Source organism: Gigantopelta aegis, chromosome 13 (genome assembly GCF_016097555.1).
Source record: "Gigantopelta aegis isolate Gae_Host chromosome 13, Gae_host_genome, whole genome shotgun sequence".
Lineage (NCBI taxonomy): Eukaryota > Metazoa > Mollusca > Gastropoda > Neomphalida > Peltospiridae > Gigantopelta > Gigantopelta aegis.
Genome location: NC_054711.1, coordinates 18,055,047 through 18,172,813, shown reverse-complemented (window position 1 = coordinate 18,172,813; position 117,767 = coordinate 18,055,047). Strand labels below are relative to the sequence as shown.

General features: G+C 39.2%; 3 protein-coding genes and 1 long non-coding RNA gene across 6 annotated transcripts; 3 read left to right on the top strand and 1 right to left on the bottom strand.

Annotated features, from left to right (window-relative positions):
- Window positions 1-557: 557 nt before the first annotated feature.
- On the top strand, window positions 558-3,957 carry LOC121387027. Its single transcript, XR_005959769.1, has 2 exons — window positions 558-1,088; window positions 3,840-3,957. It is a non-coding gene; the product is annotated as an uncharacterized LOC121387027 (long non-coding RNA).
- Window positions 3,958-17,901: 13,944 nt separating this feature from the next.
- Window positions 17,902-53,956, top strand: LOC121387044 (protein draper-like). Of its 2 annotated transcripts, XM_041518054.1 has the most exons (7): window positions 17,902-18,058; window positions 25,613-25,692; window positions 33,475-33,627; window positions 33,993-34,145; window positions 34,677-34,826; window positions 41,962-42,119; window positions 53,818-53,956. In XM_041518054.1, the coding sequence occupies exons 1-7, from the start codon at window positions 17,931-17,933 to the stop codon at window positions 53,827-53,829; spliced, it is 834 nt and encodes a 277-aa protein (XP_041373988.1). In that variant the 5' UTR covers window positions 17,902-17,930; the 3' UTR covers window positions 53,830-53,956. The 2 variants fall into 2 exon arrangements, with proteins under 2 accessions (XP_041373988.1, XP_041373989.1); XM_041518055.1 differs by lacking the exon at window positions 33,993-34,145.
- A 10,787-nt stretch (window positions 53,957-64,743) lies between these two features.
- On the bottom strand, window positions 64,744-73,568 carry LOC121387701. 2 transcript variants are annotated; one of them, XM_041518894.1, is made up of 3 exons: window positions 73,327-73,568; window positions 69,238-69,333; window positions 64,744-65,667 (listed from the first exon to the last, which is right to left on the bottom strand). In XM_041518894.1, the coding sequence occupies exon 3, from the start codon at window positions 65,654-65,656 to the stop codon at window positions 64,841-64,843; it is 816 nt and encodes a 271-aa protein (XP_041374828.1). In that variant the 5' UTR covers window positions 65,657-65,667; window positions 69,238-69,333; window positions 73,327-73,568; the 3' UTR covers window positions 64,744-64,840. The 2 variants fall into 2 exon arrangements, with proteins under 2 accessions (XP_041374828.1, XP_041374829.1); XM_041518895.1 differs by lacking the exon at window positions 69,238-69,333.
- A 2,336-nt stretch (window positions 73,569-75,904) lies between these two features.
- Window positions 75,905-87,314, top strand: LOC121387608. Its single transcript, XM_041518768.1, has 7 exons — window positions 75,905-76,084; window positions 77,980-78,020; window positions 79,986-80,045; window positions 80,680-80,895; window positions 81,794-81,979; window positions 84,035-84,203; window positions 85,988-87,314. Exons 2-7 carry the CDS (start codon window positions 77,982-77,984, stop codon window positions 86,278-86,280), a joined length of 963 nt encoding a protein of 320 aa, XP_041374702.1. The 5' UTR covers window positions 75,905-76,084; window positions 77,980-77,981; the 3' UTR covers window positions 86,281-87,314.
- The last annotated feature ends 30,453 nt before the right edge of the window (window positions 87,315-117,767 follow it).

The following is a 117,767-nucleotide window of genomic DNA, read 5'->3' as shown; positions in this document are numbered from 1 at the left end:
TTGACGTTGAAACCGGAGCCATTGGGCAGTTCCTTCTCCAGCCGTGCACACGACTGGTCTATCAAAGGCCGTGGTATTTTATCGTTCTGTGGGATGGTGGCATGTAAAAGATCCCTGTGATAATCGAAAAGCATAGCCCATGAGTGGCGACAGCTGGTTTCCTCTTTAATTATCTGTTGGGGTCCTAACCATATGTCGAACGGCCTATAAACGTACAAAAAATGTGCTGAGTGCGGCGTTAAATATAAAGCAATTTTTCCTTCCTTTTGAACCGGAGAAAATCCCTAAGCAATAGACTAGAGCTCGTCTCCATAACCGTTCTCTCAGAGGGTAATCGATTTTGAGCAAATAAATTAATTTTGGTATAGAAACATCAGAAGACAGTACTCTCGAATGTAACGGAAATGGATAATGAAAAACAATATAAACGAGGTGATGTTTGATTGTTACTGAGAAATCACGGCTTTAATAGGTGAAAAACTACACCCTGTATGTTGCCAAAAACCGGGTACTGTGATTAAGTTTAAAAATATTTGCATTCCGGGATTTGGGTACGTGTAATTTTACGTTGTATAATATATGAACAGTACGTTGATTAAAATAAAAACTGATAGCCGCAAAACATCATATTATATATTTTATTTGTATTTTACTTTTGTAAATTTGATTCTCATTTATTTTTACACGTTATATTCATATCGAGTACAATAAAAGTAGTATGTCTATGGAAAAGATATAAAAAAGAGTGGCCAGCTGTTGCCAAAAGTTAACCGCAAAATAATACTGTAAAATATTCAGAAGCTTATTAAATACAATGTAGTAACATCAGCACGATCGTATCATAAGCAGTGATTTTGGCCATACAATAGCAAATTTTATTTTACCTGGGGTATTTTCGGAATCAGCACTACTTTTTACCTTTACATAAAGAATATTTCGAACTAGTCATCTACACCTTAGACTTTGTGTATAATTAAGTGCCTTCGTGTGATATCCACTAGATATACTATGCAAGAGTAATGTTTAATTGAGTTATCTTCATTTTCTGCAGCCTCCGTCGAAGAAAAACCCAGTGACTAGTAAACCAGGTAATGAGTCTCTCTATATCTCTCTCATTTCCTCTCTCTTGTTCTTTCCATGCCCCTTTATTCTGTGTGTTTTTTTCTCTGTCTGAGTGTCTTTGTGTCTTTGTTTCTCTATCGCTTTGTCTATGCCTGTCTCTCTCTGTGCACTTACCGCCGACGATGAAATATAAAGTAAGTTTAGATTTATTTAATATTCTAGTTAAACGTGTAAGTGAAGATGACAAATATATAATAACTAAATAATTACAAAATTAATAAGACAATTAAAATAAACGCACATGTATGTACATACAATTTTATTTTTTATTTTGGTATTTTGAGGTAAGAGTCTGTTACAGGGATACTATCTTTATTTCATTTAACCGTTTTAATATTAATTAAGCCTTGGCTTAAACTTGCCCTGAAATGTCGTTGAAGGACGATAATTGTATATAGAGTAACCACACACACAGATATAGATAGATAGACCGAGAGACACACACACACACACAGAGAGAGAGAGAGAGATGTGAGACGAGAGAGAGTGGAGAGAGAGAGAGGAGAGAGAGAGAGAGGGGGGGATGGGAGTGGGAGTGGGGAGAGAAAGAGTCAGAGGAGAGAATGAATTGAGTTCCGAGAGAGGAGAGAGGGAGGAGCCAGAGAGAGGGAGAGCAAAAAAGAGAGAGAGAGAGAGGAAAGAGAGAGAGCAGAGAGATACGAAGAGAGAGAGAGCAAGAAAGAGGAGAGGAGCAAGAGTCAGAGAGAGAGGGAGATAGATAAGATAGAGAGCGAGGGAGGGTAGTAGAGAGGAGACGAGAGAGAGGGGGAGAGAGAGGAGAGAGAGAGAGAGAGAGAGAGAGAGAGAGAGAGACGGGGGCGGGGGTAGAGACACAGACACAGACATTGTTGCCCATACCTCACTGCTTACAGTTTCGACGGTGAACAGTTGTCAAATATTCAACTACAACAAGTCGTTTTATAATAAAGCAGCACAGATGTTCATGTCATGAAAATCGAATGGATAAATATCAACGTCACAAGAGGAAATACATCCCATTCCCAATCACAAACACACACATCCAGTTGTAAATGTTTAACAAATAGCCAAAATTTCATCTTGTGTTAAGTACCAATAGCTTGGTACTATTATTTGTAATTTCATATACAAAATCTAGGGCATATTTGTACATGATTGTAAATATAAATTATTTACATAACTAGTGACGCACACCCCTACCCTCGTCTGCTGCTTTATAATTATATTTGTCCAACAATGTACACGATGCTCTTTGTATCACAACTGAATAACCAATTTTGTTAAAAAAACAGAAAGAAAAAGAAATGTATTATATCGGGTGCCACCGGCGGGACAGGATATGCTCATCTTTCGCGATCACCTGATATCATCACTGTTTTTACAGTGAGTCATGTGTGCATGCTATCACAGCTGTACATGGTCTATTGGGCTCCATCATGTGCACGTTTGGGTTTTCTTAGTCTTGGAAGTGGCAGTCCTCCTGCGAGTGGTGCAGGGGACTGAACATCCCGTTAGGGATCTCCTAAGGGAGTGGCAGTCCTCATAAAGATGAACACCTGCGTGGAAGCAATCATGGAATGCCTTCTCCTAACGTCTTTTCGACTCTTAGTGTAAACGAAACTTAAGGTCATGATTCGACCTGAGAATAGTCAGTTGCAAACAAAAGGTATGTGATATCAGACTCCCCCCCCCCCCCCCCCCCCCCCCCCCCGAAAACCCCGCCAAAACCCCGTGTATCCATTTTTAGACACAGTGGCTGGCTACCATTTGGTTGTCCTCTATTTTCATCCTGTTACATACACTTACATACACCGGTACATACACTCTCTTCTAGCACTGAAACAACATTTAAACATTTAAACGGCAGGGCTAGTGAAAACTCAAGCTACTTTTGGGGATCTCTCTCTCTCTCTCTCTCTCTCTCTCTCTCTCTCTCTCTCTCTCTCTCTCTCTCTCTCTCTCTCTCTCTCTCTGTGTGTGTGTCTGTCTGTCTGTATCTGTCTGTCTGTCTGTCTGTCTGTCTCTCTCTCTCTCTCTCTCTCTCTCTCTCTCTCTCTCTCTCTCTCTCTCTCTCTCTCTCTCTCTCTCTCTCTCTCTCTCTCTCTCTCTGTGTGTGTGTGTGTTTGCGCGTGTGTGTGCAATGACGTGATTTTTAATTTTCGTTTATTTGTTATTTTAAGGAATGGCTTTTGTACTTTTAGATAGTGTTCTCTTATGATTGTTGTACATTGTTTCAGTTTGTACAAAAGGAATGAATGGATGAATGAAAAAAAGTTTGTTTTGTTTAACGACACCACTAGAGCACATTGATTTATTAATCATCGGCTATTGGATGTCAAACATTTGATAATTGTGACATATTATAGTCTTAGAGAGAAAACCCGCTACATTTGTTGTCATTAGCAGCAAGGGATGTTTTTTATGCACCATCCCATAGACATGATAGCACATACCACGGCCTTTGATATATCAGTCGTGGTGCACTAAATGAATGAATAGATGAATGAATGAACAAATGAATGGATGAATGGATGGATGGATGGATGGATAGATGGATAGATAGATGGATAGATGAATAAATGTTTAACAACAACCCAGCACAAATATACACAGGGTGTCGTTAGACATTCATTCAACAGTAAAACAACAATATCGAAAAGTATACAAGCCATTGCTTTAAAAACAAAAACGTGAGACGTAAATAAAACATATGTCTGTCAATCTGTCTGTATTTTCAGACTGTCCAGTGACTACACTGCCATCCATGTCTAGAATGTTCAGCAAACAGATTGCATACAGAGTACCAGATTATAGCCAACTGTGTATCACTCGTCTTTAAATAAAGTGTTCTACGCAGATATTTTGTTTCTTGATTATTATGTTCAAAACTATATCAAGTGTGGCTCCAGTGTTACGTTATAGGGGTGCGGGTGGAGTGAGTGGGTGGGGGTGAGGTGTACGACACCCTCAATCATAATGGGGCCTGACGTAGCCCAGTGGTACAACGCTCGCTTGATTCGCAGTTGGTCTGGGATCGATCCCCGTCGGTGGGCCCATTGGGCTATTTCTCGTTCCAGCCAGTGTACCACGACTGGTATATCATGTCTGTTGGATGATGCATATAAAAGATCCCTTGCTGCTAATCGAAAAGAGTAGCTTACATGTAAGACGCCATATAACCGTAAACAAATTGTGATAAGTGCGTCGTTAAATAAAACATTTCTTCCTTCTTCTTTCCTACAGACGGGAAAACACATACCACGGCTTTTGATATACAATTTCACTGGCTGGAACGAAAAATATCCCAATTGGCCGACCGACGTGGTAACAGTCTTTGTGAGGAAACCGGCTACATTTTTCCTTTAGTAGCAACGGGCATTTTATATGTACCATCATACAGAGAGGATAGAACATACCACGGCCTTTGATGTACCCGTCGTTGTGCATAGACTGGATCGATCCTAGACCTACCGCGCATCAGGCGAGCGCTGTACCACTGAGCTACTACCCGCCCCCGTAACCACTCTTTACCGGCCTCGGTGGCGTCGTGGTTAGGCCATCGGTCTACAGGCTGGTAGGTACTGGGTTCGAATCTCAGTCGAGGCATGGAATTTTTAATCGAGATACCGACTCCAAACCCTGAGTGAGTGCTTCACAAGGCTCAATGGGTAGGTGTAAACCACTTGCACCGACCAGTGATCCATAACTGGTTCAACAAAGGGCATGGTTTGTGCGATCCTGCCTGTGGGAAGCGCAAATAAAAGATCCCTTGCTGCTACTCGGAAAGAGTAGGCATTGAAGTGGCGACAGCGGGTTCCCTCTCAAAATCTGTGTGGTCCTTAACCATATGTCTGACGCCATATAACCGTAAATAAAATGTGTTGAGTGAGTCGTTAAATAAAACATTTCTTTCTTTCTTTCCTTAACCACTTTGAAAACTAAATTTATTTTATATATCCATGAGTACTACAAAACGTCAGATCATATTCACAATAAGTAGAAACAATTTGTTTTGTTTAACGAAAAAACTAGAGCACATTGATTTATTAATCATCGGCTATTGGATGTCAAACATTTAGAGAGGAAACCCGCTGCATTTGTTTCATTAGTAGCAAGGATCTTTTATATGCACCATCCCATAGACAGGATAGCACGTGCCTTTGATGTACCAGTAGTGGTGCACTGGCTGGAGTGAGAAATAGCCCAATGGGCCCACCGACGTGGATCGATCCCAGACCGACCGCGCATCAAATGATATATATATATATATATACTGTAGTGTATAATAATATATTGCAGACTGTTTAACGTTTAATTTACTTGATACAGAGGGGGCGGGATTTAGGCTCAGTCGGTTGAGCGATCGCCCGAGGTGCTTGCGTCGCAGGATCTAATCACCTTGGTGGATCCATTCAACCGATTTTTTTTCTCGTTCCAACCAGTGCACCACAGCTGGTCAAAGGCCGTGGTATGTGCTGTCCTGTCTGTGGGAAACTAATACAAAAGATCCTTTGCTGCTAATGGAACAATGTAGTGGACTTCATCTGATGAAAGAAAGAAAGAAATGTTTTATTTAACGACGCACTCAACACATTTTATTTACGGTTATAGAGCGTCAGACATATGGTTAAGGTCCACACAGATTTGGAGAGGAAACCCGCTGTCGCCACATAGGCTACTCTTTTACGACAGACAACCGAAGTTTTTCTGGTCATCCTGTTCTTTTTAATACCATAAAATGTTGTTTTTTTATTTTAAAAAAACGCACATGCGTCTGAGAAGTAACAATTATGGAGTCGAGTTTTGGTCTATTTTTATAGGGTTTTTACCGTTTCCACTTCACAGACTCTTGTTTCACTCTCTTGTAACGTTATTCAAATGTGTTACAGGTTTGTAACTTAACCAAACTTAGTGTCCATTTTTAAAGGTTTTTACCGTTTCGACTTCACACACTCTTGTTTCACTCTCTTGTAACGTTATTCAAATGTGTTACAGGTTTGTAACTTGGCTGAAACTGGGGTCTGCGCCTTTAATGTTCTGTCCATACAGAGCATATCGCAAAAGAACCCCACGCATCCAGTAACACTGACATTAATGTATTCTAATGTATTCTAGTGACCCACATCCCCAATCCCCTCCCACCACAAAAAAGAAAAACACACACACACACACACACACACACACACACACACACACACACACACACAAAAAACCAAAAAACCCAAAACAAACATCCGTAAATATGCATGAAAATCCGTAAATATGCATGAAGATATATGGTAATTAACTATTGTGCTGACATCACGTTTATGTGGTTTCCATGAGTAGTCTATTCGTGCCATCTCAGTAAATGCGGGGAACATTTTGTTTTCAAAATCTTCATTATATCAATTTTTCTAGTCAGTTGAGAATTATTTAGCAACTGTTTAATGTCATAAAATTGTGTAGTGATCTCTGAATCCTGGGTAGCTAATAGCGATGTGATACTGAACAAAATGTTTCATGTAATGGTCAGTAGATGTAAAAATGGTCAATGTCTCGTCAGCACGGACAGCGGTATTCCAATGATCGATTCCGTTTGGTACTACCGCTGTGATAATCGATTACAAAAAAAATTAGTCGATTATGTGAAGAAAAAAGTAACGTTTTCTGTAACTGTTCCTTCAGTTTAGATAATGGAATTGATGTGATCATGTGTACATAAAGGATATATATATATATATATATATATATATATATATATACTCTTCAAAAAAAGAAACGCAAAAGGGTACAAATGGGTTATAACTCCGATTTTATGTTTCCTACCGGTTCATGCTTTGTGAATATAAGGTCATTGCATGTCCCAAACACATTCCCACGGTTACATTCGATAAAACGCAGCTACTGTACAATAAAGTTCCAAAATGTGAATATTCGCAAAAACGCAGCCACGTGCAAACCATGTCACCACTGCACGTGCGTTGTCTGCACGTGCAACATGAACACCGACAGTATAAAAGTGCAGGGTGTTCGCTTGCCTGGCCTCTGTATCTGGCCGACAGTTGACAATCCAGGACATGCCACATCTCAGTGAACCGCAGAGAAACAATGCCATCGGCCGACTAGACGCAGGCGAATCCAGAACGGCCGTTGCCAGGGCATTCCATGTGTCCCCAAGCACCATCTCCAGACTGTGGGACCGTTACCAGCAACATGGATCAACACGTGACCTCCCTAGATCCGGTCGACCACGGGTCACTACCCCCGGGCAGGACCGCTACATCCGGGTACGCCACCTTCGGGAACGATTGGCTACTGCCACCTCCACAGCCGCAGCAATACCAGGTTTGCGCAGGATATCCGACCAGACCGTACGGAACCGCCTACGTGAGGTAGGAATTCGTGCCAGACGTCCAGTTCGAGGTGTCATCTTAACACCACAACACCGTCGACTCCGACTGCAGTGGTGCCAGATTCATCGACAATGGCCTCAACTGCGATGGAGACAGGTGTGGTTCAGTGACGAGTCCCGATTTCTGCTCCGACGTCATGATGGAAGATGTTGCGTGTATAGGCGTCGTGGTGAACGTTATGCGGCAAACTGCGTGCAGGAAGTGGTCAGATTCGGCGTGGGTAGTGTCATGGTGTGGGCAGCCATCTCACACACTGGCAGAACTGACCTGGTCCACGTGCAGGGCAACCTGAATACACAGGGCTACATTGACCAGATCCTCCGGCCACACATCGTTCCAGTTATGGCCAACGCCAACGCAGTGTTGCAACATGACAACGCCAGGCCTCACACAGCACGTCTCACAACGGCTTTCCTACAGAACAACAACATTAATGTCCTTCCTTGGCCATCGATATCGCCGGATTTGAACCCAATTGAGCATCTATGGGACGAGTTGGACCGACGCCTCCGACAGCGACAACCACAGCCCCAGACCCTGCCCGAGCTGGCAGCAGCCTTGCAGGCCGAGTGGGCCACCATCCCCCGGGACGTCATCCGTACTCTGGTTGCTTCAATGGGCAGGCGGTGCCAGGCAGTTGTCAACACACGCGGAGGCCACACCCGGTATTGACTCCAGATGACCTTGACCTTGGTGGTGTGTCCTATCACTTACTCACAATGGACTAGAGTGAATTGTGAACAATCCTGCAACATTTGGTAATTATCGGTCTCACCATTCAATAATTAAATCAATTCTCCAAATGTTACGACAATGTGGTTTTGCGTTTCTTCTTTTGAAGAGTATATATATATATATATATATATATATATATATATATATGAAGATATATCCATTTTTAATTTTCAGTAAAAATGGGTTTTTTAATTGGCGTATATCGCGTTTTGATAAAAAAAAAAACCCCGGGATTTACCCAATACTATTTCATAAGGATCAATCACATTTTGCAGCAAATCAGCGGGCCTACGATTAGCCCTTACTGACATACAATAATGGCTGTAACTAAAAACTAGAAAGAAAATGGTTTATATCGCGTTTTGCGCCTGAACTCTTCATATATATATATATATACATATATAAAATAGTAAATGTAAACTCAGCAATTTGTAGGGAATCTATCTCGCGAAATAGATAACAGGTGCACGGTCCTCAATAGTTCTTTTTTTTTGTTCATTTAATTCTAACCGCCTGTGTAACTAACAGTTGAAAACCGATTGTACCTTTCAGCTTGCAAAACAGATTATTTAATATATATACTATATAATAAAAGATATAATATATCTTGTATGTATTTGTATGTGTATGTATGTATGTATGTATGTATGTATGTATGTATGTATGTATGTATGTATGTGTGTGTGTGTGTGTGTATGTATATATATATATATATATATATATATATATATATATATATATATATATATATATATATATATATATATATATATATATATTACACACACACACATATATATACACACACACACAACACACATACATACATACATGTAGATATATAGATAAATAAATAAATAAATATATATATATATATATATATATATATATATATATATATATATATATATATATATATATATATATATATATATATATATACTATAGATACTATACTATAATATACTATACTATACTATACTATACTATACTATACTATACTGTACTGTACTATACTATACTATACTATACTATACATGTATATGTATACGTATGTATATGTATACGTATGTATATATGAAGTATATGTATGTTTATATGAATGCATATGTATATGTATATGCGTATGGATATATATGCATATGTATATGTATATGTGTATGTATAATAAACGTGAAAACATAAATTATAAAATGTAAGAAAACACACAGAGAAAGCAAAAATGTTACGTCATTTAAACAATATGCGCTTTCATTACCATCACATGATTTGTACAAACATATGTGACATTTCTACGTATGTTTAGAGTTAATTCGTAAATAATCGTTTGCGTCTATACACTTTACGGCACTCTGATTGGTCGAGAAATACTTAACTTTTGCGTTCATGTATCGATGGACCAAAACAATCAATCCACATCTACACCCTCCTACTTTTCTGCAACTTGCCGGATTATTTCGATATTAGAGAGTTTAAAATTTCTCTACGCAAAACTTCCGTGAAATGTGTCAGAGCCGCGAGTGTTGCGGATGTGTTGCGTAAACGTAGTTGACAAAATCCCCCCCAAAAACAGTGACCGACACTAGTTGTTAAACACTACGACATATTTTTCACTATTAAAGCCGTTTGTGATAACTTAAATTAGCAGTACTTACATTTTATTATTTAGAATATTCATTTTCGTTCACTTGAACTGGTTCTAGTCATCTAAGGTTTCTGTAATACCGCAAAATGCATTTTTCACAATTTTAAAAACGAACGTTCGTCTGAGAAATAATGGTTATTAAGACAGGCTCTTGTCTATTTTTAGACGATATTTTCAGGTTTAAACATCACAGACATCATCCTTCTGTTTAGTTTATATGTTAACTTAGTATCCATTTCTACAGGCTGAAACTAAGGTCTTCGTCTTTAGATTTTCAATTTATTCACGCTGACGTGTGGTATTACAAGTAGTAGGTGCGTCACTTGGATACCATGTATGCAAATCGATAGATCACGTGACCTGGGCGTGGCCTTTTCTGATTGGCTGACCTCTAAGCGTGGGGTGTGACGTCACGGGGACGCTAACCTTGACCTACTTCGAGTACATAGATCTCTGGGTTAATGACTTGGACAGCTGTAGGATGGGCGTGGGAACCTGACCTTTGTGTCAGGAAGCACAGGATGTCCGCCAGATTTAAGAGTGTGTTGACCATCGGGGATTCCTTTGATGTACAGGAAACAGATGATGAGGAAGTCGTTAATGGCTATCAGATGGCAAGATAGCGTGGGTTTTATGAGTGTGTTAACCATCAGGGGTCTATACAGGAAACAGATGGGGCGGAAGTTGTTAATCAGATGGCAAAATGGGTTTAATCGTTTTGACGTGTGTGTCATCCAGATGTGAGCCTTGGCAACGTGGAGTGGAAAATTCCAAGGCGTTTGAAACGTGCCCATATATGGTCATGGCGTGGGAACACCATGAGTCATCCCAGAACGTGTTCAGACACGTCTTGACCTCGAGATGGCGTGGGGATGCTACCTTGGGAGTCTATAAAAACCCAAAATTCAGGATGCTTGCCATTCGCTCAGCGACACTGCTAAAGAGAAGATGTATACCGTTGATGAATGATACTTACGATATATAATATTATATATAAAATGGCATCGAAATATAACAGAAACACAACAGAGGGCCTTGACAAAAACGAAGAAAGCGAAACGAAGAAAGCGAAACGAGATGCAAACTAGACCTTGGCGGTAACGTCTACGTCGTGGCTAAACTGTAGAAGGGGGACATTGCCATTAACGTTCGTCAGTTCGACGAGAACCGTGGGAAACATTTTCCCACCAAGAAAGGCGTTTCTCTGACGATGAAACAGTGGTTGGAACTGACCACCTTCAAACGAGAATCGAGTGTACCGCAGCATATCGGTGGGAACGTCTACTTACAAAGGTGTGGATATTCGTCAGTGGTGGTATTGTGATCAAGAACTGAAACCTTCTCGTTGCGGCATTCGACTGACTGCCGAACAGTGGAAAGAGCTCCAGAAATGCTTTGACACTATCTATGACTTTGTGCCAGAACTGAGAGACGTCATACCGTGTCACCAAGATCACCAGAATCTGATGCACCAGAATGCAACCCGAGATATTAGACGTGTCCAGACATGCTCGGTGACGTCACGGGAAAAACCCAGGACGTGTTTGGACATGCTCAGCCATTGTGTATATCAACCGTAGATTTAGAACTGTTCGACATTCGTTAGTTGACCATTGTAGAGTGAAGACGTGCACTCCAGAGATGGCATCGGGATATTCGAGAATGGACAGCAGCAGTAGCAGCATTTGTAGCTGCGGTGACGATGTCTTGGTATGCAAATATTCTGAAAGACGCACAATCAAATGCAAAAGAGTGGCTACCAAAGCAGAAGAAAATGACTCGGATCAAACGGACGCTGCAAGTGAACCCGGTGAAATTATCGATGAAGAACCCATGGATACCCGTGAACCCGTCGAAATCGTGGACGAAGAACCCATGGATCAGACGGATGCTGCTCGAGAATACGAAACGGACTTTGCTCCCTACGATGATGCCTACGACGCCGATGACGAATGGGATGGTCTTTCGAAACATTACTTGTTCTGCCATCGTCCTGAAATGAGAGGATTCTACAGACGACTCTACACATTTGGTCGGTGGCCCCCTCCAGATGTGTCAGAGACCGAGGGAACTCGCCAAGGCCGGTTTCTTCTACACGGGAGACCACGATGCCGTCGTCTGTTACTGTTGTGGACTACGGGCCTATGGATGGAAAAAGATGGACGACCCAGTGATGGAACATTACAGGCTGTCCCCGAGATGTACCTACATTAACAATGTGTTCAGACATTAAACACGTGTGTGCTACTTTTCGTTTTGTAAAATAAACATGTGAATAACACGTTTTGTTTGTTATTAATGTAAGGGTGGCTCTGAGCCGTGCATGAGCTATGCCTTGGGATGGGGACATGGGTCATACGTATCACAAACTACATCTTTGTGCACATGCGCGAAATTGTAGAGGGTATAAATAAAAGGGAAATGGGTAACATCGTCATTTGAGTTAGAACCTTCAGAGAAGCAACATGCCAGATCAGTACAAGTTGTACGTTCCCGAGGCGGACAAGTGGACCCGCTTTTACAAGTTGCAAGCCCAAGGCAAACTTCAGCCTCATTTTCCAGTGCAACGTGGTAGGAAAAGTTAGATGATGTACAGCGTGGATCGATGTCTAGAACTCTACGATCCCACTTGGACAAAAAGAAAAAGAGGAACAGAACAAGCCCCCGTCACCTAAAGTCGTCATGGTCTCCCCAAGGCAACAGGTGGTAGAGCAAGGCCGAGCAGAAACGGAAACGAGAACAGAGCGACGTGGAACAGCAGACTGGGCAAACACGGCACAAGCATTTCTAAGAATACTATAAAAGGGGGCATGGCAGTTTCAACATCGCCAGTTCACGTCGAACACTTCAACAGTCAACATCATGAATCAGTGTCACATTTGCGAAAAACAAATATGTTTGGACCCACGACCTAACTCGGCACGTACGAAATAAACATGGACTCTTGGAATCTGAAAATAAGCCTTCCCAGCAGCAGCAGCAGGAGCAGCAGCAGCAAAAACAGCAGCAGCAGCAACAACAACAACAGCAGCAGCAGCAGCAGCCCTTAAGATTGTTACATTCGTTCACCATGATCGTGTCGGGACCCATGTGATGTGGAAAAAAGAATTTTGTTGTACAAACTGCTAAGGGATGGTAAAATCCAACCGCCTCCTCACTCATCATCTGGCTCTACAAACGATGTCAACCCCTCTATGATACGATCAAAATGGTTGCTCGAGTGAAATTTGTTCAAGGCATACCTCAGAATTTGGAAAAGGATCGTTATTTGGATCCCAGAGTCAGAAATCTCATCGTGTTGGACGACCTGATGTCTACAGCTGGAAAAGACACCTGGCATCACCGATCTGTTCACGGAAGGAAGTCACCACAGAAACCTCTCTGTGATTGCCATCAATCAGAACCTCTATAACAGCAAGGACCCGACACAAAGAAGAAACTGTCATTACTTGGCACTGTTCAACAACCCCATGGACAAGCAACAAGTCTTAACCTCGGCACAGCAGATGTATCATCTTGGAAATACTCGTCATTTGATGCAACGGTTTGAGGAAGCTACCCACAGGCCCGACGGACATCTCTTGGTGGACTTGAAACCGACCACGCCCGAACATTGGCACCTTCGGACTAATGGTTTAGAGACGGGGCCGTCCGAATGGTATAAAAGCACGAACGTAACGGCAAATGTCTCAGAAGAGTTTCAACCACCGTCGAAGAAAGAGCTCTACGTGCAAATCATGCAAAGAAACGCATTCAAGAGAAAACTACCAGGCATACCCGCCTACGAAAGTGACGATGGAGAAGAAGATGATGAGGTGGAACCCCATCTGAAAAAAGTCAAGAGGATGCAGTCTTGCAATACGTGTGGTCTGGTCTTTAACGACGGGAGTGACTTGCAGCGACATCTGCGATTTAAAACGTGCAAGGAGGGAAATGAAGAAGAGGAGCCGTCGTCCGATCTGGAAAACGAAGGCGTACGTCTGATGATCGAGCGTGAATTCGACATCAATCGTGACTATATCGAAAGCAAGAGGAAACGCTACGAAGAAAAAAAACATGTCCCAAGATGCCATCGAAAGAAACATGAAGACTTTACAATGGAAGTTATTTAAAGACACGTACTCTCGCTTCCTGACCTATATGCAATACTTTGATAAAGGTCCCAACACGAGAAAAATTCTAAAGTCTGTGAATCCGAAAAGAGATCTGAGACAGTATCGTTCCTGGATCAGCGAATATTTGGATGAACTAGACGACGACTATATCGATGGTAATGGTACTGATGATGGGGACGAAGATGAAGAGAAATGAACACTAATATTATTCACATGTCGCCCCTTAGGACCTCTCGATGTAACCCAATGTGTGTCAATTTTATATATGTGCAGTTGTTGCCCTTAAGGCCTCTCGATGTAACCGAATGTGTGACCATTTTATATATATGTGTAGTTGTCGCCCTTAAGGCCTATCGATGTAACCCAATGTGTGTCCACTTTATATATGTGTAGTTTGCAATTTGTAATTTAGAAATAAAATGAAAAAACCCCAAACCATTGCATTTGTTTTTTGTGTGTTTTACTCCATGACTAGATTTGTGATTGGATGTCAGATGATATTTGTACCAGCTACATTATAGTAGCAAGGGATGTGTGCACAGGACAGCACATACCACGGCCCTTGACATACCAGTGGCACTGGTTGGATATAGCCTATTGGACCACCGACGGGGATCGATGCTACATCGACCACTGTATTTACCCATTTGGTAAAATTAATAGTAAACGGTCAGGGCTAGTGGTCTAGGGAAGTACTCTGTGCATTTATTTCCTTGATCTATAAATATTCTAAAAATATATAACATGGACTTATCCTCCCCCCCCCCCCGAAATTTTATATATATATATATAAAATATATATATATATATATATATATATATATATATATATATAAATGGACTTAAACGTATATGGTAAAGGGTGAGAACTCTTGAAGTCGTAATGCGAACACTATTTTTAAAATGCAGTTATTTCCTTTTGATCGACACGTGTTACTCGTTTAGCTCTTGGCACAGCACGGCGCGTGTCGTCTGCTAGTGTGCCTTCCGCCGAGTTAATGGATTAAGCACGTATGACATATCGTTTCTCTCTCTCTTTGTTTAACCGTTAGAGGGGCGTAGCCAGTGGTCTCGGGGAACCACAGATATCCGTTTTTTGTTTTCAGCCAGTTTGCACACCACACCACAGTTAAACACGCCAGATTGTCCAAAGATATAAACACCCTCAGCGTGCGCGCGACAGACATAAAAACATAAAAACGCATAAAGACGTACATCAAAGAGATGTCTTCAGTAAGTCGTACATTCCTTTCTTCCCCTTAACACACATTTCTTTTATTTTAATCATTTCCGCTTTTAAAGTAATGGGCTGGCGTGTTACGCACATTCCCTTCTCCCCAACTTTCTTTCTTGGAAACTTATCGTCTGCTTCGACATCTGTTGGCTCAGAATGCCATATTTCCATCACGCGACGTAGTTCACAAGAGAGCCGTACTCACTTGCGACACGTGTGTTCTTCATTAACGTATTTAGCAGACGATATAACATTCTTTCATATAGTCTGTATTTTAAGACCTAGCTACACATCTGATAGCCTCTGTGGCAACTGGCTAATGTTTTCTTTGTGAAATAAAGTTTCAAACCAAGGAACACTGTTTGTTTATATTTATTTTCCGTACCTCTATCTCTATCCAATCACGCTATCCTGGGCACACAAACACAAACACACACACACACACACACACACACACACACACACACGCGCGCGCGCGCACACACACACACAAACACACACACAGTTATCTCGGGCTATCTAGGACAGTGGGGATAGTGCTTAGTTGTTGAGATTATCAGGTCTAACACTAATCCAATAATCCATTACGGTTTAAGCACGCTATCCTGGACACACGCAGTTAAGCTATTTTGGTCTATTTAGGACAGTTGGGGATAGTGAAGGCGTGAGAGAGATTCTCCGGTCTAACACTAGTCCAATAATCCATTAAGGTTTAAGCACGCTATCCTGGACACACGCAGTTAAGCTATCTGGGTCTATTTATAATAGTGAAGGCGTGAGAGAGATTCTCCGGTCTAACACTAGTCCAATAATCCATTAAGGTTTAAGCACGCTATCCAGGACACACGCACACTTAAACTGTGGGGCTACCTGTCCAGGACAGTGGGAGGTAGTGGTTAGTGAAACGTCTGAATACCAGTTGATACCCGGATACGAACCCAATACCTACCAGTCATAACCACTACACCAATGAGGCCGATCAAGATGTGGGATACAGCCATGTCTCGGGCATGACGTCACACCCCACGCCATCCATAGCGTCCCCACGCTATCTCGAGGTCAAGACGTATCTGAACACGTTCTAGGATGACTCATGGTGTTCCAAACGCCGTGGTATTTTCCACTCCCCGTTGCCAAGGCTTACATCTGGTTCACACACACACACACACACACACACACACACACACACACACACACACACACGTCAAAACGGTTAAACCCATCTTGCCATCTGATTAACGACTTCCGCCCCATCTGTTTCCTGTATAGACCCCCGACGGTTAACACACTCATAAAAACCACGCTATCTTGCCATCTGATTAACGACTTCCTGTACATCAAAAGACGAGCTGTCACAGTCAGATAAACCCTCTATGGGTCATTAACGACTTCCTCATCATCTGTTTCCTGTACATCAAAGGACCCACGACGGTTAACACACCCATATATACCTTACCAATATCCGGTGTTTCCTGACAAATAGGTCAGGTTCCCACGCACATCCCACAGCTGTCCAAGTCATTAACCCAGAGGTCTATGTACTCGAAGTAGCCCACGGTTAGCGTCCCCGTGACGTCACACCCGTGACAACTAACTTTTGGTTTCATTTATCTATATGAATCAAATCTCTGCAAAACAAAACCAATAATTAAACAAAATATATACATAAGTGGAATTGTAGGGCAAAAACTAATTGTATAAAGTATAATGCATATTTATCTTTCATAATTATATATCGATACATTATAGAATTGATATACAGATTTATTATGTTTATATTTATAATATGAGACCCTTTTATAATGCATCATCTATTTTATTCTTATATGTTTATTTTATCAAGATGTATCAGTTCTGTATTGTATATTTTTGTGTTGAAATAATGATTTTAATAATAATAATAATAATAATAATAATAATAATAATAGTAATAGTAATAATAATAATAATAATAATAATATTATTATTATTATTATTATTCTTTTTTTTTTTTTTTTTTTTTTTTTTTATTATTATATTATATTCCTAAAGAACCGCCATTTCGATGAATAAATCAAATTATGTCGAAATTCAAAGGGTTTATAATACATTAACTCCATACTTAATTAAGAATCATCATCATATTTTGTTTAAACAAAACAAAACAAAACAGCAAACACTCCTCCGCAAAAAAATACCCCACAACCCCCTCAAAAACCCAACAACAACAAAGCAAACGCACCGAACAAAAACGAGATAAAAAAGACCCCCCCCCCCCCGCCCCAAAAGGACCTCACTAACAAACAACAAAAACAACCCCCAAAAACAACAATGTATACCTAATGACATCAAATTTCGGTGGCGAGGGATGTGCTAAAGTGTCCGCCTGATAGACAATCGGTCTAAGATATTGTTCAAGGCAATGCACCACGACTGGTATATCAAAGGCCGTGGTATGTGCTATTCTGTCTGTGGGATGTGTGTAATAATAATCCATTAGCACCTTGCCAAGAAAAAAAAAAGAAAAGAAGAAAAAAAGGAAAAACGAAACATCAACACCCACACAAAAATGTTCGCACATGTTACACAAACTCATATCACTTTTATCTTTGACGTATGTCAGTTTGGGTATATTTTAGTATAATTTTGCACGTGATCTGTTGCGCAAATGTATAATTACGTTTACGCGTCGTTCGCTCTATGACAAGAGTTGTTAGCTAACGAAGATGAAATGTGCGTTCATTTTCGTGGTAATTATCACTGTCTTCGTTCTAAGCTCAGAAGGCAAATGGGGCTGGGGTCAAAGAAATGATCGAAGAAATGGTAGACGTGATTACCAGTGGTGTAGGAAATCGTAAGTACACGTGTCAAACTTACCCGGGATATTTCGTACTTAAAATCACAGACCCTAGTTTCAACCCGTAAAAAAAAATGTACACTACATTTAGCTAATCATCAAACCTGTAAAACACATTTGGATAAAGTTACAACATTTGAAGTTTGTTTTGTTTAACAATAGCACTAGAGCACATTGATTAATTAGTCATCGGCTATTAGATGTCAAACATTTGGTTATTCTGACAGAGGAAACCCGCTACATTTTTTGTAATGCACTTTCCCACAGACATGACAGCACATACCACGGCCTTTGTCCTGTTTTCAAGGATTAAACCCAGGAAGATTCTGGGGATCAAAACCAAGACGACTCTTCACGTTTTGTGTGTGTACCCACATAACGTGTTATATAATTGTATTTGTTATTAATTTTTATTTTATTTTATTTTATTATTTCATTTCAGTTCATTATTTCATTCTTTAAATTAAATTAAATTAAATTAAATTAAATTAAATTAAATTAAATTAAATTAAATTAATTTATTATTACTGCTATTTAAAAAAATATATTTTACCTATTTATTTGTGTTTAGTTGTGTATACTTGGTTTTTTTACGCATGTGATATGTTTATATTTAATATCTTCTTTATTACTACCCACGTAATTATGTTTCAAGCATGTATGTATAGTTTATTTCGTTTATTTTAGCCATGTATTGATTTTCATGCATGGATGTGTTTTATGGATAGTACTAAAGCGCTCCCCACCATTATCCCATATTGTAAATATGTATTTATTATGATTTGCTGTTTTTATTATTAAAAGCTTGTGAGTTGTATATCTTAAAGCAATAAAGAAGTTGAACTGGAACTGTGAACAACGAATCACGGGATTTATGACAACAGACCACAGTTATTTATTACATGCTAGAATCAGACTACCAACTGTCACGACGGAGCTTTATCTGCATTTCCACTGAATTAATCGAAATGATGTACACATCATCATCTATTGGCAGAAAAAAGTTTGTTTTGTTTTGTTTAACAACACCGCTAGAGCCCAGCGGTAAAGTGCTCGCTTGATGCGCAGTCGGTATAGGATCGATCCCAGTCGGTGGCACCAGTAGACTACTTCTCCCTGTAGCCAGTGCACCACGACTGGTATATCAAATTCCGTGGTATGTGCTTTCCTGTCTGTGGGAAAGAGCATATAAAAGATCCCTTGCTATGTAGCGGGTTTCCTCTCTAAGACTATATGTCAAAATTACCAAACGTTTGACATCCAGTAGCCTACGCTTAATAAATCAATGTGCTCTAGTGTTGTCGTTAAACAAAACAAACTTAAAAAACAAAAGATTAATTACGACAACTATTCACGATAACGGTCCACACATACACACTTTTTTCAAGTTCAAGTTCTTTATTTGCCTTAAATTATATATAAAAAAACCCAAACCAATCGGCATAAATACATACATATATAATCACAATATACATACAAATATACACATACAGGCATAGAGTGATGAATGCATCTCTCTAACAGATGTTTACACTATGTTTTATTGATTCACAAATGGTCTCATGCCGTTGCTGGGACTCGAACCTATGGCACAGAATCGCCCTCAACTTTGCATGGGGCCTACAAGCTACGCGGTCAATTCCGCTTATATACATGAAACAGTGGGCAGACCTTGCACTGGCTAGTATGTATTGATGTATGAATATCTATATATTGTATGTATGTCGAAGTTGTCTGTTACATACATAGATATTAACGCACTGGCGTAGGGGATAATTAAATCCTTTCTGACCTCACACATTGTATGTATATATATATATATATATATATATATATATATATATTCATTCAACTGTGTGCATATTATGGTATATATATATACACACATTTGTATATATTTGTGTATATGTACATGTATTTGTATATGTATATGTTACTTGTATATGTATAAGTATATATACTAGTATATAATATATATATATATATATATATTCATTCAACTGTGTGCATATTATGGTATATATATATACACACATTTGTATATATTTGTGTATATGTACATGTATTTGTATATGTATATGTTACTTGTATATGTATAAGTATATATACTAGTATATAATATATATATATATATATATATATATATATATATATATATATATATATATATATATATACTTATGTGTGTGTGTGTGCGTGCGTGTGCGTGCGTGCGTGTGTGTGTGTGTGTGTACTCATTTGGTCGAATACACCGCAACGCGTGAACCAAAAATGTTGTTGACAGAATGGTCAGGTCAAACTACCCGATGGGTCGAACACTTTCTCGAGTGCCGACGGGGTTTATATTCACTTAAAGATGTGTTAGGTAGTACTAAACGAAATAACTTCCGGCTGGGTCAAAGTTCGAGGTTCACCCAACTTCTGATAGAGAAGTGAACACCACAAGTCCTGTGATTGTTGATAAATGTGAGTGTGATGGTTGTAAAATAAAATAGTTTCATCTGGGCCAAAAAATGTATGCAATTTTATTTCATCTAGTACCACTGTGCCAAGTAGCCTTTTGCTTGAAACATGTATGGGGTACCTGTAAAAAAAAAAAAAGTACTCGAATTTTGTGCGGAAATAGGGTAGTCATAGACGCTACCCGTTATCTCAGAAATGAGCAGCTTGACCCTCAATTGTTTCCTATTCACTTTAAAGGTGAGGAGTGGTAGTATTTATGTCCGTAGCGTTTATGTGGATTGATACGCTGCAGGTAGGAGTTTTAGCCACATATGTTACTATTGTCGTCTATGGGATTTGATTTGGTAGTACACACCCTTTAATGGCTGCATGTTAATACAATATCTTGTTTTAAATAGTAACATCAGGTTATGAAACGATATTTGTATATTTATGAGTTAGTTTTACATATTTATGAGTTCCAGTGTTCAATCATGTTAGAAATATACACCTGGATCTGATAGGTCATGAATATTCATTTCATGCTAAAAAAACACTGTCTCGATTCCTGTCGCATAATCATGGTTGTGATCTATATTGTATCTGAGACAATATCTCACGCCAGGTATATCATATACCATGGTATGTGCAATCATTTCAGTAAACTTGTGCATTTAAAATATCTCTTGCTACTAACATGAAAATGTAGCAGGTTTCCACTCTACGACTATATGTCAGAATTGCTAAATTTTTGATATCCAATAGCCGATGATTAATAAAGTGTCGCTTTGTTGAAAAATGTCCAAATGGTGGTATGCGTTTTGAAATAATTCGGCATTTTTGAGGCTATGCGTAGTAACAAAAGGTGTTAATTTTGGGTGTATCACACACACATACACACACACACAAACAAACACACACACATTTATATATACACACACATACACACACACACTCATATATACACACATACACATAGATATACACACATATATATACACACACATACAAACACGCACACACATATACACACCTATACACACACACAAGCACACACACGCATACTATTATTTATCATATAACGTACCCATGATATCCATGTCATAAACGCATGCGATAATTTAGTGTATTAACCAGGTTAATAATGGTATGCAAATTTTCAAGGTATTTAGTTTATAATGTGTTGCTGTCAATGGGTCATTTGTTTACAAGCCAACAAGACCTGTATACCTAAACTTAACGTTTTCACAATATGCCTGACGTCAAACTAATTTGTGCTTATCGCGATGACGTTATATTACCGATGGAAACGACTTTAGTACTGTGATGTACTAAATATAGAATAGAAATTTTGTTTTAGAAGTGCTATGGGATAAATAGAATTCGGTACTCGGCCCCGCTAGTGCTGGAGAAAGTCCTGATATTCGGGCAGAAATACAGAGGTATTCGGGCAAAATGTGCTGATCTGAATTATTCTATAACTTATAGGCAGAGCGTCGACAAATACCGATTAACATAGATACGGTTCAGAGTCTTTCTCCCCCCCCCCCCCTCTCTCTCTCTCTCTCTCTCTCTCGTTCTTAGTTATGATAATTACAGTATTACATTCACTTAAAGATGGTTTATCGGTTGAGTGGATCCATTAAGCTGATTGGGACAAAGGCCACGGTATGTGCATTCCTGTCTGTGGGAAAATACATATACAAGATCCCTTGCTGCATTACAAAAAATATAACGGGTTTCCTCTGATGACTACGAGTCCGATTTATCAAATGTTTGACATCCAATAGCCGATGATTAATTAATCAATGTGCTCCTGTGGTGTCGTTAAACAAAACAAACTCTCAAGATGGTTTAATGACTATAAAACAACAACAAACAGCAAACAAAGATGAAAGCAAATGAGAAGGTGGATCTAGGTCAGTAAGCAAGGTGCTCGCCCGAAATTCGTACGTCGTAGGATCGAATGACCTCAGTTGACACACTCTCTGATTTTTCCCGTCCCAACCAGTACTCCACGAGTGGTGTATCAAATGCTGTGGCATGTGCTTCCCTGTGTGTGCGAAACTGCAAATGGAAACAAAAATGTAGCAGGTCGATATCTAAAGGCATCACCACACGATACGAGTGCTGCTACCGAGACTAGCCGATTGCATAGCAATTGATGAAATTGTATTGTTTATCTTGTTACTATCGTCATGAAGACTGTATATCTATATAGTGAATAAATGAATGAATGTTTAACGACACCCAGCACGAAAAATACATCGGCTACTGGGTGTCAAACTATGGTAAATGCAACAGTATATCTATGCACTGCAGCATCAAATGGGCATTTGGCGACATAGTGGTCGATTCTATGACTCTCTATGTAGTGTCTCGTTTATAGGAGGCCAGCCACTCCCGAGGAGATCCTTTATTGAAATATATATCCTTTTAACCGACACGAAGAGGTCTGCCACTCCCATACTAAATCAAATGTAGCACAGGACAGAATTCATAGGAATAAATAGATATAGAATCACTGTCATAAGAAGGAAGGACATGTTTTATTTAACGACGCACTCAACACATTTTATTTACGGTTATATGGCGTGAGACATATGATTAGGACCACACAAATATTCAGAGAGGAAACCCGCTGTCGCCACTTCATGGGCTACTCTTTTCGATTAGCAGCAAGGGATCTTTTATATGTACCATCCCACAGACAGGAAAGTTCATACCACGGCCTTTGTTACTACCAGTTGTAGAGCACTGGCTGGAACGAGGAATAGCCCAAATGGTCCACCGACGGGGATCGATCATAGACCGACCGCGCATCAAGCGAAAGCTTTGCCAGTGGGCTACGTCTCGCTCTTATTGTCATACGAGTGATGATATCAGGTTTTCCCAAAAGCTTAACATATCCTGCCCCAGCGGTGTCACTCATCATCAGTTGGTTACCTTCACCACAGCTTGCAAGTTCATCTCAGTCGGTTGAGTGCTCGATTGAGGTGCTTGCGTCGCAGGATCGAACCACCTCGGTGGATCTATTAAACTGATTGGGTGTTTTTCTCGTTCTACTGGTCAAATGCCGTGGTATATGCTTTCCTGTCTATGGGAAAGTTCATATAAAAGATCCCTCTCTGCATTAGGAAAACTGTAGCGGGTTTCCTCTGAACATGTGACATCCATTAGCCGACGTCATTCGAGTTTGACTTCATTTCCATTCAAAATGACACCACGCCACATCTTCTTACGTCATTTGAATATCTAGTAATGGCGGACTGAATTAAAGTTGCGTGTACAGCTTACAAAAACGCTTTGTATTAAGCTTGAGATTACCTGATAAAGAGGCTATTACCCTAGTGTGTTTCGGTATCGTCAGTATCATATATTATGAATACAAATAATATATAATGCTCGCCAGATGCTCGAATAATGCAATTTTTTATTCCTAATATATAATATTGACAATACCGAAAAACACCCTGGTAAGAACCTCTATAAGTATATATATTTATTACATACCCATTAAATCTTACTATATAAGTACAGCCCTGAATACAAAAATGAAATACACTTTTCCGTATTTAACTCAACTGCTGGAACTATGCCGTATTCAACGCTACTATTTATAGCATATGGTTACCGGGAATACCCTTCGCGATATGTAAACAAAGTTGGTGCTTGGTTTGAATTGCCTATTAAAGCAGTTAACTGTTATGCATTTTTAAAAAGCTATTTTGTGGAACATTTGAACTGAAAACAGACGAAAACGGTGACGAATATTTACAATTTAATGAGCGCGCTACCAAAACTAGACGGGAACACTACTCACCAACGAGCTTTTAATCCACGAATAAGGTCGACAACAGTCAGTTTTTGGATCCTAGTTTTGGCTTCATACACAGTAAATAAAACATATCCAACGGTAATTTTGTGATATGATATATTTGACAAAAGGTACTTTTTATTTCTTTCATCTTTTAAAACTTAAACTTAATATTTTATCCAAAATTATGAAAAATAAAAAATACCTACCTGTAAGCAGCGTTGTCTGCTTGTTAAAGGAATGTGACAGGGGTCAAGGTTAGAAGACCAGTTTTTATTTCAATGTGGCGAAGCATTGTAATAATATAGCTGATTTTGAATTTAAATGACGTCAGTATTCCAATGACGTCACTTTGCATCTCCTTACAATAACCATAAACTGGGTACATGGCTTTTCCTTTTTAATGAAAAATTCCAATGCAAAATTGCCATTGATTTTGTTTTTAAAAATATTTTTAATGCACCTGACTGTGTTTGAACAAAATCTTGTGATTAAAAAAATGTACCTTTTACGAAATATGGATTTCTAGTGAAATTACGGAAAGATACGCTATATTTATTGTGTACGAAGCCAAAATAAGGGTGCAAAAAGTAACTGTCGTCGACTTTAGCAACAATGACGTCGCATGCACCATCTCCGCACGTAGAAAATTTGAATGAACTGACAACCGAATTATTCAGTGGGGCGATGATTTATGGAGGCACATTTAATATAAACTACAACTTTTCAGCAACAAGTAATTCCATGAACATCAATAAAAGAAAACACACCGATGATGACACAGACATTGACTGAACAATTCTTGACATTTTTCTTCGTTGATAAAACTGGTGCGCTGAAGGTTTTTGACGTATTATGAGCAAATTAAATATTTCATTGTTCATGAATTTTATCTATTACATTGTTTTTAAAAGGCATTTCAGACAATATCATTTAAATTATAGGTATTTTTCATTCATTCTTTCTTATTTTTGTTTATTGTTTAAATATAACTATATTCCTATGTGTAATAATTGGTAGTTCATCGGTCCGCGAAGTAACACAGTAGACCTAGTTGTGTAAATTGAGAAATCCCTATTATTAGCTAGCAGTGTTACAATTTGTTAACTTATTTGGGAACAAAATTCCAATTTAGGGTATGTAATAAATACAAAACTACATGTATGTGTTTTTCTGATTTCTGTATTTCACTCGTGTAGATCCTACCGGAAACCCCTCTGCCTGCGGGATGTATGTCAGCCATTTCGACTCATTGCAGTTTCACTTGGATGTTATTTTGCTTTGTATTCTAGGATTAACAAGGTGGCAGCGGAAATCCATTGTTTAAGACAACGACTGAGTGACTGCCAAGTGATACGAAAGCTTACAACCCGTACGTGCACTTATTACTGTTATAGTTTGATATAAAATATATTTTATGCTACTATAAACACTATGACCATATCACAAACATATTGGATTTCCCAAACTTGATATTTGAAGCAAAATTATAAAAGAATGTGTCAGCCATTGCGTTTAATACACTATAAGGAGAGAGAGAGAGAGAGAGAGAGAGAGAGAGAGAGAGAGAGAGAGAGAGAGAGAGAGAGAGAGAGAGGGAGAGAGAGGGAGACAGAGAGAGAGAGACAGGGAGAGAGAGAGAGGGAGAGAGAGAGAGAGAGAGAGAGAGAGAGAGAGAGAGAGAGAGAGAGAGACAGAGAGAGAGAGAGAGAGAGAGAGAGAGAGAGAGAGAGAGAGAGAGCGAGAGAGAGAGAGAGAGAGAGAGAGAGAGAGAGAGAGAGAGAGAGAGAGAGAGGGAGACAGAGAGAGACAGGGAGACAGATAGAGACAGGGAGACAGAGAGAAAGTGAGAGATATGGAGACAGAGAGAGACAGGGAGACAGAGAGAGACAGGGAGACAGAGGGAGACAGAGAGAGAGAGAGAGAGAGAGAGAGAGAGAGAGAGAGAGAGAGAGAGAGAGAGAGAGAGAGAGAGAGAGAGAGAGAGACAGTCAGACAGACAGACAGACAGACAGGGAGACAGAGAGAGACAGGGATACAGAGAGAAAGTGAGAGAGATAGGAAGACAGAGAGAGAGAGAGAGAGAGAGAGAGAGAGAGAGAGAGAGAGAGAGAGAGAGAGAGAGAGAGAGAAAGAGAGAGAGAGAGAGAGAGAGAGAGAGAGAGAGATACATTGACAGATAGAAAGAAAGAGAGAAGGTGAGAAAAACGAGAAAGAAAAAAGGATAAAGACAAAATTGAGAAAGGAAAGAGAAAGGACGACAGATTAACTTTCAACAGCCATATGTATTATTATTTTTGTTTTATTTGGTAATTTTGTTTACCGTGGAAACACAACTGATCTTTCAATTTCTATTTGTATATATTACTGTAACGGTACATGCTCTTAATTTTGTTTTCGCCTGTGGCGATATTAATTGTTTTAGAGGGCCGTGTGCAGTTCCAATATGCACTTAAGCCCAGGTGGGCACTTTGTTACGTAATACCGTGGTCGAGCTGTGCCTAGTACACACCCAGCCCAGGGGCGGAGGCCATGTGGCCAGTAGTTATGTAATACCTCCGTGAGTGCGGTTTTTACGACCGTGATTTTGGCGACTAGGCGTCAGCAAGTCTGGCCATCTAAGGAAAATTGTGGAAATATCACTTGTAGGTATTCGGTGCCGCGATGTACCCCCAGGCGATACTGGGATTTTTATAATAAATAGCTAGGGTTTTAGAGATATCAGGGGGAAACATAGGAAGGCTTCCAGGGGAACGTTGTCCGTCCGGACTGGTAATTATATATTATTTCTGCTCTGTTGTATAACCTTGATGTGATTGATGTGACTTTAAATATTTTAATACTGTATTATACCAATATTATTTAGACGGTGCTGCCGGTAATCTGACGCAGTAAACTGTAAGCCCACTGTTCTAATATATATATAAAGCTTAACCAGTCATCCTAGAGGACCTAGGTAAACTGTAGGTTATTGTCTTTATTGTGATAGGTACCAGTATTAATTCTGTATTACAAGGTTACTGAATGAGTAGTTAAGGGTTAATTAAAAATTAACCAGTTAGGAATAGAGTTGTAATTCCTTTATTAATTAAGTTCCCCTGGAAGCGTTTCTCAAGTATCACAAGTGTGTGTGTCGTATCATGGTGAAGTGATTAGATTATTGTGTAAACTAGACACCTAGTGATTAACTAATTAAGTGATTAGTTCTGGGTTATTATTATATTGTTGTTGTTAATTAACTACTGCGGCAGTATATTTGTCAGCGTAGGTTAATACAGATTCCAAAGTGTATTATGTTTTGTTGTGTTTTCTAGTGAACTAAACGTGCTATAATAACATATACTTTATATATAGATCTTATCTCTGACATACCTAGAGACGAGCCACTCGGGTTTTGAACTGCCCGATACAGAGAGATCTAATAGATATACAGTTAGGAGAGATATTTGGATAATCGTGTTTTATTCGGTTACGGGTATTATAGGATCCCCGTGACAGGAGTGAAAATTGGGGCGCTCGTCTCGGATCTGAAACGGGACATGCATATTTAAAAAAGTATTGTTTGTAAATGGGGGCTTTATGAATTTTTTACAAATTGACTAGAAGTAGCAACGTTGTTCACTAGAAAATTAATTAATAATAAGTGCGTCATATCTAAACATGGATAAGAATTTGCTGGATAGGCCTACGCTCAGTGTAGTGGAAATTAAGGGAGCACGTAAGGCCGAGTTAGTTGAAATCGCAAGTGAGCGGGAAATTGATTTAACATCAGCTAAAACCGTAGATGATATAAAGACAATTATTATCCAGGAAGTTTTTGGTGATAGGCCTGTTATGGAAGACAGTGAGATTGTTCCAGAGATAGAGATAAATGAGTTAAGTGTGGAACAACAATTAGCTTTTAAAAAACTTGAATACGAAAGAGAAGAACGTGCATTAGAGAGAGAGAGAGAGCGAGAGAGAGAGAGAGAGAGAGAGAGAGAGAGAGAGAGAGAGAGAGAGAGAGAGAGAGAGAGAGAGAGAGAGAGAGAGAGAGAGAGAGAGAGAGAGAGAGAGAGAGAGAGAGAGAGAGGAGAGAGGGATAGAGAGAAAGAAGATAGAGATAGAGAAGATAGAGAGAGGGATAGAAAGAGAGAGAGAAAGAGAAGAGAGAGATAGAGAAGATAGACATTGAGATAGAGAAAGAGAAGAGAGGGATCGAGAGAGAGAGAGAGAGAGAGAGAGAGAGAGAGAGAGAGAGAGAGAGAGAGAGAGAGAGAGAGAGAGAGAGAGAAGAGAGGAATGGAGAATTCCAGTTAGAAAAATTAAAAGTGGAACATGAGTTAAAGTTGAATACTGAAGAAGTTAGACGTGAAGCAGGAAATGGGTTTAACATGTCGGAGGCTTATAGATCAGTGCCTGTATTTGATGACCAGGAGGTAGATATGTTCTTCCAACTTTTTGAACGGGCCGCTAAGCAGCTAAATTGGCCGCAGTCTAAGTGGACATTGTTAGCCGTGTCTAAGTTTAAGGGGAAGGCTAGTGTAGCTTATAATTCAATGAGTGATGAGCGAGCAAGTCAGTACGACCTAGTTAAGGCGGCAGTGTTGAGGGCGTATGAATTACAACCTGAGGATTATCGTTTACGGTATAGCGAGTTGAGAAAAACGCAGGTTCAGTCTTATAGTGAGTTTGTGGCTAAGAAGGCAGGGATGTTTGATAAATGGGTGGTGTCTCATCAGGTAGAGTCATATACCGAGTTACGGGAGTTGTTGATCTTACAGGACATTAAAAATGGATTACCAGTTAGCTTACGTATTCATTTAGAGGATCGTGATGTCAAAAAGATAGAGGAGGCAGGCATAGTGGCAGATGATTATGTGTTAATACACAAAGCTCAGGCAGTACAGGGTAGCTCTTTACAACAGGGTGATAAGAAGAAATTTCAGCCAGGTTTTTCCCGGGAAAGTAACTATCGGGGAGAGTCATCTAGTTGGTCAGCTAGTCAGGCAAGGAATGCACCTGGTGGGCAAAGTAAGGATAAGCCTGCATTACCAGCGAATGCACGAACTTTTCGTCAACATTGCAGTTACTGTAAAAAGGATAACCATCTTGTCGGGGACTGTTTTAAAAGGAAACGCGATAATGCGCAAGTGGTCGGTTTAGTGAGGTCAGCTCCGTTAGCGAGAGAGTTAACGGTTAGTCCCATGGCAGAGAAAGTAAAACCGTATGTGTCCACTGGTATGGTTTGTGATGTGAAACAACAATTGAGTCCTAAGGCAATATCAATCTATCGAGATACAGGCTGTAGTCAGTCACTGATCACGTCGGAGTGTTTCGCTGGTATTGAGAATTCACATACAGGACATAGTTTGGCTTTAACCTCAGTTACTGGAGAAAATATGGATGTCCGGTTACATAACGTTTTCTTGTGTTCGAAGTTTGTGACGGGACCAGTCATTATGGGTGTTGTGAAGGACTTGCCTTTTGAAAACATTGGAGTTTTGTTGGGTAATGATTTGACTAGTCAATGTTGTCAGCCGCTATGTGACCAATTGTTAATTGAAGACAGCCCTTTACCCATAGAAGAGTGTGAGGTTGATGAGAGTAGATATCCTGCGTGTGTAATGACTAGGGCTATGGCCAGAAGGGTAGCACGAGACCCAGAGGATATTTGTGATTTGTCTGATACGTGTGTGAGCCATGAAATTGGAGTGGATGAGGTTATCAGTAAAATGGTAGATAAGTCAACTGAGGAATTAAATGTGGTGGAACCTGTTGATCTCCCGCAGAGGGGAAATGAACCAGTTGTGTTTGCTAGAGGGGACTTACCTTGTAATAGACAAGAGTTAATCCTAAAGCAGGGAGCTGATCCAAATTTGTTGGCAGCTCGCACTACATTGTTAACTGAGGGAGTATTAATGAATAAGAGAGTTAGTGATAGGAGGTTACCGGCGACCGAACTGGCTAGGAAGCATCTGGGCTATGCTCAGAGCAAAATAAAATCTGTGTTTGATAGGAAGGCTAAGAGTCGGGAATTTAAACCAGGGGATAAAGTGCTGCTGTACCTTCCCATTAAACTGGGTTCATCGCAGAACAGGTATTTCGGGCCCTATGTTGTGCACAAACGGGTTAATGAGACAGGGTATGTGATAAACACTCCTGATAGGGTTAGAAAAAGTAGGTATTGTCACATCAATTTGCTAAAAGGTTATTTTGACAGACTGCCGATAGTTCCAGTGTTGCCTGTCCAAATGGAGAGTCACTCAACGTCCTGTGATGACGTCAAGACTGCAGAGATCAAGTTAACCAACAGCCAGATTCTAGCAGACTTGAGTTCTTATCTATAGCACCTTGACAGTACCCAGCGAGCAAAGTTGACTACATTGATACAAGACAATGTTTCCATTTGTCAGGACTTTCCAACGGTTACCAATACCTTAATCCAGGATGTGCGCTTGGAACCCAACGCTACACCGATTCGACAGCATGCCTATCGGATAAATCCTGTAAAACGTGCGGCACTGAAAAAGGAGATAGATTACATGTTGGAATACGACATTCTGGAACCATCAAACAGTCAGTGGGCACCACCTGTTATTCTGATTCAAAAGGGAGATAACATTTTCCGGGTGTGTGCTGACCTACGTCGCGTGAATCAACTCATCAAGGCCTACCCTCTACCCCGCCTTGACGATTGCATCGACCGATTTGGACACGTGCAATACATCACCAAATTGGACCTACTGAAGGATTTTTATGCCATTCCGTTAACGGAGGAAGCTAAGGACATTCTGGCGATCATCACACCTGACGGCCTCTTCCAATTCCGAGTGATGCCGTTTGGTTTGAAAACTGCCCCTGCTGCCTTTCAAAGGATGATGAACCAGGTGTTATCAGACCTAGAAAACGTCAGTGTGTATCTGGACGATGTGGTGTTAGCCACCGACACTTGGGATGAACATTTAACCGAGTTACAACAAATATTCAGTTGCCTACAGAAAGCTAACTTGACTGTGAACCTGGGCAAATGTGAATTCTTGAAAGCTTCAGTGACCTACTTAGGTCATACTGTCGGACATGGTTGCGTCGCTCCTCTGCAGGCCAAGACACTAAGCATCAGCCAGTATCCTGCACCGACCAACCGTCGTGAAGTTCGCCGGTTCCTTTATATGGCCGTTTATTATCGTCGTTTCTGTGCTAAATTTGCGACGGTAGCTGCCCCCATCACATCGCTGCTAAAGAAGGAAACGAAGTTCCAGTGGTCAGATGAATGCGAGAAGTCATTCAACCGTCTCAAGCAGATGCTCTCCTCGTCTCCCGTGATGGCAGCGCCAGACTACCGAATGCCTTTCAAACTAGCTGTGGATGCCAGTGACGTGGGAGCTGGAGCTGTGCTGTTCCAGGAAGACGAAAATGGTCCGGACCATCCTGTAAGTTTCTTCTCCAAAAAGTTTGACAAACACCAGGTGAACTATTCCACTATAGAGAAGGAAGCTTTGGCCATGGTACAAGCTCTGAAGCATGTTCAGATCTACGTGAAATCGGCAGTGCATCAAGTGGTGGTCTTTACTGATCATAATCCGCTTACTTTCATTCACAGAATGAAAGCCACCAACCAGAGAGTTTTGAGATGGAGTCTTCTTCTGCAGGAATTCCCAATTACCATTGAATACATCAAGGGCACTTCCAATGTAATCGCTGACGCCCTGTCCCGAAGATGAACGTTGTGATAATGTGTTGACATTCTTGATTTCTGTTTTGTTTTTATATATTTTATTTGTATACCAGGGACTCAGAGACTCAGTGTGATTACTGGTAATCACCTTATTACTATGTGTTAGAAATGACCGGATGCGTCGGTTAACGCACCTTTTGTTTTAATGTAGTATATTTCCCTATTCCTAGAGTAGAGGAAATATCCTTTTTGAGGTGGGGGTGTGTGACAGAACATGCTCTTAATTTTGTTTTCGCCTGTGGCGATATTAATTGTTATAGAGGGCCGTGTGCAGATCCAATATGCACTTAAGCCCAGGTGGGCACTTTGTTATATAATACCTCCGCGCGACCGTGGTCGAGCTGTGCCTAATGCACACCCAGCCCAGTTGCGGAGGCCATGTGGCCAGTAGTTACGTAATGCTTCCGCGAGTGCGGTTTTTACGACCGTGATTTTGGCGACTAGGCGTCAACAAGTCTGGCCATCTAAGGAAAATTGTCGTCTTGGTCACTGTGGAAATATCACTTGTAGGTATTCGGTGCCGCGATGTACCCCCAGGCGATACTGGGATTTTATAATAAATAGCTAGGGTTTTAGAGATATCAGGAGGAAACATAGGAAGGCTTCCAGGGGGAATGTTGTCCGTCTGGACTGGTAATTATATATTATTTCTGCTCTGTTGTATAACCTTGATGTGATTGATGTGACTTTAAATATTTTAATACTGTATTATACCAATATTATTTAGACGGTGCTGCCGGTAATCTGACGCAGTAAACTGTAGGCTCACTGTTCTAATATATATAAAGCTTAACCAGTCATCCTAGAGGACCTAGGTAAACTGTAGGTTATTGTCTTTATTCTGATAGGTACCAGTATTAATTCTGTATTACAAGGTTACTGAATGAGTAGTTAAGGGTTAATTAAAAATTAACCAGTTAGGAATAGAGTTGTAATTCCTTTATTAATTAAGTTCCCCTGGAAGCGTTTCTCAATTATCACACGTGTGTGTGTCGTATCACGGTGAAGTGATTAGAATATTGTGTAAACTAGACACCTAGTGATTAACTAATTAAGTGATTAGTTCTGGGTTGTTATTATATTGTTATTGTTAATTATCTACTGCGGCAGTATATTTGTCAGCGTAGTATTAATACAGATTCCAAAGTGTATTATGTTTTGTTGTGTTTTCTAGTGAACTAAACGTGCTATAATAACATATACTTTATATATAGATCTTATCTCTGACATACCTAGAGACGAGCCACTCGGGTTTTGAACTGCCCGATACAGAGAGATCTAATAGATATACAGTTAGGAGAGATATTTGAATAATCGTGTTTTATTCGGTTACGGGTATTATAGGATCCCCGTGACAATTACCAATGTAATAATTTGAAATCAGTAATAGAGGGAAAATGTTATGACACATTTCAATTTGTAGTTCTATATTTTTAGAATGTGATTCCAAACATTATGGTCCTAAGTGCATAAAACCTTGCTCCAGAAGACACTGCGATGAATCACTTGGTAAATCAACATGTGATAGGAAACGTGGACTTTGTGTCGATGGATGTTTAGCAGGATGGACGGGACCAGACTGTACAGAGGGTAAGATAGATCTACTTCAAATACACAAATATAGGATAAACCTTTTGGTACCAATATAGTGTTTGTAATAAAGAATGTACGAGAGAAACGAAACTTACCTGGACAGACACACAAGCAGACAGACACAGCCAGAACTATAGACAGAGATGTAAACAAAGTCAGCGAAAACCAGTAAGACGTAGAAAGAGATGATGCGAGAAACACTCAGAGAGAAACAGCCAGAAAAGGATAAATACAAAATTGAGAAAGGAAAGGGAACTGATCTTTCAATTTGTATTTGTATATGTTACCACGGTAATAATTTGAATTAATTATTAGAGGGAAAAGTTTATGACATAATTCTATTCGTAGTTTTATATTATCAGAATGTGATTCTAAACATTATGGTCCTAAGTGTGAAAAACCTTGCTCCGAAAGACACTGTGATGAATCACTTGGTAAATCAACATGTGGTAGGAAAAGTGGACATTGTATCGATGGATGTTTAGCAGGATGGAAAGGACCAGACTGTACAGAGGGTAGGATAGATCTACTTCAAATACACAAATATACTATAAACCTTTTGGTACCAATATAGTGTTTATAACAAACAATGTACGGGAGAAACAATGACAATAAGACGTAGAAAGAGATGATGACAGAGACATACAGAGAGAAAAAGCCAGACCGATAATGACAAAATTAAGAAAGGATTAATGTTTGACAGCCTCAAAGAGAGAATGAGAGAGATAGAGAATGAGAGAGAGAGAGAGAGAGAGAGAGAGAGAGAGAGAGAGAGAGAGAGAGAGAGAGAGAGAGAGAGAGAGAGAGAGAGAGAGAGAGAGACAGAAAAATAATAATTACACAATTGAGAAAGGAAGGGACAGAACCACAGATTAACTTTCAACAGCCCATGTATTTTAACTTTTTTATTTGATAATTTTGTTTACTGTGGAAACACAACTGATCTTTCAATTTGTATTTGTATATATTACCAATGTAATCATTTGAAATCAATAATAGAGGGAAAATGTTATGACACAATTCTATTGGTAGTTCTATATTTTTAGAATGTGATTCTAAACATTATGGTTTTATGTGTGAAAAACTTTGCTCTGAAAGACACTGTGATGAATCACTTGGTAAATCATGTGAAAAGGAAACTGGACTTTGTGTTGATGGATGTGCAGCAGGATGGAAGGGACCAGACTGTACAGAGGGTAAGATAGATCTACGTCAAATACACAAATATAGCATAAACCTTTTTGAACCAATATAGTGTTTGTAATAAAGAATGTACCGGAAAAACCAAATTTAGCTGGACACAGAAGCATTGGTATGGCATGACGTTAAAATGCAAAACATATGAATGGTCGTATGCTTAACACCATGAGAGAGAGAGAGAGAGAGAGAGAGAGAGAGAGAGAGAGAGAGAGAGAGAGAGAGAGAGAGAGAGAGAGAGAGAGAGAGAGACAGACAGACAGACAGACAGAGACAGAGGGACAGAGAGAGACAGAGAGAGAGAGACACAGAGAGAGAGAGAGAGAGAGAGAGAGAGAGAGAGAGAGAGAGAGAGGGAGACAGACAGACAGACAGACAGACAGACAGAGACAGACAAAGAGAGAGAGAGAGAGAGAGAGAGAGAGAGAGAGAGAGAGAGAGAGAGAGAGAGAGAGAGACAGACAGACAGACAGACAGACAGACAGAGACAGACAGAGAGAGACAGAGAGACAGAGAGAGAGAAAGAGAGAGAGACAGACAGACAGACAGAGACAGAGAGAGAGAGAGAGACAGACAGACAGAGAGAGATATGACTAATTACTGTCTAACGATATCGGCTTTATCCTGCGGATGTTTATTTGTTTGGTTTGTTTGGTTTTTTGGTGTTTTTTAAAATTAAAATCATTTAATATGTTAAAAGGACATTCCTGAGTTTGCTACAATTTCTAAGATGTTATCGACTAACACAGATTTTTAAACGATTGTAATTACATATCAAATTTATTTTTCTGCATAAAATATTAGTGGCTGTATAGTAAACGTGTTTCTGATCGTTCTAATATTTGTATTAGGTTAAACTTCATGTTATTTCCTAAAAACGTTTTTATCGTACGTACGAAATTATTTGAAGAGAAAATCCAATTCGGGCTTCTTATAAATATTAAGACGACCAGAAACACACTGAATATACAGACACTGATATTCTAAACAAGAACATATATTTAATATGTAAGTTTAATCGTAGAAATATTTTATTAGTCGGAAACATCTTACAATGCAGCAAACTCAGAAATGTCCCTTTAAAGATTGAACATGAGTGAATAGTATCTCTCTCTCTCTCTCTCTCTCTCTCTCTCTCTCTCTCTCTCTCTCTCTCTCTCTCTCTCTCTCTCTCTCTCTCTCTCTCTCTCTCTCTCTCTCTCTCTCTCTCTCTCTCTCTCTGTGTGTGTATATATATATACATTAATCGAACAATACAAACATGACATAGATACATATAAAACATAGTTTATAGTTGTATGGGGTTAACAGAAATGTTAGAATTAATAGAAATAAAGAGAAGGAAGGAGAGAAAGAAAGAAGAAAGAAAGATTGAAAAACGTAAAAGTAAATTAATTTAAATAATAAATTGAAATAGAAAATCGTACATTTATCATTATTATTATCATCATCACCACTACCATCATTATCATTACTATTACTAATATTGTATTATTATTTCACACGTACAGATATAATGTATAAGATGTAATTTAACTTAAAATCAAATCAGAATAGTAAAAGAACATGGAAAGAAAAGAAAAAGAGCGCTTGGAAGGGTATGAAACATGTTGTGTATGGAAGAGAAGAAAAACCATTGAAAGAAGGCAATAGTATGACAAACAATTAGGAAGGTTTGCTAAATTTCTGAATTTTTTCCTGTTGGTAAAAATTTTTATTGTTAAGTTTCATTCAATAAAAAAAGTCAAGCCAAGGAATCCAATTTTTATGGAATGTTTCATAGCTACATTTAAAAAAACTAAAACATTCGATATCAAATTTAGTTTTTAACATATTTTTGACGCTATTTATATTTAGGTTTCTTTCTGTATTTTCATACTTTAGATATAATACTTGATATTTATAGGTAACCAATTTATGAAGCTACTGTTTCTATTATTAGTTATACCAAATATGACAATATCATATTTTACATAGAATCCATGATTTTACTTCTTTCCATACATTATGAACTTTGTCACTCTTAAAAATAAATGTAGTAGTGTTTCTGGATAAATGCTACAAAAACTACAAACATTAGAATCAATATAACGAATCATGTGTAAGAATTTGCTAGTCACCAGGATTCTGTGCACAATTCTATAGTGAAACCATGGCAGCGATGTTTCTTTCACGCTATGGAAAGGGTGAGTATAAAACGTTTCCCATTCCTGTATATTATATATAAATCCCTCATTTACATATTTTATTTGTGTTTTTGGCATTATTATTCTAGTGATTAGCATATATATGTTTGCAGCCACTTTGTCGTTTAACAACATGCTTAGTTTAAATGGGGGGAAAAGGATTATTTAATGATGTGAAAATATCATCCGTCTAAGTTGTTTATTGTATATTGTTTATGTATACTGTGTATTGTTTATTGTTTATGTATAAAGGATTTAGTAGCATTTAGTAATGAAGCATATTGCAAAACATTTGTAGGTATGTAATATTTCGCAATGAAATCTTTGTATTTTGGGAAGTCTCCTTGTTCATTCAATAAATCACCTATAAATATGATACCAGTTTTAAGATTTGTTTTTAATATAAAAATGTTTTTTTTTTTATCTATACATATTTTACTGTTATTCCAAATATTAATACCTAAAATGTCATCTATATTTCGTGGTTGTTGTTTTTGTTGTATCTGTAACCAGCTGTGTAATGTATCTGTCCAAAATGTATTTAGTATTCGTTCAAGTTTAAAAGTAATGAAATAGTCGCCATGTATAATGAAATCGAGTGTAGATATAGATTTATAAAGATTAGTCCACTTTGGGTTATTCATAATCATTCGTCGATCATTCCGCCATCTTTACTGTTGTCATTTATTAAACTGCATGCTAACGTTTTAGTACCGTTGTGACAAATAAATATAAAGAATAATGTATTTAAATATTTGAGTAGTGGTCGACTTGGGTTAGGTAAAGCTATAAATATATGTATTATTTTAGGAATTATTAAACTTTTTAGAACAGTTATACTTCCTAAAACAGCAAGCTTTCTAATCATATTTTGGATAACTTTCGATTCATAGTTTAGTTCAATAATTCTTTCTAAATTTACTGAAAAGTTGATACCCAATAAAGTAAACTGATCTAAACCCCATTCGAGCTTCCATCTGGTATGGTGAAATACTTCGAATAATGTTTACTTCCTATCGAAATAGCTTTTGATAAAGAATAATATATTTTGAGGCCAGATACATCTGCATAATAGTCTAAAATTGACAGTGTGTTGTGTAGAGATTCTGGAGAGCCATCAAGAATAAAACTAGTATCATCTGCATGTTGTGATATTAAATATTCATCTCCATCAACCTTTAATGATACCTTTAATTTTAGATGAATTTAACTATGATGCCGAGGATTTCAACACATAAAATAAATATATAAGGAGATACGGGATCGCCTTGCCTACAACCTCTTTCTAATTTATATGATTCAGAAAGAAATCCATTCTGTATTATACTTGTTCGGGAATTATTATATAGTGTTTTAGTCAAGTTTTTAATTGACGTTTTAAGGTTAAATATATCAAGTGTTTTATATATAAAAGACCAGGATATCAAATCAAAAGTTTTTTCAAAATCAATTAATAGTTGTAGTCCCGGGATGTCATTCATTTTGGTGTAAAACATGATATCGTATATTAATCTTGTATTATCTACCCATTATAAACCCAGTTTAAAGAAATGTCTAATGTACAAAAGTTAGGTATTATAACATGTATTCCTAAACCAAATAAACCTAAAGAAGTCTTTAAAAATTGGCGGCATATAACTCTTCTAAAATGGCCTCTGGTTGTATTGCAAATATAATTAAAATGGTTCTTGATAAAATAATTAGCAAAGATCAAACTGGGTTTATAACGGGTAGATAATACAAGATTAATATACGATATCATGTTTTACACCAAAATTAATGACATCCTGGGAATACAACTATTAATTGATTTTGAAAAAGCTTTTGAACAATCGTTATTTATTCCATTTGTGTGTATGCAAATCGAGTATCGTCATACAAGATATATGATACATGACGTCATTTGCAAGACACTAGCGTTCCTAAATTCTAATTCATCAAAATACAAGTTTTGTATAGTTATTGCAAAACTAAAAGTTATTTGTATTTACTGTATTGAAAATCTAGTCTGAAATAGTCGAGTCGAGTCGGGTTACGTCGCGTGAACTACATTTTTGGTTAGTGACCGACACTATAGCATTTCTTCTCTCTCTCTCTCTCTCTCTCTCTCTCTCTCTCTCTCTCTCTCTCTCTCTCTCTCTCTCTCTCTCTCTCTCTCTCTCTCTCTCTCTCTCTCTCTCCCTCTCGATATAATATATATACGTGTGTATGTTGCAATGTTTGTATAAAGTGCTTCTTCTGGCAGTAGCTAGTGGAAATATCCCCATTAGCTCAGTTGGTAGAGCGCTGGGCTCTCGTACTGAGAGTCCATGGTTCGAATCCCCTCAGTTGAGGTTGATTTTTCTGTTACATTTGGAGCCGACGTAATTCAACTCTTAATCTATCAAAGTCCTGAGTTTTATTAAAGATGTGTCCACTACAAACCTTCATCCACTGCCTAAGTCCACCCCAGAAACGAGTTCGTAACGTATGGTTGGTGCTCGCAAGATGCCGACTAGACTTGAACGCTTTGTAGTACAACAAAGTTCTAAATCAAAACATTAAACAAAATCAAATATTGTGAAATGTACAGCAGAAAACCCTAATATTTCACAAGTGATAAACAAAATATTATTAACATTTCAAAGCATATTAACATCTGATGGGTGGTTTTATTAAAAAATAATACATCCACCTAATTAAAAACAATATGTATACATAAACACACAAATACCAGAGCTCTGTCAACAAAACAGGCTTCTACTTACATTAAATTGAACTGCAGTTCAAAGTAAAGAATACACAATACGTAGAACACAACACACAAAATGCTCGTTGAGAAAGTTTTTGCACTGTTCAATGTTCAACACAAGAACACTCCACGCTGCCCATTCACGGATTGTCCCAACACTCGAGTCCCTACGTCGTCTCAACATTTAAGAGAAAAATCAACCTCTATTGATGGCATTCGAACCACGGACTCTCAATACGAGAGTCCAGCGCTCTACCAACTGAGCTAATAGGGAAATTCCCACTAGTTACTTGCCAGTAGGAACACTTCATACCAACACTACTACATACTCCTTCAACCTCAATTAAAGATACGTCCCGGAGCTGTGGGCCACGATCAGTTGAACTGTTACGGGTCCTGACTGGGTTATAATTGTATTCTTGTGTTAAGAACACACCCAGTCACTATGTCGGCTCCATTGTAGCATTTCGGTTAAATCCCTCTAATCAGGAAAGAGGAGACGAACAATGCTGAGTAGGATTCGATTTATTCAGTAACCAACAAATAAAGGTCATGGAAATAGTATATAAAAATAATATAATATAATATAATTGATAAAACAACATGTCATTGTACAATGCAAATGTTATAGTAGTCTACACCAATCTCACAGCTTGACAAAATGCACATTGTCAAGAATACTAATTTATATATTACACAATTACATGCTATCAAAATAAACATATACATCAAAAACCTCATCCGTGGACATAGCCCACTGATGCAATATAACATAAATACACTACTGGTTCATTGAACCGGCTTACAAAATGACAAGCCCTGGCCAACACGCTTGTGAAACCAACAACACACAAAAAATGCGTGCGTTGCGTATAAGAAATGTACATTATTAAATGCACACAGAAAAAAAGACATGCTTTATTTAACGACGCACTCAACAAATTTTTTTTACGGGTATATGGCGTCAGACATATGGTTATGGACCACACAGATATTGAGAGAGGAAACCCGCTGTCGCCACTTCATGGGCTACTCTTTCTGATTAGCAGCAAGGAATCTTTTATATGCACCATGGAGAGAGAGAGAGAGAGAGAGAGAGAGAGAGAGAGAGAGAGAGAGAGAGAGAGAGAGAGAGAGAGAGAGAGAGAGAGAGAGAGAGAGAGAGTTGATGAAAATATATAATCGACTATTAATCGAAATCAGTAAGTTCTCACATTTTATATTCCTTAATTATTGCCAACAACCTTAAAAGTGTAATATTTCGTAATATGTTCATAAATAACTCTAGAATAATAATTTTTAAGTCTTGCACTGCAGGAAAAAATGAGTTTCCCGGATAATTTGTTTCTAAATATGGCATGGCCAACATCTTTGTTTCCCATGTCATTTGACTAGAAATAATTATGGGTAAATTTAGTGTATTGAATGCGTACGAGTAAAACAGTTACGTCACTAGTTAATGTATGTGACACCCTCTTAAGATTTCCCTCTAAACTATGTTTGTCTACCAATAAACTGAATTATTTGGTTGCAATTTTTATAGGCATATAGCTTTATGTTACAATGCAAACATGTATATAAGTAATTTTGGCGGTAACCCCGATTATTGCAACTTTGCACCTTTAAGTCTGATTTTCGGTACTTTTCGGTATGGACATTTAACTAGTTTGTCGTTTTAATGATATACTTTGTCATTTGATCGACGATTTGCGGTTTAAGTGCATGCATTCCCTTTATTTTGAACATTATGGTGATGCACGTGGATGTAGTTAAGAATGCAGTGGAGAAACCAAACAGAACTGGATAGATAGGTGTTGTTATGACATGACGGTTAAATTGCAAAACAATTGAATACCAAACATATGATATATATATATATATATATATATATATATATATATATATATATATGTATACAGTAAACAAAATTACCAAATAAAAAAAATAGAAATAGCTGTGGATATATAGAAATAGATAGTGAAAGTGATGAAAAACGAGACAGAAAAAATAGGATATAGGCAAAATTGAGAAAGGACCACAGATTAACTTTCAACAGCCACAGTTATTTTAATTTTTTTATTTGGTAATTTTGTTTACTGTGGAAACACAACTGATCTTTCAATTTGTATTTGTATATATTACCAATGTAATAATTTGAAATCAATAATATAGGGAAAATGTTATGACACATTTCAATTCGTAGTTCTATATTTTCAGAATGTGATTCGAAACATTATGGTCCTAAGTGCGTAAAATCTTGCTCGAAAAGACACTGTGATGAATCACTTGGTAAATCATCATGTGATAGGAGACATGGACTTTGTGTCGATGGATGTTTTGGAGCGTGGAAGGGACAAGACTGTACCTTGTCGAAGGTAAGATAGATCTACTTCAAATACACAAATATAGCTGAAACCTTTTGGAACCAATATATATTTTGCAATAAAGAATGTACGGGAGTATCCAAACTGTACTGAACAGGCAGACAGGCACAGACAGAACTACAGGCAGATACATAAACGAAGACAGCAAAAACCAGTAAGACATAGAAAGAGATGATGACAGAGACATACAGAGAGAAAAAGCCAGATAGATAAAGACAAAATTAAGAAAGAAAAGCGAAAGGCTCACGGATTCACGGATTGATGTTTGACAACCTCAGCTATATACATACATACACACACATATATATATATATATATATATATATATATATATATATATATATATATATATATATATATATATATATGTCAGCTATATATATATATATATATAAACAGTGGACTCTGTTTAAACCGGATTCGTCCAGAGATACGGGTCTTGCGATATAGAGGCCAGAAAATACCAATATAAATAAAACCAAACCTTTAGACTATTTGTAAAACATCTGCGACCTCAAGGCTAAGCAATGCTTGTTTTAGTGATTGGTATAAACCTGAAAAATATTTGCGTTTCTAAAAAACAAATGAAAATCAAGATAAACAAAATACGACGGGTTGTCAGTGAGAAGGGGGGCTGGAACACGACTTAAAGTTTGAAAGTGGGATATTAACATTAACTATGGATACAAAAATTTGACCATAATAAAAAAATATGTGTTGAAATCAGAAGGCATTTAAATCAACAAGCAAAATAAATAACATTATTTTATTGATTAAAATCACATGAAACAGGGGTCTGAATTTATAGTTTTATGTTTCAATGGATGTCATAGAGGATTTGATGAAAATCATCAATTAATTTAACTTTATCTTCTAAGGCGAGTTCGATATTTCGCCGGTTTTTTTTTTTTTTTTGTCTCTTCACCATTGCACATTCAGTAAGACTATGCAACAACAGAAGCGTAATTCGTATTTATACAGGAACTAGTTTTGACAAAGCAACAAATCAATATAACACAGACAAATAATCCGATTTATCTTGCTACCTACACCCGTTACAACATGTGTTTCATTGTTGATTAAGCCTTGAGAAAGGCCCGATTATTTCATAACACTTTGGTGTCCTAATTACTGGCAAACTGCCGTCATTGTTTAAAAAGGTGACCACCGGCAGGCAGTAGAGCTAACATTGCGTGCCGGTGTAGACAGAGCTAATTACTACAGAAACCGTTATTTTGTTCTTGAATTTGGATCCGAAGTCCGGAATATTTCATTTCAAGTTATTGTCGTGCGTATATCCAATTAAGGTTCAAACACGCTGTCCTGGGCAGTGGGTTAGATGTTAGTTGGTTAGTGGTTAGTGTGAGAGAAGAGGGTGTAGTGGCCTTAAACCTACCCGTTGAGCCCTCTATAGAACTCGTTCTGAGTTGGAGCCGGTACCTGGCTGCGAACCCTGTACCTACCAGCCTGCAGTCCGATGGCTTAACCACGACGCCACCGAGGCCGGAAGTCCGGAATAGACAAGACAAAATTCATTACACTCAGGCCGTATTTTACGGCGTATGAGTACATTTGTTCAATGGCAGGACATGATTTATAGAAGCAAAAATAGCATAATTAAGACCCGGAGAATAAATGTGGTCTAACTGACATTTTTATGTTTTTGAGAAAAAAGGCAGTGAAGGAGATAGATATGAATTTGACCACTATTGCACAAAATAAATATATGTTAGGTACCGTTTCCTGGCCTTAACTTAAAAAAAACACCCGAACAATTAGTTAGACCACTTTTATTCTCAAGGTCTCAACTGTAGTATTATTTAAAAATGTGTGGTGTTTTAAAAAAAAAAAAAAAACATATTTATATTTATACAAATTGTACACAATATATATGCCTTATGAGGTGTACATTATATTAGGCTGCACAGCTGAAACAAAAGTTTCAGTAAGGTTGTCAGTTTATGTCAGAATACATCAGATCCTGGTTTTCATAAAAACACATGCTTTGACCCTTTAAAAAAAATGCATATCATCTGTATAGGTAGTACAAAACCAAATAACCTCCGTTTAGATCAATGTTCGAGGTACTCCGAAATTTTGATAGTGAAGTTAACACCACAAGTCTTTTGTTTGGTGTTAAATGTGAGTGTGTTGATTGTGAAAGAAATTAGTTTCATCTGGACAAAACATGTATGCAATTTTATTTCATCGAGTACCATTGTGTCAAATAGCCTTGTGCTTGAAACGTGTATGGGGTACCTATAAAAATAGTACTCATCTGATTATACAGAAAATGAGCCATGAAAGGTACCATTTTCATCAGTTAATACTTTGAGGTAGGGGTAGTAGTACTGATATTTATGGGTCATAGTTTCTTTGATATATTGCATATAGTGTTTTTAAACACAAACGTGAACATTGTCTGTAGGGACTTACGACTTCTTAATTTAATCATGACTTCTTTTATTAATTTGCATGTGTTTTGTTAAGCAACTAACTCTGCGGGAGTTCATTAGTTCATTATACTTTAATATACTGATTTAAAGCCACATATCCTGGTTTTTGAACACTAAGGCATATTTTTGACTATTAGAAACGTTTTTGATAACTGAAATCATACTTTGCTTTGATTTTATTGTTTAGATTATCCATTTCCGTACATTCGAAATATTTTTGTCACCCTGGTGTTTTTAACATCACAAAATACATTTCTCATATCTTTAAAAACGCACGTGCGACTGAGAAGTAACAATTATGGAATCCAGTTTTAGTATATTTGCAGGGGGTATTTCACCATTTCAAAGTCACAGACTCATGTTTCACTCAATTGTAACTTTATCCAAATGTGTTACAGGTTTGTAGATTAACTAAACTTAGTGTTAATTTTCACGGGTTGAAACTAGTGTATGTCCCTTTAACATATAAATATGATTTCAGAAGTAGTTTGCGGTTATTTGTGAACAAGTTACATATAACCAGATAATGATATTCGTAACCTATGTCGTTCATTTCACAAAGATTGCAAAGAAAGAAAGAAAGAAATGTTTTATTTAACGACGCACATTTTTATTTACGGTTATATGGCGTCAGACATATGGTTAAGGACCACACAGATTTTGAGAGGAAACCCGTTGTCACCACTACATGGGCTACTCTTTCCGATTAGCAGCAAGGGATCTTTTATTTGCGTTTCCCACAGACAGGATAGCACAGACCATGGCATTTGTTGAACCAGTTATGGATCACTGGTCGGTGGAAGTGGTTTACACCTACCCATTGAGCCTTGCGGAGTACTCACTCATGGTTTGGAGTCGGTATTTGAATTAAAAATCCCATGCCTCGACTGGGATCCGAACCCAGTACCTACCAGCCTGTAGGGCGATGGCCTACCACGACGCCACCGAGACCGACAAAAATTGCAAAGTCTGTGTTCTAAAGGGTTATTATTGGTAAGTAATGGTTCGCAGTTCTGTATTTAATAAGGTTGGACCAGATATGTCCGGGTAACATTTTAACATATTTTTGTAAACTAAGATTATCTTTAAAGATATTGTAAAATTTGACTTTGAAAGATATATCTTAATCACTGCTCCAGTTTTGGATGTACTGGTCATGCTGTCTTAATTTTATTTGTTCCAGTAATTAATATTTTAGTGGACTGGAAGTTTCGGTACATCCAGGTATCTGACATTATCAAATATTATCAAGAATAGCTTTGATGTTATTAATCATTTACGAATTGATCATTTGGCATTAATTCATACAGAATCCGGTGTAGGCAGAGTTTTGTTCCTCAAAAATTAATGGTAGCTGGACAGGACTTTAAAAATCTGCCGGTTTACACAGAAATCCAGTTTAGACAGATGTCCACTGTGTGTGTGTGTGTGTGTGTGTGTGTGTGTGTGTGTGTGGTGCGTGCGTGTGCGTGTGCGAATGTTATTACCAGAGTGTGTTTTGTTTTCGTCAATATCATATATTAGGAATAAAAATTGTATTATGCGAGTATACATTATTGTCATTCCTAATATATGATATCGCCGAGGGTAATAATCTTTTTATCATATAATCTCAAACTTAATTCAACGTATTTTTGTAAACTGCATATGCAAATATAATTGCAGTCAGCCTTCGATCGATATTCAAATGACGTATATAATGCGATGTCGTTTTGAATGGAAACGACGTCGCATATCCTTACATAAAAATAAACTAGTGCATGACGGGTGTTTTTTTTCCAGAACTCTGAATATCTTTCGATGTAAAGTTGCTATTGACATATTTTTTGTTTGAAGACTGTTAATGCATACGTCAATTCTGTAGTGTCGCTGTATTACTTTTGCTTTAATATCGATAAACTTGGTGCCGTGACCTCGACTAATTTGCAAATTTATCAAATTCTGAAAGTATATGTTTTGAAAAATATCACATACATATTACACTGGATATGCTAACTATTATATGATATAGCGAAACCCCTCCAAACCGGACATCCACAGGACCGAATAAAATGTCCGGTGTTCAGATGTGTCCGGTTTCGGGGGTTCGTACTAACGCAAAATTATTTATTGTATTTTATTCGTTATTTAAAATAGGGAAAGTGTTTAAAAGGAAAACAATATTCAAACAATAGGAAGGCAGTGGATTACATTCATTGTTGTTCTATCGACCCTGAAGCAGATCATGAGATATGTTTGTCAATTAGCATATTTGTGACGGGCCTTTAATCACATTCGTCATTTAAAAGCACCTAACCCAATCCCTCACGCTGCCTATCTGAACTAAATTTACAACAGAAGCTAAAAATAAACACAAACACATATAGTGCTGCAGCTGAGGCTGAAAAGGAAGGAAGGAAATGTTTTATTTAACGACGCACTCAACACATTTTATTTACTTTTATATGGCGTCGGCTAAGGCTGCAAATGACCCTTAGTTTTTGAGTAACTGGGGCCGGAAGTATAACATTTGTCACTATGGCTGAAATTAATCTTTAGGGTCTGGAGTTCATGAAAATATAAGATGATATTGTCTCAAGTTGGCTCAAAATGTCCGCCAGTTAATCATAAAACTGTGTATCTTCAGAACTACAGCACTTAGAAAATACGATCTTGGTGTTAAAACGGATGTTTATGGGCTCAACGAGTTCATTAACGCCGTGGGTAATGCTGTCAGATATTGGGTATTCAAAAATGAAAAATGGCTGACGAAAAGAGCGGGAATTTTGCTATAAAAATATAAAAATATCTGTAATGTGACTTAGAAAAAGCAACTTTTATGCAAAATGTTAGGCTTAGATTGTTGACAAGTTTATTTAGCATGTTTTGAACATTACTAAAATAAAATTGTAAATAATTGTATAAAATATTAAATCAAGATACTGGACATATGTCATACTATTGATCAAATGGTTCCCCAGTAAGTGTTTGTCATTATGCAACTATTAGCTTCCACAAACACCTTTTATTCAGCATAGGTCTGAATCAATAAACGAATGGATGCATTAATGAGTGAGTGAGCGAGTGAGTGTGTGTATGTATGAATGTATGAATGAATGAATGAATGAAATCAAATGTGTGGCTAGTTCAACCTCAATATGTTGTGCATACTACTGCCCTCGGATACCCTTTCAACTGACAAACTTGTGTTGGTGGATCTACACAGCGATCTAATCATCGGGACTACCATACAGAATCCTGGACCCAAATCTATTCATTTGGCTCTGCTGAAAATGCCATCAAAAATGGAGGTGGAGCTGTTTTTATCAGATATGTCGATCCAGGCAGGTGCAGCACCGGGTTCCTTACCTCGAGGGAGCCCACCCTCAGCTACTGGAAGTCCTCACCGACCATCTCGCGGAGCCAGGGGACGAGGAAGTAAAGCTATTGGCAAGACAAAAGCAACAAAACAAAACACCCCTATCAACACTGGAATGCTGATGGAGTTTCAGACAAGAAGACAGAGCTTCAGCACTTTATGCATGAAAATCAGATCAACATCTGTTGCATTCAAGAATCCCATCTGAAAGAATCAATGAGCTTCAAGGTCAGAGATTACCAGACCTTCAGAAGTGATCGCAGTGGAAGAACCAATGGTGGGGTAGTCACTCTGGTTAGAAACAACATCGGTGCCATTGAAACCAATAGATATATTTAGGAAGTTGAATTTATTGGGGTCAAGATCAAAACAAAAACGTCTGAGCTTCACATTGTACATTTTTACTGCCCAAATGACAAAGAACTCTCCCTTGATGATATCCATACATCAGACAGTAACTTCCTACTTGTTGGAGACTTCAACAGCCAATCCCAGAGCTGGGGTTACAACAACATTGACAAAAGAGGAGAGGAGATAGAAAGCTGGCAGGATGAAAAGAACCTTAATCTCATCAATGACCCACTTGATCAACCAACATTCTATTCCAGGCGTTGGCATTCCACAACCTCCCCTGACCTTGCCTTCTGTACTGATAATGTCCATAGAGTGATTAGTCGAGAAGTAGGACCACAGCTAGGGGGAAGTGACCATCGACCGGTCCTCCTAACCGTAAGAGATAGCAAAATCCATACACCTTCGCAGCCCCCAAGGTGGAACTACAAGAAAGCCAAATGGGAACTTTTCAAGTTTGGCACGAATGAGTTGACCAAAGAAATTGAAGTGCAGGGAAGGAAGATAGACACTGTAGTGAAGGAATTCAACCTCCAAATCATTAAAGCTGCCAAAGAAAGTATCCCAAGAGGAGTCAGGAAAGTATATGCTCCTTACTGGAATACAAAACTTCAAATGGCACATGATGAACTGACACGGGTAAGGGAAGAAGCAGAGTCTAACCGGAGCCAAAACAACAACCTAACGTTCCAGCATGCTAAAGCCATATACCTCAGAACCAAGATTGAATCCAAAAGAAAAAGCTGGAGAAACAAAACTGCTGCACTCAACTTTGAAAAGGACAGCACCAAATTATGGAAACTTACAAAACAATTAAATGAGGAAGAATCCCATGGACAGAAAATCACTCTAATGGAGGATAGAAATATACTCACAGGTAAGAAATCTGCTGACCTTTTAGCAAAGACCTATGCCAAGGAAAGTGACATTACTATCACAACAACTCAGATGAAAGAAGCAAGACGGGAACAAAAAGAAACGGTAAGTAGAGCTACCCCGCAAGATTCCATGATGAATAGTATAACTCTACCAGAACTTAAAAATGCCCTCAAACATCTAAAAAAAAAATAGAAATCTCTAGGACTGGATAGTATTACTAATGAAATGCTGAAACACCTAGCCAATTCTGCGCGATCGAAACTGTTGGGAATTTTCAACCTAAGCTGGTCTGAAGGCAAGGTGCCACACATCTGGAAAGAGGCGGTGATGATACCCATACTGAAAAAGGTAAAAAAACAACAAGCAAAAGGCAAGCAGCTACAAACCCATCAGCCTAACTAGCTGTGTCTGCAAGACCCTAGAGCGCATCATCAACCATCGTCGTCAACAGTTCCTTGACACCGAGAACATCATCACTCAAGAGCAGGCAGGATTTAGACAATTCCGCAGCACAGAAGACCAGGCCGACATACCTAACACAAGTAATCGAAGATGCTTTCCAAGCACAGAAGGTTGTTCACGCCTCCTTGATTGATCTGCAAAAGGCCTTTGACAAGGTCTGGAAAGATGGCCTGCTAGCAAAGCTACAGAAAAAAGGTATATGTGGCAACATGTACAGGTGGACCAAGTCTTATCTTCACAACCGAAGGGCGAGAGTAATGGTAGATGGCCAACACAGCAAGAAAGTACTCATACGCCACGGAGTACCTCAGGGAGGAGTACTGACATCTACTCTCTTCATCATCTTCATCAATGACCTGGTCACACAACTACTCAAAGGGATACATGCAGCACTATATGCAGATGACCCAGTTTTGTGGTGCTCGGAGTAGTATGCAACAACAGCAACATATCGCATGCAGCTTGCCCTTGACAATGTTACATCTTGGACTCGAGACTGGTGCATGACAATCAACAAAGACAAGTCAGCTGCCACTCTTTTCTCACTCTCCACAAAACAGGAAGCAGGCAACCTCAAATTTGATGACACGCCTCTCCAGTATGAGGACCAACAGACATATCTGGGGGTCACTTTTGACAATAAACAGACCTGGAAACCACAACTGGAGAAAGCTGAGGCCAAAGCTCGAAGAAAACTTGCCATAATAATAAAACTAGCTGGTACCAAGTGGGGTGCCGATCATAACATACTGAAAAATGTCTACCAAGGAGCAATCAGACCACATCTTGAGTACGGATCCAGTGCATGGTCAACAGCAGCAAAGTCACATCAACAAAAACTAGAGAGGGTTCAAAACCAAGCACTCAGGATAATAACTGGAGCAATGAGGTCAACCCCCATTGAGAAAATGGAACAGCTCATTGGCATCGTACGCCTCAGCAAACGCCGGGACTCCAAGTTCATGATACAAGCCACTAAATTCAAGTGTTTGCCACAGTACCCAATGAACAGGAGAATGAATGACTATCCCTGCAACAGACTAAAAAAAATAGCTTTCACAAACAGAGCAAATTACTCCTGAGGCAACATAAGGGACAACTCCCAGATAAAATTCATCAAGTTAGTACTATCAGTTGCATCCCACAACTGGACAATGTAAAGATCTGCTCAGTGGTCCAACACCTCACCCCTGGAGACGAACATAGTGAATCATACAGACGAGCCTTGACACTGGCCATAATTGATGAACAGTACCCAGAGACATCATGGAGACAGGTATATACTGATGGATATGCAACAAATGCAGTGGAAATACTGCACAAACTATGCTGCAGAGGTTGAGGCTCTCATTCATGCTGCCCACATCGTCAGCACCAGAGAGGATAAATGCTCACACGTCATCTTCCTAACTGATGCTCTCTCTGCCCTCCAGGCTCTTGAAAACAACAAGCTTGACAGACTTTCAGATAGGTGGTAGACCTATCAGCAGTGTCAACCAAGTCGTGTTACAATGGATCCCTGCTCACTGTGGCATACCAGGAAATGAAAATGCAGACTGGCAAAACCGGGTGCAGCTAAAGAACAGGAGGATAACTGGGTGACATACGAAAAAAATAAATCCCATATTAAATCTCTCTATAGACCTCCCAAACAAACCAATGATTATTACCTGCTATCCCGCCAGGAACAGGTCATAATTTTCCGACTAAGGACTGGACACAACAGGCTGAACCAGCATATGCATAAGAGGTTCCGGCTGGTACTTTCTTCCATGTGCACCCGTGAAGAAGCAGAACAGACGACCGAACATGTCATCCAAGACTGCATAAACCTTCAGCAGCTGAGGGAGACTACCTGGACAACTACAACAACTCTCCAGAAGAAGCTGTATGGCACAAGAAGTTATCGACAGAGATAATCACTGCTGGCCTCGACGTGTAGTCAACAAGCGAACGAAAAGAAGAAGAAGATATGTCGATGGCAGTTTTTCATCTAAACCCATCGTGACTGGACATCCGTCCATCAGGCCTGTGGAGGTGAACAGATTATAGTGGTTATCAGGAGGGAACCTTAAGACCTTAGCACAAAAAACAAACGTGATCCTTCAATGAATACCATCCCACTGTAACGAAGCAGACAGGCTATCAAAAGCGCGAAGCAGACTCTAGCTGATGTCCAATCCCAGATCATACTCAGAGGTAATAACCACCATAAAGAACAACTTTAACACCACATGGAAGACAAGAGTTGAAGTAGAAAAAGAAAAGAATTACCTTGAAACTCTCGACAGGACACAGCATGTAATCGCCAGTTGATTGCAAATTTAGGAAAACAAGGTATATTATTTTAGGAAGAACATTTTGCGACCACCAAATATGGTGAATCCCTGTGTGAAAATGCAGATTGCGCTTCGCTGAACAATCTTCAATATGACATTGCCATGCTATATGAAAAGTGGGCTTGTATAGAAGCTACACAAAATGAAGACATCTTTAATTCGCACTGGTGCACTGGTAAGCAGTGATCCCTCCCGCCAAAAATTAAAATGCTTTATGTGTATGTGGTACCCAAGCTAATGAACCAGTTTGATCTTACCCAGAACAGTTGTATAACCTGGTGTGAAAGTGACGGCCCATTTATTGTGCTTCAAAGTGATCATGCTTTGACAATGGACAACCTTGCACAGGCAAGAACTGTACCAGATGATTATGTTGCGTGTGAAAATGATAGTGAGATGAAACCTACAATGAACCAGATGATAACTAATATGTGGATATGAAGACAGCAGCAAGTGTAGAGCTATGTACTCAATTTACACACACACACACACACACACACACACACACACACACACACACAACACACACACACACACAGAACACACACACACACACACACACACACACACACACACACACACACACACACACACATACACACACACAACACAACACACACACACATACACATATTACTGACTCCCTAAACATCAGTTTTGACATTAAGATCACATTTCTAAGTGACATAAAGATATATCATTTTCAAAATGGCCGCCATCTTTCTCGCACCAACTTTAGAAAAGGTCATGTTATATTTTCGTGAACTCAACACCCCAAATATTAATTTAAGCCATAGTGAAACATGTCCTACTTCCGGCCCAGGTACACTTCACTTTTGGAGACCTCTTGCTGCAGGGCTAATATGTCTACACTAGTTACTTAAATAACAAAGGTTCCACCTGATCTTAAATTTGAAAAACACTTCATATTCTAGGTAACATGATGTTTCAAACTCTGTACTTTTATAAACTGTTACATCCAAAGTGTCAATTGATTTATCTGATATTGTGGCCCTAAGTTTGATACTGTTATTTTGTAGATTTAATAGCTAATAAAAAGTTCCAAAATTCTTGTTTGGAATGTTACCAGTAATGTATATCGTCGGGATATCTCAGGTACAAACGAGACGTTTTACTCGATTTCTTTACAGCAGACTCTCACTATTCGGCGACATAGATTGATGAAAAAATTTGACTTTAACATTTCCCCATAGCACAACGACGCACGTGCTTATATATTTCTCCATCAAACATTGGGTCAGTGGTTAGTTGTTAGTAGTTAGTGAGATAGAAGTCGGTGTAGAGGCCTAACACCTACCCACTGAGTCGTTAAACTCGCTCTGGGTGGGAGCCGGTACCGGGCTATGAACTCAGAACCTACAAGCCTTATGCCCAATGACCTAACCACTACACCACCGATACCGGTTACTATTACATATTGCTATCTTACTGTTGCGGGGCTTGATGCTTGATGCGCGGTCGGTCTGGGATCGATCCCCGCCGGTGGACCCATTGGGCTATTTCTCGTTCCAACCAGTGTTCCACAACTGTTGTAACAAATGCTGTGGTATGTACTATCCTGTCTATGGAATAGTGCATATAAAAGATCCCCGCTGCTAATCGAAAAAGGTAGCCCATAAAGTGGCGACAGCTGGTTTCCTCTATATCAGTGTGGTCCTTAACCATAATATGTCTAACACCATATTACCGTAAATAACGTGTTGAGTGCGTCGTTAAATAAAACATTTCCTTCCTTCCTTCTTACTGTTGATGTATATAGTTTCAGTTTGATACGAATCTGTGAGACGTAAATAAAAAAGGTGTCTTTCTGTGTGTATTTTCAGACTGTCGATTAAGTACTTGGTTACATGTAAAATCTGGAATACGCAGAGAACGCCAAGCCTGTTGATTACCATTCTACAGTCAACCGTGTGTGCCGTTTCGTTGACCAAGTTTGTCTATGAATAAAGTCTTCTTCTCCCATTTGTTTGGTCGCTTGATTGTTATGTCGGGAACCACACCTATAATATGTATCCAGAGTTTAACGTTTAGTGGTGCACGATCAATCAATCAATCAATACAATATTTACATGCTCCTATACCACGAAGGTTTCGAGCATGTCTATCCCAGGTTCGGCCACCGGATGCCAGTAGTCCAACCTGGGACTGAACAATTACTGGGGCAATTTTGATATTTAAACAAACAGGGAAAAAGGACTTTACAATAAATAATTTTGTGCGTTATTTTCCCAAACAATATTTAATATACAGCAAACAACTAACAATTTGTAACGCAAATTTAGATCGGGCAGTCCTAAATATAAATATATTTTAAAATGTTTTTTAAATATATTAATTAGCCCTCACGACCACCTAGCTTAGCTTAGTAACTGGTTTAACGTGACCGGCCTCTGTGGCTTCGTCGTTAGGCCATAGGTCTACAGGCTGGTAGGTACTAGGTTCGGATCCCAGTTGAGGCATGGGATTTTTAATCCAGATACCGACTCCAAACCCTGAGTGAGTGCTCCGCAAGGCTCAATGGGTAAGTGTAAATCGCTTGCACCGATCAGTGATCCATAACTGGTTCAACAAAGGCCATGGTTTGTGCTATCCTTGCTCCCTGTCGTAAAATAGTAGCCTATGTGGCAACAGCGGGTTTCCTCTAAAAACAGTGTCAGAATAACCATATGTTTGACATCCAATAGCCGATGATAAGATAAAAAATCAATATGCTCTAGTGGCGTCGTTAAATAAAACAATCTTTACTCTTTTTTTGTTTTGGTTTAACGTGTCCATATACCAATAGGGTTTCGAACACGTCTATCCGATAGGATCGGGGGTCTGACTCGGGACAGCGATAACCTAACAAAAACGGTCAATTTTGAAATATTGAATATTAACACCAAAAGTATAAAAAGTGGAAAATTGGGGTTAATAAGTTTTTACTGCGCCCTTAAAGAAAACTATTAACATTCCTAACCTAAATCAATTATTAATATAATATAATTTCGGCGCAATATTTAGATGGACTGGTCTAAAATTAAAGGGACGTTCCCGAGTTTGCTGCAGGTTTTAAGATGTTATCGACTAACAGATATTTTTTATCGATTGTAATTACATATCAAATATATTTTTCTGCATAAAATATTAGTGTCTGTATGTTAAACATGTTTCTGATCGTTCTAATATTTGTATCAGGTTAAATTTGATTTTATTTCCTAAAATATATATTTTTCGTACGTACGAAATTATTTGAAGACAAAATCGAGTTTGGGATTCTTGCAAATATCAAGACGACCAGAAACACACTGAATATACAGACACTGATATTCTAAACAAGAACATATATTTAATAAGTAAGTTTAATCGTCGAAATAGTTTAGTAGTCAGAAACATCTTACGATGCAGAAAACTGAGGAATATCCCTTTAATAATAATTATTGAACAGTATTCATTAAGCCCATGCGAGGTTAGGAAGAGGAAAGGCTATACAGTTGGCACAAGTATACAAACAATCTTAAATTCATTTTGGAAAAAGGGCTGCCAATCATATTTTAAACGTTGGTGTGACCAGGTGAGGGTCGGGAGGAAGGGGAGTTCAGCCCTACACAAAACCTAAGGCCGAACCGCTTACGCCTATGGCCCCAAATAATCCCTCAACTTCCGGTATCCCTCCCCACCCTTACCGTGTTCAACCGCAGTTCAATCCAATCCTGGCAGCCTAGTAGTTGTTTAAGAAGTTAGTAGAAATTCATAAATCGGCGTCACTAGGAGAGTGACGCCAAAGGGTTATGAGTTTCATCGTTTGTCCCACTAGGAGAGTGGCACAAGAGATCCAGCGATGGTTAATTTAGTTGGTTTGGTCGCTTGATTGTTATGTCAAGACCCACACCGGCCATGTATCCAGGGTTTAACGTTTAGTGGTGCACGGCCACCTATGTTCTCCGAAGAGCCCACTATCATGAGGTTCGATTTATGATTGTCCAGTTTCGCTAACTTACGTTTACAGCTGACACTAAGTCGAAGATAACGGCGAAACGTAGTCCAGTGGTACAGCGCTCGCTCGATGCGCGGTCGGTCAGGGATCGATCCCCGTCGGTGGGCCCATTAGGTTATTTCTCGTTCCAGCCAGGGCACCACGACTGGTATACCGAAGGCCGTGGTATGTACCACCCTGTCTGTGGGATGGTGCATATAAAATAACCCTTGCTGCTAATCAAAAAGAGTAGCCCATGAAGTGGCGACAGCCTGTTTCCTTTCTCAATATCTGTGTGGTCCTTAACCATATGTCTGACGCCATATAACCGTAAATAAAATGTGTTGAGTGCGTCGTTAAATAAAACATTTCCTTCCTTCCTTCCTAAGTCGAACACTTACATATTGAACAATACTTGGTCAATATATACCTAATATTTATAAAGCATGTATTACGAGATTAAAGCTGTTTTCAGATATTTTAGCAACTGGTAGATATAAGAAGATAAGTCGTTCCAATAGAGTATGTATTCATTGTAATAGTGGAGATGTCGAAGATGAGTATCATTTTGTTTTAATCTGTATATTGTACAGAGATTTAAGAGAAAATTATATAAAGAAATACTACTGGAATAGGCCATCTATGCTACAATTTATACAGTTGCTGACCAGTAAAAACTAAACAAAAATATTGTGTAACTTGGGAAAATATCTATTTAAAGCATTTAAAATTCTAAATTTCCTAATCTAAAACTACTGTAATTATCAAGATATATAATATGTAGAATTTATACGTCAATTTGCTTATAATACCTTACCTATATAGCTATAATTTACATTCTCCTTATTGATATGGATGTACATGCTTATCGTAATATATCACATTGCTTACGGTCACTAAAGAATTGAATTGAAGTCACAACAAGTACATGGAAATTTACATTTTACAATAACAAAGGAAAACGTTTGTTTTCTTTAACGACACCATTAAAGCACACTGATTTATTAATAATCGGCTATTGGTAATTTTGGATAGCACATAGCACGGTCTGTAATATACCAGTCGTAGTGCACTGGCTGGAACGAGAAATAGCCCAATGGGCCCACCGACGGGGATCGATCCCAAACCGACCGCACATCAAGCGAGCGCTGTACCACTGGGCTACGTCCCGGCCCAATAACAAAGAAAGAAAGGAATGTTTTATTTAACGACGCACTCAACACATTTTATTTACGGTTATATGGCGTCAGACATATGGTTATGGACCACACAGATTTTGAGAGGAAACCCGCTGTCGCCACTACATGGGCTACTCTTTTCGATTAGCAGCAAGGGATCTTTTATTTGCGGTTCCCACAGGCAGGATAGCACAGACCATGGCCTTTGTTGAACCAGTTATGGATCACTGGTCGGTGCAAGTGGTTTACACCTACCCACTGAGCCTTGCGTAGCACTCACTTGGGGTTTGGAGTCGGTATCTGGATTAAAAAACCCATGCCTCGACTGGGATCCGAACCCAGTACCTACCAGCCTGTAGACCGATGGCCTACCACGACGCCACCGAGGCCGGTCGGCCCAATAACAAGGGAATGCACGAGAGCTTATTCATTACTATGATTGTCAATATGACGATAATGCAGTCTGAACGACAAAACCGTAACACATTATCAGGACCGTATCTCTGCATAATGCAGAGTTGAATGGGCATCAGCCAAGATAGTGCTTGATTCCATGAATCTCTACAAGACGTATTCAAAATATTGCCCATATTTATAAAACTCCATAGTGTAGATTTAAATATGTCTGAAAAACAAAACCGTAATACATGATCAGGGCCGTATCCGTAAATTCCATAGTGTAGATTCAAATCAGTCTGAACAACAAAACCGTAATACATGATCAGGGCCGTATGTGTTAATTCCATAGTGTAAACTCAAATCTGTAGTGATGTTGTCATGGCACTAAATTTAAGTCTCAATCTGTATTTGAGGCTCGACTCTTTTATGAACAATGGACCTGAACTTCATCGGGGCGGTATGTAGCCTAGTGATACAACGTTCGCTTGATGCGCGGTCGCTATCCCATCGGTAGGCCCTTTGGGCTATTTCTTGTACCAGACAGGAAACCCGCATCATTTTCTCCATTAGTAGCAATGGGTCTTTCATATGCACAATACCACAGACAGAATAGCACATACTACGGCCTTTGATATACCAATCGTGGTGCACTGGCTGGAACGAGAAATAGCCCAATGGGCCCACCGACAGAGATTGATCGTTGAACGACCCGCCGCCCGGGCAGGGCTTGACCTTAAGTGTTTTCAGTGGTAGCCCGTCGGGCTACCAGGTTATAAAATCTAGTAGCCCTCAGTAAAAATGGTAGCCCCATAACTTTAAGAAAAAAGAGAGGAAAAAGTAAAATCATTTATTTTTACTTAAACATGTTTTAGGGTGGGTTTTGTAAATCATGAGCATTATACTGTGAAATATACACTTATTAAAACTACATGATAACCATTAATGAACAATAAAGTTTTAAATTTAAATCATTAAACAAAATCTGGGGGAAGTATTAAAAAATGCTATATTAATAATTATGTGACCGAATGAAATGTATCATATATGGCATTATGACGCATTGTAAGCCTTCATTACGAGATTAGGTCTAATAATAATAATAATCCCTACCTACCTGTTCACATTTGAAACTACTGGTCGGAAATGGACAAAACAAAAGGAAAAGATTTTAAGGATGTCATCAAAGGAGGGGTAAATATGGAATGGAAAAAAAAAACAATTTAACAACCACCACCAAAAAACCTACCTATTCTACCTACTTTAACGTGTTTGGTACAGTTCAAGAAACTCACAATAGTATTTATTATTATTATTATTATTATTATTATTATTATTATTATTATTAATTGTTTTTAGGCCTAATCTTGTACTATAGGGTGTATACTACCAAATCAAATCCCATAGACGACAATAGTAACATATGTGGCTAAAACTCCTACCTGCAACGTATCAACCGACATAAACGCCACGGATATAAATACTACCACCCCTTACACTTAAAGTGAATCAGAAAAAAATGCTGCTCGTTTCTGAGATAACGGGTAGCGTCTATGACTACCCTAGTTTCGCACACAATTCGAGTACTTTTTTTTACAGGTACCCCATACATGTTTCAAGCACAAGGCTACTTGACACATTGGTACTAGATGAAATAAAATTGCACATTTTTTTTACCCAGATGAAACTATTATTTTTTACAACCAACACACTCACATTTATAACCAATCACAGGACTTGTGGTGTTCACTTCTCTATCAAAAGTTCGGTGCACCTCGAACTTTGACCCAGCCGGAAGTTATTTGGTTTAGTACTACCTGAAGGCTTACAAAATATTATTGAAACACTTCATACGGGTTTCCCGTGTACATAGAACTGTTTGCTAATCGTACGATCTTGAAATCAATATTGGATATTTTAATACTTAAAATGGCTATTACTATCTTCAACAGGTGTCATTTTGAGAATCTTAACAAAACTTGCCTTTATTCCAAAACAATAGCGGTTTTTATTGATGACAATAAACTTGTAAATGCCGTAAACCAATTATCCCCGACAGGGGATCGCCATGTATGTTTGTGTTATCACGTGACAAGATCAGATGTCATTTTGAGCTAGGTTATCGCGCAAAGCAATAGTAAACGATGAGAGAGATTTAATTAAATATAATTTGTAAGAAATATTAATATTTTTAACATTGAAAATATTCGTAAATTTATACACTTCTTTAACATAATAATATATATTAATTTTGTGAACAATAATCTGACAATTTGCATAGGTAGCCTAGAAGGAAATAAACCGCGATTGAGTTATAGTTTAGTTAAGACTTCAGCTGGCGGCAAATAGTCTTGATCATACAAAGCGTTTGATATCACTATGCGTAAAAACAACGGGCCGTGTTGGCGTAAAACATGCTTCGATGGCGCAGTGGTTAAGCCATCGGACTACAGGCTGGTAGGTACAGGGTTCGCAGCCCGGTACCGGATCCAACCCAGAGCGAGATCTTAAGGGCTCATTGGGTAGGTGTAAGACCACTACACCCTCTTCTTTCTCATTAACCACTAACCAACTAACATGCAACCTTCTGTCCTGGACAGACATCCCAGATAGCTGATGTGTGTGCCCAGGAAAGCGTGCTTGAACCTTAATTGGATATAGGCACGAAAATAAATTAAACTGAAATGGCGTAAAAACAACGGGCGGTGTTGATTGTCATAACTGACTACGAATAGATAACCCATGACCCAAATGAAAATTTCATGACCCGTACGAACCATATATAATATCTGGTCACAGAATTACATCAGATTATTTGTTAAAAAAAAAAATTCCTATCACTGAAAAATATACTCCTTTATTTCACTAAATCATATTGCGCAATCGCCACCCGTGGGTCACACTAGGGTAGCAATTAACAGGTACAACGACTCCTAGCAGCAGAGAGCGCGCACATGAAAGGTGGAATTTCAGATACCGATGAATTAAACGTCTTGTTGATTGTGGAGTGACTGGACCTGCCAAAAATATTTGGTAGCCGGTGTTAGACAACTGGTAGTCCGAGTGAGAAATCGGTAGCTGAAATATCCCGGGCTACCCATAAGGTCGAGCGTACCAGTCGAGCGTAACAATCGAGCGCTTTACCACTTGGCTACAACCCGCCCTATCTTAGGGCAAAAAAGACATGTTTTATTTAACGACGCACTCAACACATTTTAATTACGGTTATGTGGCGTCAGACATATGGTTAAGGACTACAAAGATATTGAGAGAGGAAACCTGCTGTAGTCACTTCATGGGCTACTCTTTCCGATTAGCAGCAAGGGATCTTTTATATGCATCATCCCACAGACAGGGTAGTACATACACGGCCTTTGATATACCAGTCGTGGTGCACTGGCTGGAACGAGAAAAAGCCCAATGGGCCCACCGACGGGGATCGATCTTGGACCGAATGCGAATCAAGCAAACGCTGTACCTGAATTATATAATTTGATTCGAGTATTGTTGGTTTTTCTGACTGCTTTTAACTCTGAATTATTTAATGAATGCTTTTAGATTTCATAGGGCGGGATCTGACTCAGTGGATCCATTATTTGGGTGGTTTCCCGTCCCAACCAATGCACCACGACTGGTACATCAAAGGTCGTGGTATGTGGTGTCATGTTTGTGGGAAAAGTGCATACAAAAGATCCTTTGCTGCTAATGGAAAAAATGTAGCCGGTTTTCTCTCTAAGACTATATTTAAAAAATTACCAAATGTCTGACATGCAATAGCCGATAATTAACAAATCAATGTGCTCTAGTAGTTTCGTTAAACAAAACAAACCTCTTTTGTCATATTTGATACAGATGTTTACCCCCCAATAGGTTTGTTCTGTTTATTGACACCACTAGAGCACATTGCATTATTAATCATAGAGAAGAAACTATCTACATTTTCCCATTACAGACACAAGTAATATTGATAGTATTGGGAGTTTATATTTGACATTTTTTCAGCTGTACATTATGGCAAAAGATATTAATTAAAATGCTTCTAATCTTTTTATATACTGATGGAAGCAAAAAAAAGAACACTTAAGGATTGTCTGTTGTTTCTTTTACGTTCATCGGGGTATGAACAAAACAAAATCATCCGCAAACTGTGTGAATCGGCGCAGCCGTTCTCACATAAGTTTGCGGATGATTTTTTTTTGTTCATACCCAGATGAACGTAAAAGAAATAACAGACAATACTTATAATTAAATTTGAATGATACATGCTAATAATAACACTAAAACGTCAAGCTTTATTTTGAATTATTTTTTATCCATAAACAATAACGCTCATTAAGACAACTTGCCCATATAAAATGACGTCATCACATATGACGTTCCCTGACGACGTAATTTTTACGTTCATCGAACAATGAACAAACTCCCGTTGCTACGTCTGGACCAATCAGATGACGTTACGTTGTAATGAATGTAACAGAAATTTAATTATATCGAATTGGAAGGAAGGACATGTTTTATTTAACGATGCACTCAACACATTTTATTTACGGTTATATAGCGTCAGACATATCGTTAAGGACCACACAGATATATAAAGAGGAAACCCGCTGTCGCCACTTCATGGGCTACTCGTTTCGATTAGCAGCAAGGGAAATTTTATATGCACCATCCCACAGACAGAATAGAACATACCACAGCCTTTGTTACACCAGTTGTGGATCACTGGCCGGAACAAGAAATAGCACAATGGGCCAACCGACGGGGATCGATCCTAAACCGACCGCGCATCAAGCGAGTGCTTTACCACTGGGCTACGTCCCGCCCCCACATCGAATTGGATACCAAATGTAATTTGTTACTTGAGTAGTAATGTTTGTATTTGTGTTTAACGACACCACTAGAGTACATTGATTTATTAATCATCGGCTACTGGATGTCAAACATTTAGTAATTTTGACATATAATCATAGAGAGGAAACCTGCTACATTTTTTATACGGATCTTTTATATGCACTATCTCAGACAGGATAGCACGTAACACGGCCTTTAATATACCAGTCGTGCTGCACTGACTGTGACGAGAAAACCTCCAATGGGTCCACCGATGGGGATCGATCCCAGACCGACCGCGCATCAAGCGAGCGCTTTACCACTGGGCTACGTTCCGGCCCGTATTTCATACAAATTTGTATTCAGAGTAATAAAGTTCTGTTCTGTTCTGTTCCAACCAGTGCACCACAACTGGACAGAAGCCGTGGTATGTGCTTTCCTGTCTGTGGGGAAGTGCATATAAACGAGTCCTTTCTGCATTAGGAAAAATGCAACGGGTTTCCTCTGATGACTACGAGTCAGAATTAGCAAATGTTTGACATTCAGTAGCCGATGATTAATTAATCAATGTGCTTCAGTGGTGTCGTTAAAGAAAAGAAACTTTTTTTTAAATTGTCAGTAATGTTGAACAGACTGTCAGTAATACGCTTAAAGGGACAGACCCTAGTTTCAACCCGTGAAAATTAACACTAAGTTTAGTTAAAGGGACAGACCCTAGTTTTCAACCCGTGAAAATTAACACTAAGTTTAGTTAAAGGGACAGACCCTAGTTTTAACCCGTGAAAATTAACACTAAGTTTAGTTAATCTACAAACCTGTAACACATTCGGATAAAGTTACAATTGAGTGAAAAAAGAGTCTGTGACTTTGAAATGGTGAAATATCTTCTAAAACTAGACTAAAACTAGACTCCATAACTGTTACTTCTCAGACGCACGTGCGTTTTTAAAAATATGAGAAATTAATTTTGTCATATTAAAAACACCAGGATGGTCAAAAACACTTGGAATGTACGTAAATGGATAATCTCAACAATAAAATCTAAGTAAAGTATGATTTCAGTTAACAAAAACGGCTCTAATAGTAAAAAATATGCCTTAGTGTTTAAAATCTAGGGTATGTCCCTTTAAGGTCAGTTGTAACACGATAGATTAAACGTTTTGTTTGTCACTATTTCCTGTTTACCATTTGTGTGATTCCTCTTTTCTTTCCGCAATAATATGTTTAAAGGTCAGGTTTAGTACTGGCTGCTAAGTACTAAAAATTCATAAAAATTAAATTAAATGAAATGGCTTATTTAACGACGCACTCAACACATTTTATTTACTGTTATATGGCGTCGGACATATGGTAAAGGACCATACAGATATTGAAGGAGAAAACCCGCTGTCGTCACCTCATGGGTTACTCTTTTCGATTAGCAGCAATGGATCTTTTATATGCACCATCTCACAGACAGGATAGCACATACCACGGTTTTTGATGTACCGGTCGTGGTGCACTGGCTGGAGCGAGAAATAGCCCAACGGGCCCACTGACGGGGATCGATCCTAAACCGACTGCGCATCAAGCGAACGCTTTACCACAGGGCTACGTCTCGCACACCAATTCTCATAAAAACCTAGTGCTTAAATGTCTCGTTCGTCGAGTCGTTATAGGTAATTCAATAATGAGCTTAGATTAATCAAGAGAGAAATAATAGTGCTGTGTGCCAAAACCGACCCTGATTTATTATGTAAGTTGGTTGTAATGTCCAAAAGTGTGAACGAGATTTTGTGAAAGGTAAATAATTTAATTAACATTAACGTAATTTATTCACTCGACCGCTGCTTGTGCCAGCAAACGTTTCACTAAAGTTCACGAACTGTTTGATTGGTTCCCGAAGTGGTAATTCAGTTTACTGTGTTGCGTAAAAATCAGTCTGGCGGACGTTAGCGACAAGCAGTTGACTGAACTTACCCCAGGTTTGTAGAATGGCGGTTTTTTGTCTTATGCGAGGTAAATAAGATTGCTATTTTTGGAATCAGCATAACCTTTTACATAAAGTAAGCTTGTGAAACCATCCTTACCAAAAGTTCCGATTAAAGCCATTTACCTCATAGAGTAGTAGTTGTAGGAGTAATTGTATTTCTTTTTAGAAAAAAAAAAGTTCAGCTGCCGTATCTGTTATGGCACCAATACAGTATGGTAACAGCCATGAATTAAAATGCTTCTAAAATGTGTTTATAACATATATTTTTTTAAGGACAGAGGTTATGTTTACTGTTATTTTATGTTCACTCGGTCTAAATAGTATTGTTTAGATGTGTAATTCGTTGAGTCTTTATACATGATTTAGTTATTAGATTACATTAATCAAGAAAGAAAAAAACTAGTTCAGTATGCCGAAATAGACCCTGTTTTATTGTGTAAGTTTGTTGCAATTTCCACCAATATGAACGAGATGTTGTGAAAGGTAACTAATTTAATAACATTAACATAACTTATTTATTCGACCGTCACTTCCGTAGCTTCGGGTTTGTATCCGTGTCGTCTCGAAGGATGTAGCCTCTGCACTATCTCGTCCACGTTCTTACTTCGGGCCAGTCCGCTGACTAACGGGATCTTCTCGCGAATCTTCACTTCGTCTAAAGTCGGCGGCAGTCGCTCGCACCTCTTCGTGTCCTCTCGGGAGAAAGTCGTCGCCCGAACCCGCTCGACGATGAACTCCAGCTCTTCCGGTCTCACGCTGGTCTCTTCCGTCGCGTAGTCGTAATCCAACGGAACGTCGAGGTCGAACTTGGACCTCAATTGCTGATCGCTGCACGTGTGACAGTCACTGACGTCTTTCGCCCGACTGGCGGTGGTCGGTCGGCGCAACCGTTCGAACGCTTTCGCCTTTTCCATCTGGTCTCTGAAGTGCACGCGCCCTTCCCGTGAAAAAGGGTCCCTCATTAATTTCGGCTTCTCGGCGTAGACCGTTCGATAAATGGACGACTGTGTCTGTGTCTGCATTCGACGGAATATTCGCTGAATGTCCCTCTCTGAAATCTGTCTGCTGTTGGTACCACCGCCGATGGGAATGGTCGTCGCCGGTCGGCGCCTAACACACGCCGATGGCGTCCGTCGACGGGAATTGTTCTCGCGGAGGTATCGGTAGTTGTGAGCGAAGCGCTGTTCGATGTCTTTCTGAAGCAGACTGCTGTAAGTCGGCCGCGTCATCCGCTGGACTATCTCCTGTAGCTCTACTTCGTCGACCTTTCGGAAACCGAAGGACATAGGGGGCAAGGCCACGGGGTCAACTCGGTAGTACATGCAACTCATGGTTGTGTTACCTGTAAAATAATAACATGTTGTTATCATGATGGCAGGAATGAGCCTTTACAGATGATGATAATGATGATGATGATAATGGCGATGATGATGATGATGAAAAATGTAATGATGGTGATTATGAAAATAATAATGCTCAAGAAAAAAACCTCATTATTAGGTTGAAGTGATGATAACGGCGATGATTATGACGATGATGATTATGATGATGATGATGATGATGATGAATGTTATAAGAAATAATGAAGATGATGATGGCCATGATGATGATAGTGGTGATGATAATGAAAAGGTTGAAGATGGTGGTGATGATAATGAAAAGGATGATGATTGTGATAATGAAAAAAACGATGATGATGATGACGATGACGATGATGAGAATGAAAACCAGTGATGACCAAGAAAAAAGATGATGATTATGATAATGATCGAATATAATAAGAATATAATGAAGATGATACTATTGATATTAAAATATAATCAGAAAATAATGGTGATGAGGATGATTATGATGATGTTGATAATGTCGATGATGATAAAGGAGGTGGGACATGAACACGTTAATGGTAGCATTGGTGATGCTGCAGCTGGTGGTGATGTATGAACAATGTGTAAAACGTTGTCGCAATGACGTTAATGTCAGTGATAATTGTGATGATGATGATGTTGTTTGTGATATAAATTAGTTTATGACTGTAATAAAACAATGTAAAAACACAGTGTCTTGAACACCCATATTGGCTACATTGAAGGCCTCGAAATTTTGGATTGCATAATCAGCAGGGTTTAAGCGTAAGATGGATTTTATCTACATACAACGAAATCGAAGGTTTCCGTGTGCTTATTCAAATCGACTGGTTGAGCCCAGTGGCAGACCCAGAAAATCCGGGGGGGGGGGGGGGGGGGGGGGGGGGGGGGGGCAGTGACATGAGGTGGAATGCCAAGGGAACTTTGGGGGAGATTTGGAGGAGGATCGTAAAAAAGAAAGAAAATTAATATATAATACAATTATAACTATCGCAAAATTAATATATAATAAAATTATAACTATCGCAAAATTTAGGGGGGGGGGGCGGGCCCATGCCCCCACCCCCCCCTAGATCCGCCTCTGGAGCCATCCAATTTACTGATAATAGTGTGAGAATATTGATTTGTGTTATTAAGAATCACATATCACGCGAATAGGCGGGTGGTGGGGCGAACGGAGTCGCTTGTGTCAAACTGAAGAGCTGTTTTTGCCGTCATGTCGTGACGGTTGTCAGGATTTGTTGTTTGGTTAGCAGCTTTAGAAAAAAAGCAAAAGAATAATAATCCCCACAGTCGGTGTTAAAGCCACTGTGTCGAGAATAATTTCCTCGTGAAAGAAAAACAGAGAATAAATAGGTCGGCATTGTTCGACAGCCTTGTCACAGTGCATTGTCTCTCATGATTTAATGTCTATTTAGTGTTTTGTTTTCTATGAAGGCCGGTCTAGGTGGGATAGCAGTTAAGCCATCGGTGTTAAGGCTGGTAGGTATTGGGTTCGCATCCCGGTACCGGCTCCCACCCAGAGTGAGTTTAACGACTTAGTGAGTAGTGGTGAAAAGGCCTCTACCCCCCCCCCCCCCCCCTCTCTGTCTCTCTCTCTCTCTCTCTCTCTCTCTCTGAACAGGCAGACCTGCTATCTCAGGATAACATACTTTAACCGTAATTGGATATAAGCACGAAAATAAGTATAAATAAAATGAAATTGTTCGCGATATATAATTTATATATTTACAATTAATTAGGCTCTACTCTAGAAACGGAACTATTACATAATGAACGACAAAAGAAACAAAAATATTAATTAAATTTCTTTAATTAAATCAGTAGTTATAAACCCCATTAGTTGTTTCTATTATAATTATCATTTCCTTTCAACTTATTTTAGTGCTTATATACAGTTACGGTTCAAGGACTAAAATATATAATTATAATTAACAATGTCTTGTGAACATTTTAAACATAATTTGACAATCTATTCACCGAATTGTATTATAAATAATGATGATGATGATAATAATAATAATAATAATAATAATAATAATAATAATAAATATATATTGGCTGATTTTAAAAAGTTGAATCTCGAGGAAAGTATTAAATACAAGATAGTTAAAAGTTTGCTCCAAACCAGTTTATTGTGTTGTGTACTGATGGTACAGTTTTCAATTTGATAAATGTATTACGTTTAAGATGATGCGTGACACAAAATCTGATGTTAATTGAAATGTTATATCAATAAAAAGCTACTCACATCTGCTATACGTACGGAAACAATGGCTGATTGAACCACCGTTTTATTTTCTTACAGTCCGTAATGTTTTTGCACAATATGAAATAAATGCCTGTATTTGTTGCCTCCGACATGTCGAGATTTCCTTTTAAAGCACTTCTACAAGAGAAATTAATTGTCCGCACGACTGCTATCGCATTCTCGGAGAGAAAGTAATTCATAAGCTTTGAAGACAGGGTACATAAAAAGGCGATTTCAAACATAACTTTCTTGACGGGATGCAACCCATCTCGTCCCTTTAAGCTGTGCACCCAAACGGCCTTAACGAGGCCACTCGCGTGGACATATCGATCGGACTTTAAACGTTTAGATCTGCGTTCAAAATTTTATGTCGAAATTACTTCTTTTTTGTAATATTATTAAATAGTCCGATCCTCTCTTCTTTCTCTTATTTAATTTTGGACTGTTCTTCTAAAATGCTCCAAATTATATAAATATTCGGCCGAGCAGTCAATTCTTTTTTATTTTTGGCTTGTAACCTTTTTCTTTTTTTATTTATTCTATTAACGTTTTTACTAATTGCTATTTTCAAAATTCTGCCCATTTTCACCCCCCCCCCCCCCCCTCCATCCCGAGTCAGGCCACCGATCTTATCGGAGGTCGGACTCGGGATGGGCGTGTTCGAAACCCTAGTGGTATATGGGCACGTTAAACTAGTTATCATCATCATCAAACATAACACTCGAAGGAATAATGAAGTTTTTTTGTGTTTTTTTCATCCTGGACAATAAAATATGTGATGCGTAAAAAGAATATGGTGCGACAATCGACAGTCGCTGGTAGATGTTGAGTAGCTTCACATTGATATAACATTTTGTGACGTTAAGTGTTGCATTGAATGTCATTTATAACATATGTCATGTATCAAAATTAACATTAAACCAACGTAATGCAATGTTATGAACATTTCACAAACATAACACAATATCATGAAAATGTCACCAACACAACATAATATTATGACAATTTCACCTACACAACACAACACAGTGACAATTCCACCAACACAATACAATACTATGAAAAACTCACCAATCAAAGACAATACAATGGAAATTTCACCAACACAACACAATATAATAACCTGGTGTCGTGCACAATGTCAGTGAAAATGTGGGACCTTTTTATAAAAAAAGTTGTTGTTCTGTATATTTTACTTTAACGCAACAACAACATAAATCCCAAATACAATATCCATACAAAGGAAAGTGGTACTGAGATAACAGAACAATGTCAAATAGTTACTAGTAATTACCTCGGTCAAATCTGGTTGCACAATCTCAAGCCTGAACAATGCCTGTTGAATACATCACGCAACACCGACTCATAGGGAAACAATGAAACACGTCCCCTGCAAAGAATACATATCGTGATCATGCCAGTCAGCTTTTCGGTAAGTTCGATTTTTTTTTTTTTTTACGTACTTTCCAGGGACGAACCTGCGGTATTTGGAAGGGTGTGTTTTGTCCTCCTCTCACCTTCTGAGTCAAATGATGATTTAATTGTTTATTAAAGTGTCAAATGACAATATGCACAAATATTTTATGTTTACTGAATTTGTCGCTGTCCGACCCCCTGCCTCATATTGGTTAAACCATTGTGTTTAAGGCCGGTTGATACAGGGTTCGCCTCCAGGTACCGGCTTCTGCCCAAAGTGAGTATAAACCGCTCAAAGAGGATAGGCAGTTAGGTATGTAGGTAGGTATATACAATTTGCGTTGTTTAACGACACCGCTAGAGCACATTGATTTATTAGTCATCGGCTATTGGATGTCAAACATTTGCTAATTTTCACATATAAGTCTTAGAGAGGAAACCCGCTACATTTTTCCATCAGTAGCAAGGGATCTTTTATATGCGCCATCCCACAGACAGGATAGCACATACCACGACCTTTGATATACCAATCATGGTGCACTGGCTGGAAAGAAAAGTAGCCTAATGGGCCCACCGTCGGGGATAGATTACAGGTCGACCGCGTACCAAGCGAGCGCTTTAACACTGGGCTACGTCCCGCCCCCTAGGTAGGTATATAGATAGGTACTTAGGTAGCAGTTACGTTAGTAGGTAGGTAAATAAGTAGGTAGTTAGGTAGGTGTGCAGCTCTTATCTAAGTCACTTTAACAATACTATTAACACAAGGAAATGAAATAATTAAAGGTACATTCTATAAAACAAATGTCTGACATAACTTATCCGGATTTGAACATGTGCGCTAACAGTCGCAATGTGTTCTTCATTAGCCCATTAGGCTATATCTCGTTCTAGCCAGTGCACCATGAGTGACACACCAAAGTCCGTGGGGCTATCGTGTCTGTGGAATAGGGCATATAAAAGATCCCTTGCTATTAATGGAAACACGTTTTGGATTTTCTCTCTAAAACTCTTATATCAAGATTACCAAAATGTTTGACATCCAATAGCCGATGATTAATAAATCAATATGCTCTAGTGGTATCGTTAAACAAAACAAATTTTAACTTTCTAATACATACCCTATCTTAGTATATCATCTCCTGTCCTATCCTACATAACACTATCCCTTTTTATCATAATTTATCCCGTCGCTATCGTATCCTATGTATCATATCGTATCGTACCGTACCGTACCTATCTTATCATGTCTGTAATAACCTATCGTATCCTGTAAGATCCTATCTTATCCTGCTTATCCTATCTATCTTAACCTATCTATCAGTACCTACCAGCATGACGTCCGATGACTTAAAACCACCGAGGCCGATGATTAATAAATCAATATGCTCTAGTGATATCGTTAAACAAAACAAACTTCTTTTTGTTTTACCAACTGTTCGACATACAATAGCTGATGATTAATAGATTAATAAATCAATGTGCTCTAGTGGTGTCGTTAAACAAAACAAACTTATAACTTTAGCTTTACATTAAAACAACCTGTTAAAATGTGTTGACTAGAGAGTGCGTATTTAAGAGACAATAAATGGAATGCAGTCGAGGCGGTTTATAGACACGAACCAGTGCATTCCAACCCTGTATTACCCAGAGACAGAGATATCAACAGGCAAAAAATAAACCCGCGGTTGTAAAGCTATCAATAAAGTTTATTTAAGGATTTATGTCATGTCACTGACGACAATTGGCAAAAGCCATATACAAATAAAGAGACGTACAGGAGCGAAGCTAAAGTTGAACATAGTCGTCGGAAAATGTCTGTAACTGTGGAGGGGTAGGGGGCAAATTGAAGCGGCCAGTTATTAAATGCGATAATATATATTCTTCTAGGAGATGTTCCTAGTATGTTTCAGCGATATATCTATATATGTACACCTCTCTCTCTCTCTCTCTCTCTCTCTCTCTCTCTCTCTCTCTCTCTCTCTCTCTCTCTCTCTCTCTCTCTCTCATTGTTACTCTCATTCTACTCTCTCTCTCTCTCTCTCTCTCTCTCTCTCTCTCTCTCTCTCTATATATATATATATATATATATATATATATATATATATATCGCTGAAAGATACTACAAACATATCCTAGAAGAATATTGCAGGAGATATCGCAAAGTATAGTGCCAGCGATATCTCCTACAAAAGTCTTTAATGGAAGCCCAGCGTGGATTTGGTATCCCAATAGTTCCATAAGTACGAAAAGATATATATTAAGAAATAAAATGAAATTTTGCCTGATGCAAATACCAGGACGACAAGAAACACGTTTAATACGTTTAATATACAACCACTAATGTTTTATTTAGAAATACATATTTAATATATAATTTCAATCGTTATAAAGTCTCTGTTGGTCGAAACCTTGTAACCAATCGCCGAAAATTCAGGATAGTCCCTTTAACGGGACAGACCCTAGATTTTAACACTAATGCATATTTTTCACTAGTAGAGCCGTTTATGATCACTGAAATAAAAAATTAGTTATATTTTATTGTTAAGATAATCCATTTCAGTAAAACTGAAGTGTTTTTGAGCATCCTATTGATCTAATACCACAAAATGCATTTTTCATATTTTTAAAAACGCACGTGCATTTGAGAAATAACTGTTATGGAGTCGAGTTTTGGTCTATTTTTAACGATGTTTCACCGTTTCAACGTCACAGACTCTTATTTCACTTTTGTATAACGTTATCCAAATGTGTTACATGTTGCAGAGTAACCAAACTTAGTGTCCATATTTACGGGTTTGGGGCGAGGCGTAGCCCAGTGGTAAAGCGCTCGCTTGATGCGTTAAATAAAACATTTCCTTCCTTTCTTCCATATTTACGTGTTGAAACTAGGGTCTGCGATTTTAAATACTCTATCAATGTTTATAATTCAAAGGACCTCCGATATAACCAGATGTCCCGTGCTTAGAATGCTGTTCCGTATTTATGTACATTACATGCCACCCCTATATACAACCATCACCCCGTTCAAATTTCTTAGACACAGACCAAGAACAAGGATTTTTAAGGATGCACACAACACTTCGAATTTCGAAGTGCTCTGAAAAAAAATCCATTTTGCAGATGCATAGTGCTTAGTTGCAGGCATGTATTCTGCTTGCTGGTGATATAACAAATATTGTAGGTACCCTTTTGAAAGCTGCATCCCTCCCTGATCGGCATTGCCAGGAATTTATATCCAGTGGGGAGTGGGTAGAGGGGAGGCTGGGGCACTGTCTATGAAGCGTGTTATGTGTCGTCATGAAAATATAAAACGTGGTGGGGAATAGAAGAGGTGTGATCAGAGGGCATGGTTTCCATGTACACCCCCCCCCCCCCCCCCCCCCCCCCCTGTCTATGCACAGTATATCCCCTCGTGGCTGAGCCGGTTTAAGGATCCGCAGGTCTTTTAACACAAATAACAGCAGGTCTCTCTTCCCAGGATATAGGTTTTGATAAATTACCTGGAGGACATAAATGTACACATCACCGTGGGGCCCTCTGAAACGCGCGGTCCGTAGCACGTTCTACATGTGCTACTAGAATAAACCGGCTCTGCCTCCTGGTACAATTCAGTGTTTGTCGTTCGTTTCTCATCCCACAGACATGTATATTATAACTGTTACATTTTAACTACCTTAACCGCTGATCAAATAAGACGGTATAGTTTTAAATATCTAAATATTAATTTCCTTTACATTGCATTGATATGCATCGTGTTATGCTTTTTATTAAATAAAAATAAATATTTGGTACAACAGACATGTTTTATGATCGGTTTATATTAAATTTCTAATCGTTTGATACTAGTACTACATATAATATAATATAATATAATATAATATAATATAATATAATATAATATAAATATAATATGTAGTATATATTTTCTACGTTATCTATAATATAAATACAATTAATATTTACTTACCTATCTAAATAAACCAAAACGTGTATTGTTTTACAACGGAAAACATTCAGTAGTTTAGTATATTTCTCCTTTATACTTGTCGAGTATGAAAAAAGCCGTCTGCTTTTCTGTCAAGACTACGCATGCTCGCGTTTCCTTTCGCGTCCTGTTGCCAACGGTGACACTCTTATAAGTCCCGTGAAGAGATTTAGGCTCATTTGTTTCCAAGCTCTTTTTTCAAGAGATAGGCATTTCACTTTGGCGCAAATGCTCTTACCACAAAGAGTTTTATTTTATTTATACTATCAACCCACCGGTGCGTTTCCAATCGCCAAAACTTGGCCATTCGTGACAATCGGGTTTTCATAATGCGCTGGTGACGTTTGCGTGGTTTTGTACACACCTGCAGGCTGTCGCAAGCTTTTGTAAACAGTTTCATTGAGACACGGCTAATGCGCCTAAACAAACCTATAACTGGTTTATGCTTACCAGTATATACACGATTGTTCGTGGAGTGGGTTTTTTTTAATTGTGTAGCTCATTTTAACATACTCGGGGTCGATAATGTTTGCTGAACGTGTTTAAAGCGACAATAATAATATTATATTTCGGCTGCGATGTCATTGTATTGCTGCCCCCATTTCGTGTCAACTTATTTTCGTGCTTATATCCAAGTAAGGTTCAAGCACGCTGCCCTGTAGATACACCTCAGCTATCTGGGCTATCTGTCCAGGATAATGGGTTAGTGGTTAGTGAGAGAGAAGAGGGTGTAGTGATCTTACACCTACCCATTGAGTCGTCAAAACTCACTCTGGGTGGGAACCGGTACCGGGCTGCGAACCCAGTACCTACCAGCCTTTTGTCCGATGGCTTAACCACGACACCACCGAGGCCGGTATCCCCCCATTGGTATAGCTAGGATTTTATATTGGGGAGGGGGACCCACTATTGGGGATGGGGGAGCAACCCACACTGTATGTACGATTTTATAAAATTTAATACAGTAAAAAAGAAAAATGTTTCTTTGAGGGGAGGGGGGGGGGGGGAGGGGTGACATTGCTCTCGTGCCCACCTCGTTACTCCACTGCAACCCCCAAAAATACTGGGTGCTGATTTATTTTCCCATATCGAAAACTAGTTTTATCGTTAAGGTTAGATGTAGAATACCGTTAGCTTTAGTCTTAAAATAAATACGCAGAGTAGAAACATGCTCGAATTCAAAGGACGAATAATTTATTACTTACACTACACGTTATATACATGTATAATTAATTAATCATCGGCTATTGGGTGTCAGACATTTGATAATTCTGACTCGTAGTCATCAAGAAAAGCCGCTATTTTAAGGATTTTAAATGTACTTTCCCTCAGGCTGGAACGCACATACGACGAGAAAGACAGAGAGAGAGAGAGAGAGAGAGAGAGAGAGAGAGAGAGAGAGAGAGAGAGAGAGGGGGGGGGGGGGGGGGAGTAGAGAGATATATATAGAGAGAGAGGGAGGAAAGGAGAGAGGAGAAAGAAATACACATTAACTTAACGGGGATATATATATATATTTAAAGTTTGTTTTTTATTTAACGACGCCACTGGAGCACATTGATTTTTTATCTTATCATCGGCTATTGGACGTCAAACATATGGTCATTCTGACACTGTGTTTTTAGAGGAAACCCGCTGTCGCCACATAGGTTACGCTTTTTACGACAGGCAGCAAGGGATCTTTTATTTGCACTTCCCACAGACAGGATAGCACAAACCATAGCCTTTCTTGAACCAGTTATGGATCACTGGTCGGTGCAAGTGGTTTACACCTACCCATTGAGCCTTGCGGAGCACTCACTCAGGGTTTGGAGTCGGTATCTGGATTAAAAATCCCATGCCTCGACTGGGATCCGATATATAGATATATAGATATATATATAGATATAGATATAGATATATAGATATATAGATATATATACACACAAACACACACACACATATACACACACAGACATATATGTAATATTTTATTGTCCCCAGAATATAGAATGGCAGTTTCAGGGCTGGGGTGCCCTGAGCTCACTGTCTCACAATATTTTAAAAATTATATATGGTATACACAGGCACAGAGAAAGAGAGAGAGAGAGAGAGAGAGAGAGAGAGAGAGAGAGAGAGAGAGAGAGAGAGAGAGAGAGAGAGAGAGAGAGAGAGAGAGAGAGAGAGAGAGAGAGAGAGAGAGTGCGAGAGAGAGAGAATACACGCACAGAAACACACGCATGCACATACACACAAATTAAATAAAACATCAGAGAAAGAAAGAACAAACAAGAAGCCATGAACTATGGCTGATATTCCGCTGTGGTTGGGCGGGGAAAAAAACCCACCCTTAACAATATCAATGGGACCTCCAAAAGAATTCGATCCTACGGGCATGCACTCTACCGACTACACTGATACTATACCGTAGTTAATGCTTGTCACGTTTATTGGAAAATGTTAACATTATTGGCAAGGGAAGTTCATTTGGTTCAATAGAACCTTCATGAGTGACCAATATACTATATTTAGCGGAATGACGCGAAGCCGAAGCTTGCTCAACTAGGTGAAAACCGGAAATGGCTGTAGCCGGTCATCGTAGTTATTGTTTAGTATTGTTTACAAATAAACATTGTTTGTTATATCGGCTCCACGTGGACGTGTGTGAGCTGGAAGACTTAGAATTTTTCAAAGACACCGGCTAACTCAGTAGAACGTATGCTAAATCTCCCAGGTGCAGCAGTTTAGTACATCAGTCGAGGTAAGCATACGATAATATTATTGTACATGCCAATACATACGGAAACGTACGAAAACCTGCGACTTATGTTTACTGAAAAAAAATCGTTACTTCGATCTTCTTTTTGCTAGTTACTTCAGTTTGTATTCTTGTTATTTCAGTTATATATCTATTAACGAGAAATGTTGCTGGAGTAACGAAACGTTAAGATGGAATAATGAGAAAGATTTAAATAAGGAAAAAAACCGTTTTGTTTTGTTTAACTACACCACTAGATCACATTGATTAATTAATCATCGGCTATTGGATATCAGATATTTGGTTATTCTGACTCGTAGTCATTAGAGGAAACCCCTACATTTTTTCACTAATTCAGCAAGGGATCTTTTAAATGTACTTTCCTACAGGCAGGAACGCACATACCACGGCTATTGACCAGTTGTGGTGCACTGGTTAAAACGAACCGACCTCGGTGGCGTCGTCGTTAGGCCATCAGTCTACAGGCTGGTAGGTACTGGGTTCGGATCCCAGTCGAGGCATGGGATTTTTAATCCAGATACCGACTCCAAACCCTGAGTGAGTGATCCGCAAGGCTCAATGGGTAGGTGTAAACCACGTGCACCGACCAGTGATCCATAACTGGTTCAACAAAGTCCATGGTTTGTGCTATCCTGCCTGTGGGAAGCGCAAATAAAAGATCCCTTGCTGTCTGTCATAAAAGAGTAGCCTATGTGGCGACAGGGGGTTTCCTCTAAAAAACCCTGTCAGAATGACCATATGTTTGACGTCCAATAGCCGATGATAAGATACAAAAATCAATGTGCTCTAGTGACGTCCTTAAATAAAACAAACTTTACTTTTTTGGTTAAAACGAGAGAAAAAAACCCTAATCAATGGAATGGATCCATCGAGGTGGTTCGATCCTGGGACGCATGCACCTCAGGCGAATGCTTAACCGACTGAGATAAATCCCGCGTAAATAAGGAGAAAAGCAACAACAACAAACAAAATAACATGTTTTTCTTGCATATCTCTCTGTGTGCCTGACTCATTTTCTCTCAGCCCCTCTCTAACCGTGTGTGTCTGGGTATATATTTTTGTGTGTATTCGTGTATGGTACTATGCAGTGCAAGTTTGTGTGAACACGTGTGTGTGTGTGTGTGTGTGTGTGTGTGTGTGTGTGTGTGTGTGAGAGAGAGAGAGAGAGAGAGAGAGAGAGAGAGAGAGAGAGAAAGGTAGAGTAACACACACAGATAGAGAGAAAGGTAGAGTAACACAGAGAGAGAGAGAGAGAGAGAGAGAGAGAGAGAGAGAGAGAGAGAGAGAGAGAGAGAAAGGTAGAGTAGAGTAACACACACACAGAGCGGGGGGGGGGGGGGAGAGGGGAGAGAGGAGAGAAAGGTGAGAAAGGTAGAGTACCACACACAGATAGAGAGGAGAGAAAGGTAGAGTAAGACACACGCAGATAGAGAGAGAGAGAGAGAGAGAGAGAGAGAGAGAGAGAGAGAGAGAGAGAAAGGTAGAGTAACACACACAGATAGAGAGAAAGGTAGAGTAACACAGAGAGAGAGAGAGAGAGAGAGAGAGAGAGAGAGAAAGGTAGAGTAACACACACACACAGAGCGAGAGAGAGAGGGGGGGGGGGGGCGAGGGGGAGAGAGGAGAGAAAGGTAGAGTACCACACACAGATAGAGAGGAGAGAAAGGTAGAGTAAGACACACGCAGATAGAGAGAGAGAGAGAGAGAGAGAGAGAGAGAGAGAGAGAGAGAGAGAGAGAGAGAGAGAGAGAGAGAGAGAGAGAGAGAATAAAAGGTAGAATGATGGTGTTCAAATGTGCGTGCGTGCCCAGTTTGTGTGTGGTGTTTTTTTGTATGTTTGTGTCTTTAACATAATTTATTTTTACTTCTATCCTCAGACATGGATTGGTACAACTTTTTGACGTCATCGTCATATACGGTAAGTTACAAAATGTAAACTGCCATGTTGTAATCAAACTGACATCATCTACTCAACGCAGATTCGGTGGGTGGGTTTTGGGGGTACACACCCTTCACCATGAATTAATTTTTTTGCGGTAAGGAAGATATTGGAGATAACTTTTGAGATTTGTGATTGGTTGCTGCACAGTTCGCCACAGCCATACAATCCAATGAAATAAGCATGATAGAAATTGAATGATTTGAGACGTAAATTTATAACTTCACCTGGAACTGACATACATAATATGTTGATGTGCGTGATTATATGTGTTTGTGAATGTATTGTAATTAATGTATTTACTGTCAACCATCTTGTCACATGTATATAACAAAATGTTTATGTATATATTCCTCCTATGCCGTTGTGTAACGGCCCGAGTGTAAATACAGTCTTGTCTTGTATTGACTGCTCTGTGACTCATAAGTTGAATTTGAAAAGACGTTTAAGATTATTTTAACCTGTTTCTTTTAAATGATATATAAGAAGTAGAGTACTACATTTATCTTACAACTTCGTTTTTACACATGTATCCAACTCAGTTTCGTTCGTTCGATAAATTTGAAAACAGCTCGTTGTAAAGTAAAGTTTGTTTTATTTAACGACGCCACTAGAGCACATTGATTTTGTATCTTATCATCGGCTATTGGACGTCAAACATATGGTCATTCTGACACATTTTTTTTAGAGGAAACCCACTGTCGCCAGATAGGCTACTCTTTTACGACAGGCAGCAAGGGATCTTTTATTTGCGCTTCCCACAGGCAGGATAGCACAAACCATGACCTTTCTTGAACCAGTTATGGATCACTGGTCGGTGCAAGTGGTTTACACCTACCCATTGAGCCTTTCGGAGCACTCACTCAGGGTTTGGAGTCGGTATCGGGATTAAAAATCCCATGCCTCGACTGGGATCCGAACCCAGTACCTACCAGCTCGTTGTAAAACAAAAGGGATCTAACGGATTCGCCTGAAGTATTCTCTATGTCCTGGTTGACTGCATATGTATCTAGGGAAGATTAACCATGCATGCACGTCAGTTTACTTTAAAATGTTTTAGGTTCCCTTTGTAAAGTTGCATCCCCCCCCCCCCCCCCCCCCCCCCCGCACACACCTCATATAAAAGGGGCATTAGGTGGGGTAGTGAAAGTAGGAAAATACACTAAATAATGTTTTAGGTTTTCTGCCATTGTAACATGAATTCGACTAACAGCCATTTTCAGAGACTAAAATGACGTAATAAATACATTTTTTTGTTCAGAATACTAGTGTCACGTGTGTCTTGTCATCGTCATTGTCATGATCATCATCATCATTATCATAATTATCATCATCATCATCATCTTCATGATAATTATAATTATCATCAACAATTATCCCGAAAATATTTCGAGTTTTAGGGAGCTCTATTCAACAGGACGACCTAAAAGGCAGTGTTTATAGACATTGATATTAATATTGTAAACAAGAAAATAAATTTATTATGTGAGGTGTAATTTTAATCAGTAAAAAGGTTCCCGTGTTGGGACACTTCTTAACAGCTAAATGAGGAATGTCTGTATTTATTTATTGATTAATTATTATTTATGTAAAATTTTAATGAATTATGGTCTGTCCTATTCTCATACAAAAAAGTTAATATATTTAGTCTGGTTTGACGTAAGAAAAAAAAAGGTGTATGGAAATAACACCACCCTGCCCCCCCCCCCCCACCAAGCCCCCCCACCCCCCACCAAAACATCAACAAAACCCCCCCCCCCCCATTATATTATATTATATTTTTAAATTTTATTTTATTTTCTAATTATGTAAATGTTGACCAAAACTTCATTAATTAATTAGTAATTCTGTTTTATTTATTTATTTTATTATATTTTTATATTATTATTATTGTTATTGTTATTATTATTATTATTATTATTATTATTATTATTATAACTACAGAGGAGTTCATGGAGAACAACTGACGGGGAAGGCAAGCAGAACATGCGATGGAACAAACGGGTTCGTTACTATCATCATCATCGTTATCATCATTTTTTTGGTCTTCTTCTTCAGTTCCATTTTCGTCGTCCTCCTCTTCATCTTCTCTTTTTCTCCCTTTTGTTTTTTCTTCATGTTATTTAGTTTCTCCACTTTCTTGACATTGTCCTGCTTCGGTTGATTCTGCTTTTAATTATTCCTTTCTTATTATTTTTGTTCTATTCTTCTTCTGTCTTCTTTTCATTCTTTCATTCATTCATTTATTCATTGATTTATTCATTCCGTCTTCTTCTTTGTTTCTCCTCATTTTCTACCATTCTTGCACTTCTTTTTCTCTTCTACTTATATTGTTTTAAATTGTTCTTTTTTATTTCATTGTTCTTCTTGTTCTCCATCACTTCTTGTTTTTTCTTCTTTTTCTGCGCCGTCTACTGTTCTTCTCATCTCAGTTCTCATCCTTCTTTTTTTCTTCTTCTTCTATCGTGTGTTGTTGTTCTCCCTCCTCTTTTTCTTCCTTCTTTTTTTTCTTCTACATCTTGTTCTTCAGTTTCTTCTTCTCCTCCTACTCCATCTTCATCTCTATTATCCCTCTTCATCTTGTTCTCAGTTATCTCCATCATATCATTACTAACACTATCACCACTACCATTTTCAGAAAGAAGTAGCTCTGACGAAGTCAATCCTGGTTTGGGATCTGGAAGACTACGAGAGAGGAGAGTTCATGGTGAGGAAGAACAAAGTCAGAATCCTCGTGTTTGGACTGAGTGGTCACGGGAAGACATCCCTGTTGTCCAGCTTCACGACCGCCCTTAAAAAGAGGGTCGTACATACGGGGCTTTGTGGGGAGAGAGATGAAGGGGTCGACAAGGTGGTGAGTAATTAATTGCAATAAATCTATCATCCCAGGGCTTCTAGAATTTTTATGAAATCCACAAGCCATGAGGTCAGTGATTTAAAAAATTTACTAGCCACAATTAAAAATTCACTAGCTCTACTTTAAGTTAATACAATTTTACTAAACAATAGTAATAATCAGATATGTCACCTAAAGGGGGAGATGGAGCTTACAAACACCAACATTGGGGGTTGGGGTGGGGGCAGAGTATTCATATTTACAAAATCGACAACTGTAAAAAAATGTTTTACTTCTTGTTTTTCACTAGCCATCTGGCATAGCAATAGTAGTTATTTACTAGCCCAACATTGAATATCACCAGCCATGTGAGTGGGGCTACCATAATCTAGAAGCCCTGTCATCCGGTCAAGTCTCTTTAGATAGGTTGAGAAAACGTAGACCTCCTGAATCATCCGATATGGCCCATGAACACGAAATACAATAGCTGACAGATTTGGAAGGGCGTTGTAATTGCGTGTGTCCTTACTTTTGAGAAAATGTAGAATAACCCCCAGAATCGTTATTAGCTAAAATAACTAAATATACAAAACCTACAAACCACATCTATATTTATTGTTAAAACCAACAAGCTGTGTTTCTGAGCTTCACGACTAGTAGAACATAATAAACATCATTTCAATTTATTCATTTTAATTATTTTTGGTTTGAACATAATTAAGCACTATTTCTGTCAAGTACTTACAGTTCCTTGCTTGAAATATAGGCCACTACAAAACTAAAACAAAAACCTAAAACAAAAACCTAAAACAAAACAAAACAAAACCAACCCAAGCCAAAACGAAACCAACCAACCAAAACAAACGAAACCAAAACCCACACGCATTTCACGTCTGTGTTTCTATGACTGTTTTAGGTTATCAAGCCTGCTATGAAAATAGATAAACAAGAAGTGTTTTTCACGTTTGTCGACATGCCGTGTTTGGAGGATGAGACAGACCACGCGCTGGCTCACGGAGAAAAGAGGGACGAAGACACGCCCCTAATTACAGAAGACTACCTCAAAGCCGCTATGCAGGGAAACATTGAAGACGGTGCAGTGGTCAGTCTATTTGTTTACATCGTATTATATTTATTTTCTGTCCCGGAGCCGGCCCCTGGCCTCCAGAGTCGGGCCCCGGGATAGACATGCTTGAAACCTCTGTGGTATAGGAGCATGTTAAAAGATTAAAGTCAAGTCAGGTATTATATTTAACAAGATGGAACCCGTGCTACGCACTGGAAGCTTTAAATGGAGTGTGGTGTATTTTCCCTGGTCTTTTCCCTAAAATATCACCGCTTCGTATATAGCCAGCCGTCATTAGATGAGGCTGTATAGACCAAGACCAAGACCAAAATGTTTAACGTGCACATTCAGACCAAGCTGTTGTAGCGCACGCCTGTCCTGGGTACATGTGTCGACCTCAACCTGCTCCTCCGTCCGGACAGGAAAGGGTTGGGGTGAGAGAAGGAGGGACCGCCTGCACTGGCAGGTGCAAAGGAGCACCTGCAGTCCGACCGCATTCCGACACGTCCGCCATTTGTATAAGCACTTCTGTATTAAGTAACAAATATGGCGACCTGCATTAGCACACAAAAAAAAATCAATTTCTAGTCTCTTTTCAGCGCGCGCGTTGATTTTGAAGCTCCCGCATCAACATGTTTGTTTTATTTCCCGCGGTATGACGTTGATTTTAACCGGGCTTTACTTGTTAGGACATAAAACCGCATTTGGAGCCAAAATGGTGTATATGATGGCTTGGATCATTAGCTTTCTTTAATTTCTCCCTAAAACAGGCCATGTTGTTCTGAATGAGTAGCGGCCAAATTCGAAGTAATAAAAATTGACTTGGCTATGTGGAGATTGTAATGGAAAATATGTAGGGTACTAAGGCAAGGGAGGGGGCACCATGACCATTGAAAATAGACCAAGGCAGATGAGGATGTAAAATAAACCCCTAAATACACCCACCTTTTCTGTGCAATCCATGAAAAGAAAAGAAGAAAAAAAAGCCGCATCGTAGCATCAATTCTGGAAATTTGGTATGACCAGAAACCGAGTTGTTTTTTTGTTTTTGTTTTTTGTTGTTTTTTTTGTTTTTTGTTTTTTTGGGGGGGGGCTTACTGTTGTATTAATAGAATTCATCTTTGTAGGCAGTATTCAGAATGGTGTGTTTACGGTAGTCGACTGAAACGTAGCACCAAAAAATAATCCTTACAAAATTCGGCCTTGGGCAAGAACAAATAAGGCTGCTGCAGTACTCAAAAGAGTAGAAAGCTGCCAGAACGATGGGAAATAGTTAAAGTGTCACTGCGTATTATAGTACATATTATGGTTGTTAAATACGCATTGGCGAGAACACTATTCATTATTTATACTAACACACACCGATGTCACACATGCGTGTGTTATCAGTTTAAAGACATATGATTGGTTTCTCATAAGTGATGACCCGGCCGTTACAACTATGCCATCCAAGTTCGAAAAAAAATGTCTTGCTGCTATGTAGATAGTATCCTATCATATGTTGCAGCTGTGAGATTTCACACGTTTCAATTAATATCCTTTCTGAACAGATAGAATCCTTACACGTTGGGTGTAAGAATGAAAATAACGTATCGTGATCTGTACCATGGGTATATTACAACCACCACCATTACCATGATCATCATCTTCGCCATCATCGTAGTCGTCATCATCATCATCATCATCGCTATCATCATTGTCGTCATCATCATCATACTACCAGCAACGGCATTTTGTCACCATTTCCATCATATTATCATCGTTTGCGTCATCGTAACATACCATTATCATTACCATCATTATGAAGATCGTCATATCTGCCATCAACATCATCATCGTCATTATCATCATTGTATCACCATTGTTGTCATGATCATGATCATCATCAGCAGCAGCATCGCATCATCATCATCATCATCACATTATCACCGTTAAAACCTCAATCATCATTGTCATCACTGTCATACTATATTATCGTCATCATCATTATTGTATCGCCGTCGTTATCATGATCACCATTATCATCATCATCATCTTCATCATCATCGTCGCCGTCGTCATTATCATCATGCCTGTTTGATACACTTTCAGCAACTCAAGGAGCACAAGGCACCACGGAAGAGGTCTGAAAACTACTACAACGTCCAGTCATACACCAACAAGATCTGCTGCGCCGTCGTCGTCATCAAATCCGGGCAACAACTCACTGATGACATCCGCAAACAACTCAACTTGGTATTCCGCGCAGCCGCAGATTCAAGTAAGTTTAATCACGTCACAGATACGTGGCGGGTTCAGGTGGAGGACGATCGCTCGGAAAGCAGTTTGATTGGCTTTCGTTCATGCACATCAGAAAACTAAAAAGAAACCACAAACAGTCCCACCCGAAACACACACCGCCACCTGTGAACGACCCCCCTCCCCACTCCGACCAAATATTCACCAACTCCAAATAACAAAACATACAAACAAAACAAAAACAAAACAAAAAGAACAAAGCAAAACGTATAGTGACTGCTCGCGGTTGCTCGGTTTCTTTAACCGTAGGTATTTAATTCTCATATAATTTTTTCTACAATAACTCCATCAAATCAAAAACTATACATATCGTTATATCCATTTGAAAACTGAAGCGTTTTTCCACTGAAGTATATCGAGAAAACGGTAACCCTACTGAATATAGCAATTGGCTAAACGCCAATTTTAAAATTTAACACCCATTACTGTGTGGATATTTGCCACATTCATGGAATATTGTAGGCCCATAGGCATAATATGTTTAAAATAGGAACAGGAAGGACGGAAGGAAATAGTTTATTTAACAATGCATTCAACACATTTTATATACTGTTATATGGCGTCAGACATATGGTTAAGGACAACACAGATATTGAGAGAAGAAACCCGCTGTTGCCACTTCATGGGCTACTCTTTTGGATTAGTAGCAAGGGATCTTTTATATGCACCATCCCACAGACAGGGTAGTACATACCACGGCCTTTGATATGCCAGTCGTGGTGCACTGGCTTGAACAAGAAATAGCCCAATGGGCCCACCGACGGGGATCGATCCCAGACGGACCGCGCATCGAGTGAGCGCTTTACCACTGGGCTACGTTCATCCCCAAATAGTAAAAGATTGAAAAGTGTAGGAAGCAAATGCGATGCCAAAAGTTAATGAAATTTCAGATACTACAGTCATTTTTATGACCAGAAAAAACACTGGGAAACCGTATTTAATGTGTCATTCTAGTCCTCAAAAAAAAGAAAGAAGAAAGAAGTGTTTTATTTAACGACGCACTCAACACATTTTATTTACGGTTATATGGCGTCAGACATATGGTTAAGGACCACACAGATTTTGAGAGGAAACCCGCTGTCGCCACTACATGGGCTACTCTTCCGATTGGCAGCAAGGGATCTTTTATTTGCGCTTCCCACAGGCAGGATAGCACAAACCATGGCCTTTGTTGAACCAGTTATGGATCACTGGTCGGTGCAAGTGGTTTACACCTACCCATTGAGCCTTGCGGAGCACTCACTCAGGGTTTGGAGTCGGTATCTGGATTAAAAATCCCATGCCTCGACTGGGATCCGAACCCAGTACCTACCAGCCTGTAGACCGATGGCCTGCCACCGAGGCCGGTACAGTCCTCAAAAAGGTCGTACTTGTAGAATGAGATTGCAAGCAAACTGATTCTGATAACACCCTCCATAAACATCCACCCAACCCAATATTTCTGTATATTTGTTGATTTAATGTCATAGGCCTTGGAAGTAGGGAAGGGTGGTTGCAGGGGTCACTGGCTTCCAGCTCTGAAGATAGTGCATATCTCCCCCCCCCCCCCCCCCCGGCCGAAAAATTAGATATATTATCTGCACCTACCCCCCATTGCTGTCTTTGATTTTGATCAGGGAATACCGCTTTGTTATTCAGATTTATTCTAGTTCTGACTACCGGTATTTTTGATCGCGGGTGAGTCCTGATTGGGGTTGGTCCTTTTTAGATTTCTATATGTTAAAGTGTATCTTCTTCTGCTTTCAGAAATCCAGGTTCACATTGTGTTGACAAACATCGACGTGTCACATCCCGATCTGAAGTTTCCCACCTATCTGAAGAATGTCTTCTGGTCAAAGAAGATTCAAAAGGACGTGCAAGACATGTCGAAACAATTGTGGGGAATCGCAGAGAACTGTATCCATCCAGTGTTGACCTACACCAGCGAGACAGAGTCCAACACGGAGATGAACGTTCTGTTATTATACACTCTCAGAAACATCCTCAATGATGCTACCCAGCACGCAGAGACTCTCATACAAGATAGTCTGAATCGATGATATTCGTCAATCATCGGATGTATTCGGTTCTTTCCAACATTATATATGTCGGACCAAGTCCAATACAGACATGATGTTTTTGCTGTTACACACTCTCAAAAACATCCTCAATGACGCCACTCAACACGCAGAGGCTCTCATTCAACAAAGTCTGAGATGTTAATAATCGTCAGTCATCGGTTATTTTCGGTTCTCCTCGTCAGTGGACTAGTGAAACTGATCCTCACACGAAGATTAATGTTTTGTTGTTACACACTCTAAGAAACATACTTAACGAGGCTACCAAGCTTTCTGAGACTCTCATACAAAACAAAGACCGAGTCGTTGATATTCGTCAACCATCGACTATGTTCGGTTCTGGTCGTCATTTTACGAGTCGGACAGAGTCCATCACGGAGATGGTGGATCTGCTGTTACACACTCTCAGGAACATACCCACAGACACTACTCAACATGCAGAGATTGTCATACAACAATGTCTTTTGTTATTCTTTATCGTCGGCTATTTTCGGCTCTGTTTCGTAAGTGCGCGAGTCGGGCCGAGTCGAACATAGAACATTTTCTGAAACATACTCAGTAACGAACTGAAGGCTGTCTTATAAAATAACACCTGAATCGTTGATATTCGTCAACAATCGGCTATTGTCATCTCTTTACGTAAGTGCAGGAGTCGGACCGAGTCCAATACAAAGATGAACGTTCTAGTTATACAAACTCAGAAACATACTCAACGACGCCACCTAGCATGCAAATACATTCATACATGGCACAAGTCTGAATCGTCTATGTTCGTCAGTCATCGGCTCTGTTCGCCAATGCTTGAGTTAGTGTCCAATACATAGGTGAACTCGCTGCTGTTATACACTCAAATAAACTTAACGAGGCTACCTAGCATGCAAACACTCAAACATCAATGTCCGAGTCATTCTTTGCCGTCGATCATCGATTATGTTGATTGTATTTAAGGTCGACGACAGTCATTTTTCGCACCCTTGTTTTAACTTTGTACACAAATAAAAAATATCCAACAATAATTTTCTTATATGATATATTTGACAAAATGTTTTTGCTTTTTTTCTTTCATCTTTTAAAACGTAAACTTAATATTTTGTCCGGAATTTTGAGAAATAAAAACATACCGACCTGAAAACAGCGTTGTCTGCATATTATAGAATTTTGACAGGGGTCAAGGTTAGACCTGTTTTATTTTATTGTGAAGAAGCATTGTAATAACATAGCTAATTTTGAATTTGAATTAAGTCGGTATAGCCTGTATTAGAAACATACTTATCTGCCCTAAGCACTAAGCAGCCCCAATCAGCGTTCGCGCTCCAGTGGCTCCAGTCACTTGCAAGCAAGGCCCTTTGTTAATACTGAACTGTGGGGTAGTCATTAACTTGTTCTTTTATGTTTTGACGTTAATAAAGTTTTATGTTACTATTATTGTTTCTCAGATTGTGTGCAATCTCCTTTTACAGAAAAGAAAATGTACAATATGTTTTGTGCTCAACATAAATACTTACGAACACGTCTTGGGGAGACCAAGAAAAAGGGACTCATTGATGACGGACTCGTTAAAACGGCATCTTAATAAAGTTTTGATATTTGCAATTAATATGCATGTGTTTGTGTATATATCAATGTATACGAACTGAAGTGTACATTAATTTGACTAAATTACTAGCTGCGATTTTCTGTATCACTAGCTGCATTATTAACTACGACCTATGCAGTAGGCTAGCTAATAATGCAACTAACGATATAGAAATTCACTTCCTCGTCTAACGATACGGTTTCTACTGTCTGACTCGGTAATAAAGACGGTTACGGGAGCAAACATGCACATATTTTTCAGTGGAATAAACACGGGTAACAAATCGTACATCATGACGTATATTAAATTGAATACTGACGATGCAAATAAATGCATTATTGGTGAAAATACGCAAATGAATCTGAACAGCGAGTCCAGTGTCATTGTCAGACAAGGTGTAACTGACGTAGTGTAACGGATACACTTTCATATGCAATTTAATAGTTACAATCGACTATCTACCTGCAATTATTAATATTATGCACAGCCATTAAGCATTCCATCAATCACGGTTAGGGTTAGGGCTATCTGAGTGAATATGGGGCTGAGGGTTAAAATTAGAGTTAGCTACACATAAACTTACATATTAAATATATTTTCTTGTTTAGAATATCAGTGTCCGTATATTCAATGTGTTTATGGCCGTCTTAATATTTGTAAGAAGCCCAAACTGGATTTTGTCTTCACATAATTTCATACGTACGAAAACAAATATTTTAGGAAATAAAAGGAACTTTAACCTAGTACAAATATTACAATGATCAGAAACACATTTAATATACAGTCACTAATATTTTATGCAGAAAAAGATATTTAATACGTAATTACAATCATTAAAAAGTATTCGTTAGTCGATAACATCTTAAAAGTTGCAGCAAACTCAGGACTGTCCCTTTAATATGTTTTATTATTACTTTGGATATGAAATTATTTTTAAGTTTAACTCATGGTAGTCATCTGCTATCGAACTATTTAGTCTTATTTGAAGTTTACCATTCTCTGGGCTGCAGTCACAAACAACCTGATTCTTAGGACGCTTGGAGCCGATGATTCCTGCGTCAGTATAAAGGCCTTGCATCCACCATAGGAGAGGGCCTGACGATGACTCCCATGAGAGCAAGTTATGACCAGTTGACGGTTGGCATCGCTAACACCACAGGTCCTGGAAGCACAAGTCTACGAGATTCTGTGATGAGGTCTTGTTGCTTCACTCATAGTTACTGAGAAAATCCTTGTTAGTTTCCTAGTTAGTCATATGTAAGTTCAGCAGGCGGTCTTGTCTAAACAGAAGTAGGATTTTCAACGAGCATCATTTCATGCTTTAAGTTTCCCCCACAAATGGAAGGAAGGAAGGAAATGTTTTTTAATTAACGACGCACTCAACACATTTTATTTACCTTAATATGGCATCAGACATATGGTTAATGACCACATAGATATTGAGAGAGGAAACCTGCTGTCGCCACTTCATGGGCTACTCCCACATGCCACGGCCTTTGTTACACCAGTTGTGGAGCACTGGCTGAAACGAGAAATAGCCCAATGGGTCCACTGACGGGGATCGATCCTGGACCGACCGCGCATCAAGCGAACGCTTTACCACTCGACTACGTCCCGCCCCCACCCCCAACGGTGTCGAGGATGGGCATGGCTAACACTGGGCAGGGTAGTTCGGTACAAACAGTCTCCTACCTTACTGGTTTTCTTAATTTATTTTTATCAACCTATTAGGTATTGTCACAAGTCAAGGTTGGGATCTAGATTAATTGTGTAGTTGTGGGTCTCTTGTGACAAGAGGCAGGTCTATATGTATATTTCTAGGTATAATATGTACATTGTGGGTTTGGACTTGTGGCAAGTCTATCATTATTTTGTTAGTGTGTATTATGTACATTTCCCCAAAGTAAAAGAGTACTGAGCAGGAAGATGGGGTTGCACGGGCGTATCGCTTGAGGCAATCTTGCTGCATTGCAGATAGTGGTTATCCAATGGGGAAAATAGGTTGGGTTAGTCCTAAGGTATAAAAGTAGTTACAGTATTAGAGTAGAGCGTGCACTACATAGGTCGGTGAAAGAAACGTACCGGAGCAGGTTATCTGGGTTAGAAGTAACCTGACCGTCTGATGCCCGAGTGGAGGGGTGCATAGCGCTGTGGGTTGACATCGGCCCATATGATGGTAGACGGTTGGTGATAACGTAAACGTCGTCACAGTGGATGACAACATAAACGTCGTCGTAGTGGATGACAACATAAACGTCGTCGTAGTGGATGACAACATAAACGTCGTCGCAGTGGATGACAACATAAACGTCGTCGCAGTGGATGATAAAGTAAACGTCGTCGCGGTGGATGACAACGTATACGTCGTTGCAGTGGATGACAACATAAACATCGTCGTGGTGGATGACAACGAAAACGTCGTCGCGGTGGATGACAACTCAACTCGTCGTGGTGGATAACAACTTCGCGGTGCAGGATGAGAAACCGAACATGCGTTTTGAACTGTTAAGAACTAAAAGGGACTAACTGACGTAGTGGATTTTCTAGGGGTTATGTAATTTGTTTGTGATTAGCGTTAAAGTATAGGGGTATTTTGGGATTTGAATGGAATCGAATGAATGGAATAGATGTATGCTTGTGTGTTATAGGGTAAGTGGGGATTTTGTTTGTTTAGTGTAATAAATTGTTTTTTTTTTAAACTTCGTGTGTGTTGGTGGTCTTTTTAGTTATCAGTTCGTGACATATTTGGTGGAGATGCAGGGCAACCCAACCCTAATCCGTCACATTACTGATAGCTGAATAGTACTTGGAGTGGTTTGCCTTGGTGGTACCTTGCCAGTTTTGTGTGATAGCTGTCAAACCCATTAAGGTTACAGTGCTAGAAGATCGGTGCATGGGTTATTTTGTGACAGGGGTGCTGTTGGTACTGGAAACCAAAACGTTAGGCGGGTAAGTATAGAAGGTGAGTATTTTGTATTTCATTGTAGGCTGGGAGTAGGCAAAGTTGGAGTAAGTTATTATGAGGTGAGTATAGATTGGTTTTATATCGGTATTTTCACTCGGAACTGTCATTTGTTTTTGTTTTTGTTAGTGGTAAACATGGTATATATGTGATGGATAGTGGACAGTTTGTTCAACAGGGAAAGAGTCTTGGTCTGGAAAAAGAAAAGCTACAGGAGTTTGTTAAAGAGCGAAAAGAGGAATGGAGATTGAGAGACAAAAGAGAGAGGGAAGAGAGAGAGCTATTGAGAGAGAAGAGCAGGTCAAGCAGAGAGAATATGCAGAAAAAGAGAAGGAGAAAGAGAGGGAAGAGAGAGCTATTGAGAGAGAAGAAAAGGCCAAGCAGAGAGAATACGAGGGAAAAGAAATGAAAATCATTAGAGATACGGGATGTTCTACTGTGGCTATTAAGAGATCGTTGGTCCCAGAGTGTGCCTTGACAGGAGAAATGGGAAACTTTGTCACAATTGATGGGACAATGCACTGTGTACCATGGTGTGAGATTTATTTGAAAACTCCATATTTTACAGGGAATACAAAAGCTATGGTAATTGAGAATCCACCATTTGACATTGTAATAGGAAATGTCCCAGGAGCAAGAAATGTGATGGAACCAGATACAAGGACGTCATGGGAGATACAAACGATTACGGTGATGGAAACCAGAGCACAGAAATTTAAGAAGGGTCGAGAAATGAAGCCACTAAAAACGGTGAAGGTAGCATGGGATGTGGTAAGTCCTGATGGAATGAGGGAGGCACAGAATAGTGATGAGAGTTTGAAACCTTTCTTTGAATTGGCGAAACAAAATAACCAAAGGGCAGCTGGTAAGGGAACAGCAAGCTTTGTGATGAAGAGAAATCTGTTAATGAGAGAGTTTAATTCACCAAAGGTGGAAAATGGAAAATTATTCACGCAAGTAGTTGTACCGAATAAATTGAGACGGCAAGTTCTGAAGGTGGGACATGAAACCATTATGGCAGGTCATTTGGGTACAAAGAAAACTGTAGACCGAATACAGCAACATTTTTATTGGCCAGGATTACAAGCAGATGTGAGAAGATTTTGTCAGTCTTGCGATGCATGTCAAAAGACTATACCTAAGGGTAGGATTGGGAAAGTACAGTTAGGTCAGATGCCTGTAATTGATGTACCGTTCAAACGGGTTGCGGTAGATTTGGTTGGTCCAATAGAGCCTATGACGGAACGAAAGAATAGGTACATACTCACTCTTGTGGATTATGCAACAGTCACGCTAGCTAACATTAGCACAGAAACAATTGCGGAGGCATTGGTATCTATATTCAGCCGGGTGGGTATACCAGCGGAAATCTTGACGGATCAAGGTAAGCAGTTCACATCAAACGTCATGAAGGAGGTAGGTAGTTTGTTAGCTGTACATCAAATGACGACGACACCATACCATCCAATGTGTAATGGGCTAGTTGAGAGGTTTAATGGAACATTAAAATCCATGTTGAAGAAAATGTGTTAGAAAAACCAAAAGATTGGGACAGGTATATAACGCCTTTGTTATTTGCTTACAGAGAAGTACCTCAGGAAAGTTTAGGATTCTCGCCGTTCGAGTTGCTGTATGGAAGGTCAGTTCAAGGGACGATGCATATCTTGAGAGAATTATGGACTGGAGAAGTTGAAGATCAGGAGGTTAAAACGACGTACGAGTATGTCATTGATTTACGCGAAAGGCTGGAAGAGACCTGTAAGTTGGCACAGAAAGAACTGAAGGAAGCATCGACACGATACCGGAAGTACTTTAACACGGGTGTAAGGAGGCGAAAGTTTGAGGTAGGGGACAAGGTGTTACTTCTGTTACCGACGAATAACAACAAGCTGTTGATGAAATGGCAGGGTCCGTATGTTGTGGAAGGGAAGGTAGGAGAGGTAGATTATAGGATTAATGTGAAGGGGAAAATAAAGACTTACCATGCAAACTTGTTGAAGAAGTATTATGACAAGATTGATGTTGAAGTAGTGTGCATTGGAGTTGTAGAGAATGAAGCCGAAGCTTTCATGAAGGGTCAACCAGGTATAGAGTTGCCATCACTGAAGGCTACCGAGACATGGAGAGATTGTCACATTGCTGAAACGCTGCAGAGTCAACGGGTACAGGGTGTAGAAGCTTTGTTGCAACAGCATGAAGAGGTATTTACAGCTAAGCCAGGTATCACAACATTAGACACATTTGAGGTGAACTTGAGTAGTGACGAACCAGTAAGATTGAAACCGTACCCAACACCACATAGCTTAACTGACACAGTAAGGGAAGAACTGGATCAGATGCTGGAAATGGACGTCATTGAACCGGCAAAGTCAGCTTATGCAAGTCCGATAGTTCTAGTCAAGAAAAAGGATGAAACTTATCGCTTTTGTATTGACTACAGGAAATTGAACAGGATAGTCATGTTTGATGCTGAACCTGTGCCGAACATCAGCGAGTTGTTTAGCAAGTTGTCGAAAGCCAAATTCTTCACTAAGCTAGACTTGTGTAAGGGATACTGGCAGATTCTTATTGAGGAACAGGATAGAGACGTAACAGCATTTATAACGCCACATGGGTTATTCAGGTGGAAGGTTATGCCTTTTGGAATTGTTAATGCCGCTGCGGTATTTTCCCGGATGATGAGGAAGGTGTTAAAAGGGGTTCATCATGTAGTAAATTATATTGATGATATTCTTATCTTCACAGAAACATGGGAGGAGCACATGGAAGTTGTATCAGAGGTGTTTGCCAGATTAAAAGCAGCCAATTTGAAAGCAAAGCCCAGTAAATGCAACATTGGGTTTGAGAATATGGAATTTTTAGGTCATGTCTTGGGAGAGGGAGAGTTGAAACCAGAGGAAAAGAAGGTCCATAAGATATTGGAGGTGTCGAGACCAAAGGATAAGACGGAGTTAAGGTCTTTTTGGGGAATGGTGGGATATTATAATAAGTTTATCCCAAATTATTCAGCAGTAGTAGCACCGCTAACAGAATTGACAAGAAAAGACAGACTGTATGGAAGCCGGAAAAGGGAAGGTTTAAACTGGAGCGAACAAGCCGACAGGGCATTTCAAACACTGAAACAGTTGATGTCACATGCTCCAATTTTAAAGTTGCCAGATTTGAAAAGACCGTTTGTGATCAGAACGGATGCATCGGGGACAGGTATTGGGGCAGTACTTCAGCAGGAGTATGAAGGTCAGTTGTTTCCAGTTTTGTATGCAAGTAGAAAGCTGAAAGGTGTAGAAATGCATTATGCGACGGTGGAGAAGGAGTGCTTGGCTGTGGTGTGGACTTTGGGTAAGTTACAGCAGTACATTTATGGCACTGAGTTTATATTGGAAACTGACCACATATCTTTAGTGTGGATGAACTCTGCAAAGTTGACGAACAGTCGAGTGATGAGATGGGCACTAAGTTTGCAACCCTTTAGCTTTGTATGCCGCAGCATCCGTGGAATAGATAACGTGGGTGCTGATCTTCTGAGCAGGTGTGGAGGGAATGCAGAGAGGTAATTTGTCCGAGCATAGGTGATATGGGTGTGGAGGATGTGTATAGGTGGATGAGTGATGTTTGAGAGAAACCAAACTTGACTTGTGTGTTTGATTTTTTAATAGAGTAAAATCTTAAGTAGGGGGTGGGGGGGGGGGGGGGGTTATGTCACAAGTCAAGGCTGGGATCTAGATTAATTGTGTGGTTGTGGGTCTCTTGTGACAAGAGGCAGGTCTATATGTATATTTCTAGGTATAATATGTACATTGTGGGTTTGGACTTGTGGCAAGTCTATCATTATTTTGTTAGTGTGTATTATGTACATTTCCCCAAAGTAAAAGAGTACTGAGCAGGAAGATGGGGTTGCACGGGCGTATCGCTTGAGGCAATCTTGCTGCATTGCCGATAGTGGTTATCCAATGGGGAAAATAGGTTGAGTTAGTCCTGAGGTATAAAAGTAGTTACAGTATTAGAGTAGAGCGTGCACTACATAGGTAGGTGAAAGAAACGTACCGGAGCAGGTTATCTGGGTTAGAAGTAACCTGACCGTCTGATGCCCGAGTGGACGGGTGCATAGCGCTGTGGGTTGACATCGGCCCATATGATGGTAGACGGTTGGTGATAACGTAAACGTCGTCGCAGTGGATGACAACATAAACGTCGTCGTAGTGGATGACAACATAAACGTCGTCGTAGTGGATGACAACATAAACGTCGTCGCAGTGGATGACAACATAAACGTCGTCGCAGTGGATGATAAAGTAAACGTCGTCGCGGTGGATGACAACGTAAACGTCGTCGCAGTGGATGATAAAGTAAACGTCGTCGCGGTGGATGACAACGTAAACGTCGTTGCAGTGGATGACAACATAAACATCGTCGTGGTGGATGACAACGTAAACGTCGTCGCGGTGGATGACAACTCAACTCGTCGTGGTGGATAACAACTTCGCGGTGTAGGATGCGAAACCGAACATGTGTTTTGAACTTTTAAGAACTAAAAGGGACTAACTGACGTAGTGGATTTTCTAGGGGTTATGTAATTTGTTTGTGATTAGCGTTAAAGTATAGTGGTATTTTGGGATTTGAATGGAAGCGAATGAATGGAATAGATGTATGCTTGTGTGTTATAGGGTAAGTGGGGATTTTGTTTGTTTAGTGTAATAAATTGTTTTTTTTTAAACTTCGTGTGTGTTGGTGGTCTTTTTAGTTATCAGTTCGTGACATTTGGTGGAGATGGAGTGCAACCCAACCCTAATCCGTCACATTACTGATAGCTGAAAAGTACTTGGAGTGGTTTGCCTAGGTGGTACCTTGCCAGTTTTGTGTGATAGCTGTCAAACCCATTAAGGCTACAGTGCTAGAAGATCGGTGCATGGGTTATTTTGTGACAGGGGTGCTGTTGGTATTGGAAACCAAAACGTTAGGCGGGTAAGTATAGAAGGTGAGTATTTTGTATTTCATTGTAGGCTGGGAGTAGGCAAAGTTGGAGTAAGTTATTATGAGGTCAGTATAGATTGGTTTTATATCGGTATTTTCACTCGGAACTGTCATTTGTTTTTGTTTTTGTTAGTGGTAAACATGGTATATATGTGATGGATAGTGGACAGTTTGTTGAACAGGGAAAGAGTCTTGGTCTGGAAAAAGAAAAGCTACAGGAGTTTGTTAAAGAGCGAAAAGAGGAATGGAGATTGAGAGACAAAAGAGAGAGGGAAGAGAGAACTATTGAGAGAGAAGAGCAGGCCAAGCAGAGAGAATATGCAGAAAAAGAGAAGGAGAAAGAGAGGGAAGAGAGAGCTATTGAGAGAGAAGTAAAGGCCAAGCAGAGAGAATACGAGGGAAAAGAAATGAAAATCATTAGAGATACGGGATGTTCTACTGTGGCTATTAAGAGATCGTTGGTCCCAGAGTGTGCTTTGACAGGAGAAATGGGAAACTTTGTCACAATTGATGGGACAATGCACTGTGTACCATGGTGTGAGATTTATTTGAAAACTCCATATTTTACAGGGAAAAACAAAAGCTATGGTAATTGAGAATCCACCATTTGACATTGTAATAGGAAATGTCCCAGGAGCAAGAAATGTGATGGAACCAGATACAAGGACGTCATGGGAGATACAAACGATTACGGTGATGGAAACCAGAGCACAGAAAAATAAGAAGGGTCGAGAAATGAAGCCACTAAAAACGGTGAAGGTAACATGGGATGTGGTAAGTCCTGATGGAATGAGGGAGGCACAGAATAGTGATGAGAGTTTGAAACCTTTCTTTGAATTGGCGAAACAAAATAACCAAAGGGCAGCTGGTAAGGGAACAGCAAGCTTTGTGATGAAGAGAAATCTGTTAATGAGAGAGTTTAATTCACCAAAGGTGGAAAATGGAAAATTATTCACGCAAGTAGTTGTACCGAATAAATTGAGACGGCAAGTTCTGAAGGTGGGACATGAAACCATTATGGCAGGTCATTTGGGTACAAAGAAAACTGTAGACCGAATACAGCAACATTTTTATTGGCCAGGATTACAAGCGGATGTGAGAAGATTTTGTCAGTCTTGCGATGCATGTCAAAAGACTATACCTAAGGGTAGGATTGGGAAAGTACAGTTAGGTCAGATGCCTGTAATTGATGTACCGTTCAAACGGGTTGCGGTAGATTTGGTTGGTCCAGTAGAGCCTATGACGGAACGAAAGAATAGGTACATACTCACTCTTGTGGATTATGCAACCAGGTATCCAGAAGCAGTCCCGCTAGCTAACATTAGCACAGAAACAGTTGCGGAGGCATTGGTATCTATATTCAGCCGGGTGGGTATACCAGCGGAAATCTTTACGGATCAAGGTAAGCAGTTCACATCAAACGTCATGAAGGAGGTAGGTCGTTTGTTAGCTGTACATCAAATGACGACGACACCATACCATCCAATGTGTAATGGGCTAGTTGAGAGGTTTAATGGAACATTAAAATCCATGTTGAAGAAAATGTGTGTAGAAAAACCAAAAGATTGGGACAGGTATATAACGCCTTTGTTATTTGCTTACAGAGAAGTACTGTGAGAATCCGGGATTACGATATTGCCAGTAAATTATTTTCTATAAATTATTAAGCTATAATTCAAGTTCGTTTTGTTTTAGCGCCAACGTGCATCGTAGTCTATATTTGTTTACATTGAACAGCGAAATTCTATGCGCCGAGTCAATAAAACAAGGTCTTGTTTATCGTATAACATTTATACACTTAATCATTAGTGTTTATATTATCAGTAGTCACAGATAACTTACCTTGTCAAGTGTTATTAAGTTGTTAAATTGGCATTTTTATACAGCCGCAAATGTAAAAAGATCGAAGCCATGCTTTTGTACGAGCCTCGTTCTGTATTTTTGAGAGTTACTTCCGGGTTTTTGTCAATGCTATTTTTGACGTCTGTCACACTGTGTGAGTTAGGTAAATATTAGTAATTTCAGATACTACTAATGTAACTTATATCTAATTCGGAATGGATATGGAACTTATATTTATTTGTGTATATATGCTTAATTGTATTTATTTCGTTCCCATTATAGCATAGTAATTAAGGTATAAAGGCCTGTAGGGCCTAATGACGTTAGCCAGTAGTAAATGACGTCATTGGTTTTCTAACCCACACTGCGGGATTTACAAATTCTGCAATGCAGGATTGTACCCCGCACTGCTGGATTTTACCCCGTTTTGCAGAATGCATACTCGCTCTGCGGAATGCATAATTCTGCAGTGCTGGATATTAACCAGTATTGCTGGATTTTGGCGGGGGTATAAATACGAATGAGTTGTCCCGCAATGATTTGTCAGTTTCGGTCAGACGTTCGCCCCGATAGGTGGGTTGGGTTTATTAACAGAATACTAAATTATACGGGTTTTACATACGTGTATGTTATTGGGATAACTTGTAGAGACCAAACTCACAACCTTAATGATTAGATAATTAATAAAGATTAAAGGGTATTATTTTCGGTATTTATTATTCATAGAATTTAGGGAGATAGACAGCACCCATTACACAGAAGAGGTGTATGCCCCGGGTGTTGTGGTTTTTATGTGGCAAAGTTTAAGGCATATTATATAGAGAGGGATTGAGTTAGAGAGATGCCTATGTAGTGGAAGTAGGTCTGTGTACCCAGACAAAGTATTTAAAGTGTATATTCTTGCTGATATTGATGTTCTTGGTCCAAAATTCAGTTTGTGTATATCATAACGTTGGAGACTTAGTATATTAGGAATAATTATTATTGAGCAACTTACCTGTTTCAGGTGAATAAGACTCAGTCTTTTAAAGTAATTTAAGAATTGTGGTATATTTCAAAGCCTGAAAGTAACTTAGCCATGTTTATTCAATTATTTATGTGAATTTTATTACTAAATGAATCAGTGAACATACAGTTCAACTGCGAATGTAATTTGAGGTTATTGTTAAATAAATATTGTTGAATTTTAATCTTGTTGGTGATCTTTTGCCTTCATAGTTAGTGGTTATGGCCATTTACAAGGACACCCTCTAATCCAGGGTCGTCACATTTTCTGGTGTCAGAAGTGGGATGTGTTAAATTAATTTTTTTAATTGTCACATCAAGCGATTCGAACCGCAGGTTTTAAAATAATTGTAATTGTAAATGGTCATTCTTCCTGAGAATTTGCATTATTTTCTTGAAGGCAAAGGAACATTGTAGTAACGAGACTTAAATACATTGGAGAAAATAAGTCAGTATTAAAGTAGCAATGTTTCTTAAAGATAATAATATAATGACAAGGTCAAAGTCCCAAAAAGTGTGCCCCATGAATTCGGGTTCATTGTGTATTGAATCAGAGCAATGTAATCGAGATGTGTCGCAGTCTGGCGATACAAGAGATAATGGAGTATCAGACGTTAATGAGAATACATTCAGTGTGATAGATACTTCTCCAAGGATGTCACAAGGTATTTGAGATGACACACAGAATGGATGTAGCTCGAACTGGCAGTCACATCAACAGAGAGATATGGATCTGCTGATGAATCAGATGAGAACAATGCAAGAAAGTGTTTCGCAGCTTGCAAGCGCAGTTGGTGAATAAAGAACACACCCAGGGCACAGGCGACACGGATCGTTTCTCGTCAATGAACATGAATCAGACATCGAATCAGAATCTGAAACAAATACACCTAGAATTACCCCCGAAGCAAGAGGTTCTTACTCCAAATTACCACCGTTTTCAGGTCGTGAAGCTTGGAATGTTTGGTTCAATCGATTTCAAGAGATTGCAACACGACAGAATTGGTCGAATAATAGAAGACTTGACGAAATGCTACCACGGTTACAAGGTCAAGCTGGCGATTTTGTTTTTGGACAATTACCCCAGGACAAGAGGAGAAACTATAAAGATTTATGCTGCGAACTAAACAACCGCTTCAGAGCTATTGAGACCTCAAAGAGTTTTAAGACACAGTTCAGTCGACGCCAGCAGAAATCTGGAGAAAAGGTAGAAGAATATGCAGCAGAACTGAAACGGCTCTACGACAAAGCCTATCCAAGGCGAGACTCTGAGACAAGGGCAGAAGATCTTGTCAGAAAATTTCTTGATGGAGTTAATGACCAGAAAGCACGGTTTCATGTTGAGTACGTGAAGGAACCCACCGATATTGACGAAGCAGTCCTCGAGATGGTAAATTTTCAAGAAATGAAACCAGGGTCTAAAGAGCACAAAAATAGAGAATACAGATATAACCAGGTTATGCGGATGCATGACAAGTCAGACTTAGGTGAGGAAGAGGCAAATTGAGATGATTTAGAAAATCGAATTGCTCGAACCGGAATTTCAAATAAAAATAGATTAATTACAAAGCCAGCAGAGTCAGATATGAGCAAAACAACCCAGAAAGAACATGAATACAAAAGCGAGAATGAAGAAATGCAACAAATGAAAAGGGATATCCAAGCAAATAGATGCACAAAAGAACATGGAAGTCAAGGCTACAAGAAACATTTTAACCAGAAGTCTCAATTCCGCGATGAAGGATGGAGGAGACGACAAACAAGACAAAATGGATGTTATCATTGTGGTGAAATATCACATTTCATTAGAAATTGTCCGCACAGAGATCGAACAAACAGCGAACACATCAAGAACATTAAAGTAGCAGGCGAGGCAGGTGACGAAACAAATGCTTTAAACTACAATGGACCAACTCAAGGGGTCGAAAGTTGGTTCTCGAGAAAATAGACAAAAGATAATGTAACAATTCGGCGAGAAACACCTACACCATGGGATATTCAAGTTGAGGGCAATGTCCAAGACATAAAAGTCAAGTTTATCATTGATACAGGGGCAGACAAAACATAAATATCAAAGAGAATATTTGACAGAATAGATCCTGCAATGAGGCCGCACTTAGGGAAGATAATTAAACTTACAGATGCTGGTGGGGAGTCACTGCGCAATTACGGAAAGTGTACTTTGAAGATACAGCTAGGTCCACTCATCCTGCATAGGTGTGTTGTGATCGCAGACATTGCTGATGATGCTTTGATTGGTATGGATATACTAAAAGGCATAGGTGGAAAACCAGCAGATATAATCCTGAGTCAAAATAAATTGTACTGAGCGGCGAAGAAATTTCATGTGTCCGATCAGAGAACACTGGTGTGAGAAAAGTACGAGCAGCAGATCACTTCATCATTGAACCAATGACAGAAAGAATTATTGATGCATTGGTGGATCGAACTGAAATTGATGATAGCAAAAAGACATGTGAATTTATAATTGAGCCAACTCAAAATTTTAATGAAAATCACAACGTTGTATTAGCAACTAGCCTTGCCCGATTTAAATCGTAATTCCACCGTCAAAAATCAGAGTGATGAATCCTTTCTATACCTATGTTTCAATCAAACAAGACACAATCATTGGAACAGCGGAAGAAATTTCATCCGATGCAGTTAGCGAAACAGTTTCTGGAAATGGAAAACATGAATGAGGTCGGCAATACTAAACGAGTTCGCAGGATAACATACAGAAATATCTCTGAAAATACAACAATCTCAAGTAGAAATAAACTTTTGATAGGCAAAGAGTCAAGTGAAAAGATCAACACTTCGGAAACTGAAAATAAACAGAAAAGAGATTTAGAAAAGGAATCCCAGAGCACTTGATGAATTGTACTTTGATTCCATTGAAGGAAAGAAATAGATGTTCGTGCAGAACTTGCAAAACTGCTAATAGAATATACAGATGTATTTTCCAAAGACGATAATGACCTTGGTAGAACAAACTTAGCGGAACACACTATTCGTACAGGTGAATCGAGGCCAGTGAAGCAACCACCTCGCCGAGTACCCCTGGCATATGCAAATGAAAAAGAAAAAGAAAGCCATCGATAAGCTTAAGTTACAAGGTGTTATATACCGCGAGAGTAGTTCCCCTTGGAGTTCACCATTGGTCCTGGTGCGGAAAAAGTCTGGAGAAGTCCGTATTTGCATTGATTATAGAAGACTGAATACACTGACTGAAGCAGATGCTTTTCCTTTGCCGAAGATTGCAGAATGTTTAGATACGGTGGCAGGTTGTAAAGTATTTAGTACATTAGATTTTACTGCAGGCTACTATCAAATACCACTCAGAGAAGAAGATATTCCAAAGACAGCTTTTATCAGCAGAAACGGGGTGTTTGAATTTGTCACAATGCCAATGGGTCTAAAAACAGCAGGTGCAACATTCCGAGAGAGTCCATGGGAGTTGCACTGAAGTGATTGTCAGTGTTCATCGCTGTATGTTTGTACTTGATGGATATGTGTAATAACCCATCTCGCCTGATGAATGGATAAATCGAAGAAGGTTGAAGTTTGTACTGAGCCGACTTCGAGCAGCCAACTTGACATTAAAAAACCTGAAACATGCATTGTTGCAGTTGACACTCATAATATCACATTTCTGGGGCCCACACGTCCTCTGCCAGATGGGGTGGAAGCCAGACCCAAATAACGTTGCCAAGATTCTTCAATGGAAAGAAACCGTAGATACGCGGAAGGAAAGTGACAAACAATGACCTCGGTATCTGTTTCTATTAACCGATCGTTTTTATCATCAATATTTTTCCAAAATCGCCCAAACCCCTGTTTCGATCTCACTAAATAGTGATAGCAGTTTTATTTGGACAAGAGGAAGTGTCAAATAGCTGTTTTTTTAATACATTTGAAAGGAGCACTTACAGTCCCTGACCATAATGTCCGAGCCCCTGCTGGTGACGGTGGGTGTACATTCCTATTGGATACCCATGCATCAGGAAATGTTGGTCAATAGGCACAGTGCTATCCCAAAGTTCCAATAATCATCAGAAAAAGTAATAGCGTTATGCTATCCGAACACTGTCGGGGGGGGGAGGGGTGCAAATTCAAAAGAAATTATTATAACCTGTTCTCACAGATAGAAGAATTGGTTGGGCCGTTCAGGTAATTTTGTAGAATACTTTCCACCACTATATTTGTTAGTGGAAAGAGTTTTGTAAATTCGATCGTGAATCATCAAGCTCTTAACATGGTTTGATGAACTGCCAAGAACCAAAGGACGGATAGCCCGTTGGATAAGAAAAACTATCGGCCTACCGACTATAACTCCTATATAATTGTCGGTGCGACTTGTGGAGAAAGCTCACCATGTGCAAGGCAGCTAGTCATGTCGCAGATGTCGCGAAGTCACGATGATTGTGATTGTGCTGATGCAGGTTTAAAGACAAAACAAATTGGGGGGGGAACATGTGGTCCCTGTAGCAAAGGTGTCAAAAGAGGGCCTGATGCCATGCAGAGTAACTTTGTCTCCATCTTCCTAAACTCCGACATAGTGATGTCCAAATTCGATCGTGGAGTCGGGGAATGAAAAAACCCGAAATGGTATCTGCAAAAGGTGTGAATATCTCCATTGTTAATGGCATGGATGTTTATGCATGATGAGCGTTTTTTGTTTTTCCAGGCCTCAATATTGTTCAGCCCTGGTCACAGAAAATTGTGGGAGAAATGGTATACACGGCTTCGAGAAAAGACTCGAGTAATGTGTACACAGAACTTACTGAAGAAACGGGATATATAAAGGCATACAAGTACGCAGAGGGTTTAGCAGTGAAACGCCAATCGTGTTGGATAATGCACTATTTAACGCCTAATACCCAACACACATAAGTTTGAAAGAGTTTCTGTAGAAAGTTTCTTTTTCTACAAGGGAGTAAAGAGATAACTGATGAATAACTGGGTTTCCTTGGATGCCTGATGATGGTTTCAAGTGATTTGCGACGTAAGCAACTGAGCGGGATTGCGGATTTTGAAACCCCTTATGCGTGGAATTGGAGCAAGGGAGACCGACCTACTGGACCACGAGGCTTGGTACAGCCAGCCCCTTTCAACAGAACACTATTGGTTTTGTATTTGGGGGACAGCTTGGTAATGAAACAGGGGAATGGCTGTTCCGAAATCTATGACCAAAGACCTGTAACAGAGAGGTTTTCCGTATAATTGGTGCCAGAGATATGAGAAAGGAGATCTTGTATCAGAAAATGCACATGGATAATGTCTGGTCATTTGGGCAGGAAAAGACACAAAGGGAAACTTCTCGCTTTCGTTTATTATTGGTTAAAAAGTGCGAAAAGAATGTTGAACACTTGTATTTTTTGCAAGTGTTAGACCTTGTGGCACAATAAGCCACCTAGTGGAACCCAGAGCCCATTATGGCATTGCAGTGGGAAAGCAAACCGCTCATATCGGATGCTACGGATTTTACTGAGGACCATTACCTAGGACTCCCAAGAGAAACATATACATTTTGTGTTGTTAACTGCATAGCTTCAACCAAGTGGGTTTTTTGATGTTTTTTCGCAGTACCAGACCAAATGCAGAAACCGGGCTAGGATGATACGTCACGAAGTTTATTTTCTAATACTGGGTTTTACATACGACCAGGGGAAAATTATGAAAGTGCTTATATTCAAATAACTTGTAAACTGCTTAGAAAGTTAGTAAGACGCAACCACGGCCTCGTAATCCCCGCTGTAAGGACAGACCGAAATTTTCAACCAAACTCTGGCCGCTGATTACGAGCAGCATCTGCGGTGAACACACGGATTGGGATTTGCACTTAGGTTGTTTAGCATCACGCACATAAATTAGATCAACCCCAACACGGAGAGCCCAGGCCAACACCCCATCTCTTGATGGTTGGAAGGGACGTGAAGTGAGAATCCCCGCGGAAATGCATTCGGCAGTGGTAAACCTCCACCTCATCGGTGAAACCTGTGTCATCATATGCCCAATATTTAGAAATGCTGAAAGAAACACAAAAGGCGCATGAAATAGCCAGAGAGCATTTTGAAAGCCCGTTGCCATACGCCAATGAATCTAACAGCGAGTCCATGTTCCTTGTCAGACAAAGGTGTAACTGCGTATGGTAACGATACACTTTCATATGCAATTTATAGTTTACATCGACTATCTAACCTGCAATTATTAATATTCTGCCCAGCCCTTAAGCATTCCATCAATCACTCGTTAGGGTTAGGGCTATCTGATTGACTATGGGGCTGAGGGTTCAAATAAGTTAGCTACACATACACTTACATATTAAATTAATTTTTCCTTGTTTTAGCATATCAGTGTCCGTATCTTCAATGGTGTTTATGGCCGTCTTACTATTGTACAAGCCCAAACTGGATTTTGTACTTCACAACTTTGCACTCAGTACGAAACAAATTTTTTAGGAAATAAAAGGAACTTTAACCTAGTACAAATATTACATGATCAGAAAACACATTTAATATACAGTCCTATATTTTATGTGCAGAAAAGTATTTAAATACGTATTCCAATCTTAAAAGTATTCGTTAGTCGATAACCTCTTAAAGTGCAGCAACTCAGGACTGTCCCTTTATATGTTTAATCACTATTACTTTGGATATGAAAATTTTTTAGTTTAACTCATGTAGTCAATTCTGCTATCGAACTATTTTAGTCTTTATTTGAAGTTTTACCATTCTCTGGCTGGCAGTCACAAACACCTGATTCTAGGACCTTGGGAGCCGATGTTCCGCGTCAGGATAAAGGCCGTGCTCCACCATAGGAGAGGGCCCTGACGATGACTCCCATGAGAGAAGCAAGTATGACCAGATTGACGGTTTGGCATCGGGACAAACCACAGGTCCTGGAAGCATCCTCTACGAGTATTTCTGTGATGAGGTCTTGTTGTCTTCACTCCATAGTTTTACTGAGAACATCCTTGTTAGTTTCCTAGGTAGTATATGTAATTAGCAGGGCCGGTCTTGTCTAAACAGAAGTAGGAGTGTTCAACGATCATCATTTCATTGCTTTAAGTTTTCCCCCACAAATGTAAGAAGGAAAGGATTTTGTTTTTAAATTAACGCAACGCACTCACACATTTTATTTACCCCCTTAATATGGCCTTCAACAATATGTTAATGACCCCATAATATTGAGAGAGGAAAACCTTCTGTCATTATGAGCTTTTTTACCCTCCCCGCGGGAGATCCCCGAGGCCACCTTCACGATTTTTCCACCAGCTGTCGAGGAAACTAGAAAGACATTCACGGTCAACAGTCGAAGGCCACGGTCCGAGGGTCACGGTCGAGATCCTCCCGAGTCTTCTTTTTCTTTCTGCTCATCAGATAGCTGTAGAGATTCAAATGGTTAAAATTGACACAGGCGGGTCGTGAAAATTGTCCAGGGAATAACAAGGAGCAAATGCAATAATAATTTTGCTAGCGCCATCAACGACCTAACAGCCTTGCAAAACCTAGGTCACTTGTGACACGAGGCTGGTCATAAGTATAGAGCGAGGATAAGGAGAGAGAGGAGAGAGAGACTTGAGACAGCTCGAGGGAGAGGAGGTAGATTGGAGGGCCATGTAAAATAGACCGGACAGTTATAAGAGTAGAGTGAGCAGGAAAGATGGGGTGAGACACGGGAGTACCCGCGTGAGGCAATCATGAATGAATTGCAGAGCTACCTGGGGATCCAATGGAGAACATAGGAGAGGACAGTCCAAGGTATAAAAGTAGTTACAGTATTAGGAGTCACGAGACGTGCACTACATAGGTCGGACGTTGACCTCACGACCGGAGCCATTGTTATCGGTTTAGAAAGTTATGTATCAGATATGTTGCCCGAGTGAATATTCTTTCATACAGCAAAATGGGGTTGACCAATTTGTCCCTAGTGGTGTGAGACTTATGTTTATAATAAGTAACAACGTCGTCAGACAAGATAATTGACTATCATAAAGTAATCGTAGTGGATGTGCAGTTATGTAAAGTCCCTTTTAAAGATAACCATTCATAAACGTCCGAGTCATGGATTGAGGTCATAAAAATTTGAGGAAAAAGGATGAACAAGGTGCCAGGAGGTAGCGATGATGACCAAGGACAACGTCAGTGGACACGAGATGACCAGACGTATGGCAACGTTCGGGTGGAATGACATACGTTTTACGGTTCACAATTAAATTTGCCCACTATCCTCGGTCGTTTTCCGTCACTTAACTTCGCGTCCCATGATTTTTGTCAGAAATGGGTGTTTTGAACCTGTAATATAAAGAGAATACACTAACGACATAGATGCATTATACTAGGATAATCAGTGAATTTAGTGCATATGGAACTGTCATTATCCCCAAATATCGACCTGAATTTTTGGTGCAAGTTTGTTGATAATTCTAATGAAGTCACAGTTTTGGCTCGTTTTAATGATAGATTGAATTGGTTTGAAAGTTCATTTGTTGTGTTGCGTGGGTCCTTTAAACGGTTAGCAGTTAGTGAATATGTGGTTGGAGAAGCAGGGCAACCCAACCCTAATGGCCAGTCACTTTACGTGATATTCTGATCTAGTAAGCTTATGGAGTCAAGTTTGCCTAGGTTTTACCTTGCCCAGTTTGTTTGTGATAGCTGTCCAAACCTTATAAGGTTTACATTGCTAAGATCGTGCGCAGGGTTATTTTGTGACCGGGTGCTGTTGGTACAAACAACCAAAACGTTTATCGTGTTACCATTTATAAAGGTGAGTATCTTAGATCATTGTGAGGCTGGAGTAGGCAAAGTTGGAGAACTTATTAGACTTACCGTATAGATTGGTTTATATAATCCCCCGTTATTTTCACTCGGAACTGTCATACAGCGCAAATTTTGTTAGATGGTAAACATGGTTGTATAAGAGGATGGATAGGGGCAGTTTGTTGAACAGGGAAAGAGTCCTTGGTCTGGACAATAAAGAAAAGCTACAGGTTTGTTCAAGAGCGAAAAAGAGGAAGGAGATGAGACGACAAAAGACGAGAGGAAGAGAGACTAGCTAATGTAGAGGACGAACAGGCCAAGCAAGAGAGAATATGCAGAAAAAAAACTGAAGGAGAAAGAGAGGGTAAGAGAGAGCTATTGAGCAGAGGAAGGGAGAGATTTTCCCAGGCCCAGCAGAGGGATACGAGGGATTAAGAAATGAACGGGCCATGAGACGGGATGTTCTGACTTTCAGCTATTAAGAGGATCGTGACGTCCCAGAGTGCTGCTTTGAAAGGGAGAAGTGAGAAATGGACACTTTGCACAATTGAGGGAACAATTGCAGGATGGTGTACCATGGTGTGAGATTTATTTGAAAACTCCATTTTTACAGGGACTACCAAAGCTCGGTCCATGAGAATGCCATAATTCTGATATGTGCTAGGAAATGTCCCAGCGAGCAAGAAATGTGATGGAACCAGATCAAGGACGTCATGGGAGTATACAAAACGATTCCCGGTGATGGAAACCAGACACAGAAAATAAGGGAAGGTCGAGAAATGAAAGCCACTAAAACGGTTGAAGGTAACATGGGGATGTGATCAGTCTGATGGAATGAGGGAGGCACAGATTAGTGATGGGAGTTGGACCTCTGTGTATGTTATTGGTATAACTTTTAATAAACAAAGGGCAGCTGGTAACCAAACAGCACAAACTTTGTGATGAATTAGATATCTTGTAATGAGAGAGTTTAACACAAGGGTATTATTTTTCGGTAATTTTATTTATTTCAGTTAGGAAATGTTTAGGGAGATTAGACCAGCACCCATTACACCGAAGAGGTGTAATGAAACCATTGTGGCAGGTCAATTTGGGTACAAAGAAAACTGTAGACCGAATACCGCAACATTTTTTATATTGGCCACGATTACAAGCGGATGTGAGAAGATTTTGTCAGTCTTGCGGTGCATGTCAAAAGACTATACCTAAAGGGTAGGATTGGGAAAAGTTACAGTTAGGTCCCGATGTCCTGTAATTGATGTACCGTTCAAACGGGGTTGCGGGTAGATTTGTTTGGTCTCAATAGAGCCTCTAACGGAATGAAAGAATATTACATACTCATCTTCTGGATTATGCAACCAGTTATCAGGTGAAGCAGTCCCGCTAGCTAACATTAGCACAGAAACAGTTGCGGAGGCATGTGGTATCTATATTCAGCCGGTGTGGGTATACCATCGGAAATCTTGACGGATCAGGTAAGCAGTTTCACATCAAACGTCATGAAGGAGTTAGGTCGTTTGTTAGCTGTACATCAATGACGACGACACCCTCAGGAAAGTTTAGGATTCTCGCCGTTCGAGTTGCTGTATGGAAGGTCAGTTCGAGGGCCGATGCATATCTTGAGAGAATTATGGACTGGAGAAGTTGAAGATCAGGAGGTTAAAACGACGTACGAGTATGTCATTGATTTACGCGAAAGGCTGGAAGAGACATGTAAGTTGGCACAGAAAGAACTGAAGGAAGCATCGACACGATACCGGAAGTACTTTAACACGGGTGTAAGGAGGCGAAAGTTTGAGGTAGGGGACAAGGTGTTACTTCTGTTACCGACGAATAACAACAAGCTGTTGATGAAATGGCAGGGTCCGTATGTTGTGGAAGGGAAGGTAGGAGAGGTAGATTATAGGATTAATGTGAAGGGGAAAATAAAGACTTACCATGCAAACTTGTTGAAGAAGTATTATGACAAGATTGATGTTGAAGTAGTGTGCATTGGAGTTGTAGAGAATGAAGCCGAAGCAGTCATGGAGGGTCATCCAGGTATAGAGTTGCCATCACTGAAGGCTACCGAGACATGGAGAGTTTGTCACATTGCTGAAACGCTGCAGAGTCAACGGGTACAGGGTGTAGAAGCTTTGTTGCAACAGCATGGAGAGGTATTTACAGATAAGCCAGGTATCACAACATTAGACACATTCGAGGTGAACTTGAGTAGTGATGAACCAGTAAGATTGAAACCGTACCCAACACCACATAGCTTAACTGACACGGTAAGGGAAGAACTGGATCAGATGCTGGAAATGGACGTCATTGAACCGGCAAAGTCAGCTTATGCAAGTCCGATAGTGCTAGTCAAGAAAAAGGATGAAACTTATCGCTTTTGTATTGACTACAGGAAATTGAACAGGATAGTCATGTTTGATGCTGAACCTATGCCGAACCTCAGTGAGTTGTTTAGCAAGTTGTCGAAAGCCAAATTCTTCACTAAGCTAGATTTGTGTAAGGGATACTGGCAGATTCCTATTGAGGAACAGGATAGAGACGTAACAGCATTTATAACGCCACATGGGTTATTCAGGTGGAAGGTTATGCCTTTTGGAATTGTTAATGCCGCTGCGGTATTTTCCCGGATGATGAGGAAGTTGTTAAAAGGGGTTCATCATGTAGTAAATTATATTCATGCTATTCTTATCTTCACAGAAACATGGGAGGAGCACATGGAAGTTGTATCAGAGGTGTTTGCCAGATTAAAAGCAGCCAATTTGAAAGCAAAGCCCAGTAAATGCAACATTGGGTTTGAGAATATGGAATTTTTAGGTCATGTCGTGGGAGAGGGAGAGTTGAAACCAGAGGAAAAGAAGGTCCATAAGATATTGGAGGTGTCGAGACCAAAGGATAAGACGGAGTTAAGGTCTTTTTGGGGAATGGTGGGATATTATAATAAGTTTATCCCAAATTATTCAGCAGTAGCAGCACCGCTAACAGACTTGACAAGAAAAGACAGACGGTATGGAAGCCGGAAAAGGGAAGGTTTAAACTGGAGCGAACAAGCCGACAGGGCATTTCAAACACTGAAACAGTTGATGTCACATGCTCCAATTTTAAAGTTGCCAGATTTGAAAAGACCGTTTGTGATCAGAACGGATGCATCGGGGAGAGGTATTGGGGCAGTATTTCAGCAGCAGTATGAAGGTCAGTTGTTTCCAGTTTTGTATGCAAGTAGAAAGCTGAAAGGTGTAGAAATGCATTATGCGACGGTGGAGAAGGAGTGCTTGGCTGTGGTGTGGACTTTGGGTAAGTTACAGCAGTACATTTATGGCACTGAGTTTATATTGGAAACTGACCACAAATCTTTAGTGTGGATGAACTCTGCAAAGTTGACGAACAGTCGAGTGATGAGATGGGCACTAAGTTTGAAACCCTTTAGCTTTGTATGCCGCAGCATCCGTGGAATAGATAACGTGGGTACTGATCTTCTGAGCAGGTGTGGAGGGAATGCAGAGAGGTAATTTGTTCGAGCATAGGTGATATGGGTGTGGAGGATGTGTATAGGTGGATGAGTGATGTTTGAGAGAAACCAAATTTGACTTGTGTGTTTGATTTTTTAATAGAGTAAAATCTTAAGTAGGGGGGGGGGTATGTCACAAGTCAAGGTTGGGAACTAGATTAATTGTGTAGTTGTGGGTCTCTTGTGACAAGAGGCAGGTCTATATGTATATTTCTAGGTATAATATGTACATTGTGGGTTTGGACTTGTGGCAAGTCTATCATTATTTTGTTAGTGTGTATTATGTACATTTCCCCAAAGTAAAAGAGTACTGAGCAGGAAGATGGGGTTGCACGGGCGTATCGCTTGAGGCAATCTTGCTGCATTGCAGATAGTGGTTAGCCAATGGGGAAAATAGGTTGGGTTAGTCCTAAGGTATAAAAGTAGTTACAGTATTAGAGTAGAGCTTGCACTACATAGGTCGGTGAAAGAAACGTATCGGAGCAGGTTATCTGGGTTAGAAGTAACCTGACCGTCTGATGCCCGAGTGGAGGGGTGCATAGCGCTGTGGGTTGACATCGGGCCATATGATGGTAGACGGTTGGTGATAACGTAAACTTCGTCGCAGTGGATGACAACATAAACGTCGTCGTAGTGGATGATAACATAAACGTCGTCGCAGTGGATGACAACATAAACGTCGTCGCAGTGGATGATAAAGTAAACGTCGTCGCGGTGGATGACAACGTAAACGTCGTTGCAGTGGATGACAACATAAACGTCGTCGCAGTGGATGATAAAGAAAAACGTCGTCGCGGTGGATGACAACGTAAACGTCGTCGCAGTGGATGACAACATAAACGTCGTCGCAGTGGATGATAAAGTAAACGTCGTCGTGGTGGATGACAACGTAAACGTTGTCGCAGTGGATGACAACGTAAACGTCGTCGCGGTGGATGACAACATAAACGTCGTCGCAGTGAATGACAACATAAACGTCGTCGTGGTGGATGACAACATAAACGTCGTCGCAGTGGATGACAACTCAACTCGTCGTGGTGGATGACGACTTCGCGGTGTAGGATGCGAAACCGAACATGTGTTTTCAACTGTTAAGAACTAAAAGGGACTAACTGACGTAATGGATTTTCTAGGGGTTGTGTAATTTGTTTGTGATTAGCGTTGAAGTATAGGGGTATTTTGGGATTTGAATGGAAGCGAATGAATGGAATAGATGTATGCTTGTGTGTTATAGGGTAAGTGGGGATTTTTGTTTGTTTAGTGTAATAAATTGTATTTTTTTGAAACTTCGTGTGTGTTGGTGGTCTTTTTAGTTATCAGTTCGTGACAGGTATTATACATTAATAGTGTTATTAATAAAACACTCTATAACAGTTGTCTTCATGCCAAATATACAGAGTTGTTGTCACAGTCACGACATATTTGCAGTTACCCTGAGGTATGTGTATGTAGTTCAGTCTATAGTTTAATTTTGTGATTCTCATATTAATATGCAGGATACACACTCACATGGAAATGTGAAAGTGGAGGCCGGTGAATGGTCTACTTCTTGATTAACATTTGGTAAAATGTCTTGTGTACATGTATGTCACTTGACATCGTGAAAACATTGCGTGGTAATCCATGAATGGTCCCAGTAATAGATGTCCCTCGGTCTGTCTGTCTGTCCATCCGTCCGTCTGTTCGTCCATATGTATGTCCGTCGTTGCTTTCTATATATATTTTTTTCTTTCTTTGTTTCTGAAATAAGAAAGCAATGTTTTCATTTGAAAACATGTCGTGGCACCATGCATCTTTTATGCAGATAACTAATGACTTAGGTAACTTAATGATCTCTTCCCTCATCCTCCATACAATTGCTAGTTATAACCAAGGGCAAACCCTTTGCGCACGGCAGAGAGAGAGAGAGAGAGAGAGAGAGAGAGAGAGAGAGAGAGAGAGAGAGAGAGAGAGAGGAGAGAGAGAGAGAGAGAGAGAGAGAGAGAGAGAGAGAGAGAGAGAGAGAGCGCGTGATATACTAATACACAAGACAAAAGGTGTGTAATCCAATACATGTTCACGCACTTTGAAGTTTCCAGTACGACTAAGGTATGGTAAAACTACCTGAAATCAATCTCTTTTATCATTAGTTTGTAAACAGCTGTTCCCTATATGCCAGTTTTCATTTGATAATATTAAAATCGCATTCACATTTGTTAGATTGCCTCGAGTGGTTTCTGTATGCATGTCAATCAGAATTTGTGACTAATCTGTTTAAATACTTAATCTGTTTAAATCAAAACAAATGAATGTGGCTAAACATAATATACTTTCCGCTATATTGACGATATTTTATCATTCAATTAGGGAAGAATTACAGATTACCTTCCGTTGATTTACCAACAAGAGTTAGAAATAAAACAAACACCTGAAGGTATTACATCAGTGTCCTACCTCAAACTATGAACAGGGCTTCAAAGTGACACTGGCCTCCAAACTCAGCTGTATAAGAAAAGGAGAAAAAGAAGTTTATTTTGTTTAACGACACAACTGGATCACATTGATTAATTAATCATCGGCTATGTGATGTGAAACATTGGGTAATTCTGACTCATAATCATCAGAGGAAATCCGCTACATTTTTCTTAATGTAGCAAGGGATCTTTTATATGCACTTTCCCACAGACAAGAAAGCACATATCACGGCCTTCATCCAGTTGTGACCGGCCTCGGTGGCGTCGTGGTTAGGCCATCGGTCTAGAGGCTGGTAGGTACTGGGTTCGAATCCCAGTCGAGGCATGAGATTTTTAATCCAGATACCGACTCCAAACCCTGAGTGGGTGCTCCGCAAGGCTCAATGGGTAGGTGCAAACTGGTTCAAAAAAGGCCATGGTTTGTGCTATCCTGTCTGTGGGAAGCGCAAATAAAAGATACCTTGCTGCCTGTCGTAAAAAAAGTAGCCTATGTGGCGACAGCGGGTTTCCTCTAAAAAAACAGTGTCAGAGTGACCATATGTTTGACGTCCAATAGCCGATGACAAGATAAAAAAATCAATGTGCTCTAGTGGCGTCGTTAAATAAAACAAACTTGTTTCTTCTTCATCCAGTTGTGGTGGAGTGGTTGGGACGAAAAAAGACCCAACCACATTACAACATGTCTGGAATTTGGATCAAGCCCAAACCAAATAATCTATTGTAGGCTCCGTTTTGATTATAGCGAATTAAATACCCATACATTAACAAAACATAGTCATGATAAATCTTATTGTAGTTGTGGCCATCCTTTTGGAGATACGGTCCACTTTCTGCCCTGTTATCGTTTGTATGATCATATTAGCACAACCTTGTTCTTTTACTATAATGGTTTTGATATTAAAGTAGCGCTTAGCCATCCGAATCGAACCTAAATATAGCACAATTCCATCATGTTATCACAATATTAGTGTGGGCACCATCTGCTTCAAAATTCTAATTATTTGTAGTTTAAATATGTAGCTCATGTATTCAAATACATTTTGTACGTGCACTGTATGTTTAAATACAAGCCAGTATTTGTAGTTTGTAAGTAATGGCTGAAGTGATATATTTGTAACGCAGTCGTATATATACGCCTAGTTCTAGCAATCTAACATTTATAGCTGTCCTAGAATGTTTTGCATTGTAATTTTATACCCCCATGGTTTTAGCACAGCCCCCCCCCCCCCCCGATCCAAACCACTTTTTAAATTATTTAAGGTAGCAGCCGTTCTAACAGCTTTACACTTTATTGTTAAAAAAGGCCGACCCCCAAAACTTAATTCGAATTTGATGTCATTTTCATTCGAGTTTGATGTCATTTCCACTCGAGTTTGACGTCATTTCCATTCAAAAAGAGACCGCGTTACATACTATTACATCATTTGAATATTGGGTAATGGCTGACTTGAATTACAGTTGGCGAGACAGTTTATAGGAAAAAGTTGTATTAGCATTGAAATTATATGATACATATATTATTACCCTCGTGTTTCAGATCAGTGGCACCCTGATATTTGACCCCATATCCGACAATCAAGATCAACTAACGTCATGAACGTGATGATATTTACCAAATGGAACATTATTGATGCAAGTTCTGTGGCGGTTGGTTTTTTTTTTTTTTACTTCTAACCGAAAATCTAGTAATTTTGCATTTGGGTCAAAAGTTCGGGTTGATATGTTACATTTTTCACAGGCTATGATTTTAAAAACGTATCTAGGATGTCTCCTTGCAGAAAAGCTAACTAGACAATGCCTATCTTTATTCTGAGCTTTTGAGAGTCCATTACACTTTTGGCGGGTTGTAATTTAAAGGCAACACCCTCATGACGTCATAATTTAACCCGTTGAACTTGAACTTTATTCAATCTAAAACGTCTTTATTTTCTTTTATAGGGAATACCACAAGCTTCATTTTGGTGTGTCAAATGCTATGATATATTGATATCTCGCCAAGATATGTCAAATTTAATCCCCCGTACCCTAATTTTTGGTCACTTTTTCACCATGTTAATTTTGTACATAAGGTCAAATTTCTCACTTATTGCCAGGAATCAGAATGTCCACCCTAATTTTTATGATAGCCCATGGCAGGTTAATTGTGGGGACCTCTTATGCATGCAAAAAGTACTCAGCTCCAGGGGTACTTGTGTGCTTCAGTTCGTCAATATCATATATTATAGTTCTGTTCAATTGTTTAGACCCTAAGGTTTTTGCAACTGTTACGTTTAATTCCTTATTCAATACTTGTTTTCTTTGCATACGTGTTGAAACACATCGAAACCCCGAAATATTTCATATACAATTCATCATATAATGCACGAAGTTGACTTTTGTTCCATTTTACAAACATCGCTGTATGTTTTGAATGCAATTTGTTTCTCCTATAAATAATTAAGGCTGTTTGCATAACAAAATATTAGAATACGAGGCCACGTGAAGGCCATTGTAGCTTGTTTCATTGAATCAAGGTTATGATTGTTTTGGAATGTTTAAAAAAATTCACCGCGTCACATATCCATTCAATTTCATTTCAATTTATTGCTCAATGCCAAACAATCTGGAGTCAGCAAATAGAGATAAAAGTATATATCAATAACAACAATTAATAAGAATAACAATGTGAATGAACAGGCAATGACTGAGACAGATCGAGTAGTGGCTCAATGAAATTATAGTTAACTTTTAGTCTGTCCCATCCTACAAAAATGTTTCTTTTAAATAATTTAAATTTTGTCTGACGTAAGAAGTAAAAGTGTTTTGGAAATAACCAAAAACCACTCTTTGTGTGTACAATTTAAAAAACAACCAGATCAAATTAAATGTTGAAGTAAAATTAGAATGTTTTTTTCCCGTTTCAAACCTTTCTTCAACAAAAGTTTTTCCAAAAAATGTATTTGTATCTCTTTTTGGTGCGAACGTAATGCTCCACCTGCCTACTTGCGTTTTATGTTCCGTCAATGCTAATTCATCCCAGGTAAAATCGTCCACAAATGTCCCATAAATGGCTTAACTTGAGTAAAATTACTCAAATATGGTTACACGTGTTACACAGACTTTCATTTATTTCCTTTTTAATACATCTCAACGTGACTGTATTTTAAATAATTCCTCAATCATTCCTGTGAATCAGTGGTATGAGTGTTTTTGCTGTTGACAATGAAGCTCTCGTTAATTACCGTCGTATTTGTCAGTTTGTTCCTTGTGTGCACAGATGGAAAGCACCAGGACAAAGTCCAGCGTTCTTTACAAGCGTGTATGGCCAGGTAAATATATCGGTGTATTACATTATTTCAGAAATGTATAGTCTACGTTATAGTGTTATAAATGTTACAGATCTATGCTATAGTTTTATAAATGTTACGGATAAACGTTATAGTTTTATAAATGTTACGGATCTATGCTATAGTTTTATAAATGTTATGGATCAATGTTACAGTTTCATAAATGTTACGGATGTAAGTTACAGTTTTATAAATGTTAAGGATCTACGTTATAGTTTTATAAATTTTATGGAGCTATACTATAGTTATATAAATGTTACGGAGCTAGGCTATAGTTTTATAAATGTTACGGAGCTATACTATAGTTTTATAAATGTTACGGAGCTATGCTATAGTTTTATAAATGTTACGGATCTGGGTTATAGTTTTATAAATGTTACGGATCTACAGTATAGTTTTATAAATGTTACTGGACATTCCATACATTATTGTTAATTAAGTAAAATATGGATAAATCAAAAATTGCTTCTTCCCACCTATCAAGCATTTCGTTCAATGCATTCATTAATTCTTTAACACTGGGACTATTTTATTCCCATGACATTCATTATCAGTCACTATCAAACAACTTAACAATTGAACAAATATAAACGTGTATTACAAAACACGGAGAATGAATATAAACCATATAAAATACACCTGCATACAAAGTCAGAGGGGTGTGTGGGGTTGGGCAGAGGGACACACCTCCACCAATCGCGGATATACAATATTCTGGCCACGTGTGCGTGCAATATGTCACAACGAACATCACGAGATCAAGACCAAACCCCAGCCCCCCTCACTAAAAGGGAACATGACCTAAAGATGAACATTTGCCCGTGCATTAGTAAATAATAGATATTATGTATTATTCATGGACATACAACCTGGCAGTTATAATGTATCAACCTATCTTATAGTTACAGTGTTGTATTCCCAATACCACCCAAACTTGTTGATTTTTGTACTAGTACATTACATTAATGGCATAGCAGGCGCGGATCCGGAATTTTCTTTAATAGCGAGGGACCAAAACCCATTGTTGCTTTTGAACAGGTGGATAGGATAAGTTTTATTTA

Bases quoted from the DNA above. Each gene is read 5' to 3' on its own strand.
- LOC121387044 (XM_041518054.1), top strand. From the start codon at position 17,931: ATGAAATGTGCGTTCATTTTCGTGGTAATTATCACTGTCTTCGTTCTA. The intron at 18,059-25,612 runs GTAAGTACACGT...TTTGTATTCTAG, and splicing joins TACCAGTGGTGTAGGAAATC to GATTAACAAGGTGGCAGCGG. The intron at 34,146-34,676 runs GTAGGATAGATC...CTATATTTTTAG, and splicing joins AGGACCAGACTGTACAGAGG to AATGTGATTCTAAACATTAT.
- LOC121387701 (XM_041518894.1), bottom strand. From the start codon at position 65,656: ATGAGTTGCATGTACTACCGAGTTGACCCCGTGGCCTTGCCCCCTATG.
- LOC121387608 (XM_041518768.1), top strand. From the start codon at position 77,982: ATGGATTGGTACAACTTTTTGACGTCATCGTCATATACG. The intron at 78,021-79,985 runs GTAAGTTACAAA...TTATAACTACAG, and splicing joins TGACGTCATCGTCATATACG to AGGAGTTCATGGAGAACAAC. The intron at 80,046-80,679 runs GTTCGTTACTAT...TACCATTTTCAG, and splicing joins ACATGCGATGGAACAAACGG to AAAGAAGTAGCTCTGACGAA.